Source organism: Lithobates pipiens, unplaced genomic scaffold, assembly GCF_037356315.1.
Source record: "Lithobates pipiens isolate NorthernLeopardFrog02 unplaced genomic scaffold, aLitPip1_a1.2 Scaffold_27, whole genome shotgun sequence".
Taxonomy (NCBI): domain Eukaryota; kingdom Metazoa; phylum Chordata; class Amphibia; order Anura; family Ranidae; genus Lithobates; species Lithobates pipiens.
The window spans coordinates 161,193,259-161,337,437 of NW_027507788.1; the positions used below are offsets into that span (position 1 = coordinate 161,193,259).

The 144,179-nt window shown below is 44.0% G+C and overlaps 2 protein-coding genes across 2 annotated transcripts in view; one reads left to right on the forward strand and one right to left on the reverse strand.

Annotated features, from left to right (window-relative positions):
- Positions 1-1,030: 1,030 nt before the first annotated feature.
- Positions 1,031-72,223, reverse strand: HEPACAM (hepatic and glial cell adhesion molecule). The gene is made up of 7 exons (XM_077457783.1): positions 71,860-72,223; positions 44,591-44,932; positions 39,474-39,755; positions 33,659-33,752; positions 29,337-29,410; positions 6,620-6,690; positions 1,031-1,501 (listed from the first exon to the last, which is right to left on the reverse strand). Exons 1-7 carry the CDS (start codon positions 71,942-71,944, stop codon positions 1,226-1,228), a joined length of 1,224 nt encoding a protein of 407 aa, XP_077313909.1. The 5' UTR covers positions 71,945-72,223; the 3' UTR covers positions 1,031-1,225.
- A 20,483-nt stretch (positions 72,224-92,706) lies between these two features.
- CCDC15 (coiled-coil domain containing 15) overlaps positions 92,707-144,179 on the forward strand; it is a 52,434-nt gene continuing 961 nt past the window's right edge. The window contains exons 1-10 of the mRNA XM_077457785.1: positions 92,707-93,080; positions 93,910-94,059; positions 118,564-118,767; positions 120,792-120,902; positions 123,576-123,725; positions 125,584-125,703; positions 139,082-139,185; positions 140,467-140,631; positions 141,249-141,397; positions 143,850-144,179. The exon at positions 143,850-144,179 is cut by the window's right edge and continues 961 nt beyond it. Coding sequence (XP_077313911.1) covers positions 92,913-93,080; positions 93,910-94,059; positions 118,564-118,767; positions 120,792-120,902; positions 123,576-123,725; positions 125,584-125,703; positions 139,082-139,185; positions 140,467-140,631; positions 141,249-141,397; positions 143,850-143,953 — 1,425 coding nt within the window. The 5' untranslated portion in view covers positions 92,707-92,912 and the 3' untranslated portion in view covers positions 143,954-144,179. The remainder of the gene's footprint in view (positions 93,081-93,909; positions 94,060-118,563; positions 118,768-120,791; positions 120,903-123,575; positions 123,726-125,583; positions 125,704-139,081; positions 139,186-140,466; positions 140,632-141,248; positions 141,398-143,849) is intronic.

A 144,179-nucleotide genomic window follows, 5' to 3' on the forward strand; every position in this document is an offset into this window, starting at 1 on the left:
AGGGATCACTAGCTGGTGTAAGGAGGTCCTGATTCTTCTGTATAGATTTTTAGTTATCATTAGAGCTCACCAATAGAAGAATGGAGATGTTGATATTCCTATATAGATCTTAGGGGGTCACCAGCCGGGGGAAGGAGGTTCTGATTCCTCTTTATAGATCTTTAGTTATCACTAGAGGGTCACCAACAGAAGGAAGGAAGTCCTGATTCCTCAATTAACAGTAGATCTTTAGTTATCAATAGAAGGATCACTAGCAGGAGGAAGAAGGTCTAGATTCCTCTATATAGACCTTTAGTCATCACTAGAGGGATCGCCAGCAGGAGAAAAGGAGGTCCTCATATCCTCATACAGATCTTTAATTAGACCTTATTTAAAATGAATTGTCCAGTTCTGGAGACCTTACAAAAAGATATTGATAAGATGTAACGAGTCCAGAGACAAGCAACAAACACTGCCAAAGTTCCGAGGGACAAAACATATTGTGAGACTGCCAAAAATGAATATGTAAAGTAGGAAAGAAGAGAAGGGGGGGAGGTGACTGAAACCTTTAAATATATGAAGGGTCTAAAGAAGGTTCAGGAGGGCAGGATTTTTCATATGACGTTAATATCAAGAACGTGGGGGATTACCTCGAACCAGCAGGAAGAAAGTTCAAAACTAACCTTAGAAAGTATTATTTTGCAGAAAAAGAAGTTAATGTTTGGAATAGACTTCCAGCAGAGGTAGTGAGTCAGTCAACAGTAAAGTAAATCTAAACATGCTTGGGACAACATAGACAAGAAGGTTAAAAAAATAAATAAAAAAAATAACATAAAAAAGGGGCAGATTTCATGGACCACTTTGTCTTCTTCTATGTTTCTACAGATGTGCACAAAATTACTGTAGCTGGCTGTCCAGGAGTCCAGGCAACCAAATGGATCACAAATCTTTTGCTCACGTAGATGTAGGCATACTGACATTGCCTCTGCATTCGATTTTCTCAGCTTCTTTCTAAACAAACTGATATTAAAACATGATTCTGGAAACTGACTTGTTTGTACTTTTTGCAGTGATTATTTCACTGTCAGAAGTGACTTTATTTTGTAGCACTACAGTGAGGAAGTTGTAATTATAAGGTACATTATATACGAGTGTGATAGACAATAATCCTAAACTTCACTATGAGGATTTCCAAATCACGGAAATCATCTGGTGACAGTTCCCACCACATGTGCCGCTCCAGGATTTAGACTTTGCTCTGTAAGGCGGTATTTTCCTCCTGCTCCCGTATTATGTGTACGTCCGCCGCTCTCAGCGAACATGCCGTGTTTCGGGGGGGAGATGCATGTTTTTGGCTGTCTACAGGTGACCTGGATGGAGAATGGTGGCAGCGGTGTGAGCAGTGGACGGGAGGCGCTGAGGATTTACTGGACGGCACTGTGCTGGCGTAACTGGGGGACCCTGATGCGTCAGATGCTGTTCTCGATTCTGTGGGGGAATCTTCTTCAGCTTCAGTGGATTCCTAATAAAATACAAAGAAGTATAGAGTCAGCAACAATATTCAAATAATCTGAAGAAGTCTTTATAGGCAACTTTTCTTAAAGTGGAACCAGCATCAGATATATTTATTTCATGTTAAATGCAAGATGCTCAGTGATGTGTGAGCGTAACACTGCCAGGTATTTATTTTCTCTCATAGAGAACACAGTACTTCCCCTGACAATGCTTGCTTTTCTCTCCAGAAGGATGGTGTCACCTATATCCAGGCAATATCCAGGGTCACCATCTACATTCCAGACTGAGATGGCAACGGAAATCGCACAATCATGTAAACTGGCTGTGTTCATAAATGTCTGACATGGATCAAACTCTGCTGCATCCTCTCACCTTGTGACCTGCTATGAGTTACAATTATGCATTCTGATCACTGGAGGAGAGGAGACTGGGGAAATACTTCCTCTTGCCTGCAGCAGATTTATGGCATCCTCTTAGCCTAGGTAGTCACTGACTGGAGATCAAGGGTGGCTTGTTAGGCCAGGATCATACTGTTGCATTGCACGCTGTCATATGGGTGCTTATAAGCCGATATACTCATGTTGGTAAGCAGTTTAAAGTGAACCTCTTAAAGCATTATGCTTGTAAATTGGTAAAAATACCTTATAAAAAAAAAAAAAAATCAGCATACCATGCCAGTTACAGTTTTATAGACAGTGTAAATAATGGAAATAAGCAATAATCTTCATTTCAGAATAATCTTCATTTTTTTTGCATATAGGATGGACTGAAGGAATTCCTCTTCTCTAAGAATATACCGTGTTAATCAAAATCAGGCCCATTTGAGATCTTCAACATCAGAACAGGGTTGCCCTCTAGTGATAAAATTTTGCCATTACAACTCTGAGTGATTTGTTTTAGACGCCGCCATTGTTTCTGTCATCACGAACTCCACTAAGAGCGAGATACCATTTTAAGCCCCGATTCCAGCAAAAATTCTTCTTTTTAGTATTTAATAAAGATGGGAAGGGAATGATATTTTTGTCACCTTTATATTGCTGTGTCTGTGTCTACATCCATTGGGCAATGTGACTTTTTATCAATCTGACAATAATGGTGGAATGTAGGTCTTGAAGACATGTGTACATACAGTGCCTTGCGAAAGTATTCAGCCCCCTTGAACTTTTCAACCTTTTGCCACATTTCAGGCTTCAAACATAAAGATATAACATTTTTATTTTTTGTGAAGAATCACCAACAAGTGGGACACAATTGTGAAGTGGAACGAAATCTATTTGATTTTTGAAACTTTTTTAACTAATAAAAAAATGAAAAGTGGGGCGTGCAAAATTATTCGCCCTCCTTGCGTTAATACTTTGTAGAGCCACCTTTTGCTGCGATTACAGCTGCAAGTCGCTTGGGGTATGTCTCTATCAGTTTTGCACATCGAGAGACTGAAATTCTTGCCCATTCTTCCTTGCAAAACAGCTCGAGCTCAGTGAGGTTGGATGGAGAGCGTTTGTGAACAGCAGTTTTCTGCTCTTTCCACAGATTCTCGATTGGATTCAGGTCTGGACTTTGACTTGGCCATTCTAACACCTGGATACGTTTATTTGTGAACCATTCCTTTGTAGATTTTGCTGTATGTTTGGGATCATTGTCTTGTTGGAAGATAAATCTCCGTCCCAGTTTCAGGTCTTTTGCAGACTCCAACAGGTTTTCATCCAGAATGGTCCTGTATTTGGCTGCATCCATCTTCCCCTCAATTTTAACCATCTTCTCTGTCCCTGCTGAAGAAAAGCAGGCCCAAACCATGATGCTGCCACCACCATGTTTGACAGTGGGGATGGTGTGTTGAGGGTGATGAGCTGTGTTGCTTTTACGCCAAACATATAGTTTTGCATTGTGGGCAAAAAGTTCGATTTTAGTTTCATCTGACCAGAGCACCTTCTTCCACATGTTTGGTGTGTCTCCCAGGTGGCTTGTGGCAAACTTTAGACAAGACTTTTTATGGATATCTTTGAGAAATGGCTTTCTTCTTGCCACTCTTCCATAAAGGCCAGATTTGTGCAGTGTACGACTGATTGTTGTCCTATGGACAGACTCTCCCACCTCAGCTGTAGTTCTCTGCAGTTCATCCAGAGTGATCATGGGCCTCTTGGCTGCATCTCTGATCAGTCTTCTTCTTGTCTGAGCTGAAAGTTTAGAGGGACGGCCAGGTCTTGGTAGATTTGCAGTGGTCTGATACTCCTTCCATTTCAAAATGATCGCTTGCACAGTGCTCCTTGGGATGTTTAAAGCTTGGGAAATCTTTTTGTATCCAAATCCGGCTTTAAACTTCTCCACAACAGTATTACGGACCTGCCTGGTGTGTTCCTTGGTCTTCATGATGCTCTCTGCGCTTTCAACAGAACCCTGAGACTATCACAGAGCAGGTGCATTTATACAGAGACTTGATTACACACAGGTGGATTCTATTTATCACCATCAGTCATTTAGGACAACATTGGATCATTCAGAGATCCTCGCTGAACTTCTGGAGTGAGTTTGCTGCACTGAAAGTAAAGGGGCCGAATAATTTTGCACGCACCACTTTTCAGTTTTTTATTTGCTAAAAAAGTTTAAAATATCCAATAGATTTCGTTCCACTTCACAATTGTGTCCCACTTGTTGGTGATTCTTCACAAAAAATTAAAATTTTATATCTTTATGTTTGAAGCCTGAAATGTGGCAAAAGGTTGAAAAGTTCAAGGGGGCCGAATACTTTCGCAAGGCACTGTACATGTACAAGCTATTGGGATTTGAGCACAGGTATATCTTTTTTCTGTTGTAACGCAAGTCAGTGACCAGATCTGAACCTAGTCGCTCTCCCCCACCTTGGTTGGGTCTTTATGTCCACTGTAGCACTTGCAGTGGCAAGGCAGTGTAGGACTGGCCAGAAGAGGGAATACTTTCACGTAGTTGGTCAGCTTAAACATGTATTGCAATATATGTGAACTAAGTACCTTATGTTTTACATTGCATAGTTTGCTGGGAAGGGTGTAGCATTGTGCAGAGGGTCCATCCAGAATTTGTAGTGTTATATGTGGTCACACCACTTTAGCACCTGATATTTTAAATAAATGTACAAGCTATTGGGATATGCGCACAGGAACATATTTTCTCTCTTGTGGACAGGAAGTCACAGACAGCAACCTAAACCCCACGGAGGTTCTAAAGCAGGCATTGACAACCTCTGGCACGGGTGCCCAGACGGGCATATATGCCATTTGTGCTGGTACCTGCTGCCTTTGGCTTTACAGTATTTGGCCTACTCACCTCCCTGATGTGACTAAAAGCCCACCTGCAACTGAGGACATTGGCATGCTGGGTAGAAGAAACCTTCCAACACACCCTGTATTCCTAAAGATACAGAGTCTGAGGCTGATCTGAGGTGTAGAGGTGCAGGAATTGGGTCTGATCTGAGATCTGAAGGTGCAGGAATTGGGTCTGAACTGAGCAGTGGCGGCCCATCCATTAGGGGCGCACAAGTGCCTGATCTACATGCAGGGCGCAAGATGAATGGATTGCAATGGGGGGGGGGGGGGGGTTTAAGCACATGATTAGAGCCAGGGGCTCTAATAGGCTTCAGAAGGGGTGGGCTTAGGGAGCAGAGCATTGTGCTCCGAGCTCCCTGGTTGTGTGACAATAGCGAACTAATATTCGCTATTGTAATACTGATCCTCCTCCCAGCCAATCACGAAGCAAGTCCTAAGACCTGTTACCCAATTGGCCGAAAGGAGATTCGAATGGATTGCCCGCCAGGGAGAGGAGGGAGAAGACAGCCCGGAGAGAAGCAAATGCCGCCCGGAGTTCTGCCGTGAGATAGGGTAAATGCGGGGCCTCAACCTACTGACTGACCCGACCGGGGTGGGAGGTGGGTGCCGTCCGTATCCCGACCCGACCCAACCGATGGGGGGCGGCAAACGATCCACCCGCCAACCCCCCCCCATGGGTCAACCCCAAACGATCCATCAACCTGCTCCCTTGTGTGTGACATCACAAGGGAGTGAGCTCTCCGAGTGACATCATTGGATGGCCACGACCCATGGCTATATAAGAGATTACAGACAGCGGGGGATGTCACAACAGGGGAAGACAGCATCAGGACAAGAGCAGACTTGTCAAAAACTGGCTAGTTTTTTTTACATTTCACTGCTTTTTTGGTAAATGGGTAGGGGTACAATGTACACGATACCATTCACATGGGGGGGAGTGAGATCTGGGGGCTTCTTGTTAAAGGGGGCTTCCAAGCTCCGATAAGCTCTCCACCTGCAGACCCCGACAACCACTGACAACAACGCTGCTTTTTTGTGAATTTTTTTAGCTGCCAATTTTTTATTTATTTTTACATTGAGCTGTCAAAGGAGAAGCCCGCTGACAGCTGATGACTCATGCGTTGCTAAGGATGTAGTGGCCAGCTTCCTGACCCGCTCCCATATAGCAACCAGTTATATACAGTGAATGTAAAAAAAATTCCCTGCATTTCTGCAAAAGGCATCAGACGCATTAGTGTGCGTCAAGTTTTAAGGTGAACTTATTCTTTAAATCTGTAAAATTGATTCCCAAGGGTTACCTAAAAACAGAAAATGTCTGCAATTGAAAGAACAAGCAAATCTAATTTTGTCTGAAGAATGTAAAGAATGTATAGTATTCTGTATACGTTAAAGTTGTAAACCCAACCGCAAAAATTTCATAATTTTTTAATAAATGTAAATCAGCAGCTTTCATTAAAATAATCCCTGATGATACTGCCATGAAAGTTCTTGTTTAGGTTCTTCCTGTTATAGGGTGACAATGCTCTGTCCATGTCTCTTAAATGTGCTTTGTCACCCTGTCACACAGCCATTAGCCATGTTGACACACATTATATAGGCATATTCCACTGTTAACACCATCTGGAAAATAGCCCTGGGAAATGCCAGGCAGCCACTACTGGAGTGCATGTAGATAGGAAATGGCTGCAAGGAGGCTGTAGGAGATCAATGGCACTAAGATGCTACAGTGGAGGAAACACAGTAAATGAAAATGTCATCCAATTGGTGTTTGTCCTTGTAGATACCACTGAAATAATACACATATTATAAATTCCCATAAATCATCTGACCTTGTCTTTTAGGATATACAATGAAACCGGATTCTTGCACTCCCGCTCCATGGTCCGTGGGATTTCTTCAACTGTGCAGGCAATAAGATATAACATTGTAAGCATAGGATTCCATTTTGCCCTCATCAAAACATACAATGAAGGGGGAAAGTCCATGACTGAACCTTGGCTAGTGCACATATTTGAGCTTATTATGAGGGGCTCCCAGCATCCCTGATCTACGTTCCTAAGACTGTACACCTGCTGTTCCCATTATGAGGTGTTCCCACCATCGCTGTGCTGAGTTCCCAAGTCTGCACACCTGCTGTGCCCATTATGAAGCATTCCACCCATCCCCATCCCTGCTAGATTCATTATTTCTTATTATAAACATATCTGAGAATTATGGCAGAAAGATCTCCCTGTTTGAGTGTCCAAAACGCATAAGAAGCCAAGGACTGATCTATTCCCACTAGGCTCCGTCTTTGACTAAAATATTACTTGTAGATGGACTAACCCCTTAAGCTGGCATCCATATTTGGTGTACATAACCAAAGCTAAAAGAAGAATTTGAAGGGAAAAAACGGTAGTGATACTGCGCTACGGATTAAAAAGAAATGAAAAGGGAGAGAAGTAGAAATGGCGCTACCCTCTAATTCGCTGGAGGAAAAATTGTTGGAAGGAAAATTATGATGTTTTGTTATACCATGAAATATGTCATATGGAGTTGGTCTATCAAATTCAAAATTCAAAGTAAAAAACCTACCTCAAAAACAGACATCCATGTTAAACCCTCTGTCGGGTGTTTGTTAGATATTTTTTGTTAAATGTAAGAAAGAAGGAAAGTGCATAAAATAGGTAAAGGGCGAGCTAGCTGCACACCCCTAAATATTCTGGAGAGAATGAAAGGATAAGTTCCCCTTGGGGTTTTCAGGCAGCAACAAGAAGCAGAGATAAATTTGTAAAAAATATATTTGTTTTATTGGTTCAAAGGCTTACTCGCCATCATAGATTTAAATTACAGGCTCTGGTATATATTATTACAGCATATCAATGGATAAAAGGTATATGCAACACTTAATGCGGAAATGGTTACAGAAACAATTTACAAATACATCAATTTTTCAAAAATTGCAAATAACACAACCAGGCTACCCCAATGCATTTTGACCTTCAAAGAGTCAGGGTCTTCTTCGGGGGGGGGGGGGGGGGGACAACAAAGCCCAAGCGAAAAGAGTAATTGTATTGTGTATTCTTTAAATAATCAGAGGAAAAAAGGCTTTCAATATAATAGGTTTTTACCAAAAATTAATTAATTATCATAACTTTTTTCAGTGATATTTACCAATTCCACCGAACCGTTACTGTTCAACCAGAGATTTTTATTAAAATCTGAAAAAATAGAAATTTGTGCCTTCTCTCAAAGGGTCATCCTGGATCCACTGCCCTGCTGTTATGGCCCTCCTTAGCCACCCACTAGGTTGGAAAAAAGAGGGGGGGGAAGGGAACAGAGGAAAACGACTTCATGGGGTCATCGATCGCTAGCTTACAAGAATTGACAGTATCTGGAGTTTTCCCCAGGGGGACCAGAGGAACAGAGGAGGAAGTTCTTGGCACAACCTAGGTGGCCGCACCTAAAAATAATAATAAAATACAATGAGATATAGAGCAAATATATCGCAAAATGAATGTTTGACTAATGTGTTGCACCGTTGTGCGAATTTAGAACTTTCCACACAAAAAGACTTATCCCCTCCTGTAACGCTGAAACAAATAGAAAGTCTGCTTAAAAAAATCACTAAAAACCACTGCAGATATCATCAGCCTTACCAAAGAAATTAGAATACTTGGTCAGCGTACATCAGCACTGGAAATTAGAGCAGACTATCTGGAAAATTATACATCTAATATTGCCTCAGAAATTGATTTTCTTAAAGAGGAAAATGACATATTACAATCCAAATTAGAGGATTTCGAAAATCGTGCAAGACGCTCCAATATACGTATTAGAGGAATACCCGAATCTGTGACTGATTTAAACGGTGCTATTACTGCACTTTTTCAAGAATTACAACCAGCTATCCCACTAGAGCGTCTTGAAATGGACCGGGTTCATAGAGCCCTAGCAACAAAGAAAACAGATGGTCCTCCCCGTGACATTATCGCAAAATTGCATTTCTACCGCACTAAGGAACTACTGCTAAATACAGCTAGAAATAAAGATCCCCTAATTTTCTAGGGTCATAAATATCAATTATTCACAGACCTCTCACAGATTACAGTCAACAAAAGAAGAACCCTGAAACCACTACTGCAAATATTACAGCGAAATGACATAATCTACCAATTTCCTTCCTCAGTGCGTTTTACTTTCCAAAGTCGCAAATATATGTGCCGAACAGCTAAGGACCTGCAAACTACTTTACAGAAACTAGGGATGATAAACACATCAAGAGATGCTGCGGACACTCGCCAAAAATCATCCTCATATGCTGATACTCCCTCCTCTGCTTCCAGAAGAGAAGAAGACTACAATCCACAGAAAAGAAGTCGCATACAATCTCCACCTCCAGATCTGGCTGACACTATGGACTGATAAACACCTGTACTGAGGCTACTATCTTGCCTTTTCAACAGAATGGCTACTGCCGAGTTTCTCAGACTTCCAATCAATATTTTTATCATAATCTTATTTAAGAAATGTTCCTAATAATTTAGGCACCTTATTATAACTTTTTTTTCTCTCTCTTCTCTTCTTTGTCTCTGAGGTTGCCTTTATCTTACATTTTTATTTTTTGCTTGAAAAATGAAATTATATGATTGGCTCTTGGTGTCCTGCAGGGAAGTTCCTTGCACCCTCTCTTGCTACGGTGCACACCGGGCAGTTGACAGTGGCTCATGTACCCTTGGAGGGAGAGATTTTCTCCTCCCAACGGACACATTAAGAACATAGATATGTTAAGATATATTTCAATATTGTATATTAATTGTATTTTCTTTTTCAGTCATTATCTCCTTTCCCTCCACCCCTATACTCTGGAGACAAATAATTTCTTATATGACACACCTTCTAACAAACACCAACACATATTTACTTTTCCCAACTCCATGGCCCCATTAAACATCATATCATTAAATACTCAGGGACTAAACGTTCCACACAAACGCACTAAAGCCTTCTGCACATTTTCATCCAAGAAAGCACATATAGTTTGCCTCCAAGAGACTCATTTTGCGTCACAATCCACTCCCAAATTTTTCAGTAAAGACTACCCCCAAGTATACACAGCTTCGGCCTCCTCTAAAAAATGAGGCGTGCTTATAGCTTTCCATCGCAATACACCATTTTCACTAATGAAGGAAATCAAGGATCCAGAAGGTCGTTACTTAATTCTTAAAGGACACCTACTTGATACCGCTATCACCATTACATCATACTACGCTCCTAACAAAATTTTCTCATTTATTTCAAACTATAGAACACCACAAAATAGGTACTACAATTCTATGTGGAGATTCTAATCAGACCATATTCCCATTTTTGGATAAATCACCAATCCCACAGTCACATACAGCAGACAAACAACTCTTATCAAAACTAATTACAAAACATAACCTAGTAGATACTTGGAGAGAATTGAATCCAACCAAGAGACAATACACACATTACTCGTTCCCTCATCGCTCATTCTCTAGGATAGACCATATATTTATGTCCATAGGGCTAATTCCAGAAATAATATCTACAAAAATTATTCCCATCCCATGGTCCGGTCATAGTGCAGGCTACATTACTGTTGCCTCTATAATTCCCCAAAAAAAAGATCCAACATGGATATTAAGAGATTTCCTACTCAAAAATCCAGCTCATAAAAATAATATTGAAATTGCGCTCAAAGATTATATAAAATATAACTCCACACCTGACGTCTCTCCGACTACATTATGGGAAGCACACAAACCTGTTCTCCGTGGCATATGTCTACAGCAAGCAAACATATTCAACAGAGAGCGGAAAATCCTTTGTCAGACTTTAGAAACAAATTTCAATAAATGTCACACAGCATTCCAAAATAACCCTTCTTCTTTATCTAAAATAAATCTTGACAAAGCTAAATTGGAATTTGATCTATTCCTTACTGAAGCAGCGGATAAAACCATCAAGAGATCACAACACAATTTCTATATCAATGCGAATAAACCTCACACACTATTAGCCAGGGCATTAAAATCCTTCCAGAACCCAACGAAACCGATACATCTGAAAATCTCTAGGGGGGTATCCACAAATAATCCTTTAAAAATATTACAAAAATTCAAAACACAATTAAAAAATTTATACTCTTCTAATAATGAGTTGGACCCTTCTAGAGCAAATGATTTTTTCTCTCATATATCTCTACCGACACTATCTAAATCACAAATGGAAATGATGGAGGAACCAGTGTCAATTATAGAGGTATCTGAAGTTATCAAAAATCTAAAACTAAATAAAAGGCCAGGTCCTGATGGTTTTTCTGCGCTGTATTACAAAACGTTTGTAGACACCCTATCTCCAGTCTTGACAAACACTTTTAATTCCCTTTTGGAAGGTCATTCTTTTAGAAGAGAAACCCTAACTGCAATTATCTGTATGCTCCCTAAATCTCACACAGACGATTCAATATGGTCTAATTATCGCCCTATTTCGTTATTAAATTTGGACATAAAAATTTTAGCCAAAATTCTAGCTAACAGATTAAATACTATTATAGGCACTCTAATACATCGTGATCAAGTGGGCTTCATTCCATTACGTCAAGCAGGAGATAATATTAGACGTGCAACACTCCTGTCACATGCCTCTAAAAAAAGACGTATTCCCACTTGTTTTCCTTTCTTTAGATATTATGAAAGCTTTTGACACAGTATCTTGGTCATATATGAACTATACCCTTTCCAAATGGGGATTCGGGACTCATTTTTTACGATGGATCTCTAGTTTGTATCAAGATCCCAAAGCTTATATCAGATATGCAGGGTACAAATCGGACGAGTTTAATATACTGAGGGGGACTCGTCAAGGATGTCCACTTTCGCCATTATTATTTGCTTTACTCATTGAACCTTTAGCACAAAGAATTAGAATGGAACCCACTATAACAGGTATTGAAATGGGTGGCTTTCATCATAAGCTCTGTTTATTCGCAGACGATATTCTCCTTTTTCTATCTTCTCCACATGTTTCGGCCCCAAATCTTATGGTTGTACTACAAGAATTCTCATTTATTTCGGGCCTTAAGGTCAATATTCAAAAATCTTCAGCATTAAACATTTCACTTGTCGAAAAAGATAAACAATCTTTACAAAATTCACTACCCTTTAAGTGGGTAGATCATAGCCTCCCATATCTGGGTGTGCAGTTTACTCCTAACCCCTCCGATTTATTTGCAGCTAATTACCCAGATCTAGTAAAAAATATTATAAGGTCGTTATCTAATTGGTCATCAATGCCGATATCATGGTTTGGGAAAATCAATATCATAAAAATGTCTGTTCTTCCGAAATTTTTATATTTATTCAGAACTCTCCTGATTCATATTCCTGCATATTTTCTTAGGCTGATTCAACAAAAAGTAACGAAATTTACTTGGGGGAAAATAAAACCCAGACTTCACAAAAAAACACTTGTTCTCCCCAAAGCTTTGGGTGGTTTGGGATTCCCAGACTTTAACATATATTATAAGGCAGCTCAATTATCTCAATTAACAAAATATCACTCTTCTACAGAGATTCCTTTATGGGTCCTCATTGAAGCTGTAGACTGTGATCCTCTTCCTATAAACAATATATTATGGTTACAACCTGCGGATCGTAAGTCTATAAATAACCCCATTTCTAAGCACTCTCTATCTATATGGGATAGGTATAGAAATTCACATGGTCTGCAATCTCCACAAAATCCGCTATTATCTTTCCACAAGAATCCGACTTTTTACCCAGCCTGGAAATATCCCAAAACCTTTAAAGCTTGGTCTAAGGCTGGTATCGCTTGTCTATATAATTTAACTTCAACTACATCAATAAAATCTTTTACAGATCTATGTGAACTATATAAGCTTCCACAATCAGAAATATTCAGATATCTCCAAATCAAAGATTTTTATACTCCTCTTCTCAATTTAAATGTAAACTTACATAATATTTCTCAATTTGAAAGATTTTGTCTCAAGGAACCACATGCTAAAGGTCGTATTACATCATTGTATACACAATTGATATCTAATTCTAATACTGTTATACCTAAATATGGGGCCAAGTGGGAAAAATATTTGGATTGTACGATCGATTCTAGGTCTTGGTCCAACATATGGTCTTTCACAAAATCTTCCTCTATAAATATATTGGCATCTGAATCATATAAAGTTCTCACACGCTGGTATTTGGTTCCTGCGAGAATCGCCAAATTCTCAACAGACAACACTGGCCTCTGCTTTCGTGGCTGTCCAGAAAAAGGTACCTATATACATACCTGGTGGCATTGCTCAATTGTACAATCATTTTGGAAAAAGATCTTTCTGATAATTACAAAATTTTTTGATCGTCCAATTTTTCCAGACCCAATTATAGCTCTCCTTAATTTAAAACCAGCCTTTCTGAATCAGAAACAATTCAAATTAGTTCTTACACTCCTGATAGGCCGCAAAGCAGACTATAGCCAATGCGTGGAAAACAGATGTGGTGAATATTGCAGAAACCAAACGTAGAATGAATCAATCTTTCATCCATGCTAAAATGGACGCTATAGATAAAAACCAGATGACAAAGTTTGATATCATATGGAAACCCTGGATTAAATATTATACGTCAGATAATATTGACAACCGAGTTTTATTGTTATGGTGATTAAGATTTTTTATAGAATTACAACATTAGATGATATATAAAGCCTCCTCCGGAGAATTATTCCCTCCCCTTCCCCTCCTATATACCTTTTATGTTCTTCCCTTACTATGTAATACTTACTATAAACATACTTTAGAAGTTATGGTCAAAACTTTAAAATCATATATTTTCTTTTAGACATATTTATATTTTCTTGGGATTAAAATGTTTAAAACTCAGCTATAAGAATGTTTTCAAATTCTAAAATATATAAAGGCCATTTATTGTCATTCCCACGAGAATATCTTGAAATTCTTCTTTGCTTTGTATCATCCGTACTTCAATACGTCTACTTTTTATTTCTGGTATCACATAATTTGTCTTATATTCTGTACATGCAATTTATTTTAACATAAAATAAAACATTTTGAACGAGAAGAAATCATTCTTCACGTTCTCATGATCTGTGTGTCTGTAAAAAAAAAAAAAAAGGAACTCACTGAACTCACTCTCCCCCTCCCCCTCCCTTCATGTAGGGCAGTGCAAAGCCCTGTCTGAATGTATCTGTAACAGATAACCCTTGACCAGCTATGACAATACAGAAGGGTTATATTGTAAATATTGAAACTTAGCATAAAAGAAAAAAAAGGTACACTGATAACCAGAGGCGGCTCTAGACTTTGTGAGGCCTTAGGCAAAACTTAGACATGAGGCCCCATTCACGCCCATAATGGGAAAAATATTATAAAAACAATAAAAATTAACTGTATAAATGTGCATATATTAACTTAAATCCTATGAACCATGAATTCACAGTTTCTATAAATTTGTCTAACCAATTATTCTTTAATCAAATATTAAACATATGGTGGGTTGGTGTGTATATATATATATATATATATATATATATATATATATATATATATATATATATATATATATATATATATATATGTTACACGCACACAGATATAGATCAAATTGTGCAGCTGCCTGCTTATTATGCTCTGTGATGGTCATAGACTGCGGAAAATTATACAGGAGATGGTCAGAGCCTGCGTGTGGACAATGATATAGGAGATGTTCAGAGACTGTGTGCGGCCATAATACAGGAGATGGTTAGAGACTGTGTGCAGCCATGATACAGGAGATGGTCAGAGACTATGCAGCCATGATACAGGAGACGGTTAGAGACTGTGCCGACAGTGATACAGGAGACAATCAGAGACTGTGCAGACAATGATACAGGAGACGGTTTTATGGTAATGACAAGCAAACCCTTACCTGGCTAACACGGTAAGAAAAGTTGAAGCCACAGACAGGGTGCTGCCAGACAATCACACCAAAAAGATACAGGAGATGGTCAGAGACTGTGCGGAAAATGATACAGGAGATGGTCAGAAACTGCGCAGCCAATGATACAGGAGACGGTCAGAGACTGTGCAGCCAATGATACAGGAGACGGTCAGAGACTGTGCGGCCATGATAGAGGAGACGGTCAGAGACTGTACAGCCATGATACAGGAGACGGTCAGAGACTGTGTGGCCATGATACAGGAGACGGTCAGAGATTATGCAGCCATGATACCGGAGACGATCAGAGACTGTGCTGCCATGATACAGGAGACAGTCAGAGACTGTGAAGCCATGATACAGGAGACGGTCAGAGACTGTGCCGACAGTGATACAGGAGTTTTATTATGGTAATGACAAGCAAACTCTTACCTGGTTAACACGGTATGAAAAGTTGGAGCCACAGACAGGGTGCTGAAAGACAATTACACCACAAAGATGCAGGTGATGGTCAGAGACTGTGCGGAAAATGATACAGGATATGGTCAGAGACTGTGCAGACAATGATACAGGAGACGGTCAGAGACTGTGTGGCCATGATACAGGGATAATCAGAGACTGTGTGACCATGATATAGGAGATGGTCAAAGACTGTGCAGACAATGATACAGGAGACAGTCAGAGACTGTGCGGACAATGATACAGGAGACGGTCAGAGACTGTGTGGCCATGATACAGGGATAATCAGAGACTGTGCGACCATGATATAGGAGATGGTCAAAGACTGTGCAGACAATGATACAGGAGACGGTCAGAGACTGTGCAGACAATGATACAGGAAATGGTCAGAGATTGTGTGGACAATGATACAGGAAATGGTCAGAGATTGTGTGGACAATGATACAGGAAATGGTCAGAGATTGTGTGGACAATGATACAGGAAATGGTCAGAGATTGTGTGGACAATGATACAGGAGACGGTCAGAGACTGCGCAGCCATGATAACAACATAATTAGCATAATTGATAACTGTCTAATGCTTCTTCATCGTCAGCAGGTTTATGGAGAGGGTAACACTGCTGTATTACTTAACTGTAATAGAGAAGGTGGTACTGTCACACCATTCTGGGTGTACTGTCTGGCAGAGGAATATGAATCACAAAAATATCTGCACAGAATTATATATCTTTTGGTAGAGGAAACATTTCACATATGTGTGTGAATAGATGTTTTCCTGGCGTTAATTTTGAAAGCAGAATGAGCAAGAAAAGCAGCAAGATAAATAATTAAAATAATTAAAATAAAAAATAAAATAAGCCCTCCAGTTTGAACAACAGCCAGCTTCATTAAATGGAATTCAACTGGAATGTACATGCCCTCAGCCTGTCATTCAACAAGTAAGGAGAAGGGCACAATGATGATCCCATCCAGTGGTGGCTGGCGCTCAAAATTTTTGGGGGGGTGCAAACAAACTGTGCCATCAAACGCAGCCACTGTGCCCATCAAACGCAGCCACTGTGCCCATCAAACGCAGCCACTGTGTCATCAAACGCAGCCACTGTGCCCATCAAACGCAGCCACTGTGTCATCAAACGCAGCCACTGTGCCCATCAAACGCAGCCACTGTGTCATCAAACGCAGCCACTGTGCCCATCAAACGCAGCCACTGTGCCAATCAAACGCAGCCACTGTGCCCATCAAACAAAGCCACTGTGCCATCAAAAGCTACTAAGGTCCAAAGAGAATAAGAGAACCAACCTTCAGTATGGTGGAACTATTTTAATCCTATTGATCCAGGCAAACCAAAACCTCAGTAAAGCAGATGACAAGTTATTTTTACAATATGGGAAAATAAAACTGTACATGATACATGAACTATTATTAATTTGAGAAAAGAAGCATTTTGCCATGAATGAAGAAGCTACTCCAAAAATTGATAATATGACCTAAAGCCCATGCAGAGATAATATAGTCTTTGACTTGGGGGTGCATTGTTGTAGTTATATATATATATGCACTATAATATATATATATATATATATATATATATATATATATATATATATGCACTATAATATATATATATATTATAGTGCATATATATATAAAATATAGTGCATATATATATATAAAATATAGTGCATATATATATATATATATATATATATATATATATATGCACTATATATATATATATATATATATATATATATATATATATGCACTATATAATATATATATATATATATATATATATATATGCACTATAATATATATATATAAAATATTGTGCTTTCGGCTAAGTCAATGCTGTATTCTAACTTGACATTACATTGGAGCAAGTACAATTTACATTATATATATATATATATATATATATATATATTACAGTTATAGACACTACCTACCCCTGCTCCTTGCCTTGCTGACTAAAGGTGGCAGGATTTAGAGAAGCAACACACAATGCTCTCTCTGTGCCCTGCAGTGCAATCTGGGAGTTGTAGTCTCTGCAGAGCACAGGCACCAGACGGCCATGTTGAAGACTGTGTGCCTGTGCTCTGTGGGAGAACTACAATTCCCACCATGCACTGGGGCTGCCGTTGCTGACTTTAGGGGAAGGGCTAGGACACGGAGGACGGTGCTGCAGCAGTGGAGCCTGCTATTGGACGCAGGCAGACTGACCATGCCCACACCATGTCGAGTGACTGTGGACATTAGTGTTATCCCCCCCCCTCATCCACCAACGCGGAGCGCGGCGATGGATCAGCTCACTCTGCACCACAGCTGTGTGCAGCGTGCCCGCCGCCCACTCCACCTGCCGCTTGCAAATCCCAGTCCCAGTGTCCCACACTGAGACACAACAGCAGCACAACACCTGAAAGGCAAATTAGGCAATTGCGCGACGGCGAGGCCTTTTCTGTAGGCGAGGCCTAAGGCAATCGCCTAATTTGCCTAATTAAAGAGCCGCCTCTGCTGATAACACCAGGTTGCAAAGAAAGTCTGAATAATACTCTTAAAGTAAATATTTATATTGGATGAGTTATTTTTAGAATTCACAGACTTTCAACTGTGAAGTGTTAGGGCCGAGTCACACTGCAGGCGAGGCGAGGCGACTCCGACTTGCCTCGCCGCGACCTGCAGCGGCCTCGGCGGCGACTTGCAAATGACTTCTGTATAGAAGTCAATGCAAGTCGCCCCGAGGTCGCCCAAAAGTAGTACAGGAACCTTTTTTCTGAGTCGGAGCGACTCGAGTCGCTCCTCTCAGAACGGTTCCATTGTACAGAACGGGGGCGACTTGCGAGAGCGAGGCGAGGCGAGTCGTGTCGCCTCGCATCGCCCGCTGTGTGAACCGGCCCTTAATGATGCAATGCTGTTTATATTTGGGTACATTTATAAAGTCAAAAGGCTAAGTTCTGAATCAGAATACTAAATATTAATTAAAAAGAAAGAAAGTTCTATTTTGGGACCCTGTGGATAAGCTTAAATTGTTAGGACCCAAAGTTCAAAAAAGGTATGGGTTGGAAATGGCGGAGTACTGGCTTCAGCATGCTAGAATTAGAGTAGAAGGAAGGAGAATAAAGGAAAAATGCCAAGCCCAATTGTCCCTAGTGGACAAAGAGGATGATCTCATCTGCTATACCCAGAGACCACCTCCTTATAATGGTCCTCCCCCTCAGGTGCAAGCAACTGCCCAGAGTAACACCTTCCCTGTGACATCCACCCCTGTCAAAGGAACCGCCTCTGAACAAAACCCCAACTCCACTTCATCAATCTCTCCAGACAGTAGTTCAGTCCTGGAGATGAACAGATCGATCCTTGAAACATTAACTGACGCAATAACTAATGCACTAGGTGCCCCAGCAGAAGCCAAGAGACTAAGTAAACCTCCTATTAGGTATGGTGTGGAGGACAGTGAGGAATACCCCTTGATAGAGGTCCCAAACCCAAGGAGAGGACAGAATGATGCACTGGGCCAGCCATATCCCTTGACTATGACTGTTTTTCGACCATGGACTGAGTGTTATACAAAAGGCTACAGAACACATAAAACATCCAAAATTAGGTCCAACTGAATTAATTGAAAACATAGAGGGATTACGGAACAGTTATAAATTGAATAGGGTGGAAGTAGAGAGAGCCCTGAGGAGAGTATTAGGATCAGATTGGTCCTCGGTAAAAGGGGACTGGGACCCCTGAGCCCCAGCAAATGCACAGGGATGGGGGGATCCATTGCCTCCAGAAAGCCCAGACTTAGGGAACAGGTTGACTGCCTTACTGAACAGATGCCAGCTTAGATGGGTACAACGGACTGATTGGGAAAAAAAAAAAAACATGACAGTACAAGAAGACAAGGAAAGTGTCAGTGACTACCTAAATAAATTACAAGAGATTTTTAGAGTGTTCTCCGGGCTCCCCGAAGCTGAGGATGTGAATAGTGCATATTAACAACAGCTAAAGATTGCTTTTTTAAATGGATTGAAACAGGATCATAAGGATTACATTGTTAAAAACATGGTTACTTACTGAACTGCATCAGTTTTAGATGTTTTACAATATGCTAAGCATTCTGAGAAGTATTTGAAAACAAAGACAAAAAAGAATGTGAAAGTAAAGGTTTTTGTGCAAGGTGATGAAGGAGAGGAGGATGCAGAAGAGTACACTGCTGAGGCTGAGGCAGAACCAGAGGGGTCTCATAGAGGGAGAGGCACAGGTGGTTTTAGAGGAAGGAATACTCTACAAAATTAGACAGTGCAACTAGAGCACTTCCACCCTGTGTACAAGCACTGGTAGCAGCAGCGGTGTAGTGGTTAGCACTCTCACCTAGCAGTAAAAAACAGTAAAGTTAGCCCATTTTATTTTTTTCGTACAAAAGTTTTGACTACCTGTTTTTATTTAATATATAGTTTTTTTTTTTTTTTTATCTAAATCATACATACAAGTAAACTGATTGGAGGTTTGTTTTGTTTAATAAATGTTTAAATGTAAGAAATTTTCTGTATCACTTATGAAGGCTGCTTTCACACTGGAGCGGGCAGGCGTTGATGGTAAAACGCAAATTTTAGCGGCTCTTTACCATCATTTTAGCTGCTAGTGGGGCACATATAACCCAGCTAGTGGCCAAGGAAGAGGTTAAATGCTCCCGTAAAGCACCGCTGCCAAATCGCATTGCATGCGCTTCGGCAGTGGTGCCCATTCATATCAATGGGCAGGAGTGGTGGAGGAGCGGTATACACCACTCCAAACGTGCTGCTTGCAGGACTTTTTTTTAAGATCCTGCCAGCGCATCGCCTCAGTGTGAAAGCACTCTGTCTTTCACACAGACTTCAGGGGAGCCGTTTTGCAGGCACTTTACAGGCGCTAGTTTTAGCCCAAAAGCGCCTGAAAAACGCCCCAGTGGGAAAGGTGTGTTAGATCAAGGGGGATTAAAAAAAATAATAATAATAAATAAAAAAGGAAAAAAAATAAAATAAAATAAAATCGGCCTAACATATCGGCCCAAAAAAATCGGCATCATATATCGGCTATCGGCCGCCATGATTTCTAAATATCGGCATCGGCCAGAGAAAAACCCATATCGGTCGACCTCTAGTTTCTAGGTGAAGCATTTTGAGTAAGGAGATTCAGCATATATCTTGACATAATAGAAAATAGTCATTTAATCAAAGTATTAAACAATCCATAACACTAACTATGAAAGGTATCACATGCAGTGTCTGTTATCCTGTTACAACAAAAGATATCACATTTGAGCCCAGCACGACACCTTTCCTGTATGACAATACTCCTGACACAACCTCACTTAACAATACAGAGGTGTACTACATTAAAACCCATCCACACTACTACCACTTCCTACTGATGGTCATAAAACATGACTGCGCTGCTGCCATCACTGAAAAGGTACTGCCACAAAGTGATCTGAAAGATATACCATTATCTAACCCTGACATGACACTTTTTGTTGATGGTTCTAGTAAGAAAAATCCAGATGGCACAAATGCAGCTGGATATGCAGTAGTGACACAGGATGAGATTTTGGAAGCTGGGCCACTACCAAAATATTATTTAGCACAAGTTGCAGAACTTGTAGCACTGACAAGAGCATGCATACTATCAGAAGGAAAATCCGTAACCATATACACTGACAGTCAATATGCCTTTTCAACAGTACATGTTTTTACACAACAATGGAAAAACAGGGGGATGGTCACCTCCAGTGGCAAACCAATTTCACACACGGACTTCATTTTAGAACTCCTAGATGCAATACAGTTACCAAAAAAGCTTGCAACCTGCAAATGTCAAGCACACACAATATATACAGACCCCATCTCAAAGGGAAATAAAAGGGCAGATGAAGCTGCCAAAATAGAGGCTCAAGAAACACATAAAATAATGACAGAACGAGAAATCCATAGAGATAGATCATACAGTCCTTACTGATATGCAGCAGTATTGACACATGGAGTAACTCATGTGTCAAACAGGGGGATGACTGAGATGTTTATTTAAGGTATGTACAGTCTATGGCTTCACTAACTACTAAAAAAAAACAATTTTTGCTGTCAATGCATTATATGTTCAAGATACAATGCTCAGGGAGGCATAAGACCACAGCAAGGGAAGTTCCCCATACAGCAATATCCATTCCAACACATTTGCATGGATTTTATTGAATTAGACAAATGTGAAAGGAAGAAATATTGTTTGGTAACCAGGCACCCTGACCAAATGGGTGGAGATATTCCCGACAGGAAGTGCAGATGCACAGACAATTAAAATGGACCTCATTTTGTAATTAAAAATATACAACATTTGACAGAAGTGATGAGAATTAAGGGGAAATACCATTGTGCCTATCATCCCCAATCAGCTGGATTGGTAGAAAGACATAATGGCATTCTAAAAAGCAAACTGAGAAAAGCTATGGAAGAAATAGGTAAAAATAATTGAATGTATTGCCTACTAGTAGCTGTGACCAGTATGTATATCACACAACCAAAAGAAGCTTTAAGCCCATTTGGAATGATAAGGCCATATAAGATACCTTTACAATCAAGTGAAACACCTACTGAGCAGTCTGAGCACACACCAGCAGAATACATGTCTAGGTTGTTAATACAAAGATGTACTAATGATTTTGGTTCTGGTCTAGAAGGTCCAATTTAAGAAGATGAAAAGGTGCATGTGGGAGATTGGGTCTCAATAAAAAGTAATAAGAAAAAAGCAGTGGTACTCCCCAAGGTGGGATGGTCCTTTCAAAGTGCTCTTAACTACCCCTACTGCGATAAGGATTGCAGAGAGGTCTACCTGGATTCACCAGTCCCATTACAAAAAGGTTTTACAGGCAGAATAGGGCCAGATGGCTACAAGAGGTTCAGAAAATCCAGCTACAAAGGGAAGTCTCACATAAGGTGGGACTTGTCTCAAACCGGTGAAGTCTCCCTCCCCTTCCAATTCCCCTATCCTATCCGCTGAAACTTTGTAGCTGGTTAGGATGAAAGGGACAGTAATTATCCTTGGGTTACTGGTGACTCTAGGAGAGGCATCCATAAAAGGGGTTATACATTATGGAAGAGTAGAGGAACCTTTGGATTAGGAAAGAACAGGAAAAGCATTGAATCTAAAACTTTATAGAGGGAATAACTAGCACTATACTGGTAGACTTCTGTCAGATTGCAGATTGTGGGGATAATACTGGGGCTAGAGGACTTCTATGGGCAGATAAATATATCTGCTTGCTCTGGAATAGGGCAGGATGTCAAGCATGGGATCAGGCCCTGTGTACCACAGCGCATCAAGATTGGGGGTATAATCAACCAGGGGCTAAAAAGAGTGGAATAAAGGAGAGACTCATAATCACAAAAGCGGCCAACTCCCCCTGCACAAATAGTAAGAACTGTAACCAACTATTAATAACATTAAAGGAGCCGAGTAAGGAAGATCAGCGGTTGTATTCCATGGGAGCATGGGTGTCAGGAACTGACCCCTCAGGAACATCTTTCCTTGAGGTATTACCACCTAATAAAACTAGACAACAGGAAAAGGTAGACTCAGAAGGGAAAGAAGAAGGCCATACTAAAATAGAAGTTCTGAGTAAAACTATAAGATTTACTAACCTAACAATAGAAGATGCCATAGCTTTGGAGACGGGCTACCAAGAAAAAAATGAGTGGTTAGAATGGTTGAGGTACACGGTTAAAACTCTAAAAAAGGAAAACTGTTTAGTTTGTGCAGGAGCCAGACCACATTTAGCAACAGTTCCTTTTCCTCTAGATCACAATACAGATCCAGAAGGTTTAAAATGTATGTTGCAATTGTATAATAAGAGCTATAAACCTGAAACAAATTCTACTTGTCACACATTGAGTTTGTTGTTTCCCCCAGTACAGAGACCTCAGATACCTCCAGAGGTTACCGCTTATCGGGGCAACTTTACTTGTTTTGCACTCCCAGGGAACCGTAGCGCAGTGGATCTTAGGTCACTACCTGATGACTACTGTGTGGAGAGGATTAACACAGACAATGGTGACTGGGTTGAACATGACATTCAGAGAGCTGATGTCTGGTGGATGTGTGGGGATAAGAAACTGCGAGCTAGACTACCGGTGAATGCCCGAGGGGATTGCGCTATGGTCCAGCTGGCTATGCCCCTAAGAATCCTGTCAGAATACCCGTGGACTAAGAGTCACCGACAGTATCGTAGGGACACCTCTCCCTTGGGGTCATTTGACTCTCAGATCTACATAGATGAGATTGGGGTTCCTCGCGGGGTGCCGGATGAGTTTAAAGCCAGATGAGTTTAAAGCCAGGAATCAAGAGTCCCTTCTCTGGTGGGTGACTATAAATAAAAATGTTGACTGGATTAATTATATATATTATAACCAACAATGATTTGTAAACTATACTAGGGATGCTGTGAAGGGCCTAGCAGAACAGTTGGCCCCCACATCTCTAATGGCCTGGCAGAACCGAATGGCTTTAGATATGGTCCTAGCTGAAAGAGGAGGGTATGCAAAATGTTTGGTAGCATGTGTTGTACCTTTATCCCTAACAATACAGCTCCTAGAGGGACAGTGACCAGAGCCTTGGAAGGACTGACTGCGCTATCGAATGAATTGGCGGAAAACTCAGGTATTAGTGAGCCATTCACAACCTGGCTTGAAGGATGGTTCGGTAAATGGACTGAATTTATCACATCATGTTTGATCTTAATCGCTGTGGCTTTGGCTGTTTTGGTCACTTGCGGATGCTGCTGCATTCCCTGTATTCGAGGACTTTCACAAAAACTGAATGAAACTGCAGTCTCAAGAACAATGTATCAAACCCTCTCTACCTCTGAGGAGACCTATGTGGACATTGAAGCTCAACTTAATGACATACAGTCCGAAAGTGTATAACATAGGGACTATCATCGAAATGTGTTGACATAAAATAGTCACACAAAGAGGAGGGAATGTTAGAAAAGTTTTAAATGTTTATTGTGTGACTATTAGAAAAACAATATTCCTGAGACTGATTTTTAAAACTTACTTCTGAGCACATTATTGTATTAACTTGTTGTATTGTTTTGTCTTAACTAACTCCATAGTAAGTTGTAGGATAATTAGGTTTAACTAAATATGATAGCCTAAGAATGTACGGGAAACATGAATACCAAAATAAAGTACCATCGCGTACCATGACAAGTTATTTATGTTTCCTCAGCCAATAGAAGCATAGAGTTGGTATTCTTGTAGGGTATGGGGGGGGAGGGGGGGGGAGACAGATTCTTTTGTGAGACTTTACGGCAGCTTTTGTCTTGTAAGCATGTCTCCCTTTTGTGGGCCACATCAGAAATAAATTGTCTGCTTCTCAATACACCTGGAGTTTTGACTGATCACAAGAGAAGATTCCTAACAGACATCTCCTCTTCCTGTGTGTCTCTCTCTATTGATATAATGTAAAGTTTTGTAACTATACTATTTTATATTTAGCTGTAGGGTTGCTGCGGCACTGTGGGCTTTTTCGTTAATCGCTATAAGGGGCTAATTTATTTATCTGCAGACTACAAAATAAGTGCAGCAGATACAATACACAGGTAATACATTACTAATGCTACTAATATCCTTTTAGTTTACATTTTTCATCACCATTCATATCACCACACTCTCAGGCACTTCATTACACACTGATGGGGTCAGTGGTTTAAGCATACACACCTATGCTAGTCTTTTCAGCTTTATTTCTTTTACACACACTCACACACCTTGGTTTGGTTGAACCATTAGTCAATTGTTTTTGAACACCCACACTGTTTCATGATAATGTCGATTATCACTGTGGTGACTCTACACCTGTTTATTATTAGCATAAATACCATTTGGGTATTACTCCCTTTCTACTTTGTTATCTTCATTTTCATTCACATACGCTCTTGTAGAATAGCACAACGGTGCAACACATTAGTCAAACATTGATCTTGCGATATATTTGCTCTATATCTCATTGTATTTTATTATTATTTTTAGGTGCGGCCACCTAGGTTGTGCCAAGAACTTCCTCCTCTGTTCCTCTGGTCCCCCTGGGGAAAACTCCAGATACTGTCAATTCTTGTAAGCTAGCGATCGATGACCCAGTGAAGACGTTTTCCTCTGTTCCCTTCCCCCCCATCTTTTTTCCAATCTAGTGGGTGGCTAAGGAGGGCCATAACAGCAGGGCAATGGACCCAGGATGACCCTTTGAGAGAAGGCACAAATTTCTCTTTTTTCAGATTTTAATAAAAATCTCTGAACAGTAAGAGCCGGTTCACACAGCGGGCGATGCGAGGCGACACGACTAGCCTCACCTCGCTCTCGCAAGTCGCCCCCGTTCTGTACAATGGAACCGTTCTGAGAGGAGCGACTCAAGTCGCTCCGACTCAGAAAAAAGGTTCCTGTACTACTTTTGGGCGACCTCGGGGCGACTTGCATTGACTTCTATACAGAAGTCATTTGCAAGTCGCCGCTGAGGCCGCGGTAACGGTTCGGTGGAATTGGTAAATATCACTGAAATAAGTTATGATAATTAATAAATTTTTGGTAAAAAGCTATTATATTGAAAGCCTTTTTTCCTCTGATTATTTGCAGAATACACAATACAATTACTCTTTTTGCTTGGGCTTTGTTGTTTCCCCCCCCCCCCCCCCGAAGAAGACCCTGACTCTTTGAAGGTCGAAATGCATTGGGGTAGCCTGGGTGTTATTTGCAATTTTTGAAAAATTGATGTATTTGTAAATTGTTCCTGTAACCATTTCCGCATTAAGTGTTGCATATACCTTTTATCCATTGATATGCTGTAATAATATATACCAGAGCCTGTATTTTAAATCTATGATGGCGAGTAAGCCTTTGAACCAATAAAACAAATATATTTTTTACAAATTTATTTCTGCTTCTTGTTGCTGCCTGAAAACTCCAAGGGGAAGATATTTTTTGTTAACCATTGAAAAAACTAAATATAATTGTGAATGAGCTTACATGCTCCTCTTGTGATAAAATAGAATTTTTTTTTTTTAAAGAATACGGGGGAAGTACTATATGTGGAATAGAAAAAACTAGAAAGAATACGTGTTAGACCCTCTGTATCAAATCAGAAACTACCAAAAATTTATATTAAGAAAATCCACTGTGAAAAAACAAACATTAGTAAGAAAAGGATGCTGAATTTAGTGTTAATACATTAATAAAAAAAAATTATATTTTATATATATATATTGTGACAGAGCGAGGCTCTGCCCTTATGAAATTGGAGGAAAACACAGGCACAGAGTTTGCATATCTGCGGACTGCAAGACTACAGAGTGTAGCTTTTAAATGGAGAAAACTGCTCTGTCAGTTTTCTCCAGGTTTTGCTAGTTTTGGATGGGATTCTGTAGTCTGGAGATCCCTGAGAGTCATGGGTGGGACGGGATCTCCAACCCTGTGTCCGGGTCTTGAGGATAGCGAGCAGGGTGTGTGCCCAGCTGGCCATATAACGAAGGGCTGTTGGGAATAGAGGGTGGAGGATGGTGGTGTGTGAGCAGCTTGCTGTTGCTTGAAGCTGTGTATGTCCAAGGAGTTCAAAGCTGTGTGTTGAAGGGCTTGAAGCTGTGTGCGTCCAAGGAGCCCAAAGCAGTGTGTTGAAGAGCTTGAAGCTGTGTGTGTCCAAGGAGCCCAAAGCTGTGTGGTGAAGGGTTTGAAGCTGTGTGCGTCCAAGGAGCCTAAGACTGTGTGCATCCAAGCAGTTCATTGGAGGGGCAAGTACCTATAGCAGCACTACTGCTGAAGAGTAGCCAGGTGGGCTAGCATTTTCATTTGGATTTTGTGTATTTAATTTAAGCTTGGACCCCTGCGTGGGATTCCTGGATGGACTATTATTTTGTTTTTCCTTTAATAAACGTGGGCTACCAGGCCCTTAACTATAAACGCCTGCCTGATGTGGACTGAAAAATGCATCTAACCACTTGAGCTAAACACCCCAATGTTACTATATATATATATATATATATATATATATATATATATATATTAGTGATTAAGATGTTCACCTATACCTGTGTTAGAACCTCAGTGTGAACTCTGGTGTTATTTAACCAATATTATTTTTTTTTTTTAAACTTAAAATAATAAAGTCAATATGATACCTTAAATTATGTAACAAAAGAAGAAAAAAGAGATATATGTGGCCAATCAGTTACTAGGTATTGCACTGTAAGGTCTCCAAACTTCCTAAATTAAGGGCAAATTCGTTGTTCTTTAGACTTTAGAGTGGACAGAGGGAGTGAATATTTTCCTGGCATCAGTGGGAGTAAACTGTCACATTTGGTATTAGGGGGAGGAAAAATGCTCCATTGTTGGTATCAGTGGGAGAAATGGTGTCCCATTGTTGATGACAGTTGGCAAAATAGTGTGAAATATCAGTGGGAGGAAGTGGGAGTGTCTCTAAAAAACAAAAACAAAGCTTCCAATACAGGCAGAGGAGGGAAGGAGGAGGGAAAGCAGAACTTCCATTTTTAGGTTAAGTTCTGCTTTAAATATTATAATCTAAATGGTGACTCTATCCATTAGGCTTCTCCAATGACTTAAATATGACTTTGGGATGGAAGGGGTAGAAGATCCTATCCATGGTGTATATAATAGTTTTTTGTTTGATATTGTTTTTTCATATCTGACTGATAAGAAGTTCTTTATTGTAGACATATTCCAAGACATTCTTTTTCTTTCTATACAACCTGGTGATGTATTATCACTCCTACCACCATTATGAAGAAACTGCAATACATTCCATTCCTGGAAGGATGACTGTTTTCAAGAACTAGCAAGAAAATAATAATTTCTAAGAATTATCTGGCAGTTGCCAAGCTACAAGAGACGTCCATGTGTCCTTCCAACATTTCTTGTTAAGAGTCTTTGGACAGGAATATGATCACATAGGCAGCCCATACATTATACAATTTTATTTATTCAACTGGCTATAGCTGGTGGAACTGATTGTTCAGGAAAAACTCAACAGGCTTGTTGTACACAAGTTGATTGATAGATTGACTTGTGTACAACCAGCCTGCCCATACATGGATCGGTATTTCGGCTGGTTCAGCAAGGATTTCGATCCATTTATTCAGGAGCACATGTGGGTGTTACCTAGTGCAGTCTGCACACAAATACTGCTTGTAAACCCCAACTCCTCCCATGCGGGCATTTTGAAATCTGCATAGTTCCTTCTAAGCACTGCTTGCATCAGGCCTCTTGTTATATCACCCTTGTTGAGTGACTGCTATGGTAAAGTCTTTTTAGAAACTTTATTTTCAAAAAGTCAGACAGATGGATTAGTTGAAGGTTATTCCTCTTTTAGCCATCAGATTTACAACCCTAAACTTAGAGTAAAGCTGGGTATACACATATCAAAATTCAGACGGTTTAGCAGGAACTGGTCGAATGTCGGTCTATGGGTACTCCTCTCTGTTCAATAGAAGCTGATTAGACTGGCTTCTGTTGAATGGTACTGCTGGAAAACCAGCATTCAATCAGCTGTTGCAGCCAATGGCTAATCAATGTATTCTGATGGGGGGTCTCTGCTGTCAAAATTAAATAACATAGGAGGAGAGATCCTTAGATCCACATCACTTGCGCAATCTTTGAACTTTTCTTTTTTGTTCACCTGCTGGTTGAATGAAAGAAAGAAAGAAAAAAAAACCCCTCAAAGTATATACCCAGTTTAAGACGACTGTAAACATAGCGCTATGTACATGAAGTCCAAACCTTCATGCGCTGTGATATGTTCACATTCTAAATTGCATGCTTACAGGGGTGGACTGACAACTCATGGGGCCCCCGGGCAATAGGAGATTATGGGGCCCCCAGGCAATAGATTATGGGGCCACACAGTATACACACACACACACACACACACACACACACACAGACACACAATACACATACACACACTGAAAGGGTACTGGAGAGGTGGGGCAGCTATAATCTTGGGATTTAAAAAAAAACTGATTTTTACATACTGGTGGTATGGGGCCCTTGGGCAGTGCCCGAGTACCCAAATGCATGCTTATTATGTATGTACTAGTCACCTTCATGTTTAAGAGGATCCTCTGTATGGTCCACATATTCACAAGATGCTTGTGCCTCCAGCTTGTGTTTCTCTCTATAAGAAAATGCAGACATAATCAATAGAGATTCACTTCAAGTCCCAATGAAACTCTTTCACACTCTAACACATGGGGTGTCACAAGGACAGGAACAAGGTAAATCTGCCACCCATGGAAACATAGACAGGAAAAAAGAGAATCTTACTGAGCCACATTTTATCAGATTTTCCAATGGCTGGATTTGAGCTTTAAAGGAGACAAATACCAAGAGAAATACATTGTAACTTTATAGCAAGTCTCAAAGTGAGAGGCTGATGTGTGTCATCTGTGCAAGAACTGCACAGATACCAGGAGATGCATCACTGTGTCATCTCTGAGCCAGCATGACAGTCCATGAAGTACAGTGCCTTGAAAAAGTATTCATACCCCTTGAAATGTTCCATATTTTGTCATGTTACAGCCAAAAACGTAAATGTACTTTAGTGGGATTTTATATGATAGACCAACACAAAGTGGCACATAATTGTGAAGTGGAAGAAAAATGATAAATGGTTTTCAATTTTTTTTTTTTACACAAATAAATGTTAAAAGTGTGGGGTGCATTTGTATTCAGTCCAACCGAGTCGAAACTTTGTAGATCCACCTTTCACTTTAATTACAGCTGCAAGTCCTTTTGGGGATGTCTCTACCAGCTTTGCACAGCTAGAGAGTGACATTTTTGCCCATTCTTCTTTGCAAAATAGCTCAAGTTCTGTCAGATTGGATGGGGAGCGTCTGTGAACAGCAATTTTCAAGTGTTGCCACAGATTCTCTATTGGATTTAGGTCTGGGCTTTGACGGGGCCATTTTAACGCTCTGATCTAAACTATTTCATTGTAGCTCTGGCTGTATGTTTAGGGTCTTTGTCCTGCTGGAAGGTGAATCTCCGCCGCAGTCTCAAGTCTTTTTACAGACTCTAAAAGGTTTTCTTCTAAAGCCTCGTACACACACTTCGATTTTTGGACGACCGAACGTCTGTTTTTTGTGGCATGCTAGTCTCATGTCGAAAGTCAAGGGATTACTCACAATGCAAAAATTTTCCTACGGCAGAATACAAGATCAGAAGTGAGGTAATGTGTTGAATAGTTTTGTATGTATTCTTTTGTTTCTGAGCATGCGTCTTCCTCTTACAATTTTTTTCGTTCGAAAACGGTACTAATGAAATGAAAATCGGACATTGAATTCACATCCAACAAAATTGTTATAGTCTGCACATCCAGCAACGTACTAAAGATCCGAAAATCGTCAGACAGCTTGTCATACAAATTTTTCCATCTGATTTTCATATTGTGTGTACAGCCTTAAGATTGCCCTGTATTTGGCTCCATCCATCTTCCCATCAACTCTGAAAAGTTTCTTTGTCCTTGCTGAAGAAAAACATGGTGTGTTCAGGGTGATGTGCAGTGTTAGTTTTACTTCACACATGCTTTTAGGCCAAAAAGTTCAATTTTGGTCTCATCTGACCAGAGCACCTTCTTCCACATGTTTGCTGTGTCCCCCTCATGGCTTCTCGCAAACTGCAATCGGAACTTCTTATGGTTTTCTTCTTGCCACTCTTCCATAAAGGCCAGATTTGTGGAGAGCACGACTAATATTTGTCCTGTGGACAGATTCTCCCACCTGAGCTGTAGATCTCTGCAGCTATTCCAGAGTTACAATGGGCCCCTTGGCTGCTTCTCTGATAAATACTCTCCTTAACCAGCCTGTCAGTTTAGGTGGACAGTCATGTCTTGGTAGGTTTGCAGTTGTGCCATACTCTTTCCATTTTTGGATGATGGATTGAACAGTGCTCCGTAATATGTTCAAAGCTTGGGACATTTTTTTTATAACCGAACCCTGCATTAAATGTCTCCACAACCAAATTCTGCCTTCATGATGCTAGTTGTTTACTAAGGTTCTCTTACAAACCTCTGAGGGCTGCACAGAACAGCCATATTCATATTGAGATTAAATTACACACAGATGGACTCCATTTTCTAATTAGGTGATTTCTGAAGGCAATTGGTTCCTCTAGATTTTAGTTAGGGGTATAAGAGTAGAGGGGGTTGAATACAAATGCACCCCACACTTTTCAGATATTTTATTTGTAAAAAAATTTGAAAGCCATTTATCATTTTCCTTCCACTTCACAAGTATGTGCCACTTTGTGTTGGTCTATCACATAAATTCCCATTAAAATACATTTAAGTTTTTGGTTGTAACATGACAAAATGTGGAAAATATCAAGGGGTGTGCATATTTTTTCAAGGCACCATAGATGGTGAATCTGGATGATGTCTGAACATAAATGGCATCATCCATTTGGGGAGAAAAGCAGATAAAGGCATTGTTGGGGGAGGGGGGGGGGCACTAGAAAGTCAGAAAAAAAGTTAGAATGTTTGGATCTGCATGTTGTTCCAATTCAGTGACTTATAAACTATTATATCTGCTGGATCCGCAGGTAGCAGGCATTATCCAAAGGAGAAGTCAACAAAGGCAGCTGATTCTGTATATTCTCTCAGTCTAGGGTTCTTCCAGGCAACCACTGCTAGCCTGATTTGAAATTTAAGATTGTGTGCAAGAATGACTGAAATGTTTTTCAAAAGATGAAAAACAAGTGATTACATGTACATAAAGATTTATAATGACATTTTATAGCTATTCATGTAACTACTTCCAGTCTGGGTCTTTTCTGGCACTTTTTGCTCACATGTAACACTCAGTATTTTTTGCCGTAAAATTACTTAAAATCTCCAAACATTATATATATATATATATATATATATATATATATATATATATATAATATTTTTTATTTATTTTTTATTATTATTATTTTTTTTAAAGCAGAGGCCTTTGGGATTAAATTAGTACGACTTTTTATGTTAGACGGTATATGCGCAGCAATTTTTCAAACGCAATTTTTTGGGACAAAATACACTTGAATGTAACTGCAACACAATACACAACCTAATTTTTTGGTAAAATATAAAAGATGAAGTTGCGCAGAGTAAATAGATACCAAAACATGTCACGCTTTAAAACTGAGCATGCTTGTGCAACAACGAAAAATGCAAATTTTACTATCCATAGGTGAATCTTTAAAAGCCATTACAGGTTACCACTTTAGATTTACAGAAGACGTCTGGTGCTAGAATTACTGCCCATGATCTGACGTTCGCGTGATACCTCACAATTGCTGTTTGCGCGTGTGTGGGACCAAAGCATGGGTTCGCCTTTGCACGCAAGCACAGGAGGGTGGGGGGCACTTTAAATGTTCTTTTTACACTGTTGCTTAAATTTTATTTTATTTTTTTATTGCTGTCACAAGTAATGTAAACATCCTTGTGACAGCAATAGGCATGTGACAACCCAATGGTTCTGGATGGTCATGTAATCGCTTCTGGAATACTACTGTGAACAGCGGATCAAAGCCGATGCCGACTGGTTGCTCAGGTCTCTTGTGGGAAGGGAGAGCCCGACAGAGCTGCAGAAGGCGACAGGGGACGTCCCCTCCCAGTGCTCGTAATAGCAATTGAGCAGCTAGTGAGCCGCTCCGATTGCTTTTACAAGAGGGGCTGCTGCCAGCTCTTAAAAACTGTACAGGAATGATGCCTGCAGCTGCAGGTATCATCCCTGTATAACCACCAAAAGTCCAGTGATGTATGGGTACAACCACGGGAAGTGGTTAATATTTGGTATATGGACTGAAGGGAGGTACAGTACTTAAGGTAGGTGTAAACTCAAACACCAAAATCTCATATAAGCTTTAACATGTTCATGTCATTTCAAAAGCTGTTTACATTCTTTCAAAATCTGCAGCTTTCATTAGAATAATCCCTGCTGACCCTGCCATGAAGGTTCTTGTTCAGGTACTTCCTGTTATAGGGTGACTCTTTCCCTTTCTCCCAACTGTTCTTCTATGGTTTCACACGGACTTCAAGTGGCTGTTTCAACACATATTACACAGGTATGGTTCACTGTGATCATCAGGGAAGCAGCCCTGTGAAAAGCCTTGCAGCCATTGCTGGAGTGCACGTCTATGGGAAGGAGCCTCAAAGAGGCTGCAGGTGATCAGCAGCACTGGGTTCTACTAAAGGATGAAAAAACAGTGAAGCTGTAGCAAACTAAATGTCACCCAGGTTTTACATTTAATTTAAATTAGCTGGTTCTTATTGACACATGAATACTATAAGCCTATGTTAGCTCAATATAGAAGACATGACTTAGAGGGACACAGATGAGGAACAGAAGGAGAGTCAAAATACTGATATCTGTCACCGTACTTCCTGGATGGCTTCCAACAGGCGCAGACTGTTACCAAGGTAACCAGTAAAAATATCCCTCCCATAGACAGGACGATGTACAAGGAGCTTCTTCCTGCATGAAGCAAAATTTTGCACATTACTACATATATATCTGGTAAGAGCAGCAAACTTACAGCAGTAGCATTTTATGCAACTGTAACGTAATGGTGTCAGCCAAGTAATAAAGCAACCAATCATGAGCAACCTGATGTGTACTGAATGAATGCAGAATGAATGAACAATACAGACAGAATAAGAGGAAGGTATACAATAGTAGTGATGGCCGAATGGTTCGCCCGGCGGTCGTTTCGTGGCAAATTTCGGCTGTTTGTGGTCCGCTCGTTCGGCGGACTATTGGCGTTGTTCGCCAGGCGGACTTCCGTGTTTACTGTGTAAAAGAACTTTGACCTATGATGACACATCCATCATGGGGTACAGGACAGCCAATTGAGACATTACAGCACATAGACACTTGGACATTCCCCCTAACTTATAAATACACCCGATCCGGCGGCCATTTTACATTCTTTCTTCTGTCACTATAGGGAGAGGTTGCTGTGTGGAGCAGGGAGAGATTACAGTGACCCAAATCGCTAGCTATTTGGTACACAAAAGTTATTTTCAGGACTGGTATAGGTGTTAGGTGTAGTTCAGGATAGGCAGTGCTGTGCTAGTGATTGTTGCAGCAGCCTGAGTGTCTTTTGTCAGTTTAGAGAAAGGGACAGGACGGTGTGTGCTGCAGGGACAGCCAGTTTAGTCATTAGGTGTTACTATCAGGTCCACAAAAGTGCTATTTCAATTATTGTTCCAGTAGCTTCTGTTTTGTCAGTTTATATAGGGACAGGCAGGAAGCAGTGTGTGAGGGTCAGTTTAATCAGTAGCTGTTACTATTAGTTCCACAAAGGTTCTTTTCAGGACTGATATCAGTGGTATGGTAATAGGCTTGTACACGTATAATATTCTTTCTTCCAAATATAGAAAGAATATTATACTTGACTGCTGCAGTCTGCTAATCATTCACAACCCACTTGTTCCACAAAGCTCCTTATAAGGACTGGTAACTTGGTCTGTCTAGGGTGCTACAGTACATAGGGTTGAGTGAGGTACAGTCTGCCATTCTATAGGGACTGGTATCGGTCCACAATACATAGGGTTGAGGTGCACTACTGCTGACCGCTGCCCTATACTGCAGCAGTCCTTCAGCGGTATAGGGACTGACGTACAGTCTGCTAATCACTCACACACAACCTACTTGGTCCACAAAAGTCCTTATAAGCACTGGTAACTTGGTCTGTCTAGGGTGCTACAGTACATAGGGTTGAGTGAGGTACAGTCTGCCATTCTATAAGGACTGGTATAGGTCCACAATACATAGGGTTGAGGTGCACTACTGCTGACCGCTGCCCTATACTGCAGCAGTCCTTCATCGGTATAGAGACTGACGTAGAGTCTGCTAATCACTCACACACAACCTACTTGGTCCACAAAGGTCCTTATAAGGACTGGTAAGGTATAGGGTACTACAGTACATAGGGTTGAGTGAGGTACAGTCTGCCATTCTATAAGGACTGGTATCGGTCCACAATACATAGGTTTGAGGTGCACTACTGCTGACCGCTGCCCTATACTGCAGCAGTCCTTCATCGGTATAGGGACTGACGTACAGTCTGCTAATCACTCACACACAACCTACTTGGTCCACAAAAGTCCTTATAAGGACTGGTAAGGTATAGGGTACTACAGTACATAGGGTTGAGTGAGGTACAGTCTGCCATTCTATAAGGACTGGTATCGGTCCACAATACATAGGTTTGAGGTGCACTACTGCTGACCGCTGCCCTATACTGCAGCAGTCCTTCATCGGTATAGGGACTGACGTACAGTCTGCTAATCACTCACACACAACCTACTTGGTCCACAAAAGTCCTTATAAGGACTGGTAACTTCAGGTGTCTGACTACATCGTGTTAACGGCCGATGTGGACGCTCTGAGGATTGATGAACCCCTGGACTACTGGGTGGGCAGGCTTGACCTCTGGCCAGAGCTTGCCCAATTTGCAATCGAACTGTTGGCTTGCCCCTCATCCAGTGTCCTGTCCGAAAGGACATTCAGTGCAGCAGGGGGGATCGTGACCGCTAAGCGTACTCGCCTAGCTCATGACAGTGTTAACTACCTCACATTTCTAAAAATGAATGAGGCATGGATCTCGGAGGAATTCAACACATGTGACCAGTAGACCATGTATATGTCTATAAACAATTTTTTTAATCGAGCACAGAGACCTTCTTTCTTCATTTGGCTCACTTCCTTGTCCAAAAAAAGCACACCGTACTATATGCCCGTACCCTCCTCTTTGAAGAGGTTGAGCGGTGTCATATTTCTACTGGGGCTGCTTATTATGAGGGGCTCCCACCATCCCTGTGCTGTGCTGACTTCCTCCTGGGGCTGTGCCTCTGCTGTGCATATTTTGAGGTGCTCCCACCATCCCTGTGCTATGCTCATTATGAGGGGCTCCCACCATCCCTGTGCTGTGCTGACTTACTCCTGAGGCTGCTTATTATGAGGGGCTCCCACCATCCCTGTGCTATGCTGACATCCTCCTGGGGCTGCTTATTATGAGGGGCTCCCACCATCCCTATGCTATGCTCATTGTGAGGGACTCCCACCATCCCTGTGCTATGCTCATTATGAGGGGCTCCCACCATCCCTGTGCTATGCTGACTTCCTCCTGGGGCTGCTTACATGCAGGTGTCAGTGCTGTATATCACGGTGCTGATGTCAGTGCTCTCTATCACGGTGCTGCTGTCAGTGCTGTATATCACGTGCTGGTGTGAGTGCTTTATGTCATGCTGCTGATGTCAGTGCTCTCTATCACGGTGCTGTTGTCAGATCACTCTATCACGGTGCAGGTGTCATTGCTGTATGTCACGCTGCTGATGTCAGTGCTCTCTATCACGGTGCTGCTGTCAGATGACTCTATCACGGTGCAGGTGTCATTGTTGTATGTCACGCTGCTGGTGATCATCTCCTGCACCCTCTTCTTTGCCTACCCTGGTCCCTGACCTTCCCTCTCCTCCATTGCCTTCATGCGCTCAACAGTCCTGAATTGTCACAACAATTTCCCATATAAAAAAAGAATGCTTGTAGTTGTCGATCCCAGATTCACCTCATACATGTGTTATGTCATTGGCCATGTGGTGGGACTATGTTTGCACAGCTATTAATTATTTTGTGGCTGCAAATTTGACCTGTAGGTTTGCGAAGTTCACCTCCCATTGAAGTCAATGGGGCCCGCCGCAAACGTTCGTCCATCACTATACAATAGCATTGAACAGAGAATAATAGCTATTTCAGTAACAGGGATGCTTATGAATATATTTTACACTTGATCACTAGGTGGCAGCACAATCCATTATAACAGTACAGCAAAAAAATCACAAGCAAATCCATCAGTGTAGCACAGATTAGAACAAATACAGTTATTTGATGACTGTAGCTGTTATTTTATCTAGTGGGTAGCAAGGATCCCCAAGCAAGCTTCTCACAAGGGTGAAGCTGGAGGAGTCTTTGGTATGTACATTCACAAGGTTGAAGATAATGCCACCCACTAGAAGGACAGTATCCCAGAGCCAGTCCGCACAGTGTCCTCCGTGACTATGCTCCTTGACGGGCAACTCGCTCGCTGGATATGTGAAACAACGTAGATAATATTGGAAAGCTGAACGCCTGGTGGCTTCTGTTTCATCAGGTATAGTCTCTCCGAGTACCAGAGGGTGGGATGAGCTGGAATTTATATCCTGATTAAGGATGAGCTCCGGCGTGTTCGCACAGCCCACGTGCAGAGCCCACCAGGAAGTGGCTCTTTTATCCCCCTTCATCTCATAAAATCTAACACACAGAGGCGATGTGCTGGCAGGATGTTTAAAAAAAGTCCTGCAAGCAGCACGTTTGGAGTAGTGTATCCCGCTCCTCTACCACTCCTGCCCATTGATATTAATGGGCACCACTGCCGAAGCGCATGCAATGCGCTTCGGCAGCGGTGCTTCACGGGCGCATATAACCTCTTCCTCAGCCGCTAGCTGGGTTATATGCACCCCACTAGCAGCTGAATAGCACTGCTAAAATGATGGTAAAGCGCCTCTAAAACTAGCAGCGTTTTACCGTCAACGCCTGCCTGCTCCAGTGTGAAAGCAGCCTTCAGTAATAAGTGATACAGAAAATTTCTTACATTTAAACATTTATTAAACAAAACAAACCTCCAATCAGTTTATGCATTATTTAGATAAAAATATATATATATATAATTAAATAAAAACAGGTAGTCAAAACTTTAGGACGAAAAAAAATGGGCCAACTTTACTGTTTTTTTTTTTTTTTTTTAAATCACTAGTGTATTTTTTTTTTTTTCCCCCCCCAAAAAAATGCATTTGAAAGACCTCTGTGCAAATGCCGTGTGACATAAAATATTGCAACAACCGCTATTTTATTCCCTAGGATCTCTGCTAAAAATATATATATAATTTTTGGGGGGTCTAAGTGATTTTCTGGCAGAAAATACAGGATTTTTACTTGTAAGCAACAAGTGTCAGAAAAGATTGTCTTTAAATGGTTAAACTGAGAACTCTACACACAGAGTTGAGTTCATTCATTCAAGTGTAAACATTGTATCTCTTTACTCTTTTCTTGGCAGACTGCCTAGAGAGGAGGAAAGTTGCTTCTATGAAGACTCAGGCAAATTGCACTGACTTCTATTACAGAAGTCATTTGCAAGTCACGCTGTAGTTCCAATCGGCTTTTTTATCAGCACAATCGGCCAATGCCGATTAATTAAACGGCAAATATCGGCCGATATATATAGGTCGACCTCTACTCTATATGCGCAAAGCTGGTAGAGACATCCCCAAATAGACTTGCAGCTGTAATTGTAGGGAAAGGAGGTTCTACAAAGTATTGACTCAGGAGGGCTGAATAAAAACGCATGCCACACTTTTCACATATTTATTTGTACATCAACCACTATATGATTTAAGTGGTTCTCATTGTACCTATATACATGCATGTATTTCTGGTGCTGTAATTTAACAGTGGAGTGAATAGCTTGGATATTTGTACCCATTGTATAACTATATGTATAGGCCTAATACAATTTTATTGCTAAACCATTTTTGGTATGTGGGGTGCTTACTCTATATATATTTTTTTTGTACTAACAGATTGATAAACTGTGGGGAGATTTTAGCACCCTAAAAAAAAAAATATATTGTTGGTTGCTAAATGGTGTAGCTAATAGTAGTATGCAGACCTTTATTGCTAATTACATGTAATTCCATGTATCTAAGGAAGCTTACATCTGCCAGTAAGTAGAAGGGCACTTCGCTTGCCTCAATGGGGGAAAGTTTTCCCTGCCCTCCCCACTAGACTGGAAAAAGTTGAAAAAAGTCCAGTAGATTTTTTTTTTTTTGTACGTGACAAAAGAAAACCCCAGTGCATTTTGGAGGCTCAGAACTTCCTCTTCATCAGGGTTTAAATGTTGGCATTGAGAGAAAAAAAAAAAAACTATACAGGCGTGTTTTTTTTTTTTTTGGATTGCTGTGCTGCCAGACTGGCAACTCACAGAATCATGATCTCTGCACTTTTATGCAATATTTTATAGTTACCCTGAAACATATACTACTAAAAACTGTACATTATAGTCCTAATCATAATAAATAAAATATATACAAAACCAGTGTACATTTATTCCCTTTAACAGCCATAAACAATATTATAAAGAATATTTATCTTTTTGCTTACGGTAGACAGTGAGCTTAAAAGGAGTGCTGCGCCCGCTGCTGATAGGATTTTCCACCAAGCAAATGTAGACGTCATCGTCGGTCATGGTGACCCTGGAGATGGTCAGCACTCGGTGGTCGGGGGATAGTCGTATCCTGGAGTCATTGGCCAGGGCCTTCCCCCCCTTCAGCCAGGTGTAGAGGGGCTTTGTTCCATTATCGTGAAAGCAGCTCAGTGTGAAGTTGTCTGTGAGCTCCAGGACCGTGGATGAAGGCACCGAGACACGGGGCTTGGATATCGGTACTGCAAGGAACATAGAGATGGTACATTCTCCTTTCTGTTATGTGGAAATTTACTGAAAACAAAAATGAAGATTGTCCATTTTAAAAGCTTCTTTTATCTTTTGGGAGCTTTTACATAATGGAACGTACAGTGGTAAGTGAGACTCCATGGTGGCAGTAGATAGAGAAAAAAAATCATCAGATTTGGGACAAAATTTATACTTCCTGCCCAACTAAGCCCAATTATCTTGTAGAGTTCTCCTTTATTCCTGTTCCAGTGACAACTCCAAAAAAATTATTTTCTCTCACTCTAGGTCCTTGTGACAATTCTCACACATAAAACAAATAAGAGGTTCTGAGTGTGGTAGTGGCAAGATCAACAGGTAAAATAAAAATAAAAAGTCAAGCCAACCATAGGTGGATCGAATCTTTGCTGGTACAGCAGGGACTGGCCGAAATTCAATCCAACTATGGGCAGGCTGATTGTACCCAAGTTGCGTATAACCAGCTTATCTGATTCTTAGCATGCGATTATTGCCAACGATAACATTGCTTCCTTATTGAAAAATGGTCCCCTGAGGTCTACTGGAAAACTGACACTTGGGGGAGTGTAAATTTCCTGCCCCCCCCCCCCCCCCAGATCTTAGGCAGACCACGCACAATGAAGATGTATTTTGCACTGCCACAGATTGCAGGAATTCAATTTGCACAATTCCCCCATCAACACAGACAGTACTGACAGGGGAATCTTCCCTGCCGAGCAACTGTCTGCTCCCGGCAGGGGAAACGGTCCCCGCCAGGAGAAGACAGTAATTATAGCTAGCAACTATATCAGCCACTAGCGATAATTGTAAGAGAATCCAGGAGGCTTGGTACATTCAGCCTGCCCATTAATCGTTTGAATCTTGGACGGTTCCTGACGAGTTTTGAACCATAAATGGCAGGCCTTAGTGGTTCACCCTGCTGGCTCTGTATTAAAACAAAGGTAACATAGTTCTCTTAACTGTTGATCCTGCTAGAAAATTAAATACAGTAGATTATAAAATCTATTGTAACTGCTTAAAACATGTTAGTTGGAGTTTGAATTTACCTTACTTAAAGTGCATTTAAAACTTATCTAAATGAGCAAACAGCAGTGTGTAACTTAAAGGGGTTGTAAAGGTTCGTTTTTTATTTTCTACATAGGTTCATCTAAGCTAGTGCATTGTTGGTTCACTTACCCTTTCCTTCGATTTCCCTTCTAAATGTTTTTTTTCTTTGTCTGAATATCTCACTTCCTGTTTCTCCTCAGTAAACTTCTCACCATCATCCGAGCTGGTGGTTAGTCAGCCAGAACAGCTTACTGAACAGCTTACTGAGGAGGAACAGGAAGTGAGAAATTCAGACAAAGAAAACAAAGAAAAAAAACATTTAGAAGGGAAATCGAAGGAAAAGGTAAGTGAATCAACAATGCACTAGCTTATAGGAACCTATTCAGAAAATAAAAAACGAACCTTTACAACCCCTTTAAGGTTTAGTGAATGAACGCAGGATAAATTGAAAATGCATACAAGATGGTAATGGGGCTTTGCAACAAACACAGGACAAACAACAACAGGCAATGTAACTATTACAATAACAGGGGCTGCCTGAGGAGCGGTTTTTAAATAACGGCACTAGGTGGCAGCACAGTACAGTCTATGAGACACTCAGAAAAACAATAAGAGTACTAAAGTTACAAACAATTACTTGCATTTCTCTTGATAAAAAACTTCTCTCACAAGGGCACGCCTAGACTTTCTCTGATAGTCCAGATGGCTGGCTAGAGGGTTTCCTTGACCTGTTTCACAGGCAAAAAGGCATGAAGGGTTTCTGGTCTGGCCACATAAGTAAATGGCTGTAGGTGGAGGAACACCCCACTGAAAGCTCAGCACCCTGTACACAGTTGAAGCAAGGTCCTCTGCAGTGCCTATGTCTTCTCCTGAAGCGGAGTTGTCATGGTTATGCAGTGATCTTCCTGTTTGCTTACCTCCCCTCATGTGTTCAGACTAAGAGGCCAGCCACTTCCACCTGGTGGTTTTTATAACCTCTCCTATAAGCATGGCTCCACCCCAGGCCCTATCAGGGAACCCTATATTAACCTATGCACTGCAGGCCATCAGTGCTGATCAACCATTGTGTGTTTAGCTTCCTGTTACCTACCGTGTGCTCTTCTGTTGTTCCGTTACTGACTTTGGCGTGTCTTTGACCATCCCTGTTTGCCTGTGATCCTAACCTTTTGGCGTGTCCCTGACTATTCCTGTCTGCTTGTGGCCCCGACCTTGGCTTTGTCCCTCACCATCCCTATCCTCTTGTTGCCTACTGTGGGTGTGAGCTGGGGGTCGCGACCTGGAGCCAGTTGCAGCCAAGTCCATCCTCACCACTCGAGGCTCTGGTGAACACCTGCTGGCTCTTAGACTCAGCGCCCCGGGGAATCTTACGCTCTAACCCCGGTGGGACCTGTCTCCCATCCGCAGCAGTCAGCCGTAGGGTCCACAACCTTGCGGTGCACTCCTGATCCCTACGGTGTGCATCTGTCACCTTGCCTCAAGGTGACCTGACATGAGTACTATTGAGCCCCAAACTGGCTGCCCAGTCCCAGATAAAATGGTGGAAAGCCTGATGCCTCTGCTCATCAGGCACGACCTCTTGGGGCTGAAGAAGCTGGGGACCAGAGAAATGTATATTCTCTGGGCAGGAACTCTGAAGATTGTGGAAATGGAATCAAAGGTACCTGCACCTGCTGCTGAAAAGGTGAGTAGAAAATAGAGCTCTTCCAAACTAATTTCTAGCTGAATTCTAAACTTGTGCTCTTTTTTAACTCCAGTGAGCTGTGGGCTAGGCTAGCATGCCACGCAGCCCACCTCTTTGTTTACATGAGATGTGGGGGTGGGACTGACCCAGCCTGAAGCTCACTGGTGTTCAGAGTTTGGCTAGAGATTAACTTTGATGTCGCCCAAGCTCATCTATAGTAAAGTAGATGGGGACAAGGGCCTCTTCCCGACAACCCTGGGCGGTGGTTGCCTGGGTCTGCGGGCCAAAAACAAGAGACGGTTTTTGACAATTCCTTTATTAATAGCTCTGTCTTCTCCCGGTGCAGTCCTCTCTACCGCCGTCTCTTCCTGCTGTTGTCTTCTCCTGCTGTCTGGTCTGTCCTGCCACTGTCTTCTCCTACTATCATATCCTGCTTATCATAAACATGGGGGCAAGGTGCTTGGGGGGTGGGGGGGGCAAAGAGTGTTGAGGACATGCGGCCTGGTATGGTTTGGGGGGGTGCTCGTTTGTCCCTTTTCTGACCTGCCGGGCTGCATGCTCAGAAAAGGGTCTGGTATGAATTTTGGGGGGACCCCACAAATGCATACTAGACCTGAAGGGCCTGGTATGAATATGGGGGGGACCCCACGCTTTTTTTCTTTTTGCCTGCAATTTTTTTTTTTTTTTATTCAGCTGACAGCTGATGGGTCTTCGGTTGTTAAGGACACGGCAGCCGGCTTCCCGGCCCCCTTATTAGCAACCAGCTATATACAGTGTGTTTAATGAGGTAGAAAAAAAAAAGGTTTAAAAATGGATGTCGCAGATTGGATGTAAGCAGATTGTCCGCTAACATCTATTTATCAATTTTCTGTTTTTTTTTTAACTGGTTAAAAAAAAAAAAAAAAATAGGGTTTTCTTCCATCATAAAAAATGGAGCTTAGCAGAGACGCATGTTAGCAGATGAAAGCGGATGATCTTCCACTAACGTCCGCTATCCCATAGCGATACATGTATGTTTTTCATCCATCAGCGGATGGATGAAGAACAGACATACGGAACACGCCTGCGTGAAAGGGACCTAAATTGCCAAAGATTATAGGGTGACTTTTCTTTTTCTTTTTTTTGCCAAAACCTTCATATCCTGCTTATCCTTGGGGGTCTCCTTTGGTCAAGCTTCTTCTGCCAGTGATTTCTACATTCAGTCTTTACCATTGCATGTTGGAGCCATTGAAGACCTGATTATAGATACGTTGTCCACTGATACATTGGGAGTATGCAATGATACCATATCATGCCATATGGATGCTTCATTCTTCCCTAGATGGGATACTAAAGGCTATTTTAAATCTATTTTAAAGGCTGTTTTACTGAAAAACCCAGGAGAACAGTTAATGTTTAACTTACCGCTGGGTTAGCAGTAACCTCGATCTGCCTACACATTCACCATCTCTGTGCTCTGTTCTCGGTCCTGCACACCTGCTGTACCCATTATGAGAAGTTCCCACCATCCCTGTACTTAGTTCCCAGGTCTTCACACCTGCCATGCCTATTATGAGGGGCTCCCACCAACCCTGAGCTAAGTTTCCTGGTCTGCACACTTGCTGTGCCCATTATGAGGGATTCCCACCATTCCAAAATGTAACAAAAGGAACTGGAACACAACTAGGTGAGTGTAGGACACCCACAACCTCTAGATGTATATAACCATATCTTAGCAATATGGCAGAGGGATATCTATGTCCAGAACACATAAGAAGTCAGGGACTGATCTATCCCCCCAGGCTCTACCTATGACTAAAATATTACTTGGTTGCGCTGATCCTTAAAGCTGGCTTCCACATCTTTGGTGTACATAACCAAAGCATAACTTTGATCTCATTCCCAGTGAGGCCAACATGTTGACTTTCAACTACAGAGACTTTTATATTCAGTTAATAAGAGGAGCCATAACACATAAAGGTGGATGGGAACACCCAAAATTCTTTGGTGGACAGTTAGAAATGATGGAAGATCTGACTCAGCCCAGTATGATTCACCTGTAACAAAACAATATCATTTTGGATGAACTAACCCTTTAACACATACCGTCCACAGTAAGGTTGATGGTCTTTTCTCCTGTGAACGTATCGTCAGTGATGGAGACCTCCACCCCGTAGGTCCCCTCATCAGACAGAAGGAGGTTACTGATTAGCAGAGAGCCATTCTCAAAAACCTGTATCCGTTCCTTGTAGTCCGCACGTAGGTTCCCAATGATGTCTGCACCCACTGACTGCACCACAGTGATGGGTTTTTCTCGCTTTAGCTGCCATTTTACCACAGGTTTGTCACTGCTCGAGCTTCTGTACTGAACTGAGAGGAGAGCTGAGTGTCCATAAATGCCATGGATGTGCTGAATGTTGCTTGTGATGTTCACAGCCTCCGTTGAATCTGAGAGCATAAGAGAAAAGTCAGGTTTTTCTCACTATTTATAATTATCACTATTATTAACATATATACACCTATTGAATTCAATGGCCATAACCCCAAAAAGTCATCATGATGGTGGAAGGCAGAAGAGACCCCTATACCTTGGGATACTGTGCTGGGTGGCTGTGCTTCTGGGGGAAGAGAGGTACTCTTTTAGGACACCATGATAGGGGGGCTTCTGAGGAAGGACAGGTAATCCTAGGACGCTGTGCTAAGGGGTGAGGGGGGCTTCTGGTAAAAGAGAGGCACCCTCCTAGGACATCATGCTAGAGAGATGGGGGCTTCTGGGGCAGGACAGGCATCCTCCTAAGACACCATGCTAGAGAGATGGGGGGCTTCTGGGACAGACGCACCCTCCTAGGACACCATGCTAGAGGGGTGGGGGCTTCAGGAGCAGGGAAGGCACCCTCCTATAGCACCATGCTAGGGTGGTGGATGGCTTCTGGGGCAGGAGAGGCACCCTCCTAGGACACCATGCTAGTGGCGCTTCTGGGGCAGGACATTCAATCTTCTAGCAAACTATGCTAGGGGGATGGGGGCTTCTGGAGCAGAACAGGCAATCTCCTTGGACACAGTGCTAGGTAACAGCTCAGGGATTCTGGGGTAGAAGCTTCCTGTCTCTACAATGCCCAGAGTAAAAATGCACTTGCCCACACAAATCCCACCCTGCAGGCTGACTCCTAAATTGCTTATCATCATCCGCTTCCCAGTCAATCAGAAAAAAATGAAAAGAAATTAGGTGCACTCCAGAATAAAAGGCACAATCTGTGCTTATTGATCTGTTCAATATAGAGCAGACCACCTGAACTCCTCCTACTGGCGTCTTTTACTCGCAAGGAGGTCAATAACAATAATATACTGATAAGTTGATGATGGCATGAGTTTATGTGTCATAAACTACTTATGTTCCCAAAAAGAAGAACGAGTGTTGGTTACAATAATGTTAATGGAAACCCAGGTTTGTTTTACCACGATGATTAGAACTAAATTCTCCTGGTTTAACCATCCAGTTTGATTGTCCTTGGACCAAAACCCTAAGCCTGGTGGGCAGCAGCTGTCATCTGTGCACCCTTATACAGGTAACTGTATGTGTAAGCGCCATCAATTTGGAGGAGAAGGCAGGTTTTTTGGGCATCTTCATCCGCATCTTTGCCTGGGAACCAAAGGACTTTGTCCTGGATGCACTTGATCAAAGTGTTGAATCCAGAAACGCAATCAGAATTTTGAGGCCTGTATAAGATGGATTCTGATTGGCTGTTAGGGGTATTGAGATTTCTTACTTTTTTTTTTTTACATAAGCTGGATCTTTTTTTAGGCATGTATATCTTTATTGGGTTTGGCAAAAATAACATTACATAAAATAAGTGGATGTTACATCAATGCATGGGTTCAAGCAAGGATAAGAATGAGATTAACAAACAGAAGGTTTCACTATTTTATTAGGCAAGCCCAGCAATGTGTGGACGGGCTCCATTATCAATAAATATTTTACTGCCTAAAACATTAATTTCCAATCTGTATGTGTGTTTTGGAATCAGATGCCAGTGGGTAGAGTCACTTTTTATAGTATTGTTAACAGTTGGACTGTTACTTTGCCCCCATTTTTACCTAGTTTCAGACATTCTATTATTGAAGGCTTCTAAGGTCATGTACACACAAATACAGTGCCTGTTTTTTTTACCTATTTTGTTACGTTACAGCCTTTAGTATTTTTAATCTGAATTATATGTGATGGATCAGAACACAATAGTCTAAGTTGGTGAAGTAAAATTTTAAAAATATATACTGTAGGGGATCAGAGGGGTGAAGAGCTGGCTCAGAGGCAGTCCAGTAAAATAAAATTGGCTTTTATTCAGCAAAACAGAAAAACAAAACATAAGATCAGACAGGCTTGTCTTATCACACGGATGTGCACACAGGTACAGCTCACAGTTCATCAGCCCACAGGCTTAGCGGTAACAGTTTATAGCTCCAAACACAGCTAAAGTCTTTTTGTGGTTTAAGCTCACCCAGCAGGTACACCTTCCAGCAATGGACGTCTCCACACAGCGTGCTGCTGTGTCTTTCTCTCCTACTCAACAACTCCACACTGACACTTTCAGCACACCTGATAATAAGCAGGCCTGAAGGGGAAATACTTGCTTTCTCAATTAACCCCCTCTTAATCCCGGCCCCAGGCTGACCCTCTACAATACATAAAACAATTTTTCAGCAATATAAAATTGATAATTGGCATGTGCGTATGCATTCTCCCCCTTTGTTATGAAGCCCATAAAAAGCTCTGGTGCAACCAATTACCTTCAGAAATCACATAATTAGAGAAATGATGTCCACCTGTGTGCAATCTACGTGTCACATGATCTGTCATTACATATACACACACACCTTTTTGAAAGGCCCCAGAGGCTGCAACACCTAAGCAAGAGGCAGAGCTAATCAAACACTGCCATGAAGACCAAGGAACTCTCCAAACAAGTAAGGTACGATGTCGTTGAGAAGTACAAGTCAAGGTTAGGTTATAAAAAAAATATCCAAATCTTTGATGATCCCCAGAAGCACCATTAAATCTACCATAACCACATGGAAAGAACATGGTACAACAGCAAACCTGCCTGCCAAGAGATGGCCGCAAAGTAAAACTCACGGACTGAGACAGAGAGGCAGCACAGAGACCTAAGCTAACCCCGGAGGAGCTGCAGAGTTCCACAGCAGAGACTGGAGTATTTGTACATAGTATGACAATAAGCCGTACACTCCATAGAGTTGGGCTTTATGGCAGAATAGCCACAAGAAAGCCATTACTTTCAGCAAAAAACAAAATGGCACGTTCTGAGTTTGCAAAAAGGTATGTGGGAGACTCCCAAAATGTATGGAGGAAGGTGCTCAGGTCTTAGGAGACTAAAATTTTACTTTTTGGCCATCAAAGAAAATACTATGTCTGTCTGACGCAAACCCAACACATCTCATTACCCAAAGAACACCATGCCCACAGTGAAGCGTGGTGGCAGCATCATGCCGTGGGGATGTTTTTCAGCAGTCGGGACTGGGAAACTGGTCAGAGTTGAGGGAAAGATGGATGGTGCTAAATACAGGGATATTCTTGAGCAAAACCTGTACCACCTGTGTGTAATTTGAGGCTAGAATGGGGTTCACCTTCCAGCAGGATAATAACCCCAAACACACTACTGATTCACTAATTAGTATATAGTCCACCTGTGTGTAATTGAATCTCAGTATAAATACAGCTTTTCTGTAAAGCCACCAGAGGTTTGTTAGAGAACCTTAGTGAACAAACAGAATCATGAAGGCCATGGGACACACCAGGCAGGTCAGGGATAACGTTGTGGAGAAGTTTAAAGCAGGGTTAGGTTTAAAAATAAAATAAAAATCCCATGCTTTGAACATCTCACAGAGCAGTGTTCAATCTATCATTCAAAAATGGAAAGAGTATGGCACAACTGCAAACCTACCAAGAGTCTGTCCACCGAAACTGACAGGCCAGGCAATGAGAGCAATAATCAGAGAAGCAGTGAAGAGGCCCATGGTAGCTCTGGAGGAGTTGCAGAGATCCACAGCTCAGGTGGGAGAATCTGTTCACAGGACAACTATTAGTCATGCATTCAACACATCTGGCCTTTAGGGAAGAGTGGCAAGAAGAAAGCCATTGTTTAAATAAAGCCATAAGAAGTCCCTTTTGCAGTTTGCAGGAAGCCATGTGGGGGACACAGCAAACATGTGGAAAAAGTGCTCTGATCAAATAAGATCAAAATTGTACTTTTTGGCCTAAAAGCAAAACTGTGTGGCATCAAACACTGCACATCACCCTGAACACACCATCCCCATCGTGGGACATGGTGGTGGCAGCATCGTGTTGTGGGGATGCTTTTCTTCAGCAGGGACAGGGAAGCTAGTCAGAGTTGATGGGAAGGTGGATGGAGCCAAATGCAGGGCAATCTTAAGCCTCGTACACACTATCAGTTTTTATGCTGAGTTTTTCCTTCAGATTTACCAAAACCATATAATATGAGGTCAAACCTTAGGAGTTTCCATTGGTATGCAATCAGGCAGGCCCTTGCACTACATGGTTTTGGTAAACCTGATGGAAAAACGCAGCAGAAAAACTGATAGTGTGTATGGGGCATTAGAAGAAAACCTGTTAGAGTCTGCAAAATACTTGAAACTGGGGCGGAGGTTCACCTTCCAGCAGGACAATGACCCTAAACATACAGCCAGAGCTACAATAGAATGGTTTAGATCAAAGCATATTCATGTGTTAGAATGGCCCAGACAAAACATTTTAGTCGACTAACTTAATACCATTTTAGTGTACTAAAATACAACTAATACTAAAATGCCATTTTAGTCAAAAGACTAAGACTAAAACTAAATTGAAATTTGACGTCAAAATTAACACTGGTCTGTAGTTCATGTTCATACCTCAATAACATAAATAATAACATTGGATTTTTCACTCCAGCAGTATATAATGAGTTTGGAAATTGTAGAAAAAATCCTTAAATTTTACAATTCAACTACACCCATTCGATTTTAGATGACTAAAATGTACTGGAGATTTAGTTGACTAAATACGACTAAAACAAAAAAAAAAAACAGAAGACTAAAATGGGACTAAAGCACCATTTTAGTTCTAAGACTTATGTCACGTACACACGGTCAGAATTTCGACCAGCAAAAGACGCATGAGAGCTTTTCATTACAAAATGCAACCGTGTGTATGCTCCATCGAAATTTTGCTCGCTGAATTTCCGCCAGCAAAAGATTGAGAGCATGTTCTCAATTTTATAGACGGAAAAAGTTTCTATCGGAAATTCCGATCGTGTGTATGCAATTTCGACGCTCAAAAACTCATGCATGTTCAGATTCAACTACAAGACGGAAGCTATTGAACTTCCTTTTTCTAGTCCCGTCGTACGTGTTGTACGTCACCGCGTTCTTGGCGGTCGGAATTTGGTGTGACCACGTGTATGCAAGTCATCTTCAGCGAAATCCCGTCAGAATTCCGTCGGGAAAACAATCAGAGCTTTTTCCAACCAAAATTTCAATCGTGTGTATGCGGCATAAGACTAAAACTAAATCAAAATTTGCTGCCAAAATTAGTGTGTGACTGTGGGACTGGGAATGCCTCGGCTGCTTATGATTGGTGCTGTTCAGTAACTGCGTCCTGGTTGGATAGCTCAGGTGAGTTTGGTCTAGGATCTGAATACACCTGAGCTCATCCCTGTTGTAGATAATGTCACTGCTACTTTTACAAGGTAATATCAGGGCTTGCGCAGGCTTTTCGTTCACACAAAGTCGATTTTTTATCCTTTGTGGCTAATGCTTAACCACGTTAGGACCGCCGCATGTAATTATACGTCGGCACAATGGCACGGACAGGCACAAGCACGTACCCGTACGTGCCTGCCTTCCAGCGGGTGGGGGGTCCGATCGGGGATGAGGGGATGGCCATTGGTTTCTGGCTATCCCCTCTCGATCGCTCCTGGCGAATGAGAAGCTTCCCCTGCCTGTGTAGTATAAACACAGGCAGGAGGAAGTGATGTCACTCTCCTCGAGGCGGTCTTTTTGACCGGACAGCGAGGAGAGAAGACATCATAGTAAGTGCACCAACACTACACTGACATGTAGGTACACATAGGCACACTTTCACCCCCAGTAACCCCCCGCCCCCTACCCCAGTCACAGTGTCACTGATTGCAGTGATCATTTATTTACCGATCACTGCATTTAGTGTCAGTTGTGACTGTAAAAAGTGTCAGGGCAGTTAGTGTTAGGTAATAAAGGTTTAACCCCTTGACCCCAGGTAACCCTTTCACCCCCTTTTGCTAGTGTCACTAAGTGATAGTTTTTCTGATCGCTGCATTAGTGTCACTGGTGCCGCTAGGTAGCTAGTTATTTTTTAGGTTCACCGCCAGGTTTTTATAGCGTTAGGTACCCCCATATACTACCTAATAAAAGTTTTAACCCCCTGATTGCCCCTAGAGTTAACCCTTTCACCAGCGATCACCGTATAAGTGTCACTGGTTTTCCAGTTAGTTATTTAGGTTCCCCGTCAGGTTTTTATATAGCGTCAGGGACCCCCACATACTACCTAATAAAGATTTTAACCCCCTGATTGCCCCTAGTTAACCCTTTCACCAGTGATCACCGTATAAGTGTTACGGGTGACTCTGGTTAGTTAGTTTGCTTTTTATAGCCTCAGGGCACCCACCATTTATTACCCAATAAAGGTTTAACCCCCTGATCACCCGGCAGGTGATATCAATTAGGTTTTAGGGTCAGATAGGGTCTGCGTCACCCCAGGCAGCGCTAGGTTAGTGCCAGTACCGCTAACACCCACGCGCAAAGCATACACCTCCCGTAGTGGTATAGTATCTGAACAGATCAATATCTGATCTGATCAGATCTATATTAGCGTCCCCAGCAGTTTAGGGTTCCAAAAAAACGCATTGTTAGCGGGATCAGCCCAGATACCTGCTAGCACCTGCATTTTGCCCCTCCGCCCAGCCCAGCCCACCCAAGTGCAGTATCGATCGATCACTGTCACTTACAAAACGCATAACTGCAGCGTTCGCATAGTCAGGCCTGATCCCTGCGATCGCTAACAGTTTTTTTTTGTAGCGTTTTATATTTAAATCCGGAAGGCAGTGCTTGGTTTTCGGGGTCCAGTACGCGGCTAGGCTCCCAAAAAGTCCCCCACATGTGGCATCCTCGTACTCAGGAGAAGCAGCAGAATGTATTTTGGGGTATAATTTCACATATGCCCATAGCATGTGTGAGCAATATATCATTTAGTGACAACTTTGTGCAAAAAAAAAAAAAGTTTGTAATATTCCTGCAACTTGTGGCAAAATATAAAATATTCCATGGACTCAACATGCCTCTCAGTAAATAGCTTGGGATGTCTACTTTCCAAAATGGGGTCATTTGGGGGGGGGGGGGGGGGTTGTGTTATTTTGGCATTTTATGGCCTTTGAAACTGTGATAGGTAGTGAGGAGTGAAATCAAAAATTTGCACCCTTAGGCTGCTTTCACACTGGGGCGGGAGCGGCGTCGGCGGTAAAGCGCCGCTATTTTTAGTGGCGCTTTACCGTCGTTTTAGCGGCGGTCTGCGGGCGCTAGCGGGGTGGTTTTAACCCCCGCTAGCGGCCGAAAAAGGGTTAAACCCGCCCGCAAAGCGCCGCTGCAGCAGCGCTTTGCCGGCGGTATTGCCGCGGTGTCCCATTGATTTCAATGGGTAGGAGCGGTATAGGAGCGGTGAATACACCGCTCCTTCACCGCTCCAAAGATGCGGCTAGCAGGACTTTTTTCACCGTCCTGCCAGCGCATCGCTCCAGTGTGAAAGCCCTCCGGCTTTCACACTGGAGGGAAAGGGGCCGTTTTTTTTCAGGCGCTACACATGCGCTATTTTTGCGCCTGAATACCGCCCCAGTGTGAAAGCAGCTTTAGAAATCCTGAAGGCGGTGATTGGTTTTCGGGGTGCCGTACGTGGCTAGACTCCCAAAATGTCCCACACATGTGGTATCCCCGTACTCAGGAGAAGCAGCAGAATATATTTTGGAGTGCAATTCCACATATAACTATGGCATGTGTGAGCAATATATCATTTAGTGACAATTTTTTGTAAACTTTTTTTTTTTTTTCTGTCATTATTCAATCACTTGGGACAAAAAAAAAAATATTCAATGGGCTCAACATGCCTCTCAGCAATTTCCTTGGGGTGTCTACTTTCAAAATGGGGTCATTTGGGGGGATTTGTACTGCCCTGCCATTTTAGCACCTCAAGAAATGAGATAGGCAGTAATAAATTAAAAGCTGTGTAAATTTCAGAAAATGTACTCTAGTTTGTAGACGCTATAACTTTTGCGCAAACCAATAAATATAAGCTTATTGACATTTTTTTTTTTTACTAAAGACATGTGGCTGAATACATTTTGGCCTAAATGTATGACTAAAATTGAGTTTATTCGATTTTTCTTATAACAAAAAGTAGAAAATATCTTTTTTTTTCGAAATTTTCGGTCTTTTTCCATTTATATCGTAAAAAATAAAAATCGCAGAGGCAATCAAATACCATCAAAAGAAAGCTCTATTTGTGGGAAGAAAAGGACAGAAATTTCATTTGGGTACAACATTGCACGACTGCGCAATTACCAGTTAAAGCAGTGCAGTGCGAAATTGTAAAAAGATCTCTGGTCCTTAGGCTGACAATTGGTCCAGGGCTTAAGTGGTTAATATATTCAAAATAAAGTTTTGTTCCTAGAGTTTATCTTTAAAACTTATTGTTATAAAATATCCTACCAGGTTTTTTATTTTTCTAGAGAGGGAAGCCTCTGTGGCCCTTGCAGTGGGCCCCTCCTGTTGGGGGGTATACTGCAGTCTTTAACAACTGAGTCAGCACAGCCAGGGAGAAGTATATGCAGAACATGTTTATTTGGCAGTCAGTGAAGGAAATCGCAGGAGCTTATCCAGGGAAAACACATTTTAAAGACAGTGACACAATAGCCACAACAAGGCAATATATCAAGTGGCTACAAAACAAGACACAGCGGGGTGCCGGAACAACCGGACAGAACCAGCAGCAGTGACCTCTTCCCTGGGCCTCAATACCTCATCTTGGGTAATGAGGAACAAAATAAAACAGACACAACTGTAAAATGCATGATCGCTTCAGTGGTTTTTGGCCAAAGCTGCCCAGACCCGAATTATCCAACACATTGACAGCCTCAGTCCACCCAGAACTGACTGGTAACTAGAATCTGAGAATTTACAGGAATCTGAATACAGGCATACCCCACTTTTAGATACACAATGGGGTTTATTTACTAAAGCTGGAAAGCGCAAAATCAGGCAAATTTCTGCATAGAAAACAATGAGCTTCTAACCCCAGCTTGTTCAATTAAGCTTTGGTAATAAAACCTGGAAGCTCATTGGTTTCTATGCAGAAGTGAGCCTGCTTTTGCACTTTCCAGCTTTATTAAATAAACCCCATTGTGTACTTAAAAGTGGGGTATGCCTGTATTCATTGTACAGGCTTATTTCTGATTTATTTGCTCCCTTATTTACACTAATTTACTTCCCTGACTCTTCAGGATGAAAAGGATAGGGGGTCACCAAAAAATATGACAGTGGCTGTCCTATCAATTATCCAAGCTCACACGCTGCTTCCCAGCATCTACATGTGCATAACATTGTCAAATAACAGGACACCATAGTAGTTCACATTCCTACCAGCTACAAAGGCTCTGGTATTTGATGCTGTTATGCATATGCAGAAGCTGGGTAGGCAGATATGTGACTAGAGAAATGCCGCGTACACACAGGCGGACTGTATGGCCTACTTAGTCCGCCGAAACACATTTCAGCGGACGGTCCGCTCGTGTGTGGGCTTCAGCGGACTTTTTCAGCGTGCAGTCCGGCGTACTAAGTATTTCGGATTTTTCTAAATACTGTCCGTCGTACTCGCATTTCGGCGGACAATCCGCCCGTGTGTATGCCAGTCCGCCGTACTTTTGAAATGAGCGGACTTTTCCCGCCCGGAGAAAAGTCCGCTCATTTAGAGCGGGTATCCAGGTAGGCGGGGCCCGCGAAGGAGACGTCGCTGGCCCCGCCGCCTGGTATGGACTTAAAGGGGAACCCCAACGCCGAAAAAATCGGCGTGGGGGTCCCCCCCAAGTCCACAACAGACCCTTGTCCGAGCACGCTACCCGGCCGGCCAGGAAAAGGGGGGGAGCGAGCGCCCCCCCCCCCTCCTGAGCCGTACCAGGCCGCGTGCCCTCAACATGGGACACGCCATGTGACACCAACCCATGTGACATAAAGCCATGTGACACCGCCCCTTGTCCTTATATAAGTGGCCGCGCAGTGCGTCCCTGGCATTCCGGCCGGAGAGATCGTCGAGGCACCATCTCCTGGAGAAGAAGAAGAAGAACGGAAGGCGGCGGCGGCGGCGACAGAAGACCGGGCCACCGCCTGTAAAAGAGCTATAAGAAGGCGCGGTGGCCCGGCAGAAGAACCGAAGAGGGGGACAAGACCCCCGAAGTCGGGAGAAGAGGCCGGCGGCGAGGAAGAAAGCCGGACTCCTCCGCTAGCAAAAGAGCTACAAGAAGATAGCGGAGGAGTCCGGCGAGAAGACCCCCGAAGACGGAAGACCCCCAGGGCTGTGCAATAAAGTATTTTATCTCGTGTGTTGTGTTTTTTTTTGTACTTTTATTTTACAGGTGAATGTACCCCATACTCATTCACATAGGGTGGGGGGCCGGTATCCGGTGGCCCCCTTATTAAAGGGGGCTCCCGGATTCCGATAAGCCCCCCGCCCGCAGACCCCGAAACCAACGGCCAGGGTTGTCGGGAAGAGGCCCTTGTCCTCATCAACATGGGGACAAGGTGCTTTGGGGTGGGGGGGCCGCGCGGCCCCCCCTTCCCCAAGGCACCCCCCCATGTTGAGGGCACGCGGCCTGGTACGGTTTAGGAAGGGGGGGCGCTCGCTCGCCCCCTTTCCTGGCCGGCCGGGTAGCGTGCTCGGGTCTGTTGTGGACTTGGGGGGGACCCCCACGCTGTTTTTTTTCGGCGTTGGGGTTCCCCTTTAAGTCCATACCAGGCGGCGGGGCCAGCGACGTCTCCTTCGTGGGCCCCGCCTACCTGGAGATGCGCTCGAAATGAGCGGACTTTCCTCCGCGTGTGTGGGCGAGTCCGTTCATTTCAAAAGTAGGGCGGATAGTATGGCGGACTTAGTACGCCGTATTAGTCCGCTCAAAAAGTGATGTGTGTGGTCAAGTCCGTTCATTCGAAAGTATGACGGACTGTCCGTCGAATTGTATGACGGACTAAGTAGGCCATACAGTCCGCCCGTGTGTACACGGCTAAAGAAACCATGATACTTCAAGTTACCTCTGACCCCTGATGTCTTAACGTCAACGCTCCCTGCAGTACTGAAGATGGCCCGCTGCTGCTGCTATGGTTGCCATCAGACTTGCTTGTAAAATGGGACTTGTTGCCAATGTTATTAATAGAGAAGAGACCACAAGAACATATTTTGTTTACTGGAAAATATGGCAACCTTAGCCGCTGCAGGGAGAAGAGGGCCGAGTACATCAGGAGATTTATTTTTAAGTATATATATATGTGATAGTTTTAACAGGACATAGCAGGACATATGGAGGTGTGTGTGACATACAACATGATAGATAGATAGATAGATAGATAGATAGATAGATAGATAGATAGATAGATAGATAATTTACATTTTTATATAATAAATAAATACATTAGATAGATAATTTTAAGAAAGAAGGAAAGATAATGGATGTATAGATAAATAAGATTAGGACAGACAGATAGATAGATGGATTGATTGATAGTATATAAATGGATTCCTTCTATATTCTATACATAAATCTCTATAGAAAATGATCACAACCTCATTGTCAGAGGTACACACCACTAAGGCAATACACAGCCATGAAATGAAAAGTCGGAGTCTGACCACCATGTTTTTGTAGAATGACTAAAACATCAGCTTGCACAGTTTTTTCGGCTCAGCATGGATGTTTATGTAAGGAACAGGCATCCCTTGTGCCAGCTGATCCAAAGGGACAATGACAAATGTCTGGGAGAATCTGTTTCCGATGATCAACTCTTCACTGGGATTGGTCAGGAAGGGTGTCTTGGAAAGTCCCGTAGGGTCCATATATGGTTGTATAATGCAGACACAACCTAGAATCTAAGGCTGGTTTAAAAAAAATAGAACTCTTTGCCTAAAGGGTAATTTAATAGGAGAATAAGTACCTGTCAGATATCAAAATGTTTGGTTTCCTCTGTATAGATACTTCTATAGACAGGAAACAAATGGTGGCTCAATGAAGGTCTTTCATTGCCAGTTTGTCCACATAAACACAACCCCTGTGTACCCAGACCTTCACATTGATAGTCTGGATCAGGTATCTCTAAACTACGGCCGTCCAGCTGTTGTGGAACTACACATCCAATGAGGCATTGCAAAACTCTGACCTTCACAGACAAGACTAGGCATGATGGGAATTGTAGTTCCTGAACAACTGGAGGGCCATAGTTTGGAGACTCTGGATCAAAAATACAGCATGTTGTCATTTTGATCCTGCTGGTTTCCTTTTCCTCTTTCACTTTGAGAAGCACATGAAATATGCAGGGCTCATTTAATTCCCCAGATAATCTGCTTTCACTCTTTCTTTTCTAGTTTTAGAAGCAGGTACAAAGCCATGAGAAGGACTGAAAATCTGAGTGATGTCTGAATGAAACTGCAAATGTTGTTTAAAAGAAGGATTAAAAACTTGTTAAAGGAAAATCAAAGTTGTAGCGTTGTTTTCTTTCAGCTTCTGGTCCAATATATTATCACCGAATAACAATACACTAGCCTAATATTATTGTAATGTATGGATACTATAGATCAGCATTGATAAACCTTTTAACCTTGGAGGAACATTTGAAATAATTCAAATTTTAATGAAAAAATTTATTATATTAACAGCTCATCTCACAATACATTGGCATGAACAGAAATTTGTATTTAAAAAAAAAAAAGAAAAAAAAGAAACAGGGACAATAAAAAGGAACGTGCCATACCTAGGGTATTTGACACAATTTAGTTAATTTACTAAAACTGGAGAGTGAAAAATCTGGTGCAGCTCTGCATGGTAGCCAATCAGCTTCTAACCTCTTCGTTCAATTAACCACTGACCACTTGGCACTCCTAACCAGACCAATTTTCAGCTTTCGGTGCTCTCACACTTTGAATGACAATTACTCAGTCATGCAACACTGTACCAATATGAATTTTTTGTCCTTTTTTTCATACAAATAGAGCTTTCTTTCAGTGGTATTTAATCACCATTGGGTTTTTAATTTTTTGTGCTATAAATCAAAAAATTATGAAAATTCTGTAAAAAAATAAAAAATAAAAAAAATATTTGTTTCTGTTAAAATTGAGCAAATTTGTAATTTTTCTTCATACATTTTGGCCAAAATTTATACTGCTACATATCTTTGGTAAAAATTTGGGATGCGATTCGAGTTTGAGTCGAACCCATGTTCGAATCAAACATCGTCTGTTCGGCCGTTCGCCGAATGTTATGGGCCGTTCGCGCCGAATTCGAGTGGCGCGTCACGGCCCATAATTCACTGTGGCATCGCAGTGCATTTCTGGCTGCTGACTGGCCAAGCATGCACTATGAACCGCATGCTTTGGCCAATCACAGCGCAGAAAAAACGGAGAGCCATGATTGGCCGAAGCCAGGGTGGCTTTCAGCAATTATGTCTCAGGGGTTTAGTGCACACCCCACACTATAGTAGGCCGCCTGCGTGGCGGCCTTTTGTAGTGTGCTGCGGTGGTGGTTAAAGACATAGAGAGAGAGAGACAGTGTCATTTAATTTGAGTTAGAGTAGGCAGGCGAGTCAGTTAGCTTCAGTTACAGTGTGTAGAGGATATATGCATCCCAGGTGTGTTGTATATATATTTATACACTGTATTCAGTTTAGCTAGATCTGTTCCTGTTATTTTCTTCATAATATACTGACAGGCAGGGAGCTGCAGTATTTTCACTTAGTGTACTGTGTCCTTTGCACAGTGTGCACCTAAAGCTTTACCTGAATACAATTGCCGAGGTTCTCATGCAAATACAGGCAGGGAGCTGCAGTATTTTGTTTTAATGTCCTTTGCACAGTGTGCACCTAAAGCTTTACCTGAATACAATTGCCGACATTCTCATACAAATACAGGCAGGGAGCTGCAGTATTTTCTTTTAGTGTCCTTTGCACAGTGTACACCTATAACTTTACCTGAATACAATTCCTGGCATTCTCATACAAATACAGGCAGGGAGCTGCAGTATTTTCTTTTAGTGTCCTTTGCACAGTGTGCACCTATAACTTTACCTGAATACAATTCCTGGCATTCTCATACAAATACAGGCAGGGAGCTGCAGTATTTTCTTTTAGTGTCCTTTGCACAGTGTGCATCTACAGCTTTACCTGAATATAATTGCCGGCGTTCTCATACAAATACAGGCAGGGAGCTGCAGTATTTTGTTTTAGTGTCCTTTGCACAGTGTGCACCTAAAGCTTACCTGAATACAATTGACGGTGGTCTCATACTAATAATACTACAGGCAGCCAGTTGATTCTGCTAGCTGCAATATAATCAGTATATATATACGTCCCAGCTTTGTACAGCTACATCTCCCTGCAAGCCATTAGTATGTCTGGAAGGCCAACAAGGAGAGGCAGACAGCCACAAGCCAATAAAAGAGGGCAAGCAGGCTCTCTGTCTAGAGGCAACAGTGCTGGTCATGGACACGGTGCATCCTCATCAGCATGTGGCCATGGGACACGCTTGTCCTTTTTTTCAGCAGCTGGCCGTGTTGAGTCACAACATGCCAAAGACTTGGTAGAGTGGATGACCAAGCCGTCCTCATCCTCATCCTCTCTCACCCAGGCTAAGGGTACTTTGTCTGGCAAAGCAGCTGCCAACGCGGCCTCCTCCCCCAGGTCAATGGCATCAGTCACTCCTTCCCTAGCCCCATTATGTCCTCCTGAGGAGTCCCCTGAACTGTTTGACCACAGTGTTGGGTACATGCTCCAGGAGGATGCCCAATGTTTTGAAGGCTCTGATGATGGTACCCAGCTAGAGGAAGGCAGTAATGTGAGCCCAGAGAGAGGGGGTGCCCAAGAAGGACAGCAATCTGGCAGTCATGTTCCCCCAGCTGCAGCATACTGACAGCTTTTCTCCAGTGATGAGGAGGGAGGGGATGATGAGGTCACCGACTCCACGTGGGTGCCTGATAGGAGAGAGGAGGAGGCACATCTCCAACGAGGCAGGATGCCCTCCAGGGGCCAGCTTAAGGGCAGCACACCAACTGCATCACACCGCAGAGCTCCGCATTTGCAGGGTTCTGCTGTCTCTGCTCGTTATTCCAAAAGTTCTTTGGTGTGGGCCTTCTTGAGACGAGTGCATCAGATCACACCGCTGCTATTTGCAACATATGTCTAAAGCGTATCTTGCGTGGCCAAAACATCAGCCGCTTGGTCGCCACATGCTTGACCAGACATATGCCGACCTGCCATGCAGTTCGTTGGCAAGCGTACCTAAAAGACCCACACCGAAGAACAAAGTGGACCTCTCCTTGTTCCTCATCAGCTGGGATCTCCAACCCCACTATACGCTCAGTCCTCTCTCAAACCTGCAATGAGAGGAATGAAGGTGTAGAATTAGGTGTGTCACAGCCAAGTACTTGCAGGCAAACTGCTATTGGTACACCAACGTCACATTGTACCAGGCAAATTGCCCTGCCCCAGCTGCTGCACCGCCAAAAAAAGTTCACTCCCAGTCATCCACATGCCCAGTGGTTGAATGCTAGCTTGGCTAAATTGCTAGTACTTCAACTGCTGCCTTTTCAGTTGGTAGACTCTGGCCCCTTCCGTGAGCTTGTGGAATGTGCGGTTCCTCAGTGGCAGCTTCCCAAACGCCACTTTTTCTCACAGAAGGATTCCGGCTCTCTACCGGCATGTGGAAGGCAATGTCTTGGCCTCACTGGACAGGGTGGTCAGCGATAAGGTGCATATTACCGCTGACTCATGGTCCCGCAGGCATGGACAGGGACGTTACCTATCTTTCATGGTGCATTGGGTGACTCTGCTGGCAGCTGGGAAGGATGCAGGACAAGGTGCAGTAGTGTTGGAGGTTGTTCTGCCACCACGCCTCCAAAATTCTTCTAGTGGTGATTCTGTCACACCTCTCTCCTCCACCCCCTCCTCTTCTTCTTGCTCCATGGCCTCTTCCTGTGCTTGTTCTTGGAACCAACAGTGCTCCATAGGCGTTCAAGGGGCTACGCAAGTAAAAAGATGTCATGCGGTGCTTGCGCTGGTGTGCTTGGGGGACAGGAGACACACTGGAGCAGAGATTCTGTCCGCTCTGCAGGGGCAGGCTGAGAGGTGGTTGATGCCATGCTAGCCTAAGCCAGGAATGGCACCAACCTCCTCGCCGCCCTCCGACAGGGACAACTGACCCATGTGTCCTGTTTGGCTCACGTCCTTAACTTGGTGGTGCAGCAGTTCTTGGGCAGGTACCCAGGCTTACAGGATGTCATGAGGCAGGCCAGGAAAGTCTGTGTGCATCTTTGCCGGTCATATAATGCCAGTGCTGGGCTGGCTGACCTCCAAAAGGAATTTAACCTGCCGTAGGAACCGCCTAATCTGTGACATGCCCACCAGGTGCAACTCAATGTTGGCCATGCTGCAGTGGCTGCACATGCAGCAGAGGGCCATCAATGAGTACCTGTGTGACTATGGCACCAGGACAGGGTCAGGGGAGCTTGTTTTTTTCCCCATGCAGTGGGCTATGATCAGGGATGCATGCACTGTCCTGTCACCGTTTGAGGAGGCCACAAGGATGGTGAGCAGTGACAGTGCATGTATCAGTGACACTGTCCCTCTTGGCCACCTGTTGGAGCACACGCTCCATGGAATAATGGACAGGGCACTTGAGGCAGAACAGAGGCAGGAAGAGGAGGACTTCCTTACCTCTCAAGGCCCCCTTTATCCAGACAGTGTTCCTACTGGCCCGCGGATCACACAGGAAGAGGAGGAGGAGGAGGATTGTGTCAGCATGGAGGTGGGGCCTAGCACTCAGCATCAGCAGCAGTCTTTAAGGGATCATTTACAGTCCCAAGAAACCCATGGATGTGGCTGGGAGGAGGTGGCTGCGGATCATGTTATCCTTAGTGACCCAGAGGACTCCGGACGGAATGGCTCAGCTAAACTACGCTGCATGGCCTCCCTGATCCTGCAGAGGGATCCTCGTATTCGTCTTATCAAGGAGAGGGATCATTACTGGCTGGCAACCCTCCTTGACCCACGTTACAAGGGTAAGGTTGCGGACCTTATCTTGCCCTCGCAGAAGGAGCAGAGGATGAAACATCTTCAGGAGGCCTTGCAGAAAGGTCTGTGCAATGCGTTCCCAGAGACTGGGAGGTTACAAATTCCTGGTCCTGGACAACGTGTTGCTGAGGCTTTGGTCAGTCATAGAAGGAGCGGTGGAGAAGGTGGCCATCTGACAGATGCGTTCAGACAATTTTTTAGTCCGCAGCCCCATGGTATGATTGGTTCCAGCAACCATCACCAGCGTCTGATTTACATGGTGCAGGAATAACTAGGGGCAAGATCAGACTTGGACACCTTTCCCACCGAAAATCCTCTGGGTTACTGGATCTTGAGGATGGATCATTGGGCAGAGCTTGCACAGTATGTAATTGAGGGAATTGTGAATTGAGCTAAACCTGTGGAATTAATTAAATGAAGCATGAATGACAAGTGGTTTTCTCACCTTGACAAATTAAGTCAGAATACACTGGTCATAAGAGACCACTTGAAGGCTATGTGAGTCTGAGTCTACCACAAAAAAGTGCACCCAAGCCTACTTCAACCTATTGTAATAGTGTAAATACCCAAAATACACCAAACCTCATAAATAGACTACTAACTAGTGCTTTAACAATTAATTGAATAAATAAACAAATGTCACAAAAGAAATAAAAAAATCATAAATAATCAACCCAAAATGGTGTGTATAAAAAAGTCCAAAAATAAAGTGCAGCAATCAAAGATTATGCACCAATGCGTGAATAGGTGAAAAGACACACAACAAATCCAAAAGAAATTCTTCAAATGTGTGAGCCGTGTTGAGTCCACCACCACCTATATGTAGATTTGCTCCTAACCAGAAGATTATGATCCCCATCACAGAAAGTGTGGAAATTATATTACAGCCTTTCAAGCCGTTAAACCGTCCCGTTGACTGTATAGTCTCCACAGCATGGGGTTAAGCCAATCCTCTCCAAATTCTTCCCCAACCACATGAAACTTACCGATAAATTCAGTTTTATATAAAAAATAGGAAGGCTGTCTCTTTCTATCCTCGCTGCTCTTCTCGAGAAGACTGCAAATGATCTCTCCCCCTCTCTCCTCACACTGTACCGATTGGTACAGAGAGGGGAGGGAGGAACCGGACGTGATGCTGATCTGTTGTTGTGATCGCTCCATCATTTGACAGAGTGGTCACGTGGTAAACGGCCATTTACCGTGATCAGTGATGCGTTGGGTCTTCCGGACCCGGCGGTCACGGATGTTTACGGGTGCGCGCCCCAGGGGGAGCGCGGGAGCAAGATTCTGGGAGGACGTCCATGGACGCCCTCCCAGAATAAGTCAACTGCGCTGTAGCCATCTTTCGGCTATGGCCAGATCGGCATATAGTTAGGCGTTGATAAAAAACATGGATGCGAACTAATGTGGCATGGGTGAGCCGTGGATGTGGATGGCCAGAGGCGGCTCTTTAATTAGGCAAATTAGGCGATTGCCTTAGGCCTCGCCTACAGAAAGGGCCTCGCCGTCGCGCAATTGCCTAATTTGCCTTTCAGGTGTTGTGCTGCTGTTGTGTCTCAGTGTGGGACACTGGGACTGGGATTTGCAAGCGGCAGGGGGAGTGGGCGGCGGGCACGCTGCACACAGCTGTGGTGCAGAGTGAGCTGATCCATCGCCGCGCTCCGCGTTGGTGGATGAGGGGGGAGGGATAACACTAATGTCCACAATCACTCGACATGGTGTGGGCATGGTCAGTCTGCCTGCGTCCAATAGCAGGCTCCACTGCTGCAGCGCCGTCCTCCGTGTCCTAGCCCTTCCCTTAAAGTCAGCAACGGCGGCCCCAGTGCATGGCAGGAATTGTAGTTCTCCCACAGAGCACAGGCACACAGTCTTCAACATGGCCGTCTGGTGCCTGTGCTCTGCAGAGACTACAACTCCCAGATTGCACTGCAGGGCACAGAGAGAGCATTGTGTGTTGCTTCTCTAAATTGTACTTGCTCCAATGTAATGTCAAGTTAGAATACAGCATTGACTTAGCCGAAAGCACAATATTTTATATATATATATATATATATTATAGTGCATATATATATATATATATATATATTATATTATGCACTATAATATATATATATATATATATATATATATATATATATATATATATATATATGCACTATATTTTATATATATATGCACTATAATATATATATATATATATATATATATATATATATTATAGTGCATATATATATTATATATATATATATATATATATATATATATATATATATATAATATAGTGCATATATATATATAACTACAACAATGCACCCCCAAGTCAAAGACTATATTATCTCTGCATGGGCTTTAGGTCATATTATCAATTTTTGGAGTAGCTTCTTCATTCATGGCAAAATGCTTCTTTTCTCAAATTAATAATAGTTCATGTATCATGTACAGTTTGATTTTCCCATATTGTAAAAATAACTTGTCATCTGCTTTACTGAGGTTTTGGTTTGCCTGGATCAATAGGATTAAAATAGTTCCACCATACTGAAGGTTGGTTCTCTTATTCTCTTTGGACCTTAGTAGCTTTTGATGGCACAGTGGCTTTGTTTGATGGGCACAGTGGCTGCGTTTGATTGGCACAGTGGCTGCGTTTGATGGCACAGTGGCTGCGTTTGATGGGCACAGTGGCTGCGTTTGATGAGCACAGTGGCTGCGTTTGATGGGCACAGTGGCTGCATTTGATGACACAGTGGCTGCGTTTGATGGGCACAGTGGCTGCGTTTGATGGGCACAGTGGCTGCGTTTGATGACACAGTGGCTGCGTTTGATGGGCACAGTGGCTGCGTTTGATGGCACAGTTTGTTTGCACCCCCCCAAAAATTTTGAGCGCCAGCCACCACTGGATGGGATCATCATTGTGCCCTTCTCCTTACTTGTTGAATGACAGGCTGAGGGCATGTACATTCCAGTTGAATGCCATTTAATGAGGCTGGCTGTTGTTCAAACTGGAGGGCTTATTTTATTTTTAATTTTAATTATTTTAATTATTTATCTTGCTACTTATCTTGCTCGTTCTGCTTTCAAAATTAACGCCAGGCAAACATCTATTCACACACATATGTTAATGGTTCCTCTACCAAAAGATTTATAATTCTGTGCAGATATTTTTGTGATTCATATTCCTCTGCCAGACAGTACACCCAGAATGGTGTGACAGTACCACCTTCTCTATTACAGTTAAGTAATACAGCAGTGTTACCCTCTCCATAAACCTGCTGACGATGAAGAAGCATTAGACAGTTAGCAATTATGCTAATTATGTTGTTATCATGGCTGCGCAGTCTCTGACCGTCTCCTGTATCATTGTCCACACAATCTCTGACCATTTCCTGTATCATTGTCCACACAATCTCTGACCATTTCCTGTATCATTGTCCGCACAGTCTCTGACCGTCTCCTGTATCATTGTCTGCACAGTCTTTGACCATCTCCTATATCATGGTCGCACAGTCTCTGATTATCCCTGTATCATGGCCACACAGTCTCTGACTGTCTCCTGTATCATTGTCCGCACAGTCTCTGACCGTCTCCTGTACCATTGTCTGCACAGTCTCTGACCATATCCTGTATCATTTTCCCCACAGTCTCTGACCATCACCTGCATCTTTGTGGTGTAATTGTCTTTCAGCACCCTGTCTGGGGCTCCAACTTTTCATACCGTGTTAGCCAGGTAAGAGTTTGCTTGTCATTACCATAATAAAACTCCTGTATCACTGTCGGCACAGTCTCTGACCATCTCCTGTATCATGGCTGCACAGTCTCTGACTGTCTCCTGTATCATGGCAGCACAGTCTCTGATCATCTCCGGTATCATGGCTGCATAATCTCTGACCGTCTCCTGTATCATGGCCACACAGTCTCTGACCGTCTCCTGTATCATGGCTGTACAGTCTCTGACCGTCTCCTCCATCATGGCCGCACAGTCTCTGACCGTCTCCTATATCGTGGCCACACAGTCTCTGACCGTCTCCTGTATCATTGGCTGCACAGTCTCTGACCGTCTCCTGTATCATTGTCTGTGCAGTCTCTGACCGTCTCCTGTATCATTGGCTGCGCAGTTTCTGACCATCTCCTGTATCATTTTCCGCACAGTCTCTGACCATCTCCTGTATCTTTCTGGTGTGATTGTCTGTCAGCACCCTGTCTGTGGCTTCAACTTTTCTTACCGTGTTAGCCAGGTAAGGGTTTGCTTGTCATTACCATAAAACCGTCTCCTGTATCATTGTCTGCACAGTCTCTGATTGTCTCCTGTATCACTGTCGGCACAGTCTCTAACCGTATCCTGTATCATGGCTGCACACAGTCTCTAACCGTCTCCTGTATTATGGCCGCACACAGTCTCTGACCATCTCCTATATCATTGTCCACACGCAGGCTCTGACCATCTCCTGTATAATTTTCCGCAGTCTATGACCATCACAGAGCATAATAAGCAGGCAGCTGCACAATTTGATCTATATCTGTGTGCGTCAAACATATATATTTATTATATATATATATATATACACACACCAACCCACCATATGTTTAATATTTGATTAAAGAATAATTGGTTAGACAAATTTATAGAAACTGTGAATTCATGGTTCATAGGATTTAAGTTAATATATGCACATTTATACAGTTAATTATTATTGTTTTTATAATATTTTTCCCATTATGGGCGTGAATGGGGCCTCATGTCTAAGTTTTGCCTAAGGCCTCACAAAGTCTAGAGCCGCCTCTGTGGATGGCTGAGTATGGATGGGATGGCTGAGTGTAGGTGGGATGGCTCGGTATGGCTGAGTATGGCTGAGTATGGATGGATGAGTATTGCAGAGTATGGATGAGTATTGCAGAGTATGGCAGGGTATTTCAGGGTAGAAAATGAATAAAATAGTAGCGCTGATATTCACAATTGAATGAATAAATCTAAACGATCACCCCATGAAAACAGTGATCAATAATAGTGTCCATAACATTCAAAACAAATCCAAACTTAAGTCCGTGAATGGTTAATTAAAACATCCATGTGATTATACTCCAAAAGTGAACAGAAAATCTTGAAGTGACTTGAAGCAATCTTAAACCACACCATATGTGTTCAGTGTCACCGCTCCCTTAAGAAATGCACTCACTAATAGAACATGCCTTGCACTCCCAAGGGTATCAAACGACTCCAAAGGTGTTCCTTAGACAATTTGCACTCCACATGTAAAGATAAAAATTTCTTCCAATAGTGAAGTATAGTAAAACTATTTATTAAAACAGCACACGAAACCTTCAATTATTGCAGTTACATCCTTTACAACAAAAAAAGGCACTTCAACATAAACTTTCCAAAGTGGGGAGCTTGCAGTGGTAACGCGATGTAATGCGGTCTCAGTGGACCCGGAAACAACCTATGTCTCATCCTCTACTTCGCTCGCTCTCCTTTCCACTCCACTCCTCTAAACTCCAAAAACACTGCACACTCAGTGGCCGGTAAATCCGAATGTCAGATACTCCTGATGGTTGCAGTGTAACCACGACTAGACATGTTTCGTCAGTGCAACTTAATCATTGGGGTTGGCTACAGGGTCTCAAATGCTCCCCTTTATACCCCCCTCTTTGATCACTTCTGACCAAATCTCGCACGTGCACTCCAAGTCTTACTGTGCACGTGTGCGTGGGTCAACATATTCGCACACAAATGTGCCACGAGTCTTACTGCGCACTTGCGTGAGCATCCCCGAAATTGTGCAAGCACGTGCTCCGAGTCCCCATGATCGAAATACATCGAGTGTGACCCCGCTCACAGTAATCTTAAGGGCAATAGATTAATAGGGCTGATTCCAGTGAAACATTACAAACATCCCATACAATCTACAGTTCGCATAAGTGCAAATAGATGTAAATATGCATTTAAGCAATCTCAAACAATATTAATATTAATTACAATCTATAGTGACACTGATGAATGGATAATTGGAGTGAATATGAACTCTGCATAACTAAACTAATATAATACATATATAAATATATAAACCATACATGTATATATACCTAGAATATTTGCAATGAAGTCTCCAAAATTAAAAAAAATATATATTTTTTTAATTAATCAAAATAAATATAATATAAAAAAATGAATTAATTAAAAATAAAATAAAAACCATTAACTGGGCTAATATTAGAATGATCACACTAGTATGCTGGAAAATCCTACTGTCATCCTCCCTAATGTCAATAGGAGACAGCTCATTAGTCCAAGCAGCCAGACTGCACTGTATAAACACTATTAACTGTATATGCTCATAATAACCAAGCAAAAGGATATATATGAATAACAGTGTGTAATACACTGACATCATACATCATTAGTTGCTGATAAAACAGTTCAAATCAAGTTCAATATTTAACCCTCTCGGGTAAAGACTTTCGAGAAGAAAAATCCATTTAGTTTCAAGTTGTGATAGTTCCCAAACTCGATTTGGACCCATCCATGAAGGGTATGTTCAGTCAATGCCACAGAATTGTAAACCAGAGGGATTGGTCATGCTTCTCCCTAAAATGCAGTGATACGCTAAGACGTTTTGTTTGTCCCACATAATACAACCCACATGGGCACCACAAAAGGTAAACCACATAGGATGAGTTGAACATAATGAACTGTTCAACTTCAAACGTTTCACCATCATAATTAGTGACACTGGTAATGCCTCTATTCACAACGTTTACAGTTTTGCAGCAAATATATTTACAAGAAAAAGAATCCTTAAAGAGGGATTTCACTGGGAAAAAAAATATTAAAAGCCAGCAGCTATAAATACTACAGCTGCGCATGCGCAGTACACAGCGGACACTATCCGATGGAGGACGTTATTAGACAAGACACCGGGTCCGCCGAGACCGCATTACATCGCGTTACCACTGCAAGCTCCCCACTTTGGAAAGTTTATGTTGAAGTGCCTTTGTTGTAAAGGATGTAAGTGCAATAATTGAAGATTTTTGTGCTGTTTTAATAAATAGTTTTACTATACTTGACTATTGGAAGCACTTTTTATCTTTACATGTGAAGTGCGAATTGTCTAAGGAACACCTTTGGAGTTGTTTGATACCCTTGGGGGGTTATTAAGTGAAATTGCCGAGCATGAAGAGTGCAAGGCATGTTCTATTGGTGAGTGCATTTCTTAAGGGAGCGGTGACACTGAACACATATGGTGTGGTGGAAGATTGCTTCAAGTCACTTCAAGATTTTCTGTTCACTTTTGGAGAATAATCACTTGGATGTTTTAATTAACCATTCACGGACTTAAGTTTGGATTTGTTTTGAATGTTATGGACTCTATTATTGATCACTCTTTTCACGGGGTGATTGTTTAGATTTATTCATTCAATAATGAATATTAGCTCTACTATTTTATTCATTTAAAATCACACATTTATATATTTTTCTTTTAAGTAGATGCTGGAGGTTTATTTATATTACACATACTTGTTTTAGTATCCTTGGTGCGCAGTGGTGGTGGGAAAAGGGGTGCGTTTGTATATTTCTTTCACTATACCATATTTCAGGGTATTGCAGAGTATTTCAGGGTATTGCAGAGTATTGTAGGGTATGGCAGAGTATTTCAGGGTATTGCAGGGTATGGCAGAGTATTTCAGGGTATGGCAGGGTTTGAATGTGGCTGGAATGGGCACTGAGCAGTGCTGTGAGCACTACACATCCAACCCACAGCACTGCTGCAAACAATCTCTCCCCCTCTCCCTTCACACAGTACCGATCGGTACAGAGAGGGTAGGGAGGAACCGGACGTGACGCCGGTCTGTTGTTTGTCATTTGACAGCGCCCATTTACCGTGATCAGTGACACGGACTTCCAGACCCGGCGGTCACGGATGTTTCCAGGGGCACGCGGGGGCAATATTGTGGGAGGACGTCCATGGACGCCCTCCCAGAATAAGCCGACCGTGCTGTAGACGTCTTTCGGTTAAGCGTTGACAAAAAACCTGGAAGCTGATTGGTTTCTATGCAGAGCTGCACCAAATTTTGCACTCTCCAATTTTAGTAAATCAACCCTGCAATGTGGATTACTTTTTAACACCCTCCTGTTCTATACAGAAAAACTTTTTCTGTAATAAAATGAAATGAAAAATAATAGTAATTGCCAGAAATGAAGCACCGACAGTGAAAATTGTAGTTTCTGTTTTACATTGGTGGTGGCAGATTTAACAGCAGTCAGTGGAAAATCACCCCCTGTGCATTGGGGGGTAGTCAGTAGTAGAGGTGTACACTGGTGAGTGAGTGAGTGACTTGTATAGCGCTACCTATGTGAACTGAATTGCCTCAGGGTGCTTTCTTGCCACCAGAGTCCATCTGTGGCTTTTGCGTGGTCCTTTTAACCTGTAAGGTCCTGACACGCTTACAAACACATACAACATTGACATACACATATTAAGGCCAATTTGTTTTTTTAGACAAGGTCTAATTGACCTACCAGCATGTCTTTGGAGTGTGGGAGGAAGCCGGAGTGCCCAGAGGAAACCCATGCAGGCACAGGGAGAACATGCAAACTCCAGGCAGATGGTGTCGTGGTCGGGATTTGAACCCTATTGCTGCTAGGTGAAAGTGCTAACCACTACACCACTGTGCTGCCCCACAGCACAGTGGTGGTCAATGTTTCATTGGTGTTCTATGTAGAATGTACCTTACATTGGTGGTCATTAAAGATGTCCCACTTACATTGACGGTCAGTGGAGAACTGCATTGGTGTTTAGTGAACAATTGCATGCCTTACACTGATTGTCAATGGGGAAGGTCCCCCTTACATTGACAGTCAGTGAAGAAGGTCTGCCTTTCATTGTTGTTAGTGGAGACTTGCACCCCTTACATTGATGGTCAGTGGAGAAGCCCCCGCCCCTATAAATTGACCGTCAATGGAGAAGGTCTCCCTGATGGTAAGTGGAGAATTGCACCCCATACATTAGTGGTCAGTGGATAATTGCACCCCTTACATTGTCAGTGGAGAAGGTCCCCCTTACCTTGATGGTCAGTGGATAAGGTCCATCTTGCACTAATGGTCCATGGAGAAATGCACCCTTTACACTGATGGTGCTGGAGAAGGCCTCCCCTTACACAGATGGTCAGTGGAAATGGTCACTCTTACATTGACAGTCAGTGCAGAAGTATCCTCCTTTCACTGATAGTCATTGGAGAAGCATCTCCCTTATACTGATGATCAGTGTAGAAGAGTCCCCTTTATTACAATTGTCACTGGAAAAGTGTCTATCCTACACTGGTGGGCGGTGGAGGTCTCCCATACAGTGATGATCAGTGGAGACTAGAGAAGTCCCTACCTACATTTGTGATCAGGGGAGATCGTCCCCCATATATTGCCAGTCAATGGAGAAGTGTCCCATAAAACAATGGTTAGCTGGAAAAACACCCTCTTACATTAGTGGTCAATAGTGGATGGACCCCTTACATTAATGGTCAGTAGTGGATGGACCCCTTACATTAGTGATCAGTAGAGGATGGACCTCCTTACATTAGTCACTAGTGAGAAGAATGCCCCCTTTACAGACACATAAAATTGTCATGGGTTATCAGTGTTTATATACATGAGAAACAAGGTCTCCACAGGTCCCATACCATTGGCATGGGACCACTCTGATAGGCGATATTGACATCAAAACTATGTAGGCACCATCAGATGAGAAATCATCACTACTAATTACTCAAGGAACCCCTAGCAACCTCTGTCAAAAATATGACAGGGGTTTCTAATCATTCCCAACTCTATCCAAACAAAAAGTTTTGGTTGGAAATACATTTTAAATACATTTTTAATAATTGGATAGTGACTGTTTGCCCAAAATTATATAGTTTGAGGATGTGCAAGGGGCCATCCATACAGAATATATATTATACAGAGTTTATAGAAGTCTCACCTGTGTATATAGCCAGCAACCAGAGCAGGTGAAGAAGAGCATAGGAGCTGAAAGCCCGTGAGTCGTCTGTTCGCCGTGTCTTCATCTTGGTAGAAGAGCTCTGTCCTGGAGGTGATTTGCATGTTTTGTCCACGCTGGGCACGTCCCTCGGCACTGCTTGGTGTTCCGTGCCAATGTCTTCTGAATAGAGCCGACTCTGTTCTTTGTTCTCCTTTTCGCTGTGTCCACTGGCTTTTCTCCTGGACAAACTCTTAAAAAAACAACAACATTTACCCCAACAACTAACACTCAGAGACTTCACATCTTCATACAGAAGGGATGTATATCAGCGCTCATCAGCCAGACAGAAATATCGCAGGGGCATATAGGAAGGGCACTGACTGGCAGAAGCTGGCAGAGATGGTGGTCCAGATGTGGTGGAGCGGAAGTCGCACTGGAATGAATAGAGCTGTCAGGCCAGCATGGTAATCTAATTAAATGTTGATTTGTTTTGTAAAGAGGCCCCCCTTTATTTACTATACCATTACTGGCAAAAAGTGCTGATATCATTAAAGTGAACATGTCAGTAACTTTACCACCCTGCATGAAAGCATTCCTGACATGTCACAATATAAAACTTTTTTTCAGAAAAGCTTCACCTGCCATTGAGCTGCAGTCCATTACTCCACCTAGGTTGAGATGATGTAATCAGTCTGCTGCAGGCTGGAATAAGGATTTCCTCAGTCTCCTCTTTCACAGTGATCAGACTGTACATTGTAACTTTGTAGCAGGCGCTGATCACACACATAGGTGAACACGGGCAAGAACTGCACATGATTGAAATGATTGGCTCATCTCTAAGTCTGTATCTTAAACTAGAAAAAAGATGGTGACCCTAGATGAATCTTGAACAAAGGTGGTGCCATACTGTAATCTCACTATAATAATAAATATATTTAAGTGATGCAAGTTACTCATCATGCCTGTACTTAAAGTGGTTGAAAACGATTACCTAGTAAAATAACCGATTCCGTTTAATATAGAAATGAAATGTAGTACATTTGTGTATAGATATAAAAAACATCATAAATACCCTTTTTCTTTTTAAGAAGTGATCACATTCCCTCTGTTCTCAGCTGCATAAGAGCTTGGGAAGGAGAAACAGCGGTATACTGAGCCTCCCAGTGAATGGTAGTGCAGCGGGGGGCATGTCAGGACAAGCCTGATCATTAGAGGAGAGCAAACTGAGTTTCCAGTACAGCTCGAGAATTTACCACAGTGTGTTATCCTGCTTAGTGTGGTTAGTTTTTAATAGGAAAGCAGAGGGACTGGCAGGAACACCAGGGATTTCACATAAAGGAAGCAATACAAAGAGAACAGGATACTTTATCCTACAAGTACATAGTACAGCAGGCATGTATCAGAAATATGAAGTGTTGAGGTAACAAACACTTTAAAGTGGATGTTTACTGCATCTGAACACCACAAACTAAAACACTATTTAATTCGCTTTTATTATTCAAAGAAAACTCTCCTATTCATTCATGTCTCCAGTGACCACCTTGAGTGAGGCAAATGATTCAAGTAGCATTTACTTCCTGGAATTCATCTGCCCTTAACTGAGGCATGCATGTAGAAGAGTGTGCTTAGCTGAGAAAACCCCTTCCCTCTCCTGAAGACCCTTGGGATGTATGACATAATTTGCCTTGGCAAGAAACCAGGAAGAGACTAAAGAAATGTAAAAAAAAAAAAAGTGTTAAAACATGTAACATGATATACATTCCTATCTATTTACTAATGCTAGCAGCATGATTGGGAGAATAACAGTGCAACCCACTTGTTTAAATACTTAGCTTTCTTCTCAATCCAGCGATCCTCACTGTGTGGCCCTGTCAAGCACTCCACGTGCCTTCCAGGAAAAATTACCCTGCCAGATCTATGAACCTATTAATGTGCCGCAGCTCAATTCATTTTTACGGGTACGTACTCATGGCGGCTTTTAGCAGTCCAGTAGAACGGCGGGGGGGGGGGGTTGGGGGTCGTCCTAGATGTTTAACTCCTTCCCAGCCAGTGCCATTAGTACAGTGACAGTGCAAATGTTTAGCACTGATCATTGTATTAGTGTCACTGGTTCCCACAAAGTGCCTAAAGTGTCAAAGTGTCAGTGTCATATTGTCCACCGCAATATCGCAGTCTCGCTATAAGTTGCTGATCGCCGCCATTACTAGTATAAAAAAAATAAACTCTGGTATATATCCCATAGTTTGTAGACGCTATAACTTTTTGCGTAAACCAATCAATATACGTTTATTGGGATTTTTTTATACCAAAGTGTGTAGCAGAATACATATTGGCCTAAATTTATGAAGAACTTAGATTTTTTTTTTAATTTTTTATTGGATATGACTTATAGCAGAAAACTTTTTCTTCATATCGCATAAAATAAAAACACCAGTAGCAAACAAATACCACCAAAAGAAAGTTCTATTTGTGGGAAAAAATTATATAAATTTCAGTTGGGTACAGCGTTGAATGACCATGCAATTGTCAGTTAAAGTAGCACAGTGCCGTATCACAAAAAATGGTCTGGACATGAAGGGGGGGTAAATCTTCTGCAGGTCATATGGATATAGTCGTTTACTAATCTAAAGCTGCCCATTTATTTTACAATCTGTCAAATCTTCTTTTGATGTATCAAAGATATAAAACACAAGAGTTGACTCTACCTAAACATTCTGTTGAGTTTTGTATCCAAACTGGGAGGCCCTTCAAATACACAGTTGTTGCTAAATCCAAGGATCAAATTTGTTCTGAACTTAAAAAAATCAAAATCAAATTTTAACATGTGTGGTTGGCTTTAAAGAAGATTGTACAATGTGACTACAAATAAGGGTTAGGTTAAAGTCAGAGGATGTAACAGTGGCTCTTTTTTTAAATTATACTGAACACCTTCATCACCACATTATCTCATTAACACCAAAACCCAATGTACCACTAAAATCGTTCGCCTCAGCTGTAAACTTGCTGTAAATGGCCATAGCAGTGAAGGAGTGAATGATTGTTGAGAGGCCGCCCTGTGCCCTGTCCCATTCACAGGGTGATTTGTGTCTGGGAAAACACTGCAGGGCCCATTGTCCCATGTGGAGGCCTCGGTCATAGGCACATTGGTGTATTTCTTCTGAAACACAAAAACAACACTTATGGGAACTGACAGAGAGAGGCCGAGCCTCCTGTCCCTTGCTGGGTCCATGGATGATTTATTGGAAGAGGCTGAGCCTCCTGTCCCCCGCTGGGCCCATACATGATTTACTGAGACATACAAGTCAGAAAGACGTCACGTTATGGAATACAGTGCCATACTTAATCTCACTCGCTCAAAATAATCCTCCTTCTTTTATGATTCTTCCAGGTTGAGTTTTGTGTGCTACAATCAGTAATGATCACTTTCACGTTTATATAGAAATCCACAAAACTACTGGGACTTAAAGAGAACCTGTCAGCCATTTAAAACATTTAAAGTGGACTTGACTATGACTAGGTTTACTGGTGAGCAGAGTCTATGGGGATTGATGGTGTTCACCAGGTTCCCCTTCACAGGGGTTTGGACTCAGTTCACTCCACTGGATACTAGATGTAGTAAAAGTCGGAAGGAAGGAAGCCAATAGGAAAAACTGATTGACTATTGAGGAAACAGAGGAAGCCAACTGACAGGGATTACAACCTCCCTTACCTTATTTATGTTGTAGAGGTTGTAAAAAAAAAAAAAGAAGAGAACATCTTGTTCTTTTAAAGCATGTTAAACCACATAATTCTGTGTCCCCCTGTGTGTGCTGACCATGGTAATCATGGCTGCTGATCCATGATTACCGTGAACAGGTTACATGCCTCCGTCATCCCGCTGCTCTCCTCTCTCCCCCTGCCTGTCAGCTCCCTCCTACCACTGTTCCGAGTGGCAGTAAAGTTACTGTTTGCAAATACTGCCAGCCCCTCTGCCATTACAAAATGTACTACACATTGGGGGAGAGTTACTAAAACTGGAGCACTCAGAATCTGGTGCAGCTGTAGATGGTAACCAATCAGCTTCTAACTTCAGCTTGTTCAATTAAGCTTTGACAATAAAACCTGGAAGCAGGTTGGTTACCATGCACAGCTGCACCAGATTCTGTGTGCGCCAATATTAGTAAATCACCCCCAGTGTCTTTGTTTGTTTGTTTTTTCAATTCTCCTGCTAAATATTTTATTCCACCTTGCCGATCTGCAGTCACGCGACCACCCGGCAGAGGTCAGAGGGGGATCTCAGCTCCTCCCTCTGTAGTCCATATATCTGTAGTCACTAGGAAACCATCAAATGCTCACGTAAGTGAATGCAATGTAATTTGAACTTTTAGGGTTTTCAAACCTGTGAAAAAGTCACGGTCATGCTAGTTTGTGCCTCTGTCAACCTAAATTAAAGGAATTTTATGGTGACAGCTAGCATTCACTTTCATTTTATACTGTATTGTAGTAGTAATAGAAACAGTAGTTATCTTTGATAATCCAATAAATGCTTAGTTGAAAAGCCTCCTTCTGTGTTTTGAGTGCTGCCTGTCCTCACCACCTTTTCCCACAACTTTCTGGATTCCCTGCATGCTTTACAGTTTTTCCTCTGCTTTTTACTTTCAATTTCCAAGGACTACATATCCCATGGTACCTTGTCTGCATGCTGTAATTCCTGTACTATCTACGCCTCCTGAAACTCCTCCCCTCAGCCAATACTGAGCATTTGCATGAGTACTTGTACTCGGGAGAAAGAGAGAGGGGGAGAGAGGGCAGAGTGAGAGAGAGAATGAGGAGTAGGAGAGAGAGGGGGAGTAGGAGAGTGAGAGAGCGTGCGAGGGGGTGAGGGTACAAAAGAGTAAGTAGAAGGGAAATTAGAGGAGAGAGGGGAGTAAGAGAGGTGAAAGAGACAGGGAGGGTTGGTTAGAGGGGTAATAGAGACGGAGGGTGGGGTGGGTAAGTGAAAGTGATAATAGAGAGGTAGGATAGGGTGTGAAAGAGAGTGAATGGGGGGTGAGAGAGAGAAAGGGGATACGAGAGAGAAAGGGGGTGAGAGAAAGAGGAAGGGGTGAGAGAGAGAGTGGAGGGGAGAGAGAGAGGAAGAGGGGGTAAGAGAAGGAGAAGAGGGTAGAGATGAGAGAGAGGAATGGGGGGGAGAGGGAAATGAGGGGAGTAAGAGAGGGGTAATAGAGAGAGGGATGAGTGAGAAGGGAATGGGGGGTGAGAGGGGTAATAGAAAGGAGAGAGAATGGGTGAAAGAGAGGGGGGAATGAGGGGGTAAAATAGAGGAGGGGAATTGGGGAGAAAGAGGGAGGGTTAGGAAAGAGAGAGGGGGTAAGGGAGAAAGAAAAAGAGAGAGAGAAAAATGGGAGGGGGGAGAGAGGGGTAATAGAGAGAGTGGGTGAAAGAGAGGGGGAGAGATGGGGTAAGAGAGAGAAGGGAATGGAGGAGAAGGGATAGGAGAGAGAGAGAGAGAGGGGGGTAAGAGAAAGACAATAGAGAGGTAGGAGAGGGTGTGAAAGAGAGGGGAAAAGGGGTGAGAGAGAAAGGGGTAAGAGAGAGAGAGGAAGGGGGTGAGAACGAGGTGTAATAGAGATGGGGAATTGCGGAGAGAGGAAGAGGGGGGTAAGAGAAGAAGAGGAGGGTAATAGAGAGAGGGGAATGGGGGGAGAGAGGGGAATAGCAGGAAGATGAGAGAAGGGAGGGAGAGAGAGGGGGAGGGGAGAGGAGAGAGAGGGGAAGAGAAGAGAGAGGGGGAGAGGAGAGAGAGAGGGGGAGGGGAGAGAGAGGAGAGAGAGAGAGAGGAGGGGGGAGAAAGAGAGTGGAGGGGGAGAGAGAGTGGAGGGGGAGAGAGAGTGGAGGGGGGAGAGAGAGAGGGGAGAGAGAGAGTGGAGGGGAGAGAGAGAGTGGAGGGGGGGGGGAGAGAGGAGGGGAGAGAGAGGGGGGGTAAGCGAGAGGAGGGGAGAGAGAGAGGAGGGGAGAGAGTTGAGGGGGGAGAGAGAGTGGAGGGGAGAGAGAGGGTGGAGGGGAGAGAGAGAGTGGAGGGGCTGCTGATCCATGATTACCGTGAACAGGTTACATGCCTCCGTCATCCCGCTGCTCTCCTCTCTCCCCCTGCCTGTCAGCTCCCTCCTACCACTGTTCCGAGTGGCAGTAAAGTTACTGTTTGTAAGTACTGCCAGCCCCTCTGCCATTACAAAATGTACTACATATTGGGGGAGAGTTACTAAAACTGGAGCACTCAGAATCTGGTGCAGCTGTGGATGGTAACCAATCAGCTTCTAACTTCAGCTTGTTCAATTAAGCTTTGACAATAAAACCTGGAAGCAGGTTGGTTACCATGCACAGCTGCACCAGATTCTGTGGGGGGTAAGAGAAAGACAATAGAGAGGTAGGAGAGGGTGTGAAAGAGAGGGGAAAAGGGGTGAGAGAGAAAGGGGTAAGAGAGAGAGAGGAAGGGGGTGAGAACGAGGTGTAATAGAGATGGGGAATTGCGGAGAGAGGAAGAGGGGGGTAAGAGAAGAAGAGGAGGGTAATAGAGAGAGGGGAATGGGGGGAGAGAGGGGAATAGCAGGAAGATGAGAGAAGGGAGGGAGAGAGAGGGGGAGGGGAGAGGAGAGAGAGGGGAAGAGAAGAGAGAGGGGGAGAGGAGAGAGAGAGGGGGAGGGGAGAGAGAGGAGAGAGAGAGAGAGGAGGGGGGAGAAAGAGAGTGGAGGGGGAGAGAGAGTGGAGGGGGAGAGAGAGTGGAGGGGGGAGAGAGAGAGGGGAGAGAGAGAGTGGAGGGGAGAGAGAGAGTGGAGGGGGGGGGGAGAGAGGAGGGGAGAGAGAGGGGGGGTAAGCGAGAGGAGGGGAGAGAGAGAGGAGGGGAGAGAGTTGAGGGGGGAGAGAGAGTGGAGGGGAGAGAGAGGGTGGAGGGGAGAGAGAGAGTGGAGGGGCTGCTGATCCATGATTACCGTGAACAGGTTACATGCCTCCGTCATCCCGCTGCTCTCCTCTCTCCCCCTGCCTGTCAGCTCCCTCCTACCACTGTTCCGAGTGGCAGTAAAGTTACTGTTTGTAAGTACTGCCAGCCCCTCTGCCATTACAAAATGTACTACATATTGGGGGAGAGTTACTAAAACTGGAGCACTCAGAATCTGGTGCAGCTGTGGATGGTAACCAATCAGCTTCTAACTTCAGCTTGTTCAATTAAGCTTTGACAATAAAACCTGGAAGCAGGTTGGTTACCATGCACAGCTGCACCAGATTCTGTGTGCACCAATATTAGTAAATCACCCCCAGTGTCTTTGTTTTTGTTTTTTTTCAATTCTCCTGCTAAATATTTTATTCCACCTTGCCGATCTGCAGTCACGCGACCACCCGGCAGAGGTCAGAGGGGGATCTCAGCTCCTCCCTCTGTAGTCCATATATCTGTGAAGGAGAGCCGCGGGCGGTCACGTGACCGCAGATCAGCGAGGTGGAATAAGGTATTTAGCAGGAGAATTTTTTTTAAAGATACTGTGTAGTACATTTTGTCATAGCAGAGGGGCTGACAGTAATTGCGAGCACTGCCTTTACAACCACTTTAATTCCCAGGTCCCAACAATGATGTTGGATGATCTGGTTGACGTTTGCAGTCACTAGGAAACCATCAAATGCTCACGTAAGTGAATGCAATGTAATTTGAACTTTTAGGGTTTTCAAACCTGTGAAAAAGTCACGGTCATGCCAGTTTGTGCCTCTGTCAACCTAATTTAAAGGAATTTTATGGTGACAGACAGCATTCACTTTCATTTTATACTGTATTGTAGTAGTAATAGAAACAGTAGTTATCTTTGATAATCCAATAAATGCTTAGTTGAAAAGTCTCCTTCTGTGTTTTGAGTGCTGCCTGTCCTCACCATCTTTTCCCACAACTTTCTGGATTCCCTGCATGCTTTACAGTTTTTCCTCTGCTTTTTACTTTCAATTTCCAAGGACTACATATCCCATGGTACCTTGTCTGCATGCTGTAAGTCCTGTACTATCTCCGCCTCCTGAAACTCCTCCCCTCAGCCAATACTGAGCATTTGCGTGAGTACTTGTACTCGAGAGAAAGAGAGAGGGGGAGAGAGGGCAGAGTGAGAGAGAGAATGAGGAGTAGGAGAGAGAGGGGGAGTAGGAGAGTGAGAGAGCGTGCGAGGGGGTGAGGGTACAAAAGAGTAAGTAGAAGGGAAATTAGAGGAGAGAGGGGAGTAAGAGAGGTGAAAGAGACAGGGAGGGTTGGTTAGAGGGGTAATAGAGACGGAGGGTGGGGTGGGTGAAAGTGATAATAGAGAGGTAGGATAGGGTGTGAAAGAGAGTGAATGGGGGGTGAGAGAGAGAAAGGGGATACGAGAGAGAAAGGGGGTGAGAGAAAGAGGAAGGGGTGAGAGAGAGAGTGGAGGGGAGAGAGAGAGGAAGAGGGGGTAAGAGAAGGAGAAGAGGGTAGAGATGAGAGCGAGGAATGGGGGGGAGAGGGAAATGAGGGGAGTAAGAGAGGGGTAATAGAGAGAGGGATGAGTGAGAAGGGAATGGGGGGGGGTGAGAGGGGTAATAGAAAGGAGAGAGAACGGGTGAAAGAGAGGGGGGAATGAGGGGGTAAAATAGAGGGGGGAATTGGGGAGAAAGAGGGAGGGTTAGGAAAGAGAGAGGGGGTAAGGGAGAAAGAAAAAGAGAGAGAGAAAAATGGGAGGGGGGAGAGAGGGGTAATAGAGAGAGTGGGTGAAAGAGAGGGGGAGAGATGGGGTAAGAGAGAGAAGGGAATGGGGGAGAAGGGATAGGAGAGAGAGAGAGGGGGGGTAAGAGAAAGACAATAGAGAGGTAGGAGAGGGTGTGAAAGAGAGGGGAAAAGGGTTGAGAGAGAAAGGGGTAAGAGAGAGAGAGGAAGGGGGTGAGAACGAGGTGTAATAGAGACAGGGAATTGGGGGGAGAGGAAGAGGGGGGTAAGAGAAGAAGAGGAGAGTAATAGAGAGAGGGGAATGGGGGGAGAGAGGGGAATAGTAGGAAGATGAGAGAAGGGAGGGAGAGAGAGGGGAGGGGGAGAGGAGAGAGAGGGGAAGAGAAGAGAGAGGGGGAGAGGAGAGAGAGAGGGGGAAGGGAGAGAGAGGAGGGAGAGAGAGGAGGGGGAGAGAGAGAGTGGAGGGGGGAGAGAGAGTGGAGGGGGGAGAGAGAGAGGGGAGAGAGAGAGTGGAGGGGAGAGTGGAGGGGGGGAGAGAGAGGAGGGGAGAGAGAGGGGGAGAGCGAGAGGAGGAGAGAGAGAGGAGGGGAGAGAGTGGAGGGGGAGAGAGAGTGGGGGGGAGAGAGATAGTGGAGGGGGGAGAGAGAGAGGAGGGGGAGAGAGAAAGGGGGAGAGAGAGAGGGGGGAAGAGAGAGAGGGGGAAAGAGCGAGAGGGGGAAAGAGCGAGAGGAGGAAGAGAGAGGGGGAAGAGAGAGGGGGAGGAGAGAGGGGGGAAGAGAGAGGGGGTAGAGAGAGAGGGGGGAGAGAGAGAGGGGGAAGAGAGAGAGAGAGGGGGAGAGAGAGAGGGGGAAGAGAGAGAGAGGCGTGTGTGAGAGAGGGGGGGTGAGAGAGGTGTGTGTGAGAGAGGGGGGGTGAGAGAGGTGTGTGAGGAAGAGGGGTGAGAGAGAGAGGGGGAAGGAGAGAGAGAGGCATGTGTGAGAGAGAGGGGGTGAGAGGTGTGTGAGAAAGAGGGGGTGAGAAAGGGGGATGAGAGAGAGGAGGGAGAGGAGAGAGGTGAGAGAGAGGTGTGAGGAGAGGGGGTGAGAGAGAGAGAGGGAGGCAAGAGAGAGGGGAATGGGAGTGAAAGAGGGGTAATAGAGAGATAAGTTAGAGGGAGGGTGAAAAAGAGGGGAATGAGGGGGTGAGAGGGATAGGAGAGAAGGGAATGGAGCAGAGAAAGAGAGGTAAGAGAGTGGAATGGGGGAAGAGAGAGAGGTAAGAGAGAGGGAGAAATGGGGGGAGAGGTAAGAGAATGTGGACTATATGGGGGGAGAGGTAAGAGAGGGGAATGGGAGGGGGGAGAGGTAAGAGAGAGGGGAATATGTGGGGGGAGAGGTAAGAGAGGGGAATGGGGGAGAGGTAATTGAGGGGAGAAAGAAAGAGAAGAGAGAGGGGAATGGGGGGAGAAGAGGCAAGAGAGGGGAATAGAGGGGTAAGAGAAGGGAATGGGGATGAGAGAGAGGGGTAAGAGAGAGGGGAATGGGAGTGTTGACAAACAGCTAGCCCTGCAACACCTTCACCCATCACCTCACTACTTCCCAACCACACAGCACACCAAGTGGTGGAAGGGGTGGAGCCGGACGCTCTGGTCTGGTCTCTTCAGCCTTGCTAGCCAGAGATAGCCTATCAGGAGGCTGCAAAGTGGAATCCCCACCCATATTCTATCCCAAGTGTAGTGCTTGGCTTTTAGGGTGGAGGGTGAGGCTTAGTAGCTACAATGAAAGAGGGGGGGTAGAGCGGCGCATTGGAAGGACAAGCATGGCCTGACCAGGCAAATAGGGCACATGTTAATGCCCAACTTCCTCTCATCCTGTGACCCATTAGTGCCCATCTTCCTCCCACCCTGCGCCTCATTGGTGTCTATCTTTAGTCCACCATATGCCCCATTGGCGCCTATCTTCCACCCACACTGAGCTAATTTCTCCCTACAGCAATGGTATATACTATTATCCACCTATATAGCTATATTGCTCTTCTGTAATTGAGCTTTCAGCCAGCTGCAGGAGTTTGTGGGTGTTGTCTGTGTGCCCTAAACGCAGTATACACCATTATCCACCTATTTTGCTCTTCTCTAATTGAGCCATCTGCCATCTGCAGGAGTTAGTTGATGTTGTATGCCTCCAGCACAGCACAGTATACACCAGTATCTACCCTTTAATTCCTGTTGTTCTATAATAAAGGCATCTGCAGGAGTTAGTGGGTGTTGTGTGCCTCCAGCACAATATACATTACCCAATTGCTGTTTTCCCATCTCCCTTCAGGCCATTATCATGTCTGGAAGGCCAACAAGGAGAGGCAGACAGGCACCGATAAAAGAGGGCAAGCAGGCTCTGTGTCTAGAGACAACAGTGCTGGTCATGGACGCGGTGCATCGTCATCGGCACGTGGCCATGGGACACGCTTGTCCTTATTTTTGGCAGCTGGACGTGTTGAGCCACATCATGCCGAAGACTTGGTAGAGTGGATGACCAAGCCCTCTTCATCCTCCTCATCCTCTCTCATCCAGGCTCAGGGTACTAGCAAAGCAGCCGGCAACGCATCATCTTCCCTCGTCTCAATGCCATCATCAGTGACTCCTTCCCTAGACCCACCACATCCTCCTGAGGAGTCCCCTGAACTCTTTGAGCACATCAATCTGGCAGTTATGTTCCACAAGCTGCAGCATACTGCCAGGTTTGCTCCAGCGATGAAGAGGGAGGGGATGATGAGGGCACTGACTCCACGTGGGTGCCTGGTAGGATAGAAGAGGAGGAAGCACATCTCCAACGAGGCAGGATGCCCCCCGGGGGCCAGCTTAGGGGCAGCACACCGACTGAATCACACCGCAGAGCTCCGCCTGTGCAGGGCGCTGCCTCTGCGCGTTATTCTAAAAGTTCTTTGGTGTGGGCCTTTTTTGAGACAAGTGCATCAGATCGCATTGCTGCTATTTGCAACTTATGTCTCAAGCGTATCTCACGTGGCCAGAACATCAGCCGCTTGGGCACCACATGCTTTACCAGACATATGTTGACTTGCCATGCAGCTCGTTGGCAAGCATACCTCAAAGACCCACAGCAAAGAACAAAGCGGACCTCTCCTTGCTCCTCATCAGCTGGGATCTCCAAACCCACTAGACCTTCAGTCCTCTCTGAAACCTGCGCTGAGAGGAATGAAGGTGTAGAATTAGGTGTGTCACAGCCAAGTGCTTGCGGGCACTCTGCTAGCAGTACACCCACGTCCGATTATAGCAGGCAAATTTCCCTGCCCCAGCTGCTGGACCGTCAAAAGAAGTTAACTCCCAGCCATCCACATGCCCAGCGGTTGAATGCTAGCTTGGCTAGATTGCTAGCACTTCAACTGCTGCCTTTTCATTTGATAGACTCGGCCCCCTTCCATGAGTTTTTACAATGTGTGGTTCCTCAGTGGCAGGTCCCCAAACGCCACTTTTTCTCACGGAAGGCGATTCCGGCTCTCTACCGGCATGTGGAAGGCAATGCCCTTGCCTCGCTGGACAGGGCGGTCAGCGGTAAGGCGCATATTACCGCTGACTCATGGTCCAGCAGGCATGGACAGGGACGTTACCTGTCTTTCACGGCCCATTGGGCCACTCTTCTGGCAGCTGGGAAGGATGCAGGACAAGGTGCAGTTGTGTTGGAGGTTGTTCCGCCACCACGCCTCCAAAATGCTACTACTGGTTGTGACACACCTCTCTCCTCCACCCCCTCCTCTTCTTCTTCCTCCATTGCCTTTTTCAGTGCTCTGTCCTCAGAACCAGCGGTGCTCCGTAGGCATTCAAGGGGCTACACAAGTACGCCGGCAAAACAATGCCATGCCGTGCTTGCGCTGGTTTGTTTGGGGGACAGGAGCCACACTGGGGCAAATATTTTCTCAGCTCTGCAGGGGCAGGCCGAGAGGTGGTTGACGCCATGCCAGCTTAAGCCAGGATTGGTGGTTTGCGACAATGGCACCAACTCCCTCTTCGCCCTTCGACAGGGACAACTGACCCATGTGCCCTTTGTGGCTCACGTCCTTAACCTGGTGGTGCAGCGGTTCTTGGGCAGGTACCCGGGCTTACAGGATGTCCTTAAGCAGGCCAGGAAAGTCTGTGTGCATTTCCGCTGATCATTTAATGCCTGTGCTCGGCTGGCTGAGCTCCAAAAAGGTGTTGAACCTGCCCAAGAACCACCTTATATGTGACATGCCCACCAGGTGGAACTCAACGTGGCCATGCTGCAGCGGCTGCACACGCAACAGAGGGCCATCAATGAGTACCTGTGTGACTACGGCACCAGGACAGGGTCAGGGGAGCTTGGTTTTTTCTCATCGCGCCAGTGGGGCATGATCAGGGATGCATGCACTGTCCTGTCACCGTTTGAGGAGGCCACAAGGATGGTGAGCAGTGACAGTGCATGCATCAGTGACACTGTACCTCTTGTCTACCTGTTGGAGCATACGCTGCGTGGAATAATGGACAGGGCACTTGAGGCAGAACAGAAGCAGGAAGAGGAGGACTTCCTTGCCTCTCAAGGCCCCTTTATCCAGACAGTGTTCCTGCTGTCCCACCCATCACACAGGAAGAGGACGAGGAGGAGGAGGAGGATGATTGTGTCAGCATGGAGGTGGAGGCTGGCACTCAGCATCAGCAGCAGTCTTGTAGGGATGATTTACAGTCCCAAGAAACCCATGGACTTGGCTGGGCGTGGTACGTGGCTGGGAGGAGGTAGCTGCGAATCATGTTGTCCTTAGTGACCCAGAGGACTCCGGACCGAATGCCTCAGCTAACCTACGCTGCATGGCCTCCCTGATCCTGCAAAGCCTGCGGAAGGATCCTCGTATTCTTCGGATCAAGGAGAGGGACCATTACTGGCTAGCCACTCTCCTTGATCCACGGTACAAGGGTAAGGTTGCCGACCTTATCTTGCCGTCCCAGAGGGAGTAGAGGATGAGACATCTCCGGGAGGCCTTGCAGAAAGGTCTGTGCAACGCGTTCCCAGAGACTGGGAGGTTACAAACTCCTGGTCCTGGACAAGGTGTTGCTGAGGCATCGGTCAGAAGGAGCGGTGGAGAAGGTGGCCGTCTGACCGATGCGTTCAGACAATTTTTTAGTCCGCAGCCCCAAGGTATGATTGGTTCCAGCAACCATCGCCAGCATCTGATTTACACGGTGCAGGAATACCTAGGGCAAGGTCAGACTTGGACATCTTTCCCACCGAAAATCCTCTGGCTTATTGGGTCTTGAGGATGGATCACTGGCCAGAGCTTGCACAGTATGCAATTGAGCTACTGGCCTGTCCTGCATCAAGCGTTCTTTCGGAACGCACCTTCAGTGCTGCGGGTGGCTTTGTTACCGATCACAGGATGCACCTGTCCACCGACTCGGTTGATCGACTGACCTTCATAAAGATGAATCAGTCTTGGATCACCCATAGCTACCAAGCACCTGAAGCTGATGTAACCGAATAATTTTTTTTTTAAATATCACATCCCTTAAAGACTGCCTATGCTGATGTTGAGTGACTGTCCTGTTACGTTGATTGTCTATCCTCTTCCTCCTCCACTGTTACCTTGGAAGAACATTTTTGGTTCTGGGTGATGCCACCAGCCCAATTTTTCTGCCCCTGTTTAACAGGGGCGTTTAATTACAATTTTTGATGCAATGCTTTGCAGCAGGGCTCATTCCTGCACTACAACTAGAGTATATGGGAGAGGTTGCAGTGTCGTGGCACCAGCACCAGTGCCTAAGGCCCAATTTTTCAGCCCCTGTTTAAAAGGGGCGTTTAATTACAATTTTTGAAGCAATGCTTTGCAGCAGGGCTCATTCCTGCACTACAACTAAAGTATATGGGAGAGGTTGCAGTGTCGTGGCACCAGCACCAGTGCCTAAGGCCCAATTTTTCAGCCCCTGTTTAACAGGGGCGTTTAATTACAATTTTTGAAGCAATGCTTTGCAGCAGGGCTCATTCCTGCACTACAACTAGAGTATATGGGAGAGGTTGCAGTGTCGTGGCACCAGCACTAGTGCCAAAGGCCCAATTTTTCAGCCCCTATTTAACAGGGACATGTAATTACAATTCTTGATATAATATTTCACAGCAGGGCCCATTCCTGTGCCCACCCAGAGTAACTGTGAGGAATTATAGTGTTGTGACACCAGCACCACAACCACCAAAGGCCCAATTTTTCTACCACTGTTTAACAATGGCATGTAATTATAATCCTTGATATAATCGTTGACAGCAGGGCGCTCCAGCGCCCACCAAGAGTCACTTTGAGGGCTTACAATGTTGTGGCAACACCAACACCTTGCTTCACCATTTCTGCAGAGCATATAGGGCAGACCCCTACTTTCAAACATCCAACTTACAAACGTCTCCTACTTGCAAACGGAAGGAGACAACAGGAAGTGAGATGAAAAAAGACGGACGGCAAAACAAATTTTACAGGGGTGATAACCCTTCCCTATGTTTTCCAAAAAGCTTAAAAATAGATTTTTTGACTGGAGCTACACTTTAAAAATGTACCAGTTCAAAATTACAAACAGATTCTACTTAACACAACAAACCTACACAGACCCTGTCTTGTTTGCACCGCCTGTATACTGTTGTTCTGAATATATAGGGCCTGGGGGCACCAAGCCTTTCCTTTTTTTAATATGGGTACGGGGTTCCCCTTAATATCCGTACAAGACCCAAAGGGGCTGGTAATGGGCAGAGGGCGGGGGGGGCTACCCATGCCATTTTTCTCAATGATTTTCATCCATATTGCCGGAACCAGATATTACATTAAAACCGCAAGCAGTTTTAAATTACTTTTTTCCCGTTAGATGTTTCATAGTTTCATAGTTAGTAAGGTTGAATAAAGACACCAGTCCATCCAGTTCAACCTGAGTGAGTGTCTACAATAGACCCCATCCCTGTACATTGCACACTCACATTGGTCCCTACCCTCAAGGAGCCCACAATCCAAGGTCCCCATTCATATACTAGGGCCAATTTTGGACAGAAGCCAATTAACCTACCTACATGTCTTTGGATTGTGGGAGGAAACCAGAGTACCCGGAGGAAACCCACGCAGGCACAGGGAGAACATGCAAACTCCAGGCAGGTAGTGTCGTGGTTGGGATTTGAACCAGCGACCCTTCTTACTGCTAGGTGAGAGTGCTAACCACTACACCACTGTGCCGCCACTGTGCCGTGTCATTTTGTGCAGGGACTGTTCTAAACACGGGAAACACGTGGCACTTCACAGGCATACTAGAGACACCCCCCAGGCACGATATTTAAAGGAATAATTCACATTTTTTTCCCTTTAATCGTCATTAAAATCAGTGCTCCCGAAAAAACATCAGTTTTTAAAAACATTTTAGGCATTGACCCATGTCCCCTGGGGCAGGAGCCAGGTCCCCAAAGCCTTTTTAGAACAACATCTTGCATATTAGCCATTAAAATAAGCACTTTTTATTTTGAACGTTTGCGTCCCATAGACTTCAATGGGGTTCTAAAGTTCGCACGAATTTGCGGTCCGTTTGAAAGTTCTGGTGCGAACCAAACCAGGGGGTGTTCGGCTCATGCCTAGTGCTGACCAGTGTGGGGTGCAGCAAGATGGCCTCCACTACCTTCCTACTGCTGGCGTCCAGGTTCTTTCAAAATGTAACATTAAAAACAGCATCACAGAGCTCAATATACTATATTTATTTGTATCTGCTCACTTTATTGCTAAAATGACTGTGAAATACAGGACGTAGCTGGGTGTAGAAAGATGTCTGCTGCCCCCTTATGACTGCAGCTGCTCTGTGAGATTAGCAAACCTGATACGCATGCACAGTAGGTATTCAGCTGATGGAACATAACTTCTGTTACCTAACCGAACGGTAACTTGTACCGTCTCTAGTAACTGCCACTATCCCTGGTAACTGGTACGGCCTCTAGTAACTGGCACTGTCCCTGGTAACTGGTACGGTCTCTAGTAACTGGCACTGTCCCTGGTAACTTGTACCGTCTCTAGTAACTGGCACTGTCCCTGGTAACTGGTACTTTCCCTGGTAACTGACAGGCTCCCTGGTAACTGACAGGCTCCCTGGTAACAGGTACTGTTCTTGGTAACTTGCACCGTCTCTAGTAACTGGCACTGTCCCTGGTAACTTGTACCATCTCTAGTAACTGGCACTGTCCCTGGTAACTGGTACTGTCCCTGGTAACTGACACTGTCTCTGGTAACTGACACTGTCCCTGGTAACTGGTACCGCCCTTAGTAACTGGCACTGTCCCTGGTAACTTGTACCATCTCTAGTAACTGGCACTGTCCCTGGTAACTGGTACCGCCTCTAGTAACTGGCACTGTCCCTGGTAACTTGTACAGTCTCTAGTAACTGCCACTGTTACTAGAGACGGTCCAAGTTACCAGGAACAGTGGCAGTTACTAGAGACGGTTCCAGGGACAGTGGCAGTTACTAGAGACGGTCCAAGTTACCAGGAACTGCCACTGTCCCCGGAACCGTCTCTAGTAACTGGCACTATCCCTCGTAACTTGTACCGTCTCTAGTAACTGGCACTGTCCCTGGTAACTTGTACCGTCTCTAGTAACTGCCACTGTCCCTGGTAACCTGTACCGTCTCTAGTAACTGACACTGTCCCTGGTAACTGGTATGATCTCTAGTAACTGCCACTGTCCCTGGTAACTTGTACTGTCTCTAGTAACTGGCACTGTCCCTGGTAACTGGTACTGTCTCTATTAACTGACACTGTCCCTGGTAACTTGTACCATCTCTAGTAACTGGCACTGTCCCTGGTAACTTGTACCGTCTCTAGTAACTGGCACTGTCCCTGGTAACTGGCAGGCTCCCTGGTAACTGGCACTGTCCCTGGTAACTTGTACCGTTTCTAGTAACTTGTACCATCTCTAGTAACTGGCACTGTCCCTGGTAACTGGTACTGTCCCTGGTAACTGACACTGTCTCTGGTAACTGACACTGTCCCTGGGAACTGGTACCGCCCTTAGTAACTGGCACTGTCCCTGGTAACTTGTACCATCTCTAGTAACTGGCACTGTCCCTGGTAACTAGTACCGTCTCTAGTAACTGTCACTGTCCCTGGTAACCGGTACTGTCCCTGGTAACTTGTACCGTCTCTAGTAACTGGCACTGTCCCTGGTAACTGACACCGTCCCTGGTAACTGACACTGTTCCTGGTAACTGACACTGTCCCTGGTAACTGGCACTGTCCCTGGTACCGTCTCTAGTAACTGGCACTGTCCCTGGTAACTTGTACCGTCTCTAGTAACTGACACTGTCCCTGGTAACGTGTACCGTCTCTAGTAACTGGCACTGTCCCTGGTAACTTCTACCGTCTCTAGTAACTGGCACTTTCCCTAGTAACTAGTAACGTCTCTAGTAACTGGCACTGTCCCTGGTAACTGGTACGCCTCTAATAACTGACACTGTTCCTGGTAACTTGTACCGTCTCTAGTAACTGGCACTGTCCCTCGTACCGTCTCTAGTAACTGACACTGTCCCTGGTAACTGGTACGGTCTCTAGTAACTGGCATTGTCCCTGGTAACTTGTAGCGGCTCTAGTAACTGGCACTGTCCCTGGTAACTGGTATGGTCTCTAGTAACTGGCACTGTCCCTGGTAACTGGTACGGTCTCTAGTAACAGGCACTGTCCCTGGTTACTGGAACTGTCACTAATAACTTGCACTGTCCCTGGTAACTGGTACCGTCTCTAGTAACTGGCACTGTCCCTGGTAACCGGTACTGTCCCTGGTAACTTGTACCGTCTCTAGTAACTGGCACTGTCCCTGGTAACTGACACCGTCCCTGGTAACTGACACCGTCTCTGGTAACTGGCACTGTCCCTGGTAACTGGCACTGTCCCTGGTAACTTTTACCGTCTCTAGTAACTGGCACTGTCCCTGGTAACTGGTACGGTCTCTAGTAACTGGCATTGTCCCTGGTAACTTGTAGCGGCTCTAGTAACTGTCACTGTCCCTGGTAACTGGTATGGTCTCTAGTAACTGGCACTGTCCCTGGTAACTTGTACGGTCTCTAGTAACAGGCACTGTCCCTGGTAACTGGAACTGTCACTAATAACTTGCACTGTCCCTGGTAACTGGTACCGTCTCTAGTAACTGGCACTGTCCCTGGTAACCGGTACTGTCCCTGGTAACTTGTACCATCTCTAGTAACTGGCACTGTCCCTGGTAACTGACACCGTCCCTGGTAACTGACACTGTCTCTGGTAACTGGCACCGTCCCTGGTAACTGGCACTGTCCCTGGTAACTTGTACCGTCTCTAGTAACTGGCACTGTCCCTGGTAATGTACTGTCTCTAGTAACTGGCACTGTCCCTAGCAACTAGTAACGTCTCTAGTAACTGACACTGTTCCTGGTAACTTGTACCATCTCTAGTAACTGGTACTGTCCCTCGTACCGTCTCTAGTAACTGACACTGTCCCTGGTAACTTGTACTGTCTCTAGCAACTGGCACTGTCCCTAGTACCGTCTCTAGTAACTGGTATGGTCTCTAGAAACTGGCACTGTCCCTGGTAACTGGTACCATCTCTAGTAACTGACACTGTCCCTGGTACGGTTTCTAGTAACTGGCACTGTCCCTGGTAACTGGTACGGTCTTCTAGTAACTGACACTGTCCCTGGTAACTTGTACCGTCTCTGGTAACTGGCACTTTTCTTGGTACCGTCTCTAGTAACTGGCACTGTCCATCGTAACTTGTACCGTTTCTAGTAACTGGCACTGTCCCTGGTAACTTGTACCGTCTCTAGTAACTGGCACTGTCCCTGGTAACTGGTACTGTCCCTGGTAACTGACACTGACTCTGATAACTGACACCATCCCTAGTAACTGGCACTGTCCTTGGTAACTTGTACCATCTCTAGTAACTGGCACTGTCCCTGGTAACTTGTACCGTTTCTAGTAACTGCCACTGTCCCTGGTAACTTGTACCGTCTCTAGTAACTGACACTGTCCCTGGTAACTGGTACGGTCTCTAGTAACGGGGCACTGACCCTGGTAACTGTTATGGTCTCTAGTAACTGGCACTGTCCCTGGTAACTTGTACCGTCTCTAGTAACTGGCACTGTCCCTGGTAACTGGTACTGTCCCTGGTAACTGACAGGCTCCCTGGTAACTGCCACTGTCCCTGGTAACTTGCACCGTCTCTAGTAACTGGCACTGTCCCTGGTAACTTGTACCATCTCTAGTAACTGCCACTGTCCCCGGTAACTGGTACCACCTCTATTAACTGGCACTGTCCCTGGTAACTTGTACAGTGTCTAGTAACTGACACTGTTCCTGGTAACTTGTACCGTCTCTAGTAACTGCCACTGTTCCTGGTAATTTGTACCATCTCTAGTAACTGCCACTGTCCCTGGTAATTTGTACCGTCTCTAGTAACTGGCACTGTCCTTGGTAACTTGTACCATCTCTAGTAACTGGCACTGTCCCTGGTAACTTGTACCGTCTCTAGTAACTGGCCTTGCGGCTTCACTGCCCGTTTCCTACTGCGCATGCGCGAGTCGCTCAGCGCTTTGTGAATGGGGCGCCCTGTGTTCTGGGACACACAGTTCCCAGAACACAGCGCGACCCATTACCCAGAAGACGCCACACGGAGGAGAGAAGAAAGAAGATCTCCACGGAGGAGGAAGAGGCAGATTAGGATGATGTGCCTAGCAACAGGCATTTCTGGTAAGTTAAAAAAAAAATCAAATTTTTTTTTTCAGATGTTTTTCTAATTTTTTATGTCTTTTTTTTTTCAGGGTGGCCCTCCACTTTAACTGACACTCTCTCTGGTAACTGACACTGCCTCTGGTATCTGGCACTCTCCCTAGTAACTGGTACTGTCACTCTCCCTGGTAACTGACACTCTCCCTGGTAACTGGTACTGTCTCTAGTAACTGACACCCTTCAAGTAACTGACACTCTCCCTGGTAACTGGTACTGTCTCTAGTAACTGACACTCTCCCTGGTAACTGGTACTGTCTCTAGTAACTGACACCCTTCTAGTAACTGACACTCTCCCTGGTAACTGGTACTGTCTCTAGTAACTGACACTGTCTCTAGTAACTGACACTGTCTATAGTATGTATCATCCCTGGTAATGGTAACAAGCATTGAGCTTCTCCTCTCACAGTAACCCCTCCCGCAGCCAATCAGCGTCCTCGTCTCATCCTCTCAGACACCCTTAGTATAAGCCGAGCACTGTGAATGGATCAGTACCCGTCAGCCAGTCAGGTGACTTCTCCCCGCTTACCGGAAGTCGGATGCTGTTGCTGTGGGAACCTGTAGACGCGGCCGTTTGAAAGTGTGTGTGTGTGTTCTGTGGAGGGAAGATGGCGCCGCCTGCAGCCTCTGCTCTGAGGAAGAGTCCGGAGCGAGGGAGAAGACACAGCCGGCTAGTGGTGAACCAGGCTGTACTGGCCGAGAGGAACCCGGGGGCTGTAGCCGCTGTGGGAGCCTGGATAGAGGCGGCTGAGAGAGGGGCCCCTAGCAGGGCCCTGGTAAGTGCTGCGTGAGGGCCCTGGAGAGGGGAGAGTACACTGGAGAGACCACCATACTACCGGAATAATAATATTGTGTGATGAGGGGTCAGAGCCCTCCATAGATGATATATATGAGGGGGGTCTCCCTGGGCCCTCTGCCTGGTGTTGAGTTGCTGAGTGAAGAAGGAATCATTATAAATGTCCTGTAATAGGGGAGCCGTCGTCCTCGGCTGTGCCCCCCTGATCTTCCTTGGGTGACACAAACTATTCTCTGTCGCTGAAAGAGAAAACATTAAAATCTCCCCCCTTAAAAGAAGAAGCCCAGCGACTCCAACCGCTGTCTCTGTCCTCATTGGATAGATTAATAGCAGCAGGAACGATTTGCTCCTGTTGCTGTCAATCAAATCCAGTGACGTGGTGCATGGCTGAGTCCTGTTGTCTATCAATGGACGCAGCAGTGGCACTCGCGAGCGCGCCCGCCTGGGTGCCCCCAGGTAAAGCGGCTCTCAGCAGGGGCACCTGATGAAGAGGAGGTGCTGAGAGCGCTGTCGGGGCACCCCAGAAGAAGAGGCTCAGCGCTGCTCTGTGTAAAACCCTTGCAAAGAGCAGTTAAGAATAGCATGTTTGTTGTGGTGGTTTTTTTTTTTTAATTACCTTCACAATCACATTAAAATGAGCTCTTAAATGGCATATGTGATGTGGACTTTAACTCACCACAAAGCTCTACCAATGAACTAAACAACCTCAAGTCGTCACACCATAAAATTAAAATTAGGAGATTTTTCTTTTCCCTTCTAATTATTTAAAAATTGAGCTTTAGATATACTTTTATTGTTTATGTTTTTAGATCTCTGCAGAAGAAGTTGAAGAACAAATAATTCAGCATCAGCTGGAAAAAGAGCAGAGACTGATTCGTTTTCAGGGCGAAGTGAAGCGAAGGGTTAATCAACACGCCAAACAGCAGAAACGACTCCAGCTACAGAAGTCATGCGATGTGGTAAGTGCCTGTTGACCTCTATCGGTTCAGTAGTTCCATACCAACTCTTTCTGCATGGAAGCCTAATTAAGCCCTGGTTCACACCATTGCGGCTTTTCAATGCTGCAGGTCAGTGCGATTTGGAGCAGTGATGTCACTTCGTCTTGCGACTTCATCTAACAGAAGTCTATGCAAGTTGCAATGAAATTGCAGGAACCTTTTCCAAAGTCACTGCGACTTGGCAACGATCTGAACTGTTCCATTGCCGAAAATAGGGTGCGACTTGGCATGCAATTTTGAACTGTCAAATCCGCATGCCAAATGCATTGGTGTGAACAAGGGCTTTATCCATCAGATCCCTACAAAAAGTATTTCAATTTAGCAAGTGTCATTGCAGTAAAATGGAACAGATTCTGGCAACCGCAAATCAAAAATTTTGTATTCATTGAGTTAATAGTGTATGTATGATACACTTTCATTTATTGGGCCAGAAAAACTATACGCACTGTACTTGTAATAAACAGAGGCACATATATTGTACAGTGCATGCCCGGCACAATTTCACTGAGTGGGGAACAATATTACAAGTTATATCAAATCACTGTATCCTTTTTATTTTTCCTCTCTCCCCTGAGATCAGGAAGTCATCAACATGGGGAAAGAAAAGTGCAGACCACAGAGCTGGCTGCCTACTCTGAGTGTCTGTCCAGCAACTCATTACAGAGAACCTGCTAGCTTCCAATTCTCCAATTTAGCTAGGCATGGGGAAGGGGTAGCTTCTCACAGCTCAGTCTCCCCCCAGTAAGCATCTCTACAGATTCTTATCAGAGGGAGTCAGTCCAATATGCAAATCTGCGCCTTGTCAGACTAGGCAGAGATCTGTGCCTAAATGTACATTGCAGCACATACATCAGTTTGTAGGGCACATGACTGAAACATTCCTGTGACAAATTTCCATTTGTGATTTATTTATTTTTTTTTTTTTTTTTCTGGCGCACCTCTCGCAAATCCTCTTTAACATGGACGTGCTGTAGTGTTTAACTGACACATGTCAAACGCACCAAAAAGTGTTGGAAAAACAATAGCTAATTTGGCCCAATATCTCGTGTCTGTGTTTACATCTTGTTATGTGAAACTGTACAAGCTTTATTGCGTCCTTTTTTATTAGAAGTACCTGGTTTTCCTACCAGCCCACTTTGTTTTTGCTGTTTGAACCTGACTATGCCAAGCATGGAAGCAGATCCACGCAGGCATGGTCAGTTTGCAGCTTAGTGCCTCTCTATCAGAGTTGCAGGTTATTGTTTCTATGCACAACCTGTCTCTGTGCTCAGTTCAGCCAATACAGGTTTGGTTTGCAGCGCAGAAATGGAGCACAAAAATGTTGTAAACTGTGGCTTGAGACCTTAGACAGACAGAATTCCAGGATTCTATCTTTCATTGTTCTTTTATTGCCAGGTTTACAATACATTTTATATGAAACTGCAGATGATGGGATCTTTTAGAAAAATAACTGACGCTCAGCATGTTTATCAATAGGGAATTATCAAGGGCTCCAACCTATCTCTTGGCGGGCGCAGCCATGGTCTGTTTGACGAGTATATTTGTTACGGCACCTATAGATGCAGATTCTGCACCATGAATAAGGGGTGATAAGAATTCTCCCTGTTTTATGACCAGCCGCAGTGCAACTTGTGACTCAGCTGGGGTTTATTTGTCATTACCACTTCCTTCCCTTTCCAGTAACCTTCATTTGTGCAGAGATTTTCCTAATAGCAAGCACCTAAGGTAGTCACAGCCTTTTCTTTTCTCACAATAAGAATTTCCTGCTCTATCCAGTTATTAATGAATTGTCATATTCTAAGCTCGAGTTGTGCTCTGTATGTCCTCCCTTAGCTATACCATCTACCCCCAATGGAAATATCCTCTCCTAGACTATCTATAAATGGACAGATTTTCACAGATTACTGGAGTCACAAGACTGTTAAGGCCTGTCATTGTCTCCTCAAATCGGTCAGCAGATAGTTGTGAAGGATCTGTGCTTATTTCTACATAGAAAACTTAATGATTGGCCACTGAACACAGCATGCAGCATTTGGGACAGGGCAGACTGCACTGTTATTATTCGACAGGATTTGTATAGTGCCAAAAATTCAAACAGCGCTTTACAATAGAACAGGAGACATTGCAGTTACAATACAAATCAAGGCGACAGTTGAGCGTTGCTTGTGAGAGTTTACAATCGAAAAGGGATTAGAAAAGATAATGGCTGTGTGAGAATAGGGTGATTGAGAAAGGTCAGCTTTTAGGTAGAAATTATTTTTCAGGGGGCGTGGCCTAGCGTGATTTTGATCAGACACGTTCCTGTCCAGCTCTGGTCTCTTCTACCATCCTGCTTCATCCTTATCGACCATAGATGAAAATCAACTCTAATTCGAGTCTACCTGAGTAGGATCGTTTTCCACATCCTAGGGAGACATTTTTGTGGATGGGAAAGGAGGGGGAAGAAGCAACACCAGCCACGATGAGCATCACCACCCGCTCCTACCAAGATGGCCACCGCAACACCGTCCATGGGCCTAGCACATCACCAGCCTCCACTCCTGATTCGTTGGAGACAGCCAGGACACTTTCCCGCCACCTTTTCCTGAGATCCTGGACTCCCCTGCCGTGTCCCTGCAAGCGACCCGGGGTGAGGATGTCACGGATGACGGCAAGGGGCCTACACGGTGTGAGTTCCTCACTATCCTTAAGGTAAACCACACAGACCTTATGGGGAAGGTGGACGTCCTAAAGATCCACTTAATGATCATGCAGCAAGACATGCAAAAAAATAAGTGTCCGGGTTACTGAGACTGTGCAACGTATTAGTGACCTTGTGGACACCATTAACCCCATCCTGCCCAAACTTAATACATATGGGGGGAAGATTGCAAACCTAGAAGGTAAGGTGTACGACCTTGAACCGTCTCCCCAGGAATAACTTGCGTCTGGTTGGTCTCCCGAAACGGGTGGCGTGATCTGACCCTGTAGCCTTCCTGGAAAGCTGGCCGCAATCAACTCTCCCCCTGCTTCATGATTGAGAGGGCCCACCAGTCCCTCCCTGGGCGCCCCCTCCCTGAGGGACACCCTCTACGTTAGATTGTGATTCGCCTCCTTAATTAGAGGGATCATGACTCCATTTTGGGGGCAGTCAGGAAGAAGGGAAGTCTCTGGATCAACACCACTGTGGTGTCCCTGTTTCCTGACTACTCTGCAACAGTCCGCAACTGGAGAGCCAGCTATCAGCATGTCAAGCAGAAACTCCGGGAGCAGAATAGCCAATACTCCATGCTGTTCCCTGCTACCCTCTGGGTTACACATCAAAGGAGGGTTCAATTCTTGCAATCCCTGCAAGATGCCCTATCTTGGTGGGAATTCGCTACACCCGTCAGACAATCCAATCGTGTGTGGGCTAATCCAATCGTTTTTCGTTTAAAAAAAAATACGACGGACCTAGAAATAGAATGTTTCAAATCTGTCCAACGGACTCAATTCCTGTCGGGAAAGCTGCTCGTCTGTATGCTGGTCCGAGGGACCAAATGCAACTCAAGGGAAGCTACTGCCTATTGAACTTCCTTTTTTAGTCCCATCTTATGCCATCCCGTTCAAAACGAACGGATGTTCGAACGGACTTAGTCCATTCTTTCGGAAAGTCCGTTGGAAGTCCGTCTGGAAAACCGTTAGACCTAGTCTGCCAGAAAGTCCGGTCGTGTGCACGTGGCATTACTGGGTAATGATTATGCTATTGTACATGGTTTTGCTGTTGTGTGGATGTATGACTGTGCACCATTGCGACCCTCTCGGCCTTCTGTAACTGGAGATGGGGAGCCCTATGTGAGTCTCTCCTCCCCCCCCCCCCCCCCCCAGAGGTTTTAATATCTACCCTATGTAAATATTTGTTTGTGGAATGTCCGTACTAAACTCTAAATTTAAAAGAGCATCTGTCTTTTTGAGGTTGCGATCCTAATTCGTAAAGAATTACCATTCTCGTGTCATCAAGTTATTCTGGGCCCTAAGGGGCAGTATATTATTCTATATGTGACTATGTACGGAATTCCCCTCCTGTTGGCCATGGTGTACCCCCGGCTGCAGTGTTCTCTGAACTTTAATGTGCATTTTGCCTCATTGCCTAGCTGTCCTATGCTCATTCTTGGGGATTTTAACTCTGTGTTGCAGTCTGAATTAGGTTGAAGCCTCTACAATCTGAATCTAAATAGTTTGTTTTTTGTGTGTGGTGCAAGACCTATGGATATGTAGATCTATGGCGCTGGAGGTATCCCAGAGATAAGGTGCTCTCCTGCCAGTCCAGGTCCTATGCTGCCCTCTCCAGAATAGACTATGCACTGGTCACGGGTGACCTTTTACCCTATTTCCAGTCCATAGCATGTCTATCCCAGATGGTGTCTGATCATTCCATAGTACAGGTGGGTGTGACTTTGGGCCACAGACCCTCGTTTCTTGGCTTGGAGACTCAGCCCCCTCTGGATCTCCACGCCAGAAATACTAGTGTCTATTCCGGCTGACATGGCCAATTAGTCCTCCAATTCAGACTGCAGCTGGGGGCCCTGCATTTTAGGGTGGTGGTCAGGGGTTCCTATATATTGCGTATTAAACATTATAGATCCTTTGGGTGGGCCACGCAAGAGGCTCTCCAAAAAGTATTGTATGAGGCACTCTCCCATCACACGGGTAGCCCTTCCTCCGAGACTCATGGTATGCTGACAGATGCTCATCAGGCGCTGCAGCTTCTAAATGGACAATTGTACCTCTCTGCTCATATCCATGAGCATAGGGGGCGGGGGGAACGACACCGTTAGGCTTCTTGCGTATCTCGCCCAAACAGACTTTCGGACATATACGGTCTACATAATACATTTTTTTAAATCTTTTACTACGATGTGCCTTTTGGGCACAATTTGGGTCATTGACCATTGAGCTCATGGAATCCTCCTATATAGAGGACCTCTTATTGTTTCCATAGATTGCCAAGTTGGTGACGACTTTCTATGGTCACCTCCAGTTGGTAGGGGCGGATTCTTTCCAGAACTCTCATCGCAAATGGCTGCTGTCAATGCCTGAGCTTTCTGAAGAGGACTGGGAAGAGGCAGCCGAGATATGCTTTCAGGATATAATCGGCACTGCTGACCTACTGATTCAATTTAAGTTTATACATCACCTGCACTACACGGATGGGATTAGGTCAGGATATTGCATGTGCTAGATGTGATATGATTGCTGCTGTTGTGTGTGTGTGTGGTGCGTTTTTTTTTTTTTTTTTTTTTTTTATTTATTTTTCACATATGTTTTGGAGCTATTCTGGACTCTTTTTGGAAGAATCTATGCTTTTTTTTTTTTTTTATTTTTTTTTTTTTTTTTACCACAAGCTTAATTTCTAAAGCCTCATACCACAGAGGTTGGACTCTTAGGGATTCTAAATGATCATGTTCCTTGTACACACGCTGGAATTTTGTTACGTATACTGTTGTTTTATGCATGTAAAACCATCTTATTGCATTGGAAGGATATGGGCCCACGCCTTCTTCTCTAACATTCATGTGGTTCTCTGGCCTAAGAAGAAATTCACCAAAATATGGCAACCATGGCTAGATGGCTCAGAGGGTTTCCGCTAATGTAACTCGGGAACAGTGGTCTGAAGGTTGCCTACACACTAATCAGGAATTGTCCTGTGTGGAACTTTCTGCTACATAGGGGGACCTTGAAAATCTGCTGTTGATACGGGGTCGTATGTGATGTGGGTTTGAATGTGTGTCTGTATGAATGCTGTTGGGGTCTTTCTGTTACTTCACGAACTACTGGCTCGTTGTACATTAACCACTTCAATACCAGGCACTTTTGCCCCTTCCTGCCCAGGACAATTTTCAGTGCTGTCGCAGTTTGAATGACAATTGCGCAGTCATACAACGCTGTACCCAAGCTAAATTTTTATAATTTTCGTCCCACAAATAGAGCTTTCTTTTGGTGGTATTTGATCACCTCTGAATATAATTTTTTTTTTTTTTTTTGCTAAACCAACTAAAATAGACCAACATTTTTGAAAAAAAAAAAATAGTTTCTTGTTTTGGTTATAAAATTTAGTTTTCTTCTTCACTGATGGGCACTGATATGTGGCACTGATAGACAGCACTGATGGGCACCAATAAGCGGCACTGATGATTAGGTACTGATGAGGTGTTACTGTAGAACACTGATTTGCAATGTGATGGGCAACCCCCTACCACTGTGGTGGGCACTAATTGGCACTTGGGCACTTATGGGCGATCCTGAGGGGGTACTGACTGGGTACCTTTTTTTTGGCACATCTGATGGAGCTGTGCTGATCAATGTGCTGATTATCAGCACAGACCCTTCTCCCCCCCCCCCCCCCCTCAGCCGTCCCCGGCACTTTGCTACAATGTAAAGTAGTGAGTGTACAGCTTGTAAAACAGTGTAAACTTGCTGTCCCCTCAACTTAACACACAGCCATTAATGTCTGCCTGGCAACAAAAGTGAGTACACCCCTAAGTACAAATGTCCAAATTGGGCCCAAGTGTCAATATTTTATGTGGCCACCATTATTTTCCAGCACTGCCTTACACTCTTGGGCATGGAGTTCACCAGAGATTCACAGGTTGCCACTAGAGTCCTCTTCCACTCCTCCATGACGACATCACGGAGCTGGTGAATGTTTGAGACCTTGTCCTCTTCCGCTTTCCTTTTGAGGATGCCTCACAGATGCTCACTAGGGTTTAGGTCTGGAGACCTACTTGGCCAGGCCATCACCTTTTTAACCTCAGCTTCTTTATCAAGGCAGTGGTTGTCTCAGAGGTGTGCTTGCGGTCGTTATCATGTTGAAATACGGCCCAGTGTCCGAAGGGAGGGGATCATGCTCTGCTTCAGTATATCACAGTATATTATTGGCATTCATGGTTCCCTCCAAGAACTGTAGCTCCCCAGTGCCAGCCGCACTCATGCAGACCAAGACCTTGACACTCCCACCACCATGCTTGACTGTAGGCAAGACACACTTGTCTTTGTACTTCTCGCCTGCTGGCCATCACACATGCTTGACACCATCTGAACCAAATAAATGTATCTTGGTCTCATCAGACCATGGGACATGGATCCAGTAATCCATGTCCTTTAGCGTGCTTGTCTTCAGCAAACAGTTTGCAGGCCTTCTTGTGCATCATCTTCAGAAGAGGCTTCCTTCTGGGATGGCAGCCATGCAGACCAATGTGATGCAGTGTGCAGCGTATGGTCTGAGAATTGACAAGCTGATCCCCACCACTTCAACCTCTGCAGCAATGCTGACAGCACTCATACATCGATTTCCCATAGACAACCTCTGGATATGACGCTGAGCACATGCACTCAACTTCTTTGGTCGGCCATAGTGAGGCCTGTTCTGAGTGAAACCTGCCCTGTTAAACCGCTCTTGGACACCATGCTGCAGCTCAGTTTCAGGGTCTTGGCAATCATTTTATAGCCTAGGCCATCTTTTTGTAGAGCAACAATTCTTTTTTTCAGATCATCTGAGAGTTTTTTGCCATGAGGTGACATGTTGAACTTGCTGTGACCAGTATGAGAGAGTGAGAGTGATAAACCCGAATGGCTCCCCATTCAGGCCTGAGACCTTGTAACACTAACAAGTCACGTGACACCGGGGAGGGAAAATGGCTAATTGGGCCCAATTTTAAAATTTTCACTCTAGGGGTGTACTCACTTTTTTTGCTAGCGGTTTAGACATTAATGGCTGTGTGTTGAATTATTTTGAGGGGACAGCAAATTTACACTGTTATACAAGCTGTACACTCACTACTTTACATTGTAGCAAAGTGTCATTTCTTCAGTATGGTCACATGAAAAGTTATAATAAAATATTTATAAAAATGTGAGGGGTGTACTCACTTTTGTGAGATACTGTAAGTCCATTTCTGGGGTCAGCCTATCGGTGCTTAGACCATACGCCACACACTGCATCAAATTGATCTGCATGGATGGCATCCTCGAAGGTAGCCTCTTCTAAAGACGATGCACAAGAAAGCCCGCAAACAGTTTGCTGAAGACGAGCAAACTAAAGACATGGATTAATGGACCCATATCCTGTGGTCTGATGAGACCAAGATAAACTTATTTGGTTTAGATCAGGGATATGCAATTAGCGGACCTCCAGCTGTTGCAGAACTACAATTCCCATGAGGCATAGCAAGACTCTCACAGCCACAAGAATGACACCTGGAGGCAGAGGCATGATGGGACTTGTAGTTTTGCAACAGCTGGAGGTCCGCTAATTGCATATCCCTGGTTTAGATGGTGTCAAACATGTGTGGTGGGAAGTAGGTCAGGAGTACAAAGACAAGTGTGTCTTGCCTACAGTCAAGCATGGTGGTGGGAGTGTCATGGTCTGAGGCTGCATGAGTGCTACCGGCACTGGAGAGCTACAGTTCATTGAGGGAACCATGAATGCCAACATGTACAGTGACTTACTGAAGCCGAGTATGATCCCCTCCCTTCGGAGACTGTGCCACAGGGCAGTATTCCAACATAACGACCCCAAACACACCTCCAAGACGATCACTGCATTGCTAAAGAAGCTGAAGGTAAAGGTGATGGACTGGCCAAGCATGTTTTCAGACCTTATCACTATTGAGCACCTGTGGGGCATTTTCAAATGGAAGGTGGAGGAGTGCAAGGTCTCTAACATCCACCAGCCACTTGATGTCATCATGGAGGAGTGGAAGAGGGCTCCATGCCCAAGAGGGTTAAGGCAATGCTGGAAAATAATGGTGGCTACACAAAATATTGACACTTTGTGCCCAATTTGGACATTTTTCACTTAGGGGTGTACTCAATTTTGTTGCCAGCGGTTTAGAAATGAATGGCTGTGTTGAGTTATTTTGAGGGGACAGCAAATTTACGCTGCTGTACAGTCACTACTTTACATTGTTACAAAGTGTAATTTCTTCAGTGTTGTCGCATGAAAATATATAATAAAATATTTACAAAAATGTAAGGGGTGTACTCAGTTTTTGTGAGATACTGTACATGAGTCGTATACTTCCTGTGGAGCAATACTGAGATGTATGTATTCCTCTTGGTTGTTCTCGCAGTCCTCATAGATTAAAAAGAATTGCTCGCTCTACATGTTTCATGACCTGCACTGTCACTTCTTCAGGAGATTCAATTTTTCTATTTAGAAAGGCCTACTTTAATTAGAATACAGTACACCATTTTTTATTTTTTTTTTGTACCAAGATACAAGTGTGCATGTGTATACAGAACTATACATGAACTCGCCAATAGTATGGTGCTTAAACAAAGTTTCAACGCTCACCTACACCAGGAGGGTATTGACCGCAAGACGACCCCCTCCCAAAAGGAGGTGACAGCTGGGGACACTGGTTCTGGGGGACAACCACAAAATGGACCAGGGCTCGGCAAACCCCGGGCACCAGGTCGCATTTGCGACTAGAATTGGCAACCTGACACCTTGGGCGGCACAGCTGGGGTATTCTGTCTCCTTGCGCACCTCCCCTCCCCCCGCACGATCACATTGGGCCGGTAATTGAGGCCCCGTCTTTGCGGCCTTCTGCAGTGCTATGGTTCCTTCTGGAATCTGGCACCCTCTTGTGGTGGCCGTTGGTATGACATCCAGCAATGCTAGTGGAGCTTCCCTGCCTGTTTTCATTGCCTGCCCATCTCCTTCCCTTTACTTAGAACCCCCAAACATATATATTTTTTATTCTAACACCCTAGAGAATAAAATTTCGGTCTTTGCAATACTATTCTGTCACACCGTATTTGCGCAGCGGACTTAAAATTGCACTTTTTTGGGGGAAAAAACACTTTTTTTAAATTACAAAATAAGACAATAGTAAAGGGTGGATTGGGTGGGGTCCTACACCTGCAGACAATGGACAAATCATGCAGATACTTTAAAATCCCACAGCTCCCAGGAGATCCTGAGGTGTTCCCTGGTAGTGTTGTCATACACCAATACAAGACTGATGGAGTGCTTGGTAAGTGTAGCTTTTGGAATGATTATGACTGGGTAATCCTTGTACTTATGTGATACCCATTCATTTATTAACATTACTACCTAACCTACACAATATTATTTCTTAGTAATATAATCATCCTACTCCCTCACTTCATGCAGACAGCATTCAGTGTCATATCTCTCATGTTTGGCACCTTGATCCACCTCACTTTCACCATCTTATTCACTTGTCCACCTTTTTCTTTTTTTTCTCACACACATACACGCATGCATCATTCTTTTCACACTTTCAATTTTGTTGTTTGTTTCAGTTTTCTTTTTCAGTAGTTTGGTTGTTTTCACTTTCACACCCCCCCTGCCCCGTCATCAGTGTACCTTACATCATGCATTTTCACTTCACCCATCACATCTCCACACCCTATCCCTCACCCACCTTTTCTCACTGTCAGCTAATCCCTCTTATAATTAATATAACTAATGAAGAAACTACGCCATGCTATATATAACTAATTTAATTATTTTACAATAAGAATTCATTAATTACCAAGTAATAAGCCTATAACTGCCAAGCACTTCTATATACTCCCTCTAATATTTAATGATGACCTACAAAAAGTTTTTTGCATGTCCATCTGCAGGTGTTTTACCCCCCATCCTCCTCTCTGGGTCCCATAACGTGGCCCCCTGTAAGCTCAGTGGACTATGCACCCACCCAGAGGGCGCGAGGGGAACATGTGGCAGCGATGGGATCACTGGATGGTTATAATCCTGCAATGCCGGTTCATGCGACACATCCTCATGTCCTCATACACCCATTGGTAACTATACCTCTATATGCATGGAGACATATTTTTGCTTAATTTGAAATAATATATATATATATATATATATATATATATATATATATATATATAATATAATATATATATTTTTTTTTTTTATATTGTCCAAAGTCTTTAATTAGATATTTTGACATTCCCCTAGAATATAAATCCCCCTGAAGAGACCGGAAATCGCAAGGGTCGAAATGCATCGGGGTTTTTCATGTGGATACATATGTTACGAATACAATTGGCAAACCATGCTTGTACATAGAGTTTTTTGCTATGAGTGATGTTCCATGTTTGTATTTGTCGCACTACCTATATGGATGATGTATTATTGTTCATTTGGAATTACTATTGTCTGTCAAATAAATTATATTTTTTTTACATCAACTATTTTCACACCAACTCTCTGCTGCTAAAAAACCCCTGGGGAAATTTCCTGTGTTTTTGACAATAGTAAAGTTAGCCCAAATATTATATATATATATATATATATATATATATATATATATATATATATATATATATATATATATATATATATATATTGTGAAAGATAATGTTACGAGTAAATTGATACCCAACATGTCACGCATGAAAACTGTGCCTGCTTTTGAAATGCCAACAAAATTTTACCCTTTTAAAATATCCATAGACGACGTTTAAAAAATTCTACAGGTTGCAGGTTTTGCGTTAGAGGAGGTCCAGGGCTAGAATTATTGCTTTTCGCTTTATCGATCGCGGCAATACCTCACATGTGGTTTGAACACCGCTTTCATATGCGGACACTACTCATGTTGGTGTTCGCTTCTGCACACAAGCTCGACAGGATGGGGCGCGTTTAAAATTCTTTTTTTTTTCCTTATTTATTTTAACTTTTTATTTTTTCACTGTTCCTTTGAAAAAAAAAAATTGTCGCTTATTCCTACTGCAAGGAATGTAAAAATCCCTTGTAATATAAAAACTCATGACAGGACCTCTTAAATATGAGATCTGGGGTCAAAAAGACCTCATCTCATATTTACACTAAAAAGTAGTTGGGGGAAAAAAAATGTCCCTTTTTAAGAGCTGTGGGCAGAAGTGATGCTTTGACGTTGCTTCCACCCTGCTATGACTTGGACACGGCGGGGGGCCATCTTCCCCTCACTCGTCTCCATGTCAGGCCAGGGTAAGTGGTGGAGGGCACAAGAGCGCGACGGGAGACGGTCCCCTCTCCTGCCGCCGATTAAAAGTGATGTTGTGGCGAATCCGCCGCAGAGACCATTTTTATCTGAAAGAGAACCGCCGGCTCTTGAGGATACGGGGTTGTGGTAACTAGCTGCTACCATAACAACGGTATTCCTCTTCAAAGACAGGACGTATATAGTCGTCCTGTGGGAAGGAAGCGGTTAATTAAAATGTATTAATTTGTCAAAAATGTATTTGGCATCTCCCTGCTTGGCCCCTTTCACACGGGCTGTCTGATCATTTTCGCCTGTTAGTTTTTCAGGCGGACCTGATCGGACCCTTAGGGTGGATATGGTGGTCTTGTGTCCCTGCATGGCAAGAAATAAAAGCGGTCACATTCGTTCTAGTTGTTTTTCTGTGTAAATTTAAGATTGGTTAATTTTTATATTGAAAATAAAGCATTGTCGGTCGTTAAAACAAAAACCTGGCTCCTAACTTTTTTAGCTGGCTCCTAGATTCCAAGAAAATTTGTCAAGCCCTGAAAAAGACACATGTGTTAGTGTGTTGGGATGTACAAGGTAACTGAACATAAAGAGTATTTGAATAAGTATTGACAATTACTTCAAATAAAATTTAAAACTTGAATAAGCTATAATGCTAGGTCCCATACTCTCATATCGATTGATATGTAGCCACTACTGTTCACATTGCCTTAAACAGTTACTTTCCCAATCTATAGAAAAAAAAATAGTTGGTCCTCCCAAGGTCTTTAACCATGTGATGACACACTTTAACAAGTAACTTGGGCTGAGCAAGAAAGATGGTAGCAGATAACCCCGAAAATACCTTTTTTAGGTTCACTGATCCGGGATAGAAGGATTCAGTTGTGGTAGTGTGTGCGCATACACAGAGTGTGCACACATCCTACACCAGCAAGCTTTTACATCCACTTCCTAAAGGGCAGAAGAGACAGGGATGCCATGAGGATAGGGAGGATATATACACACACTGGTGCCAAAGTAACTACTTCGCTGATACCAAAGAGTGGTGCATGGTAAAGTACCTGGAATTGCGGTGGTTCCAGGTCCCGAGTATGGAGCTGCCTATTTGCTCTTCCACGGGGTATAGTGGACACCTCCTCCTTCCCTCCCAAGTGGCTGGGGAATGATGCCCTATCTTCGCTATTTGTACACTCCAGCTGAGCTCGGTCAGACTGGCGTCTGAGGTCACTCAGCCCGGCCACTGGTGCACCGCACACGGTCCTAGTGCCCACCATTTTCGGCTGCTGCGGTGAACCTAGTAGACACAAGTTGAAGGTTGTCTCTGTGGTTGCCGTGGGTGGATGCAAACCCTGTCTGTCCCAGTTCAGTGGGCTGCAACCCCAACGGCTTGGGCGACCACACATCCCGACTATGCCAATCATGGCGTCAGACAACTAATGCCTCCCAGTTGCCAAATGAGGAACTGCAGTCAGAAATCCTGGTCACAAATGAGGGGACACTTACATACATACACCACATAGTGTAACACAGTGCCAGAAAACGAGATTCTTAGGTAAAATGGTTCAAATCTAGCAGTCCAATACAAGTTGGATAAATGCTATACTGACACATACCTATTAATTGAACATTGACTTTAAAAGGCATTTCGTGTTTGGATCTATTTAGCGATTTTGTAGGCAGGAAAAACCTCATGTATGTTTGTTTTTGAAAGCTGTCAGAGCCAGCAGTTTAGCATATTGGGAATGGTAGATCTGATCATTTATGCGTTGTTTAAGCTGGCACATTGTCTTGCCTACATAAAATTCTCCCCATCTACACACCATCAAATAAATAACTCCCTGCTTATTGCAAGTTGCATGGAAATGTGGGTAAAACATTTCCCCGTTGGGTAGACAGAATCATGTACCCATGGGCAATAAGTGCATTGTCCGCAAGTGGAGATTCCTCGATTTTGTCATTTTATTGTTATTTGGTATGTGTTGACTGGTTTGTAATTTTGTTACATGTTGAAGGGCTTTTGCGGAATACTACCTCTAGGGTGCCTCTGACGTATTTATGGCGAATGGCATCTTCACTGAGAAGATGCCAGTGTTCTTGCATGCATATTCAAAGTTGTTGGTGCTGGGCAGAATATCTGGTGATGAACTTAGTAGTCTGATCTTAGGAATTGGACTTTGCATTGGGGTAAAGTAATAAGTTACTCTCTCTATTTAGAGCTTTATTGTATACCTTCCTAAGCAGGCTTTTACTACATCCCTGTTGCCGCAGGCGTAACCAAAGCTCTGCTGCTTGAGTCTTAAAATCTGATTCATGTGTAAAGTTCTGCCGAAGGTGGATGTACTTGAGCGTATGGTATGCTGTGAACGAGAGATGGGGTGTCCACTCTGTTCATGCAGCAGCGTGTTGCCCGCTGTGCTTTTTCGATATAGTTTTTTGGCTAGATTTTTAGAAATCCAAAAACGATAGTCTCCTTATGCCAATTCACTGTAAATTTCAGGTTGAACCGATTTGGTGTTAAGCTGCTGCATGAATTCCTGTAGTGATTCGACGGTGCCTGTCCAAATCAAAAGGATATCATCAATATACCTAAACCAGCAAATGGCTTGATATCAACTGAGTGCCTCATTTGAAAAAAATCTCATGTTCCCACCCCCCTCAGGTACAGGTTGGCGTATTCCAGGGCACAGCAGGTGCCCATCGCCATGCCCTGTAACTGGAGGTAGTGGGAATCAAGAAAAGAGAACCAGTTGTGTCTGAGGATGTAGGATAACAGCCTCAGCACAGATGAGTAGAACTCCCATTGTTGGTGAGGCTGTTCCATTAGCAACGTTTTAATGTTTGCAAACCTAGTTCATGGGGGGGATGCTGGAATATAATGCTTCTACATCAATTGTGACTAATAATGCATCCGGAGGGATTATCAATCCATCCAGTCTATTTTTAAAACTTCTGACATTTCTAACATAAGAGGGAAGTCCAGTGACTTGATGCATAAGGAAAAAGTCTACAAATCTGCTCGCATTCTCTGTGATGGAGCCGATTCCTGACACTATTTTTCTGCCTGGAGGTGTCTGTTTTTATGTATTTTTGGAATAGCATAAAAAAAGGCCTCTTTTGGGAAAGGTATGTTTCCCAAGGCGTCTTTCAGGACAGCACCTGAGAGATAGCGACTCCTCCCTCCTTGTTAGGAAACACCTTCTTCCTCCAGACTTTAAAGGGAGGCGCCTCCCTACCACACCTCAGTTTTTGTGTTTCCTCCGGCCCGGAGGGAACACCTTTTGGGAGGGAGTCTTTTTCTCTTAGGTGTTCCTGAGGGACTAGGCTTCTTTCCCTTTTTTTCCTCCTTTAGAGACCCGCTGTCCTCCCGACCTACCCACGCCTCGTCAGCGGTAGCAAGCGGGCTCCTCTTTCCCTCTTGTGCTCGGAGAGAGCCGAAGATTCGGTGGCCTGCACGTTCGTAGGCGCGCGTGTGCCGCCGCCATGTTTTTTTCGGCGGTCGCGCCGGAAGTGACAGAGCGGGTCATCGGGTCAGCTGAAACGTCGTTTCCGGCGTGGACGCAGGGGGGAGGAGGGAGGACAGGTGCTGGTGCCTATTTCCGGTCCGGTGCAGCTGCATTGCGTGACTCCGGAGGCGGCGTATAGCCACAAGTGGATTTCTGCACACCTGTTATGGAAGATTCAGCGTCTGCAGCAGTGGGGACAGGCACCAGCAAAGCCCAGGTAAGAGGCAGCGGTTAAAGTCTGCCTTTCTTTCCCCTATTTCCTGGCGTTTGGTCTCGCTCTCTCTCTTTTTTTTTTTTTTTTCCCCTGGTGGCAAGGGGGCCTGTCTGGGCACTAGAAGCTGACTGGTTTCTTCTCAGTGCACCTGTGTGGTGATCCCTATCAAGGCTGAGACTGGGTCTCACTAAGGGTTCCCTGGTTTTTTTTCCCTTTTTTGTCTTTTTCTTCGTAGGCTAAGAGCTCTGACCCAAAGAAAAGATGTCCTTCTTGCAGGGCCAAGCTGGGAGAAAATTGGAAGAAAACCCTATGCAGTCCCTGCATTACTTCTTTAGTTAAGGAGGAATCTGCCTCTGTATGTGAGGATCTGGTGGCCTCTGTAAAGGAGCTATACGCCACGATCCAAACTTTTCGTGACTCACTAGCAAATCCGGCTGCTAGTCAGCCTGCCACCTCAGAGTCTTCCCAGGGGTCTCTCTCAATCCCGGTGTTGGAATCTCTGCCTGAAGACCCTTCAGATAGGGAAAAGCAGTCCTCTGCTCTTTCCGTTAAAGATTCGGAAGAGGAGTTGGAGGATTCTGAGTTAGCCCCCTCTAAATTCAAACTGTCCCTTGAAGAGGTCGATGGGCTCCTTAAAGCCATTCATGCTACGCTTGGTTTAAGTGAGGAGAAAAAGGAATTATCACTCCATGACCGCATGTATGCTGGGTTGGATGAGCCTAAGGGCCGAACGTTCCCAGTTCATCCGGTCATCTCTGAGGTCATTAGGAAAGAATGGCAGGATCCAGAGAAAAAGCCCTTTTTCTCCAAAGCCCACAAAAGGCGTTTTCCTTTTGAGGAGGACCCTGCAGCAGTATGGAACAAGGTGCCCAGACTGGATGCCGCCTTTTCCCAGGTTTCAAGGTCCACGGATCTGTCCTTTGAGGACATGGGAGTTTTGAAAGATCCGATGGACAAACGCATGGATCTTTTGCTCAAGAGATCATGGCAATCAGTTATGAGCAATTTAAAACCAGCAATGGCCACAACGTGTGTAGCCAGAAATTTAGAATACTGGGTTAACCAGTTAAAGTCACATATAGCTGCAGATTCCCCTAAACAGGAAATCTTAGATTCTTTTCCTACCCTGATTACGGCAGTGGCTTATGTTGCAGATGCCTCAGCTGAGGCAATTAAGATATCAGCCAGGTCAGCAGCTCTAACTAATGCTGCAAGAAGAGCCTTATGGCTTAAAACCTGGCCTGGTGACTCGGCTTCAAAGAATAAGCTGTGTGGGTTACCCTTTTCAGGGGACCTGCTTTTCGGCCCTGACCTCGATAATATTCTTGACAGGACAGCCGATAAAAAGAGATCCTTTCCGGTCAAAAAGAAAAAGCAGGTACCAAAACGTCTTTTTCGACCTCAAAAAGCTCAGGATCAGGACAGCAAGTTGCAGGGGAGAAGGAAAAGTTGGTCCGCCCCGAAGCCGAAGGGTAGAGGCGGAATTCTCTTCCGTCCTCCTACACAGGCCGAAAAATCGCAATGACTCGTCTCTGCGGGTGGGCGGAAGATTACAAGAATTTTTTCCGCAGTGGTCAGGGACAACTTCAAATCAGTTTATCCTGACCACTCTCACGCAGGGTTACTCACTCGAGGTTCCTGATTACCAACACCCCGCGGGACCCAGTAAGGGCCCTGGCCATGAAGTCCTCTCTAGAGGAACTGATGCAACAGGGCGTAGTAATACAGGTACCCCTGCAAGAACAGCAGGAGGGGTTTTATACCCATGTTTTCCTAGTAAAGAAACCGACAGGAAAATTTCGGTTGATTCTCAACCTAAAACCTTTAAACGAGTCCATAAGGTACAGGAAGTTCAAAATAGACTCAATTTTTTCGGTCAGAAATCTGTTGACGCCAGGATGTTTTATGGCGTCAGTAGATTTAAAAGACGCATACCTACATGTTCCAATCTCTCCCCAGTCTCAGAAGTTCCTCAGGCTGGCAGTGAGGTTGGGGGGTGTAGTTCATCATCTCCAGTTCAGGGCCCTACCCTTCGGCCTGTCATCATCTCCCCGAATTTTTACCAAAATAATGGCGGAAGCTTTAGCGCCGCTGCGACTTCAGGGAATCGCAGTTATTCCTTATTTAGACGATCTGCTGTTTTTCGCCCCATCCAGCGAGGAATTGCAGACCAATCTAAACAAAGCTCGCAGCCATCTGGAGGCGTTGGGGTGGATTTTGAACCTCCAAAAGTCGTCCCTAAACCCATCTCAGGAGATTCGGTTTCTAGGGTATCTAATAAATTCGGTGGATCAAAGAATCTTCCTTCCCTTAGACAAAAGGGACAGGATTTCCGGTGCGGTGTCTTTTTTACAGACCAGCCAAAATCTGACAGTAAGACAGGTTATGTCAGCTTTGGGGGTTCTAACCTCAGCAATGCCAGCAGTCCAGTGGGCGAGAATGCATTTCAGGTGTCTGCAGGCTTTCCTTCTAAAATCTTGGGATCACACAGTGGCATCCCTAGAGGCAGAGGTGAGAGTGTCAACCCAGGTAAAAAGGTCCCTATGGTGGTGGAAAAGACAGGATGTCTTATCGGAAGGGTTAGTCTGGGCTTTTCCAGTCGAGAAAAGACTAACAACCGACGCCAGTTCCTGGGGGTGGGGAGCCCATCTAGGAACACGTTTCACTCAGGGGTCCTGGGCCAAAGAGGAGACAATAAGGTCCTCAAACTGGAGGGAGCTCAAGGCGATTGCCTTGGCTCTGGAGTCGTTTGTTCAGGAGCTTCAGTCCCATCACGTCCAGGTCCTAACAGACAATGCCACGGCGGTGGCTTATTTAAACAGACAGGGGGGTACAAGAAGCAGATCGCTTCAGGTACTGGCCATGGAGATTCTTCTGTGGGCGGAAAAACGTTTGTTATCCCTATCAGCAGTCCACCTAAAAGGGGATCTAAACAGGTTAGCGAACTTCCTAAGCAGAAACACTATTCAGGAAGCGGAATGGTCTCTAAACCCGGAGGTATTCACAATGATTGCCGGAAAATGGGGTTTACCAGAGGTGGACCTGTTCGCCTCAAGGGTGAACGCCCAGGTTCCCCAGTTCTTTTCCCTGGACAGTCGCGATGGCTCGCTGGGCACGGATGCGCTAGCTTATCCATGGGAATTTCATCTTTGCTACGCTTTCCCCCCATTTCAGTTAATCCCGTTAATTTTAAGAAAAATTCAGAGGGAGAAGGTGCCAGTTATTCTAATCACTCCCTTTTGGCCAAAAAGGGCCTGGTTTTCGACAGTTCTAGGTCTGGCAATCAAGCCTTGTTGGCATCTGCCCCTCAGGCACGATCTGTTGTTGCAGGGCCCAGTAAACCATCCAGGAGTGGCCAGCCTGGCCCTCACGGCCTGGTTTCTGAAAGGCAGCTCCTTAGGAGCAAGGGGTTTTCCAACCGTTTGATCTCTACCCTTTTGGCAAGTAGGAAAAGGGTTACGGGGGCCATTTATTCTAAGGTTTGGAAGCGTTATAAAACTTGGTGTTTGTCAGCCGCCCAGGTGACAGGGAGCCTTGTCTCCATCTTGGAGTTTTTACAAGATGGAGCAGACAAGGGACTGGCAGTTAGTACCCTGAAGGTGCAGTTAGCAGCCCTGACAGTGTTCTTAGAAAAATCTGTGGCCTCAGATCCTCTGGTGATCAGATTCTTTAGAGCCCTTAAAAGATCTAGGCCAGCTCCTGTTAAGGTTTTTCCTAGATGGGATTTGTCGGTAGTCCTACAGTCTCTAACAAAGGGGCCTTTTGAGCCTCTTGTGGAGGCTTCCCTTAGGTTTCTCACATTAAAAACCGTTTTTCTGATTGCCATTGTCTCTGCACGCAGGATCAGTGAGCTAAATACACTGTCAGTTAAAGAACCATATCTTTCCATTTTTCCTGACAGAGTTATTCTTAGAACAGATGCAAAATTCTTACCGAAGGTAGCTTCAGTTCAGAACCGTATACAGGACATAGTACTGCCAACCTTTTGTGTTAACCCCAAAGGAAATAAGGAGACTTTTTTTCCATACTTTGGACGTCAGGAGGACTCTGCTGAGTTATTTAGAAAGGACGGAGTCCTTCAGACGTTCAGATTCACTGTTTGTACTTTTCTCAGGAAGAAAAAAGGGTTTTCAAGCTTCTAAAGTTACTTTAGCTAGATGGCTGAAATTAGCCATCTCGGAGGCATATTCCCAGGCAGGATTATCCCCTCCAGCAGAAATTTGTACACACTCAACCAGGGCTCTGGCGTCTACGTGGGCAGAGAGAGCTGGTGCCACCCCGGAGCAGATCTGCAAGGCGGCGACATGGTCGAGTTTTCACACATTTGTGAAGCATTATAGACTGGACCTCACTTCTGCCAGCGATCAGGCGTTTGGCAGAAAGGTCCTGCAAGCTGTTGTCCCGCCCTAAGGGGTAAGTCTCTGTTATCCTCTCAGGTGCTGTCCTGAAAGACGCCTTGGGAAAGACCAAGTTAGACTTACCGGTAACTTGTTTTCCAGAAGTCTTTCAGGACAGCAAGCATCCCGCCCTATGGTATTGTATTATGCTACGCTGTGACTAACGTATGTGTTTATGTGTTCCAGCCAGGGCCGGAGGTTCTCTTCTACAACTGAGGTGTGGTAGGGAGGCGCCTCCCTTTAAAGTCTGGAGGAAGAAGGTGTTTCCTAACGAGGAGGGAGGAGTCGCTATCTCTCAGGTGCTGTCCTGAAAGACTTCTGGAAAACAAGTTACCGGTAAGTCTAACTTTGGTCTTTAGGTACTCATATGTTCTAAATTAGAGCATCCACAAGGGCAGTGTAGATAAGCTCTTTGTATTCCTGCTTAAATTGGGAAGTGGTTTCAACTGTGGTCGATGCCACTCCACTTTGTTTAAAATGTTAAAGCACATTGTTTTGTATTGTTGCTGGGTCATGAGCACTGTTTTCACCCTAATTGTAGTGAGGTCAGGGAATTGATTTGATTTATTCTTAAAATGTGTATCACTTTGTGGTTGTATACGTATTTGACATGGAGCTCCGACGACGCCATCTATCCCGGAGTGACTTCCGGGTGTCGCGGCTTTGGCGCTGTGACTGGCCGGAGCCGCTACTAATGGCATGATCGGCGTTAGCAGCGGCATGCTCAGTGCACTGCTGTCTATGGTGCATGCACCGTAGACAGCGGTACCTGTCTTTTGCAAATATCTCCTAAACCGTGTAGGTTTAGGAGATATTTCTTGCACCTATAGGTAAGCCTTAATCTAGGCTTGCATGTAGGTAAAAGTGGTCTGTAAGGGTTTACAACCACTTTAATTTGTTCCAACAGTTCTTTTTCTGCCCTTATCCACTTTTTGTCTGGGTCAAATATAAATTTTGTATGTAAGTTTCCTCGCAAAGAGGTACAAATCCTTTATTACTTCGTATTTATCCATTTTACTACTGGGACAGAAGCTAAGGACTAATTGGAGGACTGTCAATTCATCCTGAGATAGGGGGTATGGGGTTAAAATAATTGCACTGAGTTCATTATCATTAGGTCAGAAGGGGGAGCTTCCCCTAAAGCAGTGGTTCTCAACCTTTTCTAGTGCTGTGACCCCTTGATAAAAGTTCCAAACTTGTGGGGACCCCTAAAAGTAAAATTATTTTCATAGTGTGTGTGTGTGTGTGTTGTCGGCACCCAAGGCAAGACAAGTAATTTGTACCCCTAACCCATGGACATTTAGCGCTCCCTGAGTCCCTTCCCCCTTGTACAGTATTAAACCCCTTATGGTACATATGTTCTGTTACCCTGTACATCCCCACACCCTGACACATGTGCTTATTTTGTGGTTATCGCCCAGCACCAGTGTCCCCAGTTGCCACCTCCTTTTTGGAGGGGGTCGTCTTGCGGTCACAATTATCCTGGGATAGATGCGCGTTTTTAAACTTTTTGTTTAAGCACCATACTATTGGTGAGTTCATGTATAGTTCTGTTTACACATGCACACTTGTATCTTGGTACGAAAAATTTGTGTACTGTATTCTAATTTTAAAGTATGTCTTTCTAACTAGAAATAATGAAGCTCCTGAAGAAGCGACCGTTCAGGTCGCGAAACATGTAGAGCAAGCAATTCTTTTTTTAATCTGAGGACTATGGGAACAACCAAGAGGAATATATCTCAGTGTGGGCATTTTCTCATTATTGCTCCACAGGAAGTATATGACTCAAGTATATCCTCTAGGACAGGGGTGTCCAAACTTTTTTCAAAGAGGGCCAGATTCGATGAAGTGAACATGTGTGAGGGCCGACCATTTTGCCTGACATTCTTTGAACCATTAAAATTCGGTCATTCGAGCACTCATACCTGGCCCAACAAAAATTCTCGTGCCTTTGTCGCGCTCGTTTGCCTGACACACAGACGAATGCTCTGTTCTTTGGGGGTACCGTTAAGTCTTAATGGTACCCCACACATTGGAAACATGGGATGCTTTTGGTGCAGCGCAATTAAAAAAAAAAAAAAAAGCTCTGGGACTTCTTTCCCTGCATTTTTGTGGGTATGGAAGCCCATTGAAATGCATGGGCTGCCCTACACACAGCATGCAGCCATGCAGATGTGAACCAAGGGCTTATTGGAGGGGCAGTAAAACTACATGGTTAAGCTGTTTTTACCACCCCCAACTTCTCCCCCTTTAGCTGCAGAGGGAGCAGCTGGGGGTGTACACATGCTGTGGCTGCAGCTGGAGGTATGCTCAGGGTGAATGGGCCTGCACTGCAACTACCCCGCAAATGTGTGGACTGCACAGTTGCGGTATAGTGATGCTACATTTACGGGCTTAAAACAGGTGGTGAGGAGGCAACATAATGCCTCTTTACCACCTTTCAAATGCCTCTAAAAAGCGATCTGTATATGGATTGCTTTTCAGAGGAGCAGCAATCCTGGCTGCTATCACACACACAAGCACCACAAAAGCAGTTCTGATGGTACAAGAATGGGGGGGGGGGGTCTGGATTAAAAGTAACACACATACAGACACATGCATATACTTACATACATACAGACACATGCACACACACACATACAGACACATGCACACACGTACATACATACATACATACATACATACATACAGACATACACGCACATACATACAGACATACATACACACACACACACACACACACACACACACACACACACACACACACACACACACACACACACACACACACACACACACACACACACACATGCACACAGATACACACATGCACACAGATACATACATGCACACAGATACATACATGCACACACATACAGACACACATACATGCACACACATACAGACAGACATACACGCACATACATACAGACATACATGGACACACACACACATGCAATCATACATGCACAGACACACACACACATGCACACACACACACACACACACACACACACACACACAGACACACATGCACATACAGACACACATACACACACACACATACATACAGACAGACATGCACACACACACACATATAGACACACATGCACACACATACATACAGATACACATGCACACACACACATACATACATACATACAGACACACATGCACACACATGCATACAAACATGCACACACATACATACATACAGACATGCGCACACACACACATACAGACAGACATGCGCACACACACACATACAGACAGACATGCGCACACACACACATACAGACAGACATGCACACACACACATACAGACAGACATGCACACACACACATACAGACAGACATGCACACACACACATACAGACAGACATGCACACACACACATACAGACAGACATGCACACACACACATACAGACAGACATGCACACACACACATACAGACAGACATGCACACACACACATACAGACAGACATGCACACACACACATACAGACAGACATGCACACACACACATACAGACAGACATGCACACACACACATACAGACAGACATGCACACACACACATACAGACAGACATGCACACACACACATACAGACAGACATGCACACACACACATACAGACAGACATGCACACACACACATACATACAGACACACACACGCACATACATACAGACACACATGCACATACATACAGACACACATGCACATACATACAGACACACATGCACATACATACAGACACACATGCACATACATACAGACACACATGCACATACATACAGACACACATGCACATACATACAGACACACATGCACATACATACAGACACACATGCACACATATACATACAGACACACATGCACACACATACATACATACAGACACACATGCACACACATACATACATACAGACACACATGCACACACATACATACATACAGACACACATGCACACACATACATACATACAGACACACATGCACACACATACACATAAATGAAGCCTTTTTAAAACGAATCTAGCTTGTAGTACAGTACCTTTCCATTCCATTTCCTCATTCAGCCGGGTACTGCACTGTAGGGGGAAGCAGAGAGCACAGCACACTCCTCTGCACTTTACTTTCACTTTTGAAGCCAACGGAGCTTCACACAGTGCCGGGGATCGGCTCATTTGACAGCCCTGATCCCGCAGCACACCAGGCGGGCCGTTCAAAACCGGACTGCGGGCCGCGATTGGCCCGCGGGCCGGACTTTGGACATGCCTGCTCTAGGACAAACCACTGTGTCCCATATCCTTTTATAAACCATGTGTTCTTCATGTTTCAAACTGATTTCTTGTCTCTGGTTCCCTTGATCAGTTGGCACGAGAGGGTCTTGTCGTCAAGCAGTCTTCAGACGCTGCCATGCACCTCACTCCAAAGAGAAACACCTGTACTTACCGTAACACACAAGTTGCCATCGGCAGTCCTCACATCCGTTGTGTCTCGGCACAGAAGATAGGAAACAATGAGGAGGAAGCAGATGAAAATGGAAACCGTTTATTTAAAGAGCATTCCAAAACAGTGAGTACTATATAACTATACAGTAAAAACTTGCTCTACACTTACTGTATATACTGAGGTCTGTGTGTGTGACAGATCTCGGATACCCCTGCTGGGCACCTCCGCCAGACCTGTGTCTCCTTTCCTCCAAACACGCCTGCAGACTCGCCATAACCAGCCCTAACCCCTCAATCACGAGACAAGCCACATAGGTGTTGAGGGTTAAACGTGTAGAGCATCAACACTTTATTAAGTACCAAACATACAGTTTTAAACACAGTTAGGGACACTCCCCTTAGACTCGTCATAGAGGAGGTAGGGGACAAGGAAGAACCAATGGAAACTCAACACTTGTATATTCAATCAACTGCAGTTTAAACACATGAAGGGATTATGATAAGCAGGCAGCCCCTCCTTAAACATGCCCTGCCGAGATGTGTCTCCAGACCTTTGTCTACATGCCATGACCCAACACAATTAAACACAGCAACAAGAGGAGGGGGAATGGGGGAGAAGGGATGTAACATTACATTATCTCAATGCCATTTTGTCCCCAAGTCTCGTAGCCCCACGCAGGGCCATCTTTAATATAGATTGGACCTTGGGCAAAATTTTTCTTGGGGTCCCCCCCCCTCCCTCCATGCAATTTCCCTCTCCACCTACTCTGAGACATGCAATAAATAGCAGCTAGACTTAAAATCATTTTTCTGTATCAGATCAGGCAGCAATTGCAATTGGTTGCCAGCAGTTACAGCATATCATTATTGCTTACTGACTAGTTGCTAGAGGTTACAGCACATGTGACGGCTCACTGATTAGTTGCTGGAGGTTACAGCACATCACCTCCTCACAGCGGGGGAGCGCGATATACATAGGAATGCCACCTTTATTTACATATCAATGCCACCAGCCGCAGCTATTTACTTAGTATTGTCGCTGCTATTTACATATGAATGCTGGTTATGTATATGTAAACACAGGTGAGTCACTTGCACACAACAATAGGGCAGAGCTGGGCAGCATTAGTAGCAGCACGTCACACTGAGATATTGGGACACAGCACAGGAATAAAACTTCAAGGGACAAGGGAATTTAAACCTGGATAGTTGGCAAGTATGAGGCAGCTGTTTTGGGCCCCACAACAATGACGGGGCCCAGGGCAGCTGCCCCTTTTGCCCCGCCTTAAAGACGGCCCTGGCCCCACGCTTTGGGAATACCGCCATCTTGAATATGCCTTTATCAGATAAAAGTACATTGTGGAGTAAAAGTATATATTTAGCCCAGCAGGGCCAATAGGTTTAGGTAGCCAGAAACTACTCCACAAGCCCAGCCACAGATACAGTGTTCACCCGGTTCTGGTGAACAAGGGACTGCGGACACAAATGTATGGAGGTGGCATCTTCTCCAGGTGGGGGGAGATGGCAAATAGTCCTCCAAATCTCACATTCTTTGCTGGGCCATAGTCTGTGGGTAGGAGGTGAGCCCAGTGGATCCTGTCACAGTGTGTATACAGTCTTAATGTGGATAAATGTCTTGGAAATGTTTTGTTTTAAAGTTGCTATTATGAGCAGAATACATGTAAATACATATGGGGATGTGTGCAGCATGACCTGGATTAAAAAGTGACATTGTTTGTTTGGAAACAACCTGCTGCACATTAAGGGATGCTCGGTAGGGCTTACCTATGAATTATTATGGTTCAGTAGGTTCTTCTTTTTTCCTCCTCTTTTTCACTTCTTCCTTCTAGCTTTTTTATATTTTGTATGTAATTTTGCACCAGTATGTTTGTAGACTCAGTGATGATGCTTTTCTGTTTTATGAACATCCTTTAAAGCTTAAATCCATCCTTCCTTTCAGTCTTGCACAGTTGTACCGGCTCCTCTTCTGGACTGAAATTGCTTACTCTAATTTCACTGCACACCTTAAGCCTCTCACAATGTGTGTATTAGAAGCTGCAGCCAATCAAATGTTTGGTCAGCTGAAGGAAGTCATGACACTTGTCAAAATTTTCTCAGTGTCTTTATTGTTCTCTCTTTTACCGACAGCTAAAGGAAACAATGAGACAGGTTCGTGGCCGTCTGGCAGCTATGAAAACTGTGGAGAGTGAGGAGTTAACCCTGCCTGGGGGCCTTTGGAAGGTTTCCCCCACCAGAGATGTAAGTTCAGAGCTTCCCTTTTATTGCCTTTTACTGTACACAATTCCAAAGGGCAGAGTGGTTTCACCCTCCACCAGCCAGGATGCAATGCCTAATCCCAAATTTCCTTTTTTATGATGCCTTATGTAGATTGAAAATCCAGATCATAAATTTTTATTCTTGTAATTGTATGTTGCAAAACCATCACTGGCTTTTCTTCTGCTGTAAAGTATTTCAGCATCTTCATGTCAAGGATAACAATTGTGTCAAGTGACACAAGGCCTTAAATGAAGGCAGAGAGAGATTGGAGGCACACACATGAATACACACTAATAGAACCAAGTATAGCATATGCTTTTCTGACACCTCCAACTTCTCCTTTTACAGCATTATATTTAAAGCCCAATCCATTCCATGTTTTATTATTTTTATTATTGTTGTTGTTAATAATGAGGACGGCCCATGCAAAAGATATATAATATATATATATATTTTTTTTTTGTCAAATATACCCTTGTAAGCCCTTCTCACGCTACAAGGATTACATGTTCTAAGGGTAGAGGAATAGGGTGTAATATTTACTTCAGTCCTTGCTCGGGCAGGCTTCCCCCACAGTGAATGACCAGTTCTTTGAAGCCTCTTCTCTAAAGCGCACTGACCAGTGGTCATACGTTGAGGTCACCACATACAACACAGGACCATTAGCCCTGCATTGTATGTGAGGACAGCATGGGCCCCCTAGAGAAGAAGGGAGCATTGGAAGCCTATACGAGCCTCTGTAACTCAGTGGTTCTCAACTCCTGTCCTTAGGACCTACTAACAGGCCAGGTTTGCAAGTAAACTGTAATACATAACTGGTGTTATCATTTGCTGCTCAGTGATTGCAATATTCTAGTCAGCATTTCCCCCACGTAATACTTTAAAATCTGTCCTGTTAGTGGGTCCAGAGGACAGGAGTTGAGAACCATGGCTGTAACTGCTCCAGCATCCTTTGCTTGACATTAATGACTCGTTCACACCATACATGCATGAAAACTGATGGGAACCCCACACAGATTTCACTTGCAGAGACTTCAATTTACATTAAAGTGGTTCTGCACCTTTAAAAAAAATATTAAAAGCAAAATATTGCAGCTGCTCATCTCTCTGCTGCCCCTGCCGCCATCCTCTGTCAGGGAATCGGGAAGCAAAGCATTGCAGCTTCACTGCCCGGTTCCCTACTGCGCATGCGCGAGTTGCGCTGCTCGTCTCTGCTGGTCCCCGCTGTGTCCTGGGAACTGTGTTTCCCATAACACAACGGGGGGGGGGGCGGGGCATCTGCGGCAGTCTGCGGGGGTCTTGTACTGGAAGTGGGTGCAGATACCTGGATTATCCAGGTAACTGCACCCCCCTCCCCCCTGAAAGGTGCCGATTGTGGCACCGGAGGGGGGGAGGGGATCAGATGAGCGGAACTTCCACTTCAGGGTGGAGAACCGCTTTAATTTTCATCTGTGTTTCAGTGAGGTTTTGTGCACATTGACATCAGTTTTCATGCATATCCGTTATGTTCTCTGTTTACACCAATGTTGATGTTGTGTCAGTCTTTTTTTTTTTTTTTTTCCTCTGCAGAAAACTGCATACACCTTGCAGATTCCTGCGCAGAAAAAAATCCACACGTGGTGTGAACAGGGCACATTATTTTTTATAATTTTTTTGTGTTCTTGCAGAAGGTGTGCAGAAAAAAAATTACATCTCTGCACCATGGTGTGAAATAGGCCTAAAGCAGAACTAAACTCTCCTATACTTTTCAGCCAAGGAAGCTGCCATCATTGATTCTGTTTGATCTGCAACTGCCATGGTGCTGCACATGTGATCAGCTATGATGCCCGCCGTTTAGGTTTGACTGTTTGGTTTGGAACACAAGCAAATGTGACCGTTGGAGCCGGTTCACACGGGGGTGACTCGTCGGGCGACTTAGCCGCCTGATAAGTCGCGTCCCGTTCTGTGCAATGGAACTGTTCTAATCTGAGTGACTCAAGTCGCTCCGACTTAGAAAAATGTTCCTGTACGACTTTTGGGGCGTCTTGCATTGACTTCTATACAGAAGTCCTTTTGCAAGCCGCCGCTAAAGTCGGATCCCAGTCGCCTGAAGCAGTCGCGCTGCCTCAGTGTGAACCGGGTCTTGGCATTCCCAACATGACGGGAATGCTAACCGGTTTTTGAAACCGTTAAATTTAAAGGTTTAGTTATGCTTTTAAATTGAGCCGCAGGCCTGCTTGTTCAGTTAAAACTGTTATGAACAGTCTTGGTGGTTAGAACTTCTGCTTTGCAGCAAAAAGTTCCTCCGTTTTGAGTCCTGGTCAGGGAACTGTGTGCATGCAGTTGTGTGTTCTCCCTGTGCTTGTGTAGGTTTCCTCCCACAATCCAAAGGTATGCCAGTAGGTTAATTGGATAATGTCTAAATTAGTCCTAGTATGTATGCATGTGAGATGGTGGCCTTTTTAGATTGTAAGGTAGTGGAGGCTTTCCATATGAACCATTCAGATTGCAGCTTCAGCCATGAAAAGCTCATTGTATAGGCAAAGTGGTCACCTTCCCCTGAAAAGCAAGAATGCACAAAACTGAAGAGTGGTCCTGTCTGTGGAGGCAAAGCAGAAAAACAGAGGAGTGTGACTGTACACAAATAAATATATAAATGTGTGTTTCTTTTTGTAGAATCCCATCTCCCGGAGATCTCCTGTTCTGCATCAACCACATGCAGAGGAAGACCGTTCCATTCTGAGGGGGTATCATGACCTTCCAGTGGAGCTGCTTGTTCCAGAGCATGAGGGGCAGACAGAGCGCAGAATGGAGTCTGAGAAGCTGGTAGGTTTAGTATAGATTATCTTTAAACAGGAAATTTTATGAAAAGTCTCCGCCAATGACAACAAAAACTCGATAGAGCTCCTAACCCCTCCTTAAAGTGGATGTAAACCCACTCTCATCTTTTCTAAACTACTGCAATATTGGTTATCTAGAAGGAGATACATGCCTCTTGCATGTATACTTATCTGTCAAATGTTTCCCCTCTGTCTGCTATGAGACAGTGGGTGGAGTTGTGATGTCAGTAGACTTCCCGCCCACCTCTACACTCCCCTTATCAACATGCATTTTCTCCTGTGTATTTCTTACACTGAACTTCTTCTGCTATGATCTCTAACGTCCAGTCAAAACCCAGAAAAGTCCCCACATGACTTCAGCATGCCAATTCATGCTGAGATGTGCAACAGCCAATCCTTGCAGTGCTGCTGAAGAAAGGAGTGGGAGGGAATTAAAAAAGAATGCATGTCTTAGGTTAGTGCATGAGATATTGCTCAGAGCTGGATTAACTCTTTATGGCAAGACTGGGCACAGCTGATCTGAAATCCCATACTCTATATTGAGCCAGACCAAAAAACAAAAATTTGGGTTTACATCCACTTAAATTTTTTTTTTTTTTTTTTTGTCTGTATCCTGGTTTGACGGACTACAACTCTCCCCCCCCTTTTGGTCCTATCCAGAAGTGATGTGAAATAATCCCAATCCACTGATATAAAGTATGATGATATATGTGAATATGTGATATTTAGCTTCAAATGCACAGCTGTTCAGGATCTTGATCTACTTGGAAAAGTTCATTTTAGGACTTTTTTTCCACCTGCTTTCACCAACAAAAGTTCCTGTATACAAGATTTGCCCTCTCGGGGGTTCTCGGGATTACACAGATACAAAACAATTTAGCCTCATGCCGATTTGGTTTACCTAGACCACTAGACTGTTTCAGCACTGGCTAAACACTTCCTCAGATAGGGTGCCTGTCTATAAGGCCAGGCAGGCCTGGGAGCACACTCCCTTCATGTCTGTAGTAAATTTGTCTTCTGGGTAGAGAGAACAAACTTTCTTGCCTGATTCCCTTTTGTGAGCAAGATTCACCTGACACCTCACTACACCTGCTCAGGTACCATTTCACTGCTGAAATAGATACTTTCTGCATCTTAAGGCCTCGTTCACATAGGTGTACTTAAGCGTACACCCATCGGAGAGCCATGTTGTGCCCGCGTGGGATGCGCAGAGGGAAAGGAAGGGAATTTAATACTTTTATACTTTTTTCCGTCTAAATCCTATCGCACCAAGAGAGTCTGGGGCAATTTTTGGAGTAGCCCCTGACACACACATTTTTCATCATTCCCAGTTTTGCCTGATGACTGCTTTCTGTACTGGATATGACTTCTGCTTTGTGATACGCCCAGACATTGGCGACAACCAGAGATTCCCTCACATTGGAAGTTTTTCCTCTCGCATCCTGTTCTGGCTATGGGACAGGAAGTGAAGGTAAATTTCCCCTATGGAAGCCAGATGGCATACAAAAATTCAGACCAGGGTTATAACCCTCCCTTATTCTATCTAAAATGGGGGGGGGGGGTTAATTCAGTTCTATTTTAATGTAGCCATGGGGGTTTTTTTTTTTTTTTTTTTTTTTTAAAGTGACACAGCCAGCTCTACAAATGGGTCCTAAATTCTGCACTGCAGAACATGACACATTTTGGCCTATCCTTGTAGTCTGAATATACAACCCTAGACCAAAGTGCCTGTTAACATGGGGTAGATAATATGTGGCGATGTTGGTCGCAGTGGCACGTCACATGTTCCTCCTTATTATCACATAGTAGTCATTAATTGTTCTTTTGACACCTGTGTGTTTCAGATATGTAATCGTCTAATGAAGGCATCTTATCCCGCTGGTCCGGTGCCAGCGTTTAACACAGATTACCGAGCTGCTCTTGTACTTCGCCCAGGAGCTGATGAAGAGGAAGACCGAAAACAAGTGGGTAAAAATATCAATGACTAATTATTTCTACTAATTACTGTGCTGCAGGATTGCTCTTTAATTAGGAATAGCAGCTGGCTGACCCTGCAATTCAGTTTCTATGATAACTTCTTTGTTTGTTAAAGCTGATTCGGCTGACCCTTCCCTGAGGTCTTGCACAATTTTACAGGCTCTTCTCCTCCTATACTGAATTGGCTTACTCCAATTTCACAGCACACTGTCAGCATCTCATAGTGTGTATTGGAAGCTGCAGGAAGTCAGAGACTGCCTTATTTCCTGGCTGGAGAATGTCCGGCATCATCTAGATTTTTCCTCTCCAGCCTTACTGTCCCTGCCCACTTTATTTCATTGTATTTTAGCCCTTTCAGTCAAGGGGGCTTTACATAACACATGGGTGTTACTCATGCGTTTAACCCAGTGGGCTAAGCAAAATAAAACTACTGATAGCTGTACTAACACAATTGATGTTAGTGCGGTGATGTCCCCGCTGTGCTATTGTGTTCTGATAAGGAGGTCTGCCCCCTGCCAGAACACACTGATCAGTGCTCGTAGCCATTGGCTGTGATCACTGATCGGATGCTGTTTTTCCAGCATGTTCGTTCATCAGAAGCCAGTTGAAAGACCGGCTTCTGTCAGACGGGGCTGTACACACAAGCCAAAAGTTGGCCAGTTCCTGCCGAACCAACTGTTTTCAAGCGATTTTCGGCCTATGTGCACCCCACCTTAGGTGGTCTGCACGCAAATGTAACCTGACTAGGAACAACCACTCCTTCATACTGAGATCCACCCGTCAAGGCATTTTACTACTTGCATAAATCTTCCCAAGAACCAGCCTACGGCATACATCAGTGCTGAGAACTCTCAGGAAGAGTTCTGAGCAGGGTGCTGTGATGTTTTCAGGATGTTATGTACAGCGCCCTGCTGGCCCCTCCGACAAGTTATATTCTGCCTACATTGTATAATAAAAGCAGAGTCCCAGCGAAGATATCTAAAATAAGGTTTGTAGTGAAAATTGAGCAGTTTAATTTAAATATTTATTTAGCATGTTGATATGGTGGGGCAAGGAGGAACCAGAGACGGCAAAGCATAAGCAGATAAAACTTCAGCTTTAAAGCTCCTGTTTTAGTAGTATAAGGCTGATGTTCTCTAAGTCTGAAATCGCACTTTTAGTTTGTGTCAACATGTTTGCCAGTGTAATGTGTGCCCCATGTGTTAATCACCCTGTGTTGTCCTAGATAAATGTCATAAAAATATAAGATGTGTAATTATTCTGGGAGTGTTCCACCAACAATAGTAATTGGCGACTTCCAGATATCATTTGTATATTGTAACCAGAGGTTACAGTTTTCTGCAGGTCATGAACAAAATCCTTATTCCAGATTGCTTTACCAGTACAGCAGCCTTATGTTTTATGTGACCAAAATATTGTTTGTCTCATTTAAATGGGGGCACCAGAAGTCCTTAAAGGAGAATCCCAACCAAAGCTTGTTTGGCTGGGCTTCTCCTATGGATCACAGGAGTGCAATTCGTTTTTCACTCCTGTGACCCATTTTCAGCAGAGAGCGAACTGAAGTCCACTCTCTGCCGAAGGCATGGATATCAGTCCAGGCAGTGCATCATCCGAACAATTCAATTCCAGGTCTGCCAGGTGCCTGGACTGACACTCGGCTCAGCCTCTTGGCAAGCTGCTCAGAGGCTGAGACGGCCACGCTGCCCCCTCCACAGCTCAGCGCTCCAATGAGCACGGAGGGAGATGAGCGGACAGCTGTGATTGACAGTCTACAACTCTGCTTACGGAGCTCTGAAAACCAAGTGATCGGCAGTGTTCGATCGCTCGGTTTTCAGTGCAGAGGCGCCAGGGAACAGCTGCAGCATCGAACCGATGGCTGCATCCACCTAGGTAAATCTAAATCTAAAAGAAAAAAAAAAATACTACTTTTTTAAATCTTCAAGTTATACTGCCACCTACAGGAGAACTGGTCACTGACAAAAAAAAAAAATATCCTAAACTAGCTCAGGATAACCCCTACCACTACTAGCATGCTTCTGTTTTTGCTAGTATCCTAGGTAGGACATCTTTTATTTAGCCTTCCTTTTTAAGACTACCCTATTTTTTTGATAGCATATTTGTTTTTTGTCAAAGCTTCTTTGCATTACTGCTAGAGTTGATCTCTGATTGCAGCTACCTGGAGCTTCCTTTTCCCAACCTAGCTTTGGATTGCAATGTCTGGATGGTGCTGGGGAGCTCTTTTTTTAGGGATGTTTGGTAACTGCCCTCTGTAAGTGACAATGTCTGTAATCCTGTTTTATCCAATGATTATAGCATTTACCTTGTCCTCTTCCTCCTTAGCTCCACTGGATGGGACTAATGCCGCGTACAGACGATCGGACTTTTCAACGGACTAGGTCCGACAGTCTTCCCGACGGGCTTTCGGCGAAGGTCTTTCTCAATGAACGGACTTGGCCACACACGACCGGACTAAGTCCGTTCGAAAGTCCAATCGTTTTGAACGTGATGACTTAAACTGGACTAAACGAGGAAGTTCAATGGCCAGTAGCCAATGGCTTGCGTCCTATCTGGTCCGTCGGACTAGCACACAGATGAACGGTTTTCACGATTTTTAGCCCGTCTGACTTGAGTCCATCAAATAGATTTGAAACATGTTTTATTCCTAGGTCCGTCAGACTTTTGGGGTAAAAAAAATCCGCTGGACCCCACACACGATCGATTTGTCCGATGGATTCCCGTCCGCCAGACCAAGTCTGCCGGAAAGTCCGATCGTGTGTATGTGGCATTAGTCCCATGCATTATCAGCTAGGGTCTCTACTGCAGTTAAGCAAGCCTTTGTTGCCCAAATCACCCAGTGACTGCAGAGATTATAGGCATACTCCTCTACCTTCTACAGCAGAGTCTATAGCTGATCTGCATATTGCTCTAGTGACTTCTGAGTATCGGCCCTGCCCTTAATCCTATTCTGACAGTGTCTTTAATTTGACAAACCATGTCAGAATTGTCAAATCTCTCGACATCTCTACTGTGAAAATGGATCCTTCACTGATCCAGCTTGTGGTACAGATTGCCGAAACCTTCTGCTTCAGCTCTAATGGCCTGCAAGAAGCATCTAAGCTTGACTCCCATATTGCATCTTCTTTAATACACCTGTTCAGAGCACTCTGGTTAAAATGCTGGCCTACATACCCTGTTTCAAAGGAGCTCTGGACCCGCATGACCTTCAGGTGACAAACATCTCTTTGGATGAACCCTTATAATATTTTCAAGGATGTCACTGGAGGAAACGGAATTCTCCTCCCTTCGCACAAGAAGCCTAGAGAAAGGGCCACTAACTCTGCCTTTTTGTTGATTTTACTTCTGCTATAGAAACGCCACCAAACCCTCAGAAAAAGCTATATTAACATGAAGGTTTGCCCACGCTTTCCACAATGAGGGAGGGCATGTTTTGTTATTTTGTTTCTGTTTGCCATGTTTCTAAGCAAACCAGATTTGCTACCCTTAAGGACCAAGGTAGTTTCTGGTGTGGTGAATCAGTCTTGCAGCCCTGAATTCTTCTCTTCCCTCCTTCTGGCAGATCATATCATAGGAGAATTATAGATGCCCAGTCTATTCTGATATTTCAGGAAATGTGGTTCCTTTTTTACATCACTGGATCATCCCCTTGGTGGGCTTCCTGATCTGGATCCAGTTGGACAACATCATACCTCTGGTGTGCCTTAACCATTTAGGAGGCACAGATCTCGATGCATCCATAAAAGTTAGTTTTAAACCAGACTGGAGCATGACCTTGGTTCTAGTTCTGAAACAAAAAGGGGTTTGAGACTTTAAATGAGGTATGTGGGATCACACATCTCCATCCCTATAATTATATGCAAGAAATAGAGGGCTTGGGACTTTAAATAAGGTAGGTCTAGCATGGGTAAAAGATAAGTCAATGTAAGAAGACATTAAAAAACATGACATAGCAAAATGAGTACATGCATATAAATCACACATTATTAACCAGATATTCATGAAAACAATCATAGCAACTTTTGAGATGACATATTGAGGTATTGGGCAGTTGTCCATCATATAGAATCGCTTGAAAAGCAACATGGTGAGGTAACTTGGGACTGTATGAAATAAAAACCATCTAAAAAGAAAATGGTGCACCAAAATTAGCCTGACGCATGTTTTGTGGTTTCCTAACACATCATCAGGGGGCGAGTGCACCAATGTCTGTAAAAATAAAAAAAAATAAAACACCACATGAATAAAACGATATGGTCCAATGTTGCACACAAGTATGAGGGGTGTGTGTGTGTGTGTGTGTGTGTGTAAAGGAGGATAGAAATGAACTCATCCTGCTAAGTACTTGAATGTCAACTAAGTCTAAACCATGTGAACAAAAACTGGTGGCTGCTTAAAATGTTCATCCTGGGAGCTGAAAAAGGGGCATGCAGAAAAGCCAGATGCCTATCATGATCCCCAGAAGAAAGGAAACAAGTGATCAAAAAGTAATCCATTTTAGATCCTGCTCTCAAACTTTGTGTGTCGGAAATTCTGATGGAGCCCACATACAATCGGATTTTCCGTCGGAAATTCCGACCATGTGTACAGGGCATAAGAATAATTAACCACTACTCTCTGAATTCTGTCTTTTTAGTCAGTTTTCTATCCATTTTCAAACTGATATTTCCAAGCCTGTGGACTTTACCTTACACATGAGCTATGTGTGCAGAACTGTATCGAACGCTTTTGCAAAATCCACATACACCACATCCAACGCCACGCCACTCTGTCCAAGGTTTTACTTGCCTCTTCATAAAAAGAAATCGGGTTTGTCTGACAACTTCTGTCTTTCATGAATCCATGCTCTTTGTTGCTTAAAATGTTTTTTTCCAGCAAGAACTCATCTATGTGGTCCTTTATTAACCACTTGCCGCCCGCCATATAGCAGAATGACGGCGGCAGAGTTTCAGTATCCAGACGGACTGGTTGCAGCCAATGGCGCACCAGTCCGTCTCATCGGCCTCAGCTGTGCAGGCTGCCGACGGCGGTTGTCCACAGCTGATTGTCATAACCCTTTTGGGTTATTTGAGGCCTGCACTTATGGCGCTCAGCCAAGGTGAGGACAGTATCAGTATATATTTTGTGACTCCCATATTGCTATATTTAGGTATTCACTCTCACTTTTTGACATTTTTGTATCTTTTCATTAGACATACCTTTTGGATATTAGCCGTTGCCATACTGTTCTGGCCACCTATATAGCCAGACAGCTGAGATCCTGCAGCCATAGCTCTCCCGGACACCTTTTATTTAGTGTCTTGTCTTGCCAACATCAGTGGCACACATCTTCAGATTAACCCACTGTAATATTGAGATTTTTTTTATTTATACTACAGTACTTTTACCCCCTACTGGTGTTTATCGGTGATAGTGTCAGGCTGGTGAGTACATTCAATCTTTTCATCATTACCCACTAAAGATGTTCATGCAGAGCTATGCACCTGTTTTCTTTGCTTTATCTGTACTAATTTGACTACACTTATATTCTAGAGCATGTGTACACGAGATGTTTGTTATGCCTAGGAAAAAGGACGGATAGTCCGAAACATGTCGGCATTATTGTCAATACTACATATGTCGCAAGCCTTTTCCAAACCAACTTTGTGAAGTACTTTTTTGTATATGTTTGATATTTTGCTATATACAACATATTTACCAGGTTTTTTTAATAAAAATATATATATATATTTTAACTACAGACTGGTCCATCTCATTTAAAACATCCCTAGGGGTATGTGCTGTGCTTATTGCACTAGGCCGTTTTTTCCTTTTGTTGCAATTTTTGGGATGTGATGGCCCATCCCCTGACCCGCCACCCTGCATGCACTTCTTTTTTTGTCTTTGGCTGTATCTAGGCCTTTCCTCTTCTAATGCTTCCTCCTTATCAGTTTCTCAGACTCGAGATGTAGGCCTTTCACTGATCTTCCTTGTTCTGGATTGATGCAGGTGAATGTGCTGCACTGATCCAGTGAGGCTTTTGTTTGCTTTATCGGCTCAAACAGTTCATTCGATTTGAGCAGCTAGGAGCATCTCTAAATCTGTACTTTTTACAATGCTTCTTCTCACAGATAGTATTGGACCAGAGCTCAGATCTCAACGCTATCAAATTGGGACCTGTCCTTGATAGCCTATCCCTCGCTTAAGACTTTGTGTAGAGGGTTTTCATGTTCTTCCCCCATTTATCCCTTGTGACTGTTGAATCAGATTTCAGTTTTCACTGTATTCTGAGGAACTGCTATTTGAACTCTTGGATGTACAGCATTTCAACTTTCTTTTGCCCCTTAAGGGGTTCTTTCCCTGGTAGTCCTTGCTTCTGCAACTTGAGAATCTGACAAATCAGCCTTTCCAGATGTGGGGGTTATTTACTAAAGGCAAGTGCACTTGGGAGTAAACTCGTTGTAGATCCAAGGAGGACATGCAATGAAAATAAAGAAAAATAACAGCATTTTAGCTTGCACATGATTGGATGATAAAATCAGCAGAGCTTCCCCTCATTTCAGATCTACCCCTTAGATTTAGAGCGACTGTACTTCCAAGTGAACTTGTAGCGCAAAGTGGATTTGCCTTTTGTAAATAACCCTCATGGACTCCCATTTCCCTTTTTGTTCATGTGATCGGATCAGGTTAGTTGAGGCCTTCTCCTAGGGCAGTTTCTGATCTCGCCTCACCTAAGCCCTTTACTTTCAGTCCCTCTGTCAGGCTCTAGTTATCCAAGAAGAGCTTCTTTCCCCCTATGATTCGTGCTGCGAGTCTATATATACAATAAACAACTAATTACGTTTTCTGGAGAGAAACATTTGTTAGAAAAAGTCCTTCAGCAGTGCAGAGTATTTCAAGAGACTAAAGTTAGAAGAAGAGTCTTCCAGCAGTACAGAGTAGTTTGGTAGAGGAAGGACCAGAGTATTCCAAGAGAAGAGTTAGAGGAACGAAGTCCTCCAACAGCACAGAATATTTCAGGAGTGGAGAGTTTGATAGAGGAAGCAGACAAGTGAGTCCTCCAGCAGTACAGAGTACAGTGCATCTGGAAAGTATTCATTCCTTTACTTTTTCCACTTTTTGTTATGTTACAGCCTTATTCCAAAATTGAATAACTTCATTATTTTCTTTAAAATTCTACAAACAATACCCCATAATGACAACGTGAAAGAAATTAGTTTGAAATATATTTGCAATTTTATTAAAAACAAAAAAAATCCCATGTACATAAGTGTTCATAGCCTTCGCTCAATACTTTGAAGCACCAATTACAGCCTCAAGTCTTTTGAGTATGATGCTACACGCTTGGCACAGCTATTTTTGGGCAGTTTCTCCCGTTGTTTACAGGACCTCTCAAGCTCCATCAGGTTGGATGGGGAGCATCAGTGCACAGCCATTTTCAGACCTTTCCAGAGATGTTCAATCGGGTTCTAGTCTGGTCTTTGGCTGGACCATTTAAGTACATTCAGAGTTGTCCCATAGCCACTCCTTTGTTATCTTGACTGTGTGCTTTGGGCCGTTGTCCTGTTGGAAGATGAACCTTCGCCCCAGCCTGAGGTTCATAGTGCTCTGGAGCAGGTTTTCATCAAGGATGTCTCTGTAGATTGCGGCTTTCCTCTTTCCCTCGATCCTGACTAGTCTCCCAGTTTTTGCCGCTTAAAAATATCCCTACAGCATGATGTTGTCATGACCATGACTCACTGTAGGGGTGGCATTGGCTTGCTGAGGAGCGGTGTCTGGTTTCCTCCAGACATGAGACTTGCCATTCAGGCCAAAGAGTTCAATCCTTGTTTCATCAGACCAGAGAATTTTGATTCTCATGGTCTGAGAGTTGTTCAGTGCCTTTTGGTAAACTCCAGGTGGGCTGACATGTGCTCCTTTTTACTGAGGAGTGGCTTCTGTCTGGCTACTCTACCGTAGAGGCCTGATTGGTGGCGTGCTGCAGAGATGGTTGTTGTTCTGGAAGGTTCTCCTCTCCACTGAAAAGCCCAAGAGCTCTGTCAGTGACCATCGGGTTCTTGGTCACTTCCCTGACTAAGGCTCTTTTTCCTCTGACCGCTCAAGTTTGGGCCGGGTGGCCCGCTCTACGAAGTGTCCTGGTGGTTCCAAACTTTTCCCATTTGCGGATGATGGGGGCCACTGTGCTTATTGGGACCTTCAATGCTGCAGACATTTTTCTGTACCCTTCCCCAGATCTGTGCCTCCATACAATCCTGTCTTGGAGGTCTACAGGCAATTCATTGGACTTCATGGCTTGGTTTGTGCTCTGACATGCAGTTAACTGTGGGACCTTTTTTATATAGACGTGTGTGCCTTACAAATCATGTCCAATCAACTGAATTTACCACAGCTGGACTCCAATCAAGTTGTAGAAACATCTCAAAGATGATCAGTGGAAACAGGCTGCACCCGAGCTCAATTTTGAGTCTCCAAAGGCAAAGGTTGTGAATACAGTACTTATGTACATGGGATTATTTATTTTTTCTTTTAATTTGCAAAAATTTCAAACTAACTTCTTTCACGTTGTTGTCATTATGGGGTATTGTTTGCAGAATTTTGATGAAAATAATGAACTTAATCCATTTTGGAATAAGACTGGAACATAACAACAAAATGTGTAAAAAGTGAAGCGCCGTGAATACTCTCCGGGTGCACTGTATTTTAGGAGAGTTGGATGGAGGAAGGAGCAGAATCCTCCAGCAATGCGCAGAGTATTTCAGGACATGGTTGTATAGATAGTTGTTGATATAGCTGCTTTTATACAGAAATAATTTTCCAATGTTTTGATCGGTATCCTGGTACAGGTAAGACATCTTTATACAGCCAGTGCCTAGTAATCTACCTACACTTTGTAAAGGTTAAATAAACCCTATAATTTAAAGTGTTGTTTTGTATAAAACACTCACACGGGGATTGTATTTTATTTGAAGGAGGTACAATATAATCCCAGTAATTGTACAGTTTGCAGTCATAACAGACGTCACTGGGATATTGGTGACTAGCGCAGTTTCTGTTGGATGTACCTCAGTTGTGAAACTTGTCACGTTTTGCTTGAAAGATAGAACTCTCGACTAAATAATTGCATTTATAATTTTTCAGATAACAAATTTGATTAGTTCTTTAACATAGTAGGCATTCTGTCGTGGTTCAATTTATCCAAATCATCCGATTTTTGTGTCTCCCGGTTTAAACATGATTTAGAGTCAGTTGCAACCACTGTCTGTTTAGTGAGCCAAATCATAACAATGATGTAAAGCAGTGATTCTCAACCAGGGTTCCTCCAGAGGTTGCTAGGGGTTCCTTCAGCATTGGGCAATTTCTGCCTCTCAGATAAGTTCCCACTCACACCATTGATCTTTTAGCTATCTGTAAGGACGTAATTCTTCCTAATGTATCATGAGTTGTAGACTTTTTTTTTTAGAATTTTTAGCAGGGGTTCCCTGAGACCGCAAGACTATTTCAAGGGTTCCTCTGTGTTGAAAAGGTTGATGTAAAGAGTATGACCTGAATGAGTCTGAGTCTGTGAAGTCCATGCTCTATAATGGTGTACTTAATTTTGTATGTGTGATATTATGCCAGGTATAATCTTGCAACCTTTAAAGAGGACCTGTATTGTTAAATCTGTACCCATAAAAGGCAGCAGAGGACAAATGACTAGTCCCTGGTATTACGGTGTTGCCTGTTGCATACCTCCCAACTTTCAGAGATGGGAACGTGGGACACCTAATATCAAAAGGTTTGTAGGCATAAGACATGCCCCCCTTAAAGGAGAATTATACAAAAAATGATTAGTTAAACCTAAAAGTGCTTTTGTTTACCACTAATGCAGCAGTTTAGAAATTGGATGAAAGTTTTAGCTCTGGGAAACACTTTTTGAAAGATAAATAGTGCATTTTAGATACAACTATGCAAATCGGGACAAAAAAAATGCAGGGCAGGGGGACTTCCAAATCAGGGACAGTCCCTCGAAATCGGGGATAGATGGGAGGTATGCTGTCGTCTCACTGCAGTTGAGCTTTTCCCAATTACTGACTTGCCTTGCCCTACACCAGCCATCATTAAATGGCGGCCCGCGGTCCGAGTCCGGACTGAGCGGAGCTTCTGCCCGTGCCGCCAGCATACTACTAAATTGAAGCAATCACTGGTTTGCTGGGACCGCGGGTTTCCCCAGCAACCAGTGACACTGCGCGCATGCGCCCGCCCCCTGCTCCTGGCCGCGTCTCTCGAAGCTGAAGAGAGACACGCTCACGGGCAGTAGGGGTGTGACGTCACATGCGCGCCCTGCTGCCCGTGGTTCCCTTTTCCCGGGTCCTGGCTCTCCTTGCCAGGCAGTTTCAGTTGTGCCCTCGCTCCTGTAGTAAAGGTATGTGGGCACTTTATGGATAATTCATTCGTTTTTATTGTGCACACTGTTGGGCATATTTTAAGGGGCACACTGATAGGTATATTATTAATATGCACAATGCTGGGCTTTTTATGTAAGGAGCACATGGGTATATTTTTTATGTGCACACTGATGGGCATGTTTTGTTAAGGTGTCCCTTAACAAAATATGCCCATCAGTGTGCACAATAAAAATATACCTATCAGCGTGCCCCTTAACATAAAATAAGGGTCACGCTGATGGGCACCTTTTATGTTAAGGGGTACTCCGATGGACAAATTTTATTTTGCGGGGCACGCTGATGGGTATATTTTTAATGTGCACATCAATGGGCATATTTTGTTAAGGGGCACGCTGATGGGCACAACAAAATGTGCCCTACAAAATATGGCCATCGATGTGCACATTAAAAATATACCAATCAGCGTGCCCCGCAAAATAAAATTTGTCCATCGGACTACCCCTTAACATAAAAGGTGCCCATCGGTGTGACCCTTATTTTATGTTAAGGGGCACGCTTGATGTAAAGGGGCACTGTAATGGGGACACCTGATGTAAAGGGGCACTGTAATGGGGACACCTGATGTAAAGGGGCACTGTAATGGGGACACCAGATTTAACTTGACAATAAATATTGTTGAAATGCTAAGGAAATTGTACATTTCTCATGTTTTTGATAGATATACAGTTACTACAATATTTTCTGAGTCATAGCACAGACTTGAGATTCGGACCTCGGCCCAAAGAAAATTTTGGCGATCGGACCTCCTTGAATTTTAATTCATTACCCCTGCTCTACACTGTCTCTCTGTGTGCAGGCCACTACCTTTTAGAGGCAAGGATTTGCTTCCTCATGTCAGAGCTGTCTCCGTATGACTACTAATCTTGTAGGTGGGGTAATGATAGAGATGAAGAAAGAACCTATTCGCAGAATAAATCAACCAGAAGCAGGGAGATTCTTGCACTGTATATGTTCATTACAGCTTCCTCTCCAGGAAGGAATCTGAGCCTGAAGCTCCACACCATGGGTTAATAGTCCAGATATAGAGTTATTCCAGTGTAAAATCACGTAGAAGACTAGTATAAAAGAGTCCATGCATTTTCCAGGGGCAGAACTCGCCCCCATTATCGGGGTTTAAGACTGAATTTTAGTCAAAAAATTGTTTGATCTCTTATGGCCGCAGCCACACAAGTTAAAGTATAACTAAAGTCCAAAGGTGGTGTGTGTGTGTTTGTCTGTGTGTGGTGTTTTTTGGACAGAGTGGAGAGGGATTAGAGCCCCTGTCAGTTTTTATTGTGGTCTGTGCACCTGTTGAGATTCACCCACCCACTTTTTCTGTTTACATATTATCCTTGAAAGTGAACGTAAAAAGACCCCAATTTTTGGATTGTCCCCATAGTATGAGGGGAAATCTTCCAATGGGGACACTAGTTCTGGTGAGCTGGTGGTCCCCAAAAAATTCCTGTTTGGCTATGGGACAGGAAATGAGGTGAAAGGAAATCTCCACAATGGGACAGATGGCAAACAAAAAAAATCTGACAGGGTTTATTACCCTTCCTTACTCTATCCGAAATGAAAAAATAAGTTTTGCCCATAGTTCTACTTTAACTATAACAAATTATGTCCCGTATCTGTCAGGCAGCTGGATCCTATAGTGGTTTCTGCCGTGATGACAGGTCCCCTTCCTGCTGCATAATAACCGAGATTTGCACAGAGTGGCCCCCGATGCTCCTCTTCTGTGGGTACCCCAGCGGTGCTCCTGGCTCCTCCCCACATAGTGCCCTCTCACAGGCCTACATTCCAAGGGGGCACCCATGTGGGTGTGCTCCCGAATCCTGCTGCTGCGTCCAGTGACGCAGACAGCAGGTCTCGGCCCTGCCCCCTGGTTCCCATGTCGCTGAATTTGATTGACAGACATGCGAGCCAATGGCTGCTGCTGCTACTATCAATCTATCCAATGAGGTCCCGAGACGGTGGCTGTAGCTGCTGTGCTCGTCCCCGCCACTGGGAAGATCGGTTCAGGTAAGTGAAAGGGGGAGCTCTGGGGGGCTGCTGCACTACAGAAGGCTTTTCATCTTAATGCATTAAGGTGAAAAACCTTGAGGGTTTACATACCCTTTAAATAGTCTTCCGTGAGTTGCAGGGAAAAAGATTAAACAGAGCCCACCCCTTCCTCCCTGCTCATTCATTGGGAAGTGACCATGCAGTGATTATACTACATGTTACACAATCTGTGAATAGGGGAGAGTCTGATAAATGACAAGATTCTGTCCCCATTCACAGATCGTGTTGCATAAATCATCACTAAGCAGATTTCTATGTGATCCTGCTGCCTGACAGGTATATTTTTTCTCTCCCTTTTTTTATTTTTTTTCTTCTCCTTTTACAGGTAAGTGATGAGACTGCAGCTGTAGGAACACATTATTTTTGACTAGCCTTTTTAGCTCTTGTATTAGAGCAGTGTTTGCAACTGGTTGGAGCACTTACCCAGATTAATTTAGTTGTATTACAAACCAAGAAAGCACCAGCCCAAAATCCAGACTCCCAGTCCAAACACCACTATAACACTTTGTGTAAAAACACCGGTAAGCTAATCCTAGGATTCCAGCGCTACCTATGTATTCCTCCAAGTCTCCAGCAAGGGGAACAGGGAGCAGCACTGTAGTGACTAAATCTCACTCCAAACCAGGTGAGACTAGCAATTGCAGGCAGCGGTGCCTGATATGGTTTCACGCTGCACATCACCTATGCACAAAAATAGGCACATTTTTGGGGTACTGCTCGTGCTCAACTTACATAAACTGTTAACTGTTCCCTATAATATGGCAAATCCTTTTTGAGTTGAGGTTCTCTTTATTTTCGAGTTTGTGATCTCCTGTCTTTGTGCTTGTAATTTTTATTTTTTTTTTAATCCGTGACACGTTGTAGAAACTCTTATGTATCCTAGAGACAAAACCAGTACTTGATGTACAGACGGCTTTTCATGGACATTGAGCGAGAACAAGTGAAGGAAACGCGAAGACAGAGGGAGCACAACAGGAAAATATGGAAGTAAGGATAATAATGCACTATACTGTGCAATGTCTAATGTTCTTCTCAATATCAACTGGTAAAAACCTGAAAATGCCACCATGTGTAAAATAGCAAAGAGACAGATTTTGTTGGAAGATCGGGGTTTATAAAGTGCTGATCCTTCATGGATTACTGTTCCAAAACAAAAAAAGAAGGCAAAAAGTGCAACATGGAGATGCTGGAATAAAGATCGTGGTAGTGCGGATTAGGGTTACTATTCTTGGGTGTTAAAGCCCCACCCTTGGCAAAATTCAACTTTAAGGATGCACTGCATATTGTCTGCCTGCATCCTCTGAAGCGTTTCTCACAGATCATTTCTGATTCCAATTTCAAAGGCTTTTCCATCATCCTTTCCTTTGCAGGGGACCAGACACTTTCCCTGCGTATGATCTGCTGAGGGACCAGTTCCCTCTGCCCTCATGTAGTCTCTGCATTCTTGTGTGGTTGTAACCATGCCAATGCAGTAGGGCATCTCGTACAGAGACTGAACTTTTTTTCCTGCCTCTCACTGGACAGCCCCACCCATGAATTGGCCACGTCCACCCATCTGTGCATTACAGCATTCCTAAAGCCTAGTACACAGTAGTAGGGTTTTTTTTTTCTTCAACCCAGCAGGGCTGAACGAGGAAAAAACTGTTCAAGAGGAGCGTCTGTACTAACTATCAGATGTTAGTACATCTATCTCCCTTTCTGTTGTGTTCTCACAGGGTGACAGCCAGCTGCGAGCACTGATCGGTCATGCCTCTTCGAAAGGCCGACTATAGTACACGCAGACCAAATGTCGGCCGGTTTATATTGAACCGCCCAATGCCGCCCAGGATTTGTGCCTTGTTTACTAGGCTTTACTGTTGTGGTGTCTGTTACAGTGGCAGTGGCTCCTCCCACCTTTTTCGCTGCCAGATTTGCAAGGTCCAGTCAGAAAAGAAAAGCCTGCCAGTGAAAGTGGGTTACAGAAATGAAGGTGGTAACAGAGTAAATAACTCCCCTGACACTGCCCAGAGAACCACCCAGTGGTGTAACTACAATCCCAAGCATTTATGGGGTTCTGTGTGGTGTGATGTGAGCGATGTGCAAGGTCACATAGTCCCCACCAACTGTACCCAAGCAATAATAGAGATCAGAGCTCAAGTTGTGGCATCACAGGTTTTTTAAGCTTGCTTCAGGTTGTTGAAATGGGGTTGTGAGAAGGAGGGAGGGTCAGGAGCTTGATAGACTCAATTTCAGTTAAATTAAAAAAATGTTCTTCTGTTTCTATTTCAGAATGAAAAGAGAGCGAGAGACTGAGCGCCTAATAGAGGAGGAGAGACTTCGCACCACAGCTCAGCAGGGCCTGGAAAATCAGACATTTGAGGTGGCGTTGAGGAAGGAGCAAGAGAGGAATTTGGAGCATCGAGAGAGGGCACAGAAAACAAGAGAGTATAACCGGTATATTTCATATCGTCACTAATTGTCATTGGGGAATTTTATAAAAAGTGTCTACATTATTTATATACTCAGTCACATGGTAGAAGCGTGTAGACATTAGTTATTCATAAGGCACTGCATTTGGATCTTCCCTGCATGAATGACACCACACTATGGATCTTTGTATGTGCAGATCACACCCCCTACATCTTGCTGACATGCTCTCTCTCTCTCCCCCTGCATGAGTGACGCTACACTAAATCTGCTTGATCAGGGGCAGTGCTAGTCTCCGGCGTATGTATGCTGAGGAAAACAGACACTGTCCATTACAGTGATGTATTTGTCTCTGACTGAGCTGTGTGGTCCAACAGCAGTAGGGGAATATGGGTGTGCTGTCAGCCATGCTAGTTCTTCCACCACAGCACCTATCAATTCCGGACAAAGTTTTGCATGCAGTTTGTCCATTGGGGGACAGTAAGACGTTTATGGTGTGAATTAGTTTAGTTAGGGAATCGGTACTATTGGAGTGAGCTAAAGTGTACTGAGCTGCCTTTTTTTTGAAGAAAAAAAAAAGTTTATTGAGCTGTAATAATGTTGCATTTATCTGTGTCAAAAAATTGTTGATATTGATATTCCAGCTACGTTGAAGCTCTCCGGGCTCAAATGAAGGACAAGATGCTGCTGCATAATGTCGAATTGCCACCGTTGTGTTGCTGCGGTTCAGATTTCTGGGACGCTCATCCAGACACCTGTGCCAATAACTGTATTTTCTACAAGAACCCCAAAGGTATGGTGCACTGATGCTCCTTGCTGCCTTTTAGCAAGAAGTCGGATGCCAGCTGCCAGGTTATGGTTAGCTCAGGTAGGGAGTATTAAACACCGGATGACTTACTATGGGCAGGTGTAGGATTTTAACTATTTTTTATCAGAACCCACCATGTAAATTCTTTAGCGTCCATTCGCACTTGTGTGATTTGTCATGCGACTTTGAAGTCAAATCAATGACAAATCACACAACATTTTTTTTCAGTGGCACCCGTTCAAATCACTGACTTAGAAAAGGTGTCTGCACTACTTTGTAACTTTTGATGCGACATTGATCCATGGAATGTAAAGTCGAATCAAAATCGCACCAAAGGTCCTACTGTACGTGGTGCGACTTTGGAGACGCACTATTGTGAAAGGAGCCTTAAGGGATTAATAGCAAGGCTGTTGTCATCAGACTGCAGTTGTGGGTATAGTTATTGGGAGCCATTGTCGAGTTTGTTTCTAAGGGAAGCAATCCTGCAGGTTTAGTAAAGACATGTTCGCCTATGGCCACATCAACCTGAATTCGCCCGCCCTCGTCTGAAAAAAAGACACATTCAAAATTGTAACGTTTTACATAAATTTTGACTTGTATCTGTCTGTCGGGGTAAATTGAAGCATAAGCCACCCAGAAATTTTATACACCCATTTTGTTTTCGTTCAGCAGAATGAAAGACTTGCATAAAAGCTAACCTCCAGTAAAATGGCTAAATTTGAAATGAAGGGTGCCTCATTACCTGCCAAAGGATTTGTATCTGTGCATTCATTTCTGAGACTTCCATACAACACAGTTATTGGGATGACTCAACATTCTCTGTTATAGTTATGTGCTTTAGGGCAGTGGTTCTCAACCTCAGTCCTCAGGTACCCCCAACATACCATGTTTTGGGAATGTTACTTAGATAAAATAACTGTCCAAAATACCAAGCCATTGACTTGATTTAAAGCACCTGTGCAAGATAAAGGAAAACCTGCAAACGTGGCCTGTTTGGGGTACCGAGGTTGAGAACCACTGCTGTAGGGGGAACATGTGTGTTATTTCTCCTCCCTCAGTCTGCTGCCTTGACAGCAAAAAAGCTGCAGTAGGCTGATAAGGTTATCATTATACTCACTGTGCTGTCTTCTATCAGCATGTTTCTGGTCTGAATGCAGCACATCTGATTGGCTCCCAGTCTTGCCCCTCTCTCTGTATGAGCTCTGCTATGCAGAGACTGCACAAGGCTGATACCAGGTCAGATGTGGGTAAATGCACTGATTAGACTTGGTATATATGGCACGGTTTATTAAGGTTTACCTGTTTAGCAATGTGTGGGTCATTACACCACCAGAGACTCCTGTTGCTGAAGCCAAGGTATAAAAAAAAACAAATTGTGATAAAGTGCACACGCAAAATCTCTTTTTAGTTCACGTTTTATCATAGGTTCAGGGATTTGTAAAATGTTTACACTCCGTAAGTCACTGGAAGGCATCGGTGATGTAGCCTTCTTGGGTTGCAGCTGGATGTCATTGATGAGATCACCAGTGTCTTGGAAAAGCTCACTACAGATTTTTTACTGAGTTAAAATACAGCCCATTAATTGTAGTGTGCTTATGGACACAGGCGCATAAACAAGCCCTGTGTATTCTTCAGTAAAAGAAAAATCTGCATTTTTGGTTAGTAATTTACACCTCATGCGCACATTTGTGCGAAAATGTCCATTATTTTTTGTGAACTCGAGAGTAGGTGTGAGCGATTATTGCACGAACGCATATTCGCGAATACATACGAAAAAAGTCTGAAAAAATAGATGCTCAAACAAGAGTATCGTGTGCAAGAGGCCTAAGTGTTTTCAGAATAAGAAAGTTAAAGCGGAGCTATACTTGCCTTTTCTCCAGTGCTGCAATGTCCCAGAGCTCCCCACCGGCTGCTCACCTGTTCAGATCAGCGACTTCCAGGTATCGATTCCCGGCCATTTTGGCTGACCGGGCTGAGATAACATCACTCGCACACATGTAGGTATGCAACTCTGTATATAGTGTAGACAGGCAGATAAGCAACTTAAATGCAGAAGAAACGTGTATGTCTGTTCGTATTTTTATTTTATTTTTTAATTCGCACTTTAATGTCTATTAAATGACTATAAAGCGATTACTGTTCAGCATGCTGATGTGCTTTTTCAGTTGAAAGGAGAATTGTCTGTTTTAAACTATATAAATGTAGAAAACAACGTTTTTTTTAAAAGCTGATTATTAAATAATAATTATCTGGATTTATATAGTGCCAGCAGTTGCACAGCATTTTACAAAATGGAGGGAGACAGTACAGTTACAATACAGGTCAATGCAAGAAGAGGGTACTGCTCATTGGAGCTTACAATCTAATAGGGAGATTATTGATGATCTATTATCTTTAAAGCATCTCCAGTGATAACAGCAATGTCTATTTTTGGCAGCGTACACCCGAGCCTTGCAGTCGGTGCTGTCATCGCGTGACACGTGGGATGGCGGCTCAAGCTTCAGATTTGGATTTGGTAACATCGGCGTTGGTCGACCTTGACCCATTGACCCTCTGACCAATGAGGAACACCGCCCCCCCCAGATGGACTGATATAAGTGTCTGTGTGCAATAATTTATTTTTGAGGTGATTTGACGTTCCATATATTGACTGAGCACAAGTAATCTGAACACCCCCAGCTTTGGTACCACATATCCAAGAAGAATCCTGTATACCAGACCATTTGTAGTGTGGCCATAGATGGACAGATCCCTCTCCCAGCTTTGG

Excerpts from the sequence above, each read along its gene's own strand:
- HEPACAM (XM_077457783.1), bottom strand. The coding sequence starts at position 71,944 with ATGAAGACACGGCGAACAGACGACTCACGGGCTTTCAGCTCCTATGCT. Across the intron at positions 44,933-71,859 it reads GTTGCTGGCTATATACACAG|ATTCAACGGAGGCTGTGAAC; the intron begins GTGAGACTTCTA and ends TTATGCTCTCAG. Across the intron at positions 1,502-6,619 it reads TGTATATCCTAAAAGACAAG|GAATCCACTGAAGCTGAAGA; the intron begins GTCAGATGATTT and ends GTATTTTATTAG.